Source organism: Borostomias antarcticus (assembly GCF_949987555.1).
Source record: "Borostomias antarcticus genome assembly, chromosome: 22".
NCBI classification, from domain to species: Eukaryota; Metazoa; Chordata; class Actinopteri; order Stomiiformes; family Stomiidae; genus Borostomias; species Borostomias antarcticus.
In genome coordinates, this window is record NC_140255.1 from 13725728 (window position 1) to 13869906 (window position 144179).

General features: G+C 43.5%; 6 protein-coding genes across 10 annotated transcripts; 3 read left to right on the forward strand and 3 right to left on the reverse strand.

The window, feature by feature from the left end:
* Positions 1–15951: 15951 nt before the first annotated feature.
* On the reverse strand, positions 15952–18242 carry pts (6-pyruvoyltetrahydropterin synthase). 2 transcript variants are annotated; one of them, XM_084456538.1, is made up of 6 exons: positions 18024–18242; positions 17341–17420; positions 17234–17256; positions 16947–17003; positions 16711–16781; positions 15952–16548 (listed from the first exon to the last, which is right to left on the reverse strand). In XM_084456538.1, exons 1-6 carry the CDS (start codon positions 18104–18106, stop codon positions 16425–16427), a joined length of 438 nt encoding a protein of 145 aa, XP_084312664.1. In that variant the 5' UTR covers positions 18107–18242; the 3' UTR covers positions 15952–16424. The 2 variants fall into 2 exon arrangements, with proteins under 2 accessions (XP_084312664.1, XP_084312663.1); XM_084456537.1 differs by having other exon boundaries at positions 17234–17420.
* A 1244-nt stretch (positions 18243–19486) lies between these two features.
* Positions 19487–21594, forward strand: rcvrnb (recoverin b; the record flags this gene model as incomplete). The annotated part of the gene is made up of 5 exons (XM_084456718.1): positions 19487–19575; positions 19670–19807; positions 19927–20077; positions 20284–20395; positions 21476–21594. The coding sequence occupies 5 exons, from the start codon at positions 19487–19489 to the stop codon at positions 21592–21594; spliced, it is 609 nt and encodes a 202-aa protein (XP_084312844.1).
* Positions 21595–27302: 5708 nt separating this feature from the next.
* Positions 27303–29611, reverse strand: LOC311323799 (uncharacterized protein; the record flags this gene model as incomplete). The annotated part of the gene is made up of 4 exons (XM_084456096.1): positions 27303–27765; positions 27906–28035; positions 28133–28333; positions 29272–29611. 4 exons carry the CDS (start codon positions 29609–29611, stop codon positions 27303–27305), a joined length of 1134 nt encoding a protein of 377 aa, XP_084312222.1.
* A 10072-nt stretch (positions 29612–39683) lies between these two features.
* On the forward strand, positions 39684–58113 carry LOC311323800 (neurotrypsin-like; the record flags this gene model as incomplete). The annotated part of the gene is made up of 15 exons (XM_084456097.1): positions 39684–39755; positions 42522–42564; positions 45805–46047; positions 46436–46574; positions 46781–46963; positions 47256–47399; positions 48838–49016; positions 51566–51707; positions 53263–53483; positions 55201–55342; positions 55539–55820; positions 56503–56625; positions 56726–56991; positions 57232–57552; positions 58106–58113. 15 exons carry the CDS (start codon positions 39684–39686, stop codon positions 58111–58113), a joined length of 2508 nt encoding a protein of 835 aa, XP_084312223.1.
* Positions 58114–62215: 4102 nt separating this feature from the next.
* LOC311324247 (calcium/calmodulin-dependent protein kinase type II subunit gamma-like) lies at positions 62216–115633 on the reverse strand. 4 transcript variants are annotated; one of them, XM_084456668.1, is made up of 22 exons: positions 115478–115633; positions 114116–114210; positions 105435–105494; positions 104804–104858; positions 103740–103805; positions 101516–101588; positions 95039–95141; positions 94758–94841; positions 91483–91577; positions 91004–91126; positions 79875–79958; positions 79616–79658; positions 78719–78778; positions 74890–74930; positions 71887–71931; positions 71714–71759; positions 71390–71467; positions 70215–70358; positions 69762–69837; positions 65128–65222; positions 64718–64954; positions 62216–64435 (listed from the first exon to the last, which is right to left on the reverse strand). In XM_084456668.1, the coding sequence occupies exons 1-21, from the start codon at positions 115540–115542 to the stop codon at positions 64722–64724; spliced, it is 1764 nt and encodes a 587-aa protein (XP_084312794.1). In that variant the 5' UTR covers positions 115543–115633; the 3' UTR covers positions 62216–64435; positions 64718–64721. The 4 variants fall into 4 exon arrangements, with proteins under 4 accessions (XP_084312794.1, XP_084312793.1, XP_084312796.1 ...); XM_084456667.1 differs by having other exon boundaries at positions 71390–71470; XM_084456670.1 differs by lacking the exon at positions 70215–70358.
* A 12476-nt stretch (positions 115634–128109) lies between these two features.
* Positions 128110–128889, forward strand: LOC311323801 (cholesterol 25-hydroxylase-like protein; the record flags this gene model as incomplete). The annotated part of the gene is made up of 1 exon (XM_084456098.1): positions 128110–128889. The coding sequence occupies one exon, from the start codon at positions 128110–128112 to the stop codon at positions 128887–128889; it is 780 nt and encodes a 259-aa protein (XP_084312224.1).
* Positions 128890–144179: the final 15290 nt, after the last annotated feature.

A 144179-nucleotide genomic window follows, 5' to 3' on the forward strand; every position in this document is an offset into this window, starting at 1 on the left:
TGGATACAGTACATTCCTTCAGCATTCCTTCACAAAGATAGCATCTAAATCCTTTAATAATGCCTCTATTAACTACAGTACAGTAGATACAGAGCTGGCGAGAGCCTGTAACAGAATATGTCAACGCAGCCTGTATTTGATTCTGGGTCTACAGGTTGGAGACTGGTTCAACATGGCCATCCATTAGAGGATTAGACTGTTCAGAGCGGAGAGTCATTAAATGGCTGAAATTCAACTCTGGGAGTGCAGGGAAAATGGGTCAAGCAGAGACGACCTTGATTGTAATGTCTGCACCTACTTAAACGTAGCCTGAGTTCTGTTAAAAGTCATAAAACATGTAGATTTGAAGAACAGTTGAGTCTCTCTCGTCGTCGTCCTCCTCCTCCTCCTCTCTCCCTCTCTCTTTCTCTCCTGCCCTCCCTTCTCTGCCCTCCCCCTCCCTCGCCTTCTCTGTCCTTCTCTCTCTCTCCACCCCCCACCCCCCCCCTTCTGTCTCTCCCTCCTCCTACCTGTTTATCTCTCTCGGTGGCGGTGAGGGCGTTCTCCAGGTCGTCCAGGTCTCTCCTCAGGCTGCTGCACTCCGCCTCCAGCCTCTCCCTGTGCAGGGCCAGCTGGGCCGAGCAGACCTCCTCCTCCTCCAGGCGCTCGGACAGGCCGGACACCTGCAGCTCAAGCCCACGCCGGGCCTTCTCCAGCTGGGCACAGCGTTGCTCCGATGCCTGGGCGCTCTCCTGCTCCTGCAGAGGGAGAGAGAGAGAGAGAGAGAGAGAGAGGGGTCAGTTTGCAAGGCATTGGAGGGAGAGAGAGGAGAAAGAAAGAGAGGGAGAAATAATACAGGGGAACAGGTAGACTCTGGTCAGTAAGAAGTGACCTTACGGAGAAGAGGAAGAGAGGGATTCGGTTAAGGAATGAGGGGCACAGGTGAGAGAGGTAGAGACAAACAGAGAGACGTTTGAACCCAACCATCAGTGGCTCAGGCTCCCAGGGTCTTGGTCCTAGAACTGAACCACAGTGCCTCCTCTCCAAACCCCTCTTTAATATGGAGTTAGAAAAAAAAGAGAGACAACGTGACGCATGGAGAGCTGTAAAAACAGCAACTTGATAAGCCAGTTCTGCAAAGAAACAGAACATTTATCAGCAGCAGTCCATAAGAGGACAGAGAGAGAGAGAGAGAGAGAGAGAGAGAGAGAGAGAGAGAGCCTGATGGCAGCTGCCTGCTCCGATGATTAGGTCAATTATGTTCTTATGCGCCCAGTCCTCATGGTGAAAGCATCTGGAACTAGCATGCCCAGATTCTCTATGTGGGCATTTGCACATTTTATCCTACGACCAAATTTCCATCTGAATGTCTTTCCATGAATTGTGCTTGTGTTGCACACTTCCTCTGTGAGTTCCGCTCGCGGACCTCTCCTGGTTCCAGCTCGTTGCTCGTCATCAACTGACAGACTGTCCTTGGCCAAAGGTTTCACAGAGGTTGCCAAGTTGCATTTCATGAAATGTTCACCTGATGTTCAGTTTTGTCACACGCACCCACCCACCCACACACACACACACACACACACACACACGTGCACATCAACACACACCGACACGTGTGCATGTGCATACACACAGAAACACATGCATACAGTACATACAGTATATACATACATAAATCGATACATACATACATACAACACACACATGTTATCAACACAAACACACACACACACACACACGCATACACACACACACACACACACACTCACACACAGATGCACGCAAACACATTGACAGGGTTATACCCACAGCTGCTAGTCTGTGCTCTAGTGCGGTGCTGAAGCTATCCCAGTCCAATTCCTCTGGCTCTGGTTCTGGTATTGGTTCCGGTCCCGCCTGGTTCCCATTGGCCTCCTCCGAGTCATCAGAGAAGGAGTGGCGACGCCTCCGCAGCCTCACAGACATCACCTCAGACCGACGCCCGCCAATCTAACCCAATCAACGCGCAGCCTCTATCAATCTCCACCTGTTCACTGTGGTAATGTAACACCGAGACACAATTACTCTCCACCTACTGCACTTCAGTCAGACAGGTAACGCTGGGGCAGGAACTCTCCTCTGTCTCTTGGTCTGATTGGCTGACAGCTGTTCTGGAGGTGTTTCAGCTGGTTTCCAGAGTAGTAATTCACAACGCTGGTTTACTGCAGTTAGCACCTCCCGGGGAATCTGTCCCTCTGGAAGCCCACACACCTTGCCTTTGGCTCTTTTATCTCTGCCTACCTCTCTTTCTCCCCGTCCTCTTTATCACGCTCTCACTCTCTCTCTCTCTCTCTCTCTCTCTATCTCAACCTACCTTTTTTCTCTCCCTTCACCTCTCTTTTTCTCGCCAATCAATCAACCCCACACCCCCACCCCCCCTTCCGCGATTCCCGGCAGCTACTGTAGTCCAAACATGATCACCCCTCTCTTCCAGCTCCTCTCTTCGCCCTGTTTTTCCTTTCTTCTCTCTGAAGGGGTACACACTGCGGTCCACTGTTATGTCCGGCACCAGACTGCACTCCCGACACGTCTCTCTCCCTCTCTCTCCTGCGCTCCCCCTCTCCTCTCCTCCTCCAGGTGTCTCTCCCTAGTGGACTGGGATCCAAGGGATTCCCAGAGGGACTGTGGTCGGTGTAGGATGTCAGGTCATGTGAAAAGACTTGGATGTTGAATACTGTTTATTCTTCGGTAACACAAGCCTTACATTATCAAAGCTGTCCACTATACACAGCACAAAGACCACGGAACAGGGTCAGAATCCCAGAGTCGGAGTTGACCTTTTATTTTTCTCTTTTCTCTCTGTTATAATGAACACCATAAAGGTCTTGCGTGCCCGCCACGCCCACATGCTCTGTACAATGTCAGGGCATTTATCTCCGCAGGGACAAAGGACAGCGCTGTGCTCGGAAGTTCAAAAGCAGCTGATTTTTTGTGCATGAATGAACCCCCACGTTAGGCGTAAGGGCCAGACTAAACATTTGACGTTTCGACTAAGCTGATATCGTTTGTCAACCTGACTAAGATGATATCATCTGCGATTTAATGCCAGTGATTCGTGAGCCAGTCACTATCGAGTGTTTGAGCAGAAGTACAGTACAGTGCAGTACTGTAGGTGGTGCTGAAATCTCGCTGTGGTTCCATCATGAACACCCCCTCTGAATTCAGTAGAGGCATTTATGATTAAAGTCAGAATTGGACTTCCTAACTTAGCCAAACGTAAAAATAAAAACAGGCTTCTGAATGTACAGACTCTTATCTCCAGAAATACCTCTGTGTGAATAAAAACGAAAATGACCCCTCTCAATGTTTCATAAAAAAAGCAATGAATCTTACACACGTCTACCAGCTGTGGTCAGCTCTGAGAGGGAGGACAAACATTCAACCAATGCCACATTCTGGCATCCATCCCCTTTCCTAAAAAAAAACACACAGCAACAAAACATCTAAAAAAATCTATTGTTTTATTTCCAACAGTGGCGGTCAGAATTCTTCTCTCCGGGCAGCGGACAGTGGAGTCCATTGATGGCGGTGCAGTGTAACACCCACCCCCGCACGCCACGGGCCACAGACCCTCCACATACCCAGACTGCCTCCCGACACCACTCAGGTCCAACACCAACACTCCCGTGCTAGCATCAGCCCAGCCGGGCTCCTGGGGGACAGATTATACACTCTGACGGACCTGGAGTCGTAGGAATGTATTGTATGATACAGTACATTATTATCCAATACCTTGATTCACTTCTGTTCCATTACGTAGAAGGATGGGATCATTATCCGTCCATAACAATGTTCTCGATCAAAGAGCCCTGTCATGAGCTCATGAGGAGGAGAGGAGAGGAATGAGGAGAGCTTATCCAAACCCTCAGTTATCGTGTGAGCTCTGCTGAACCCAAAAGCTCCATTGGATAGGATGACAGCCCGCAGTGGAGCGTCACTTCAAACAGATCACACTGGTCAACTCTCACTCCCCCCCCCCCCCCCCTTTCCATCACCTCTCACACTCCCAAATCGAAACGACCTCCTTTACCTCACTCTGAATCAGCCACCTTCCTCTACCTCCTACCTTCATCCCCTTCTCCACCTCTCCCTCCACCTCCCTTCTCCTCTCTCGTTCACAACTTGCAGTCTTGGGACTCAGCATGTCTCAAACCCGTCCAGACTGAGAGTTTTTCCACACACTCTTAACTAGGGCATCTGGATGGCTCTGGAAAAGCACTCCACATTGATTTCCCATCAGCAGTAATTGAAGGGTAAACAGCTCACTTTGCTCTGTTTAGAATCCTGTCCTGAAGAAGCTGAAGAAGAAAAGCTCAGACCTTTTCGGCCTCCTCTTGGTCAGAAATATAATTTTTTAGGATTATGGTAATTCAAGGTTTGTGTTCAAGAATTTACTAGAATATTTATGGAGTAGAAACAGGGAACATGAGCTTGTAAACTGAATTATGAGGACAATGAACAGTGTGAAAAATTACACACACACACACACACACACACACACCACACACACTCACACACATGTGTACACACTTACATGCACATGCACGCACACACACACACACACACACACACACATGCGCACATACACACATGATGACCTGAGGGGGCACTGGTGTAGAAGGGGTGATTAAGAAACAGGAATCCAACTTCACCTGGTCTCCTGATGTGTGTGTGTGCATGCATGCGTGCGTGCGTGCGTGTATGCCTGCGTGCGTGCGTGTGTGTGTGTGTGTGAGTGTGTGTGTGTGTGTGCGTGTGTGTGCGTGAATGTGTGTGTGTGTGTGTGCGTGTGTGTGTGAATGTGTGTGAGTGTGTGTGTGTGTGTGTGTGTGTGTGTGTGTGTGTGTGTGTGTGTGTGTGTGTGTGTGTGTGTGCTAGCCCCCTGAGGTCTCACCTGCCACCTATTCAGAAAACGACATAATGAGAAGAGGGACAAACTTCCATGGAAAACTGGCATGCTTCCTACAAGTAGGAGAGCTTAAATGCCTTTGACAGTGGGTCACATTCCTGACTGGAGTCAAATCCAAAAAAACAAGAATAATGCCTGAACTATGTTGGCTGATCTGTGTCAGCCACAGATTAGCATGTTTATTTATTGTTAGCAATCTAGGCAGCCAGTGAGGCACCTGTGGTTGTGATATAAATTCATGTTTGGCCACAAGAGACGTAAAAACGGATGTAAAGTTTACAGAACTCAAACTATAAGTTGAAGGGAAAGAGAAAGTGATATGATCAAATCTTGTGAAAATAAGCGACACTCAACTTGAATGTAGTACTTTGAAATTGTCATGACATCGACAATGGTTGGAATCTTGAGATTGGCAATGATGCTTCAATTTCAGTGTCGGATAGCCTTAAACGAGTGGAGCGTGAAGTGAGCCCAGCTTTGTAACAGGGAACTGTAGCTATAGTATGATGTGTTCCATGGGTGTAGACTGATGGATCTGCTAAGGCACTCAGCAGCAGTAATGACCAAACCCCCTGGGCAGGACTGAAAACACAAACTCCAACCACTCCACTCCTCTCCACTCTCCTCCACTCCTCTCACACACTCACTTTCTCACTCTGTCTCTCAATTTCTCTCTTTCTTTCTCTGTCTCTCAATTTATCCCTCTCCCTCCATCTCTCTCTCTCCCTCTCACTATCTATCCCTCCTTCTATCTCTCTCCCCCTCCATCGCTTTCTCTCCCTCTATCTCCCTCTCCCTCTCTCTCTCACTCCATCCATCTCCATCTCCCTCCCTTTATCTCTCTTCCTCTCTCCCTCTCTCTGTCCCTCTCTCTCTGTCCATTATTGTATCTCTCTCTCTCTCTCTCTCTGCTGCCACACTAAGTCCTTCACCCTGTCTCGTCCTTCATTCTTTTTCTCTGGGCGAAGTGCAGCAGCCTGTCAGGACGACCACATTTGAACCGTTCTTCATCTGTGACACCTATTTGCGGAGTGTGTACGTTTGAAAAATGGTCGTCTAATCTATTACACCGTTGCCCATTTAGACTGAAGGGTGAACAAATCTAGAGAGGGATAAGTCATCCTGTCACCCTCCTACCATCTTTACAATCTGGCCCCCGACATACAAAAGGGGGCGTGTCCTCTCATATGGATCTCCTGGCAGTGAAAGGGTCAGTCACGAGCCTGCCCAAGTCAGTAAGTAGCCTCAGACGCTTCTCATTCTTGTTCACTCTTGCTGTGAGAAAGCACAATAAAAGCACATACGATCCATCGGGCTGGCCCAGTAAAAGGTTCTGCTGGAAGCAGTACAGCATCGCAACCGACACCCGCACAGAGAAAGTAGCAAAAGTACCGCCTGCCACATCTCTCTCTTTTTCTCTTTCTCTCCAACTCTCTCTCTTTCTACAGAGAACTATCATTATCTGTTATGTATTAGGCTAATTTGTCTGTGGTTGGTGTAATAACCAGATTTGAAATCCCTTATCATGCAGAAATATACAAGCCATAGCTCAATAGAAACTCAATCGACACACTAGGAATGAAAGAACCTCGCAAAAACGTTTACATTTCATCATATGGGTTAAATGGACAGATGAGGCGAAGAGAGGAGGGGGTGGGGGGGGCGAAAGAGAGAGAGAGAAAGCGATAGAGAGAGCTAGAAAGAAAAGAGCGAGAGAGGGAGTGAGAGTGTGAGAGAGGGAGGGAGAGAGAAAGAAAGAGAGAAAGAGAGAATGCACAGAGGGGAGAAGTATGGGTTGAGGCAACAGCGGACTTACGGCTCGGTACTTAGTGGCCACCTCATTCTTGTCCTTGCTGAGCTGCGTGTTCTGTTCCTCCAGCTCTCGGACCCTGGAGAGCAGACGGTCGCTCTGCTCTAAGGCTCTCCTCAGCTCCTCTCTCTCCCTCATCCCTGCCTCCTGTGTCTGGGTACTCTGCTGCGACAGACACGTAACCTGGAGCAACACACACACGCGCACACACACACACGCAGAGAGCCAGCTACTTCAGCCTAGCTGGCTTTAACTTCTGTCTGGAGTCTGGACTCCCCCCCCCCACACACACACACACACACACCGCGCTACTCCGACACACACTCACTAACTCACTCACTCACACACACACACGCACACACACACACTCCCTGGCTGCATACCCTCTACTTCGCCCCCTGCCCCCCCCCCCATCCCCATGCAGACACACACACACACACATACACACACATACACACACACTTTCCTCTCTCCAGATGGTCCTCCTCCCGCTGGCCCTTCTCTTTCTAAAACAATATAAAATTCCCAGCTTTTCTCCTCCAGCTCACACAGGCCGTGTTCAGCTCCCCTGCTGAAACCTGGGGAATCAGAAATGAAAGCGCACCTCATCGCCTGTCTCTGCCGTCAGGACGACTGGAGCTCCAAACCCCTCCGCTAATTGACAGGTGTGAGAGAAAGAGAATGAAGACGCACTGTAGCCATATGGAAAAGCAAACACGGGCGAGCAGATAGCGTGACATCTGTTTATACTGTCAAGTGTTAAATCCACATATCAAAGGACTCAGCACACATACTGTAGGTGCTACAAAACTGTTATAGTCTTGTCAGAAGGACACTATAGACACACACACACACACACACACACATAGACACACACATACATACACACACACTTGGTTCTACACACACACCTTCCTATACAGTGCTGTTCTGCTACATCAAGAGGGGTGAACCGTGACGTGAGTTCCTGCTACAGCAGGGACCCGTGCCTGGCACAAAAGGCCAAAGGTCGGAGGCCAGAGTTCAAAGGTCCGCCAGCCGCCGGGGATCTCAGCGGGGAGGAGGGACGGGGCGCGTCAGAAGCAGGTCGGGCTCCAGCACAGGCCCAGAGCAGGCGCTCTCTATCTAAACAGCCCTCGGTCAGAGACCAGCCCCTCTGACAGGTTATGTCAAACATGCGCTGTATGGCGCAGGCCTGGGCCCAGGGATTTATCGGAGGAATTCTGCTCCATGATCTGGAGGGGAAAATGAGGCTCAGTCACCCCCCCCCCCCCCCCCCACACACACACACACACACACACACGTACACACAGCCGTGACGAGCCCAGAGCAACGACAAGTCCTCATCAGCGAATGCCCTTGACGTCGACGCGCCTTCTCGTCCACAGTAAACACAGTTTCGCTGACCTATGTTGCTGCCGTAGCTTTCTATCAATCTGGGTGATTCATAGTCCATCCAATAGGAATTCCTGTATACAGTTAGATGTCTAATGATGCGTCTGGCAGACATTGTGTGGATGTTTTACTGTGCAGCAGAGTCAATCCATCTTCTCTCATTTTCTCTCCTCACCTAACAAGATCCTACAAGTGAATCTGGCTCCACTACAAAAGCATAAATTTGTAGTTTCTTTGCCTGGAAAAACAGATGTGAACTAATTTTCCACGGCTCGCTCGGAAGAAGTAGTTTGCAAAGCAAAGCTCTGTAACAGTCACACACATGCACACATGCACTCATGCACGCACGCACACAGACACAAACAGGAAAACCTGTTGCAGCTTGAGTTATTAGCTTGACTCTCTAACCTAACCTTGACAGAGAGCCAATCACTCAACTCGGATGAAGTAAGGCTAGGAAACGTGGAAGCATCTCTGTTATGAACCTGACTGTAAACTTATACCATAGATTTGTCTAAAGATGATTTAGATGTGTGTGTGTGTGTGTGTGTGTGTGTGTGTGTGTGTGTGTGTGTGTGTGTGTGTGTGTGTGTGTGTGTGTGCGTGCACGTGTGTAAGTGTAGGTGTGTGTGTGTGTGTGTGTGTGTGTGTGTGTGTGTGTGTGTGTGTGTGTGTGTGTGTATGTGTGTGTGTGCGCGACCTCCCTCCACTGTAGCTCTCGGCTGAACACACTCCACTCTGCCTGTCAATGCAGGATATATTGCTGCACTCAACATCACTCTGCACATCACAAACATCAATAGTCTCAGGCAGGGGAGGGGAAGATATTAAATGTGACACATCAATAGCTCACCTTTGGCATAATCACAGGGCTCAAACTTAGGTTTTGTTGGTGTGAATACTCCAGCTAACCCAAACGAAGCCTGGCGCTTTTGCAACTCTATGGCCTCTCTATCGTGGATGAATGGGATGCATTGTGTTGCAAAGTGTTCATGTTTTGACTTGAGGTGGAAGGGATGTTTGTCCAATCAAATACGCTCAGTAAACTGTCAAAACACAGGGCGGGAGAGAGAGAGAGAGAGAGAGAGAGAAAGAGAGAGGGAGAGATAGAGAGAGAGAGAGAGCGAGAGGAGGGGAGAGAATGCATGTCTGATTTACACACGTTGATTTCCGTGAACTGAACGTTCCATCTTATCAGGAGGTCTGTAAATTATTTCCCCCCTTCAGAATAGGGAAAGAAGAGAGAGAGAGAGAAACTCCTACGCCCTCTCTCTTTCAAATTTAAATGCGCTTTGTTAGCATGCAATGCCATGCACAGTATATACAGTATTGCCAGCTAAGCTCCTTAAACTCAAATTATTTATTTCTGCCTCTCTCTCTCTCTCTCCCTCTCTCTCTCTCTCTTTCTCTCCCAATCAGTGAACATTGCACTGAAGTAGACACTTCCCAAGCGAGGCACCCCCCCCCCCACACATAAATCCTGAGATTCCAGGATTCCAGTGTTGAGGCGACTGGGATATTAGTCCACTCGCCACTGCTGCACTGGCTTATTTTAACAGCTGAACACCATCACCACTCACTCTCACACCGGCAGAAGCACTATGGGCATAGCGACCGCTAGGCCTACACTTCGCTGACATATCCAAGCTTTTAATGAAATTGTCTGTCGTCTTAACGCCAAACCAGCTTCAAACAAAGTCATCATAATGTGGATGGCTAACAAAGATGGCCCGCGTGAACTCTTCCAGGTGGATGGGCTGAACCAGAGGCGGTCACGGTCACGGTCACGGTCCCAGTGTCGGCTCAGAGCCCGGCCTCTAGCTGATCCCCGGTTCTGGGTCACGGGTGTGAGCACGGGGAAGCTTTGATCGATGGAGCGCCTCGTGTACAACCCTCTGATAGGGGCAGTTAGGCCACAGGGAGAGGCTAAGATTACAGTCAGTCAGGGGCATGTTATGTCAATGGCCTGATTGTTTTTTGGGTAGTTTGATGTCTTGAGAATTTCTTTTTTAACCCTTTTTAACAGGCCGAAACCTTGACATTGGATGTGCATTAGAGAAAAATGATTTTGTATCTGTGTGTGTGTGTGTGTGTGTGTGTGTGTGTGTGTGTGTGTGTGTGTGTGTGTGTGTGTGTGTGTGTGTGTGTGTGTGTGTGTGTACTTGCGCACGTGCATGTGTGTGTGTGTGTGTGTGTGTGTGTGTGTGAAATTCCACCCAGACTGTGCCATACCCCAAACTCTTCTTTCAAGTAACGTTAATTAATAGTTGCTCTTTCTCCTATGATCATCTGCAGGGCAGACTGTACTGTACTGTACTTAGCCAGACAGATATCATTATGTATCATCTCCAGCCCCTGTGATTTCAAACGACAAAATGCTCTGATTTAAGGCTCGCTTCCAATCTCACTCTCTCTTATTAGAAGGTAAAGGTGTTGGGCTGAGCCACAGGCGGGTGAACGCTGTTCCCCGTGACCCTGAGCCGCCCAGGTTGACCCCACATACAATACAGTATTATCAAAGAGCGAAAAATCATCAGGCTTTTGAAGTCTGCATTGACAGCCACACCTGGGGAGAAAAGTCTGGTGTGTGTGTGTGTGTGTGTGTGTGTGTGTGTGTGTGTGTGTGTGTGTGTGTGTGTGTGTGTGTGTGTGTGTGTGTGTGTGTGTGTGTGTGCGTGTGTGTTTGTGTGAGAGAGAGAGAGAGAGAGAAAGAGAGGGAGAGGCAGAGAGAGGCAGAGAGAAGGAGAGAATGCAAGCAAGAGAAGAACTGAGAGAGAAATCAGCATTTTCATCAAAGAGCCCGCATGGCCTCCACTCGACAGTGACAGGCTGATGGCATACACTCATTCCTCATGGCTTCACAAAACATCACACCAGCCTCAGACATAGCATGCAAAGTTTAAAAATATTAACCCTGCAAAGGCAATCTCCCTCTGCAACATATCAAGCTCAGGGTTGGTGATCATATCTTAACATTGCCATACAGTAGCTTCTTCGTCAAAGATCACAAAAGTTATGGTTGAACTCAATACATTCTCACAACGAACTGACTTCCCCTTCAGCCTGTGTGTTTGTGTGTGTTTTGTTCAGAACACACTCCCTGTGTGTCAAACCTGTAAACTGGACTGACAGACACTGGGAGGTATAGGAATGTCTGCCTGACTGGGGAGACTCAGATAAACAAGCTAATAAAACTGCAAAACCCTCCACTGGTGCATTCATGCTCTCACTCACTCACTCACTCACTCACTCACTCACTCACTCACTCACTCACTCACTCACTCACTCACTCACTCACTCTGGATTCCACGCATTCAGTCAGTCAGTCAGTGAGTAAGTCACTCAGTCATTCACTCACGCCCCCTGGGGTGATCAGAGCCACTCTATCTCAGAGGGTGGGCCTGTGAAACATGGCAGTACGCACACCCAAACACACAGGGACTGACAGAAAGAGAGGGAGAACAACGACGGGCAGGAGGAGAAAGACAGAGGTGGGGGATCTAGAGAGGAGGGAGAGAGAGAAAGGAGAGAGATAGAGAGAGAGGTAGGAAGAGGGAGAGAGAGAGAGGTAGGAAGAGAGAGGGGGAGAGAGAGAGAGAGAGAGAGAGAGGGAGAGAGAGAGTCAGCTGTAGACAGGAGTCTGTTCTTACGTGTGCCAATGGTTTGCTGTGGATGGCGATGATGGGTCTGTACTGGTGGAAGTCAGTCTGGATCACACACACTCTCTTCTCCATCCTCAGAGCTCTCACTGGGAGCAGCGGCCCATCCTGTCTTCACCCACCGGCCTCCGGGGAGGAAGTGAGGAGTGTGTGTCTCTGTGTGTGTGTGTGTGTGTGTGAGAGAGAGAGAGAGAGAGAGAGAGAGAGAGAGAGAGAGAGAGAGAGAGAGAGAGAGAGAGAGAGAGAGAGCGAGAGAGAGAGAAAGAGCTTGGGGAGTGTGTGCATACAAGTGTGTGTGTGTGTGTGTGTGTGTGTGTGTGTGTGTGTGTGTGTGTGTGTGTGTATGTGTTAGTGACTGCTGCAGCCCAGCTACCTGACCCTGAGAAAAGCAGCGCTGTGAGGAGTGAGGTAGGGAGGGAGGGAAGGAAGGAGGGAACGAGGGAGGGAGAAGGGGAGGAGGGAACTGACGAGCAAAAAGAAAACACAAGCGGGCTTGAACAGCCCCCCTCCCTCCCCCGCACCCCCCATCTAAATCTTCACCACCCACTGACAGCGGCACAACACAGAGAGACAGGCTGCCAACCCCAGAGCAAACTCAGTTAACCCCCTCCACACTGTGTGTATGTGTGGGGAGGGGCGGGGGGTGGGGAGGGGCAGGGGGTGCGGTGGGTCGGGGGGTGGGGTGAGGGGGCTGGGGGGGGGGGGCAAGAGCAAGTAAAAATTTCAGTGTACTATTAATCTGCTTTTATGATGTTGCAGATATATGAATTTCACTAAAATAATTTTGAATGGTTGATCAATAAATGTTCTGTAGGACAAGTCCTAAAGTACCAATGCAATGCATATCGGTCATCTATATCTATCTTTATTTTTAAAGTGCACCATCTTAAACATTAAACATTGAATGTATTTTGGTGACGCTAACAACAGGAGTTTACAGTGTACACATTTGAGCCATTAGTGACTTGGAGGCCTGCAACAACTGCAGACAGATGGAATCTGCTGAGACAGGATCTGTCTGAGCCCCGTGAAATCAAACCACCCCTGGACTGCCAAAAATGAGCAAATAAACAAATTCTACAATAACTGCCAAAATCCCACAATTTCCACAAGAGACTGCATCCATCTCAAGTGATAAGCCTTACAATTTTGACACTTCCCCTAGTACTTTGCAGATGCATTTCTTCCTGCCTGCCTGCTCATCTGCCTGCCTGTCTGTCTGTCTGCCTGTCTGTATATCTGCCTGTTTGTCTGTCTGTCTCTCTGTCTGTCTGCCTGTCTGTATGTCTGCCTGTCTACCCACCTGTCTGTCTGTCTGTATATTTGCCTGTTTGTCTGTCTGTCTCTCTGTCTGTCTGTATGTCTGCCTGTCTACCCACCTGCCTGTCTGTCTGTATATTTGCCTGTTTGTCTGTCTGTCTTTCTACCCACCTGCCTGTCTGTCTCTCTCTGTCTATCTGTATATTTGCCTGTTTGTCTGTCTGTCTGTCTGTCTGTCTTGCAGTATCTGACAGGATTCTCCTCCATCAGACTGTGGCACAAGATGGCTGCAGGGAGGGGAAACCACACATGCAATGATATGTCTACTTAGAAGATGGAAAAAATGACAGAGGTTATAATGCGCCTGTTCAATCTTGAGCCGTGGGGAGGACAGGTAATTTCACTTTTTAATCAGTCTGACAGCGGGGGGGGAAAAACGTTGCTGTCTTATTATCTGACAGAGGCTTGGATGACAGTCAGTCTGACTTTTTCCAGAGTGTTAAATGGATGTGCACATGTAAGCGGTCACACACACACACTCACAGTACATGCACACACACACACATACAGTACACACATACAGTACATGCACACAGAAACACCCTCTTATCCTCCATTCACACACACACAAACGCATGCATGCACAAACACACACTCACACACACACACACACACACACACACACTTTTAACCAAACACAAAATGTGTCGCAACAACTACCACCGGAAAAAGTCAGAAATAGCCAAAGTTCCCATGGAAACAGAGCAGAGCCTGAGTCCCTGGTCTCCTTTCCAACCCAACCCACCTGCTCCAATGAAAGACCTCAAACTGTATCAATCAACCAGTTGCCCCAAACCCTTCAGCCTGGGCACTTGCACTTGCCTCTGTGAGGGAGGCAGTTAGTTGCCAGTGAAAAGAAGTCCCTTGTAAGGCTTATCGTTGGCAAAGTTGTTCCCTGGCTCCGGGCCATGTCTCGATGAATGGCCCTATTGTTTGTGTACGATACACATTAGATGATAACTGCTGTGTGTGTTTGTGTCTATGTGTGTGTGCGTGTCTCATAGCCCATCTCAAGACTCTATCGTAGTTGTGGAGGTGATGGGAACGCACATAGAACATGAACCACCTCTAAGGTGTACCTCAACCACAAGGAAGGTGTCTTATGTATCTACAGAAACAAAAACACAATTGTACTGCATGTCGTTGTATCAATGACACTTATAGTGTAATTCTGTCATTGCCTTTGCCTCGCAATCCGAGGAAGTAATCAAACCCAATTGTCTTCCTGTGAGACCAGTATACAAGACCCAACATAGTCACCCCCAGTGCTTCAGGTCTCGAACTAGTAAAGTGTGTATTTTCAGCCATAACCTCACATCGATTACACTTAGGCTATATGAAGCCTATCAAAAATGCTTTTTATGAAGCAGCACCATAATAATAGACTTTTGCCAGGTTATAGCTATAATCTCACTGCCTACTATTACAATGTAATTATAGGGCCGTGAACACCGTGCCTTCACACAGAGGGCTGTGCGATCTGCCCTCAGGGATAGATCCAGGATTGGCCTAGCCTCCGCAATTCCTAACCAGAACCAACTGAGGAGAAAACTAGAATCTGATCTTAGATCAGCTGTACAGCGACTCTACCGCCAGCATGTCTTGCTCCTGCAGGATCAGTGCAGGTCTGCCTGTGCATGACATGACACACGTTTGTGGAATTGGATTAATTGAAGGTTGGAGGTTGTTGGCATATCGTTCTGCCTCATACAGCAACCGGCAGATTCTTGACATAAAAATTACAACTTTAGCAGAGGACCCCCCCCCCCCCCCCTCCCGGTCCTACACACACACACACACACACACACACACAGACACCCTCCTCCTCCTTCCACCTCTGTTCCAGTTTCATCATCCATCTTGGTTTAGCTTGTGACATTTAATCATTTTATACATGGGATCTTCTCTACAGTCTATCAAACAATGGTTGGTTCCTGTTCATCAGTGTGGTTCGATGCTTGAACTGAAGCCAGGGAGACATGGATAGCAGAGGACAAAAAAGCAAAAACTGACAGTTTTTATAGTGAGTTTAGAGTGGGCAGATTGTGAGCATTTTGTTAACAGCAGACCGATTGAAAGCAAAAGATGTACTGTACTGTTCCAAGATCAGGCTCATCCTCAACACCTACCTATCAGTGATTATGCAACACTGCCTCGGAATATCCTCCCTGCACAGTGCATGGTGGGTAGTATTTACATTAGTGCAGAGCTTATTTATCACTGGGAGGTTTTGCTGGAATCCCGACACACCACAGAGACAGTCTCAGATTTACATTCTCTGCCAGGGCTAACCCCGGGCTCTAAAACAACCAATACATTACCTGGCATTTGTTATTTCATGTCTAGAAGATGGAAGACTTCACCACTACTACAACTACTACCACCACAACTGGCTTCTTCCTACGCCTTAGGATTGAGGGGAAATAGTTCCATAAATTAGCGTTGTGTGTTTCTGCGCTCATACTGGGCCTGTCTGCAAGAGAGCTCAAAAGAGATGAAGCATTTGTGTGTATATATATATATATAACCTGCACAGGTAAAGGTTGAACATAATGATTGATGTAAACCTACTCAGGATGTATATATAGTGCACACACTTCTCCAGAGGAACGGGGAACAGAGCAGCCTTTGGACAGTGTAGCACACCTTTTTTGCCCAGAACAAAGACACTGCTAATGTATGTATATCCTTGCTCTCTGTCATATGTAAAAGTATTTGTAAAACAAGCAACAAATCGCAGAGAGACTAGCAACATGTATCTCACAGCAAATAGGCTGGAAGACATGATATGCTCAAATCACGCCCCCTTGTGGACATCTTCAGTCAGGCATCTTCCTGGCTTATGGAAAGGCATTTCACTTTTTACTTTGGGATGTCACAGTGTGAGAATCCTGTATAGAACAGACTTGATAAAAATTTGGAAACTTTACATACATTACATACAAATTGTTTACAGTTATTACAACGCTAGAAAGGGTTGCTAGACACTGCTCCAACAAGAGAAACATCTGTACACAGTTGTATTTCCAGTTTTTAAAAAAAGCATCAAGGTTGAATTCACTTCAGCTCAGTCAATGCAGGGAATGAATTGAATTCATTCAGTTCAAGTGGACTGAAAATGTACTTCATGATGATAATAAAAGCTGATTGGCCAATTGTGTACTGTATTATCTGTCTTAATTAACTGTCTTCAACCTCTTGGCTAAAGAGGGCATGGAGGCTATGCGATTTTACCAATAGGCTCACCTCTGAACTCAAACATAAAATCCACATACAAGGTCCTAATAAGAAGGGAGGCGGTGGAGTAAGCTGACTATTCTCCTCGGTACACTACTATGTTCTTGTCTGTTTCATGAATCTTCACTTCGTACAGTAGACCTGGTGGAAGAAGCTTGGCCATGTTGTCCCAGATGTACACAGACAGGTTCTCAGTGGTGCTGCTTGACAGAAAACAGAATAAATATGGTTCAGATTTAGCTAGATTGAAGCTTAGTCTAGACCTACGGCTGTGTACATAATAGAGAGAGGGGGGGGCAGAGAGAGAGAGAGAGAGAGAGAGAGAGAGAGAGAGAGAGAGAGAGAGCAAGCTAGGTACCCACCTCACAACATCAGCAAAGTATGGGACATCTTTGTCTAGGTTTTTGTGGTCCAATGGAATCATGATGACTTCCTGAATGAATAAGGCAAAAGAAAGAATGAATGGATGACTGACTGACTGACTGAATGGATTGATGAATGAGTGAATGAGTGAATGAATGAATGAATGAATGAATGAATGAATGAATGAATGAATGAATGAATGAATGAATGAATGAATCCAAGCATTGTGACTCACCTCAATGTACTTCTTCAGGTCTGTGAGGTTCATGACCATACCAGTGTGATGGTCGATCTGAAGACAGACAAAGAAAGGCTGTGTTGTGTGTGTGTGTGTGTGTGTGTGTGTGTGTGTGTGTGTGTGTGTGTGTGTGTGTGTGTGTGTGTGTGTGTGTGTGTGTGTGTGTGTGTGCGTGCGCGTGTGTGTTCGTGCGTGCGTGCATGTGTGTGTGTGTGCGTGTGTGTGATCATGTGAGAGTGGTTTGACTGACTGACTGAGTGTTAGTGGTAATGAATGGGACTTACTTTCCCTCGTACGGTCAGCTCCACTAGAAACACAAAGCAGAGATGAATATACAACAGCAACCACCAATAGCCAGGACTCGAAAGTATAACCTCATCCTCTGACTGACCGTTGTAGTTGTGTCCATGTCCGTTGGGGTTGTTGCACTTTCCAAACACTGTCTTATTCTCCTCATCACTCAGACACTTACTGGAAAGGAGACAGGAAGTGGAAATAATGCTGATGACAATTATATAGAGCAATATCAACAGTGTTGTTCTTTTGACCTTTCTACTATGGTGTTTAAAGTAGAATACGTAGTCTAACATGCCTCATAAATGAATAACATGCCTCATAAATTTATCAAATGTTAAGAAGCTGGTTACATTTGTTGCTAACAGAACTTTGCCATTGTGTAGGCCAGGGCTGCGTATCAGAAACAGAGGCTGTCACCACTAGAAAACTACAAATCCCATACGCTTCCGGAATCAACGCAACAGGTTTTTATTTGCGTAGCATGCAAGAACCAACTACATTTTGCAAGTAAAGATGAAAATAAAGGATGCTGTGAACATACACTGCGTTTTTAGGGAAACAACACGCATGGCTGTGTTCAGCATTAGGCTATTGTTTCCAATTCGTAACTACGGCATTAATAGCCTAAATGAATAGAGATCGTGAGGACAATGAATGACGCACAACAGTAGGCTAAAGATCTCTGCTCTTTTGCAATTGCAACCCACCAAAACGTCGATTTGTCAAGATTTCTATTAAAAATGACGGGCTGTTATGTTTTGGTAATAAATAGGCTACCTGTGGAGTCTGTGGCAAGCGCTGAAACTCTGAACTCGTGTGATGTATCCAATGCGCTCCGCGTCTTTTCTCGATTCGGCCATGATTCCAATACAACCTAGCTACGAAAACAGATACACACAATAGGCAACAATGTATCCAGTAATCCTCTCAACAGTTAAGTAGTCTAGGTTAATAAATGCTTCGCCTGTGGAGAATTCCCTGCCCCTCAGTTGCAGTTTCACGGGTACATTGAACCTTCTGTCATTGGAGAAGATCTGGGCGTGAACAATCCGCACGTGCAAACAGGCGCATCCCTCTGAAATGGATGACAACATCAAGCACTCGGAATCAATAATGTAAACCAAATAGGCAATCAAATCTGACCATGTAGGCCTACATTAAAAAATGAATGTGCAATGACATCCATGTGAGTCATCTGTGTACTATTTGCCCCACTATTTTAATACTATATATAGTTGCCCAGGGACTGCGGGTGGAAATTAGCTGTTTAGCTATAACCTTGTACAGTGCATCTCTCCCTATTCTATAGGGTAAATGTCTACTGTACCTTGTCCCTGTCTTAAAAATAAATAAAATCAATCAATCAATCAGATCACTCAGCTCTCCCATGCTTTTATCGAATTAAATACACCAGGCAAGGATTAGCTGTAGAATTAATACACTTTCTCAGAGATAGGAATAGTCACCTCACGTCATAATAGTTGATTGAGGTTGCCTTTTCTCTCACTTGGTTAGTTGGCCTGTGTCTCAGAGTTGATCAAATAAAGCGCATGTTAGGGATCGCAGAGATAGAATAATTACTGTATAACATTTACAATGGTATAACAATGATGTTATAACAGATGACACATTTAACCCAGTCAGAGATATCAAGGTGGACAGTTAGGTAACAGACTAATAGGAATTTAGGGTATCAGATAAGATCACACAAGGTCCCCTGCTGTTGTGTGTAAAGTCCAGCTCAGAATCACACTTAGTAGAAGTAGAATATACAGTATGTCTCCGTTCAGTGTAACAAGGTGCCTGCTCTGTCCATTCTAGTCGTGCTAATCCCACTCTCTACCTCCAGCTGTGTGTGTTTATCTTTCTCACCCACAACTCAGTGTTAACAATGGGATTGATTCATCCACCTAATCCAGCACATGATGATCCAATCAGGATTTAAATGAAATAGGAGAGCCTGATCACTGGGCTGGCTGTATCTCCAACGCCGACAGGTGAACTTGGGCGAGCTTCTGTCTGAGAGCGTCCCCTCATCGGGGTTGAGGTTGATAGAGGAGAGGAAAGGAGCGACGAGAAGGGAGAAAAAAGACAAAGGAAGAGAAAAGGAGAGAAAAGAGGGTAGCTAGTGAAAACGGCAAGAACAGAAAGAAAGAAAGAAAGAAAGAAAGAAAGAAAGAAAGAAAGAAAGAAAGAAAGAAAGAAAGAAAGAAAGAAAGAAAGAAAGAAAGAAAGAAGAGATGGGCAACAGAAGCGGTGTCCTGTCAAAGGACATGTTGGAGGACCTGAAGCTTAACACTAAGTACAGTGAGGAACAGCTCTGTACATGGTAAAGTGACTTCTAAACAGTTAACATACAAACACACACACACACACATTCCATGTTGAGAGTTTCAGTAGCTCCTCCTCTCACCCCTCACCAGGTACCAGACCTTTTTGAAAGAATGTCCCAGCGGGCGGATCAGCAGGAAGCAGTTTGAGACCATCTACGCTAGCTTCTTTCCTGACGCAGACCCCAAGGCCTACGCATGCCATGTCTTCAGAAGCTTCGACTCAGACAGGTATTGTTTACCAATCAAGTAACCAAACGTTGACTGAATGATTAACATTAGTTGATCGGTTTATCAATCGACTGCCTACTGTATAATGAGGAGATGGTGATCATATTCGTTGTGAACAGCGATGGGAGCCTGGACTTCAAGGAGTACATTGTGGCCCTGCACCTGACCTCCTCAGGGAAGACCATTCAGAAATTGGAGTGGGCCTTCAACCTGTATGACGTGGACTGCAACGGTGCTATCACCAAGAACGAGATCCAGGAGATCGTCAAGGTGAGGGGAGGAGGGAAAATGGCTGTTTTTGAGGTCGATGTCCGGGTTTGTGTTGTAACGTGCTTGCGTGCCAACTGCCTATTGTTGGGTTTGCCAGGACATTCTATTAATTATTGTCACACTGAAAGCAAGAAGAGACTCACTTTCTGGCAGCGTGCGTCATCATGTCAATGTATCTCCAAGTGTGTTAGTTCACTTTTTTCCAGTCAATATTCAACATGATCTCCAAAGAGGACCAGAGGAACCTGCCAGAGGATGAAAACACTCCTGAGAAGAGAGCAGATAAAATCTGGGACTTCTTCGGCAAGAGAGAAAATGGTAAGATTGTTGAAAACATCACGATGATGAATTGATCAATGGCGTCTTATCTTCATACTGGTGAATTATATACAGGGAGTGTCGGGTTTTGCATTATCCGAGTACTACAGTGGCACATCAGACATACACAAACCAATGTTGTTTATTACACATTATGAAACAAGGCATTCCGACCACACATTGGGCCTCATTCACAATATCTTCCAAAAAGGGGCCTATAATGAAAAACACACTTTTTCATCCTTTATTTTCCTGCAGGGCTGTGTGCTTACATGTTGTTGAGTGAGCTTTGAACACAGAGCATGTGGAGCAAGGAGGTCAGGCGTCACATCGTAGTGAATCAGCTGAACATTTGATTGTATACTTGATTTGATTTGATTTGATTTATTGATGGATTTAAAAACAAAGACAGGAATCCAAAGGATAACATGAGAAAGAGAAAACCCTTATTTCCATCATGGTCCCAAACAACAAACAAACATGACATGACATAAAAACATACATTTAAAACATTAGAAAAGCTACCTTATAGCTAAAACTGTACATCCTATAGTATAGTACAGTATAGTATAGTACAGTCAATTACTGATTATTGGATGGCATGTATCCCAGTTCAGAGTGATGTGTATTGCAGGGTTAGTGTTGTGTTTATTTATTTTTAAAAGACCTTAATTCTTTGTAAAATAATGACAATCATTATTAAAATATATTTAAAAAAAATGATATATTTTTGTGTAAAAATGAAACAAATATTATTGTAGTAAGCTAGAACGTGTTGGCACTACTAGTAGCCTTGTTCCACTGATAGGTTGGGGTGCTGGTCCCAAGATCATGTGGTGGTGTGAAATAGTCCGCTCTGCAATAAAATACTTTGATATTAACCGTATCCTATTATTATACAGCTGTAGAATTGAAGAAAATGCAATAAGCAATTAAATAATGTGCTGTTATTTCATGATGAATTACACCTGAGCGGAATCACTTTACTGAAAACATGTTTGATACAACCATGATAAATTGCCTTGAGCATGCATTGTTGTTGCTGTCGTTGTTGTTGGTGCGTTGTTTGTCTTCTCTTAGAAAAAATAACGGAGGGGGAGTTCATCCAAGGAGTGATGGACAACAAGAACATCCTTAGACTCATCCAGTTTGATGATCCTCAGAAGGTCCAGGAAAGGCTCAAGGAGAAAAAGCACTAGAACATTCATTTAAATCAGTTAAACTGAATTCACCTTTTACACTTTTCTAAACCTTGCTTTTCTGACTGAGATCACTTCTCTTTGTCAAGGAGAACTGGGAACCGGCTTCTCACTTTGTGCATGTGTATTTTAATGTATTCATTCTTCGGCACACCCAGTGTGTAATTAGCCTACAGTATAGCAGCTGTTCATGCCTTTTTAAGTTGCGTACTGTATGAATTTAGCTTATATCAGGTGTAATATAGAGCTTTATATTAGGCACAAACCGTAACACAAAATCCCTTTAATTTATCTATTTATATTTGACAAATATAATATACCCAACTACATGCACAAGATTGTAACTTTAATACGTCCTGTATTATGTAGAATAGTATTGACATTTCAAACACGGCCTATTCACAGTCATCTGTTGATACTCTCAATACTGTATATGTCTTACATTGATATTCTCTTTGGGTGTATAAAGGCCGGCAATTTACAATCATATTTTACAAGGAAAATAAAGCACACTGCTGCCAATGAACACTTGGTCAAGGTTTACTGATACTCTTAGATATACATTATACTTTACTGTAAATACTGTATGTAGTTGACTGGAGGTACAAATACACAATGTGAATGTCATTGGTCATTACAATCCATGAGACATAGAAGCAACAATCTCTGTATTGTTGTCTTACATCAGAAAAATGTGTCAGCAATCTGTTTAGGGCGTATCGCACCAGTCTGTCATAGTTCATAACAGCATCAGACTGGGGAGTCATGGAGGGATGAAGAAATGGAGGGACGATGGGAAGAGAGGTGGAGGTCAGCTCCCCTCCATTATCATCATGGTTTCTCCATTGGTCATCTCTCCGTCGCTACTGGACAGACTTTTCCTGCCGTGTCCCTGCCCCTCCCCTTCCCCCTCCTCCGCTGGTCTCCCGTGTCTCTTCTCCCTCCTCCTCTCCCTCCTGCTCCTCCCCCTCTCTACACAGTCACCTGCAGCAGCTGGGGCCGCGTGGGAGCTCTGCTCTCCTCGTAGGATTCGCTCTGAGCCGTGTGGGCGGCGGCCTAGGGAGAACTTCCACAGGCGCTTGAGGGACGCGCCCTGGAAGCAGCTCCTGACCTGGAAGTGGAGAGTGAACAGGAAGACAGCGCTTCTTCATCTCTGCCTGAACCTGGAGGGAGAAGACAGATTACAATGGCAAATGTAGACATTGCAACTGTAAGCTTGAATAAAATAATATCACAGTCCCTGGACTCACTTCTCCATTGGCGAAACATTACAGCACAGCAACCAGGAATCCCTACAAGACACATAACCTGTTACACACAATACCTGGATAGAGGTTTAAGGGTGCTCGAGTCCTCGCTGCTGCTCGAGTCCTCACTAAGACTAAGAAAGTGGATCTTTAAACTTTAAAATACTGCTGTTGGTTTACAAAGCACAGAATGGTTTAGGGCCAAAATATATTTTTGATCTGCTGCTGCGTTATGAACCATCCAGACCTCTCAGGTCGTCTGGCACAGGCCTGCGTTCTGTCCCAAGAGTTAAAACAAAACATGGAGAAGCAGCGTTCAGTTTTTATGCTCCACATATCTGGAACAAACTTCCAGAACACTGCAGGTCTGCTGCAACTCTCAGTTCTTTTAAATCAAGACTGAAGACTTGTCTTTTTGCCGCTGCTTTTTATTAAATCAAATAATTATTAATTCATACACTGCACTGTAACTTTTATTCCTGTATTTTATTTTTCCTGCATTTTGTTTTAAATGTCCTTTTTTACATTTCGTTTTATATGACCTTTCATGTGTTTTTTGCACTTTGTCTTTATGCTTTTAATGTCCCATGTAAAGCACTTTGCATTGCCTTGTTGCTGAAATGTGCTATACAAATAAACTTACCTTGCCTTGCCTAAGACCAGTCTTATTGTATTATTTGCGGTCATTTTGTTGAATAATTGTCCATGAAACACAAAATGTCTCTCTAGCCTCTTTTCTTTCTTCATCTGTTCTTCATTCCTGGAAGGAGTGTGAGGTTTGTGAAATCACACGTGTAGCTGCTGCTGCCCTCCACACACTCATCTATGAGCACGGTGAAGACCACCTCATGGACTCCCAGTAAGGGGATCAGCACCAATGTGGCTCTGGCCAGGCTGAGGAGGGACAGAACCATAAACATAATCTGTAATTTTTTAATACAGTATTCATCTCTATTGACAGAATGATAGCGAGGGTCGAGGGATGTATGATAAGCTTATTTTATAGCTCTAATATAAATTCATAGTCCCAAGGAAGGTTTCCAGGTCCCAAACATAATCTAGCCTAGTCCCTTTTAATGGAGAACAGAACATCCTGTGTCATGTTTTTTATATTTAGTCTAGATCTATATTTACAGTAGTCTGTCTCTGGGAAAACATCTACTACACTACATTTACTGTATGTTAAGGTCAGAGGTTAAGGAAGAATAATGAGCAACACATTTTGGGTTTGTATGAGATTGCCAGCTCTTAATGATTTTTAATTTGTACTGTATGTCCAGGCACCACTGACACTCAGCCTACAGTACCTGTATCTGTAGTCTGTGAATTGCATCTGATCAGCTTTTAACTTAGCTAAAAGCAGCATCAGGATTTTTATAAATATGGAGAAAATCACCTGCAAGCAGATAATTCAAGTTTACAGAGACATGTATTACCCACTGCACTACACTGGCTAAACTGCCCACATAGTAGGATACTAAACCAACAAGCTAACAGCTAAGGAAACTGTGATTACACCATACTGTAGGTGCTGTGTTAATGTCAATGTAGAGACGAAACTCCCCATCTGACACTATTAGTGGAGTGAACTGTGACATTTTTAGAATTGCATCAGCACGCTGTGACTGCTCCAGAAAAGCGTATCTTCAGCAACAGTATCACGTTGCCTCACGAGAGCATCCATCAAAAATCAGCCTGAAATCACTGAAAAATCACAGGAATGGTCACAAGAGCTGCTCCCCATGCGTTTGTACACTGTGCCACAAGTTACGGTTTTGGCAGAGGACATCTTAATGTGTTTTCTGGCCTGCCATGGCAAAGTATTTTGTGTCATGTTTGTTATTGTCTATTTTTTTTATCATATTTAATCTTGCTAAAATTAAATTAGTCCATGCAGATTATGTTGCTGCAGGCTGCTAAAAGTTATTGCAAGATAAAACAAATAAGATACTTTAATAATCCCAAATAAAAATTTGGGTCTTAAATATTTTAATGACCTTAGTTAAGGACATTCAGTTGATAGGGTCCAGCCGTTGTTCCCCCTGCTCTCTGCCCATCATAGAGGTGAGCATGTTTGGTTAGTCTCATGCACGCAGTGTTTGTTAGGGAATACCTCTCTCTTGGGGGCTTTGTCAAGCATTCGCGCGCAACGATACCTGTAGACAGTGTTGGCTGGTCACGGAGTACAGTAAAATCCCATTTACCGGTTTTCCGCCTCTGTCACTTTTGTCAAGTTATTACAATATATAGTCCACAGGAACACTCAGGCACTGTTATAGAGTCTGATGGCCGCTAGTACAAAAGAATGCCTGAACTGTTCTGTATTGCACCTGGGTGGGATGAGCCTTTGGCTGAAGGTGCTCCCCATCTGCCACAGCTCATCATGGAGAGGATGAGAGGGGTTGTCCAGGATGGACTTCAGTTTGTTAGGGTTTTGGTGGAGGACCCAAGAGCAGACACGATTGGGATGAAAGCCTGTAGGCACGTTTATTGAGATCCGGGGAGGGGCAGGCAGTATCGAGGTTAGTAAACAGGCGTGGGTCGGGCAGGAGCAGGGTTGTTGTACAGGCGAGGGTCAGGCAGGATCTGGATGCTAGGAAGACAGGGAGAATAAGGTAAGGCTTAGAAATCTAGGGTACAGGAAGGCTGGAGCCGCTAATTACCAACTAGGTGAGTCAACGATCTGGCACAGAGGGCTGTGTGGACCGGCTTCTTATCCTGCTGGCGATTGGCTGATCAGGGCCAGTTGTGTTGAGGTGTGGGGGAGAGGCAATCAAGGTGATGCGCGGCAGTGTAGGGAACGGAGAAGGGAAGTTGTGTGGGACTCCCCCCTCACAATGGCTTACCCAGTTTTTTTTACTCATGCACCGCAACTGTTCCTGTAATGCAGTGACTAGATGTTAGGGCCTTGGGTGAATGTGTAGGGATGACGATGCAGAACTACTCAACAACACGGATAACATGATTGCTCCTCTTATGATCCACCAAAACCATATACTGTACAGTACAATACTGTTGATGGCCCAACACCTGGGACAGGAATAGCTCAGATGAGCACCACAAACGTCCTTTCAACTAGAAATTACACCAAATTCTGCACCCTAAATGCTATGTGTGTACTGTAAAGTGCACCCAGTGAATAAAATACTATCCTCTCTTTGAAAAAAGCATTATATTTGTCATAAAAACTCGAAATTCCTGTGTCCATAATATTGTTTTGAAACTGAATGAATATGGATGAGAATAAACAAATGCTCACCCGTAAAAAAGCATTTTTTACGACAGTCCATGACACCACAAACATGAATGGAGTACCTTGGGAAGAACAAATGCATTGGAGGCACAACTTATCAAGGACAATTTAGTCCAGACAATGAAATTTCATATCTTCAGTTTAAAACTGAAGGATGCAAATGGTGTTTGAGAGAGGGAAAACAGGGACCTTGCATTGATAGGTATTTCTTGAGAAGCCAATCAAATCAGTGAAGTCCAGTGACTGGAGTATCGCCAATGTTCGCAGGACATCAGCCCCCCTCAAGATGGCAACTTAAGCACAGCAATGGAGACCGAGGGAGTCATGGAGCCCATCCAGCAAAAACCAGCAGCGGAGAGAAACATCAGCAGTGACCAAACCCGAGCAATGGCCAGGAGCAGAGAAGACGTTATGGGAGACAATAAATGCAGACCTGTTCAGAGTTTTACAAAAGATGAATGGCACAGTCGAAAGAAAACTCAACAACATGGGGGACATAATCTATTCATATGGAGCAGAACGGTTTGACGAGGTCAATATCCTTTAGATGCTTTCAGGGAATTCTGTGCCTTTCACCATGATGTCTGACCACAGTATTTCAAATGTGTGCTCTCACTTTTTATACCCTAGGGAAACAGAAAACCATTGTAGACCAGTAACCTTCCAATGAACTTCAAATGTATTTTAAATAATAGGGGTATGAATAATTGTAATCCCGGTGTTTACTGGAAGAACAATATTGTAAGTAGGGCAAAATGGTTTTCTGAACAATTGCATTAGTATTGTAGGTTTGGAATTTACTGCATGTTTTGAGCAAAAAATATACCTCAGTATACTTTATTGTATACATTTATTTGTTCATCTTTATCAAGGGTGTGAATAAAAAAAGGAGTTTACTATACCAACACTCTCTCCTACATGATGGTAGGGCTTACTACCTGCTGATTAAGAAACTGATTAAGAATCATTTAAAAAAAACACAAGAATTTATTGCGAGCGAGCTTCTGCAATACTTCAAAACAAAATGAAGATTCTAGACCAAAAGGAGGTGACTTTCTGGAACGCACACCCCATCAATGTCCTCTCCAGAGCTCTCTGTGGGTCATACCTGAGCAGCATCTAAAATCACAACGTTCTGTACTAAGAATGTCCATCCCCTAGCCATCCGACTAGGCGGAGACAAGGTTCTCCTAGTTCAGTAGACTCTATCAGACTGTTCCTGTAGTGTTGAGACCACTGGAGATAGTTTCGTAACCGACGGAGACAAGTGTGAGGACACTACTTTCCACCTCCTCTGGCTGATGCTGCTCCTGCTGGGTCTCCATAGGAACAGGGGCTCCCACATCCAGTCGTACCTTCTTCCTGCCTCTGCCCCGCCCCTTCCCCTTCAATGTGGCCTTACTCTGCCCTCCAGCTGACCTATGAGGCTTGTCGTTGTCGTTGTCACAAGGCTTGCGATGGCGACGGCGGATGCGTCTCATTGGGGGGCCGGAGTCAGTCGGGTCGGACGCTGCTGCACCTGACAGAATACGGATTTGGCGGTCAATTACCATGGTGATCATGTCCAGGGTGATATCGATCATTCCCAGGCCGAGTCCATGAGTGACATTGTCAAATGCACCACTGTTCACTGGGTCACGGAAACACTTCCTCATCTCTTCCAGGTGGCTCCTGCAAGATAGAGAGAGTGACTGATTGAGACTCAACTAAATTAAAAGGAACAGTCTGATAGAATGCTGTGGGTTAACTGTGCTATAAAGAAACTATGAAATCTCGGAAGATAGATCTTAGCTATAAGACTGCAGTCATACTTTGTTTCAATGATTTTGGACCAATGTTGCACTGTGTTGGTCTCAGGTATGAGCTGTTTGGCCATGTTACCAAAGTCCATATAGTCATGGGAAAAGTCCTTCATGTCATGGCACAGGGCTTTGGTGTCACCTGCAAAATAAATAATAATCCATAATTTAAGAGACATTTCAACACACTTGTTCACAAAAAACAGACTGCATACGCTTTTTGTCACACATACGCTTACCCTCAGTGAGTTTGGAGAAGGAGGAGGAGACAGATGTGGTGGTGCTGGGGCTCAGGCCCAGTATATTCAGGGACTCCAGGAGTGTTTTCTTGCTGGCCGGCCCACGGCTGACCCTGGTATAGGCTGCTAGTGAGCGCAGAGACATTCTCTCAGGGGGCTGCAGGCGACGCTTGATCTCTCCATAGGAGATGAGATACTTCCCTAAAACCAAAGAGATCAGGGTTGGAATGAGGAAATTGTGCATTTCAATTGAGTGGCCTGGTTGTGTACCGTTAGATAGACAACTGAACATTTTATTGTGTGGTCTAGTTTGCCAAGATTTCATATGAATGACTTTTCTATTCTCACACTTTATAGCCAAAGAGGACAGACAAGATTTCCACCTCATTGCTTTCTGCCTGTCATGTCCTCAGATCAGATTGCTGAGAGTCACAAGCTGTTTTTATACAGAGATCCTGCTATATTGCCGTATATCATTTTCCGGCTTTTTCGTTTAGAATGAACCAAAGAAAACTGACATAATGTGGGATTTAAGATAGCATACCAGCAATCTGGAATTGAGAGGCATGCCTTTTTACACGCAACGTTCGCTAGTTCTCAAATAAGACGTAGTTGCAGGCTTGGCTGCATTTAGCGGTGCCTGAGTCCGGTTTAACCACTAAATTGCCTTAATACATTTGCTTATTAACTAACTTATTTAACTTGGTTTAAAAGTAGACTAATCCCTAGTTGTTTGAATGACAAAAATCTGTTCAGAGGCTACGTGCAGAATTAACTGACGGGCGGGCGATGGACTTGCAAAGTGAAATTAGGTTTGTTTACATTTTGAGAAAAGAGCATGTTGTTTCTCCCAACTCTCTCCTCATTGGCAAATCATCAAGATGTCACACTCCTGTGCTGCAATGCTGGCTGTCCCATTTATACAGTACAGACAGCGATCCGGCAATATTACTACCTCTGTTGCCACCATGAAAGGCGTGAAAAAATAATCCCCCATGATGTGTCAGTGCTTTTTATACAGAATGGTGTGGCGTGATAAAGGTGCGACATTCCCGCCATAAAAGAGCTGTATAAAAAGCCTCAGTCTGTCTCGTGCTTGTTTACTCTGACCCCCATTCCCTGTGGTTGGTTGTACTTACGAGCTTTAGAACCCTTCATGTTGGGGTCCAGGAGAGACGACACCTCTGCAAAAGGCACATGGGGTACATGGTTCTGGTTCTCAGCCTGGTCCTGAGTTTGAGCCACATTCCTGGCTGGGGCTGGCAACTGGGTATGGATCTGATTGACAGCTGTCCCTCCCTGCTGCCCATCCATGAGTGTGATGGGGGTGCCTGATAAACTTGGCAACCCCCCACCCCCTTGCCCCACACTGTTGGTTTGCTCTGCTGACACATGGAAGATCCCCATGACAGGCTTGACCACGGTGAAGACCATATTCCCCTGGGCATCCAACCCCACAACACTGGGAGATGGGTCCATTCTCTATGACTTAGATTTGCTGATGGAAATAGATTATGAGATTACAGTTTCTCCCCCTAAATAGTTATGGCAAGATAGACTGACTTTATGCTACAGTCAGAATTGTAGGCTTCTACATATATTGAATGCTTTCTTAGTCCTTTTTTGAGGTCTTGAATTATTTTACAAAGAAAATGTCTGAGGTAGTTTCCTTTGAGGTTGAATCTGCAGAGACAAAAACAAAGCAATATCATAATCTGTTCACCTTAACATCTTTCCAGGTAGTAAATTATCTAGAGCAAATCCCACCCTACAGAGGGTGTATAGGCTACATCGAATTGGCTGATAATGAAAAGGGCTCTTCCGAACCCTCGATGACGTCACAAGTACCCGCGGCAGTCAATGGTTAAGGGCTGGGTACATTCTCCCCAAAAGCTAAATTTAAGAGCACACATACTCGTTTTGTAACCAGTCAAATTATATTTTTCAACGCATTGAGATTACGTTACCGTTTTATAATTGATTTTCTGACACACTTGCATTTATGTGCTTTATGAAAACGGCCTATAGGCTAAAGAACACTTGACTTGAAAATGGCTACTAGGCCGTGGGGTTATTGAATTCGGTGTAGGACCGAGCTAGATAAATGCATGGACTCAGGACGAGTTGTTCCGTATTTCACCACTAACCTTCAAACCAATGCAAGAAGGCTAGTGACGGCTACCTACTCACCGCTTTGCTGTCTCTTTTCGCCTAAAAGGACACTGATCCTAGAACAGTCTGTGGCGAAACCAGCGACATTTTCCTTCTTCTCCGCTGTTGCTACAGCGGGTTGCAAATCAGCTCTACATTTACTACCGCCAGACCTGCATTATCTCTGTGTCTATTGGTTGCTTTATCCATCAATCAAGTAATACACGAATCCGGGGAAGTGCCGTGTGTAACAACAGGGGTTACAACGTTTTCTGCTCCCACCGTATTTTGTAAGGTCGCCGTTGCATGGTAGACTAGACAGGAACATTGTTGTCCACGTAAAGGTGAGATAATGGCGAATCATCATAACACATTTAATTAGTCTTTTACTATTTAATGTTGCAACCTACAGCGTAGTCACATAATGTAGGCTAATTCGCTCCTGAGCCTTCGAAGTCCCAGCTGAATGGGGGTTATTCTCCGTGCTTATAACGACATCATTATAATCGACTCCAAACTGCCCAAAGCAGATAGCTAGATTCTGTATGCTGCGGATTATGTCCACATTTATTAGATTTTATTAGATTTACTGACATTTCTCGATAAGAAACATCGGAGGGTCACAAAATACGATGGTCGCAGAAAACGGTGTAACACCGGAAGTAAACAGGTCGTCTATGGTCATTACTGCGATACACATTGCAGTGGCGTCTCCCTAAAATACGCGCGCGTTAGAATGAAAGCTGCCCAAGAAGTGTACAATTTTCTAGTGTTTCTTTTTAACTTTCAAAGTAACGTTACATTTGACAATGATGTCTAGGAGGTCGTGAAGAACCTGTGCAGTTCTCAGCTGCGCCAACAGTAGAGGCAAACTTCAACTTTGGAAGAAAACGGAATGCGAAAGCCTTTATGTGCCACCCAGTTTACATAGATTGGTCCAAGATGCTCGCCAAAAGTGTATCAAGAATATCAACAGACCCTATAACAACAGCACGGTGGGTTAACAGTAGGCTATATAGCTCTTTTTCCATCTCACATTGACTAGCGTAGTGAACCTGGGTGGTGAACTAATGGGGTTCACGGCACCTGACTTTAACTTATGAGGTGCCGTGTAGGACTTGTATTGAGACACTCTCACACTCACTACTGAAACACTTCTTACTACAGCCAAATTGATGATTGCCTGTTGGCATGAAGGTGTGTGTGTGTGTGCGTGTGTGTGTGTAAACATTACACATAACCCCGGACTCAAGAGGGTAGTTGATCTTGAGGTGTGGCAGACAGGCATGGGTGCAGATCTGATGACAAGTTTGGGGGGGACACGCGTGCAAATGATGCCCACAGAGCGCTTGAGATTGGCAGCATATTTCACGATTTCATAGAGGCTCATCACCATCACCAAGTCATTCAAAAAGCACTACACAGAGAATCATATGCTTAGCCTACCTTTACTGTTTATTTCTCTTAAACAACCAATAATACATGGAGCCAGCCATCACCCTCCTTTCGCTGCTTCACTGTTAGTTAATGCTACTTCTAGTTTCAGGGTCTCAGGCATGTTATGTCCACTCACGTTCTAATCTCTCGCCTCTCACAGATTCCCAATTCTCCTCATCATCTTCCCTTTCTCCCAGTATATGGGACTACTGTATACATTGGTAGATATGGATGGTTATCAGAATATGAGCCCCTAACTGAGCTTGGTTAAACTAACTGATCATGTTTTTACAGAGCCAGAAATGCTAGTATGAGTACAATTCTAAGAGCACAAGTTGAATAAAAATTCTGATGTCCTGTGGCTGTTTCCTTTTCATTCTTTCTGCCATCATACTCTGACCTGGCTCCCACACAAACATGACACCAGTTAATGAAACAATATACTTTAGCTAACCTAACTTCACAGTAATATAGCTAATATAAAGGAACACCTGACCAATTTAAGTTACATTATGTAACATTAACTAGCAGGCAAACTAGAGCAAGCTAAGCAACTTTGTTAGCAAGCTAGCTAACGTTAGCTACTAGGGATAAATTACTTCACTTGAGGCGGGAAACATAATCTGATTACGTTTTTAAATCTTTTATGGGCACACTTTCCTTTTCTTTCAATAAGTTTCAATCAAAATTACTAACAAAAAGGCATTTGTTTACTGACTACTGCGAGAGCACGCACCGATGGCCACGTTCCAGTGGCTGAGAGAAAGTGGAGTGAGAAGAAGTTTTTTTTAGTTTTTTTTTTATAGTTACCCGCCCACAGTTGCATTGCAGCAGAGCAGGGAGGGAGGTCTAGTAGGCTAGAGATGGAATGTGGAGTTGTAAAATATATTTATAAAAATATTTGTTCCACAATTTTCATTTATTTTAGAATTGGGAATGTGGAGTCGGAAAATACATTTGCATTGATCCTTGAGAATTACCTCTCGTCATGATTCTCAACCTGTCAGGGTTGGTGTGTACTTCTATCCTATAATGCTCTGCCATCGGGTAGTTGGGATTCTTGGTTCTGATTGCATACTTGTGTTCCGCCAATCTGTCTTTCATTCTTCACTTTGTGCGACCAACGTAGAAGGAGACACATTCATATTAAAGTCTGTAGACCATATAAGTTGTGTTACAGTTAGCAAAATGTCTACAAAGAAAATAATATTATTAAACTTTGATCACATCGTTGATAGCATCATCACATGATCTTTAGGTCCCTTGATTGAGTCATGACCTCCTTCAGACAGAGACTGGTAAATTAGACTATTGATAAAGGTTATCCGTTTCCCTGTTCAGAACAGGGTGGTGCATGGTGGCTGTTAAATACATATTACTTCATTTGTGATAACCACGGTATCATAAATTAAATCTAGTCATATAGTCATATTTCCACACCAGTTATGGTTCTAACCCTTAGAGTATAATGTAATAGATAGATAGACAGACAGACAGACAGACAGACAGACAGACAGATAGATAGATAGATAGATAGGAAAAGACACTAGATAATGAGTAGCATAAAAAAGGGGAAGAACAGGGACTATATACATCCATATGTACAGCATGTGTACAGTATAAAATAGAATAAAAAATACATCCAGTATGAATAAATATATGTCTATGAGTACATACATACGTATACATACATACAGGCTGTATAGAAATATCTAGTAATACATAAACACATGCACACGCACACCTAATGTAAATGTAATGAGTATGTTTAATAGAAATCTTAATCCATAGCAATTTTACATGGGTTGCATGCAGTAGGCTATCAATGTTTATTAGGGGCCAGGCAGCGTAGCTGCCGGAACCCTATTGTATTTGCCTTTATTATTATTATTATTATTATTATTATTATTATTATTATTATTATTACTATTATTATTATTATTCTCCATCTTCCACTGAAGTCTGACTTCCCGTGGACCAAAAAATCACCAAACTTTGCACATAGCTCCAGTCCTATACCCAAAGTCCTCAACCTGCATTGTAGGTCAATAAACCTGAAGGTGGCGCTACAGCAATAGTCTAAAGTTTAAAACTTTAAAACATAACAAATCAGCCATAGGTGCTATCACTGTAAAACCACCATGTGAATGCAGTCCCAAGTGAGACAAAACTTTCATACACTGACCTTGCAGGAATTTTGAAGTCCATCACTCTGATTTTTTCATAAACTGGAAAACCTATCAAACCTATCTCCTCCCACATTTTTTGTTCAATTGACACCAAAATTGATATACTATATCTATAGACTGTCCTTACCAAACAATCCTCACAGATTTTTGAAATATGAAAAATTGACACAGCGCATCAAAATGTTTTACTGTTAACAGTTCTGTATACAGTTCCCACAAATTCTTGCCAAATCAATGACTGATCATCCTCATAAAAAGTGACAACATTGGCAACATATCCAAGATGTAGTATGATTTTTTTCAGAATTGTATGTCAAAAAATGCATTTTTTACAGTATTCTGAATTATACCCTCAAATGGTCAATGGAAAAGAACATATCTAAATCTAACTCCTCCCACATTTTTTTTCAATTGCAACCAAAATGCATACACTGCATCATCAGACAGCCCACACCAAACGATCCAGACAGATTCTTGAAATATCAAAAACTGAGCGCATGATGCATCAAAATGTTTTACTATTAGCAATACTGTACATTTACTACAAATTCTCGCTCAATAAATGTCCAATGTTCATGAAAAATCAGGGAAAAATTGACATGAAATGGTCAATGTAGTGTGATTTTTTTCAGAATTTTATCTCAAAAATTGAATTTTTTAAAATATGTTTAATTCTGTCCTCTGAAACCAACACTTCATACTGAGAAAACTACACTACTCACAATCCAACGCAAGCTCCACCAATCTGAGACATCGCTGTTGGCAACCCTACCCAAAATTGAGCTTACAATGCATCAAAATGTTTTACAAATGTTTTACGATGCAAAATTAACATTGGAATGTCAACTTTCTTGTTGTCTTCCTATTCTCTCACTTATTGCTCCTAAACTTGTCTGAAATTGCCTGGCCCCGGCTCATCGCTGCGTAGCAGCTTTAATTTCCATGGTGTGTTTGCAGAAAGTAATCTCAACACAGTTTGATCACAGGAATGGCAATAAGCACACCTTATGCTATTTTCAATTGTGTTACCTTCATTTTACCCTAATTTTTCTCTCTGACAGTCTTCCATTTTTTCATTCTCACCCTAAGATTTCACTACAGTATGGGGAATAGCATGGCCATTCAAACATGGCCATTCAAATGTTAATATCCTCAACCAATGCAAAAGGATCTGGGCTATTCATGTCTGTCGTTGCCTCAGAGGGAAACAGTGATGGGTCATTAAAGAAGAGATTGAGCTTTGCTGATCCGTTTCCATACCAACTGTCTCAGCCTTGGGGATTGGCTTCTTGCTATGTGACAGATTGGGTGGTTGTGGGGGAGGGGAGGAGGGAATAATAGAAGGTGCTTCTGGGTAGAACTATGAGACACACAAGGAAGTACCCACACTATCACATACATAAACACACACAAAGGACAGCACATTGTGTGTCTGTGTGTGCATTTCTGTGTCTACTTTACATGTGTATGTTGCTTACACTAATTTATTATTAGTATTTGAATAATATTCATCATAAAAAATCCCAGGGTTACAATAATTTGTACAGTAGTGTTCTCATGTAGGTACTTAAATGTAGGCCTACAATAGAGGCTGGAGAGGGCCTTGTCAGCCACTCACACATTAATATCTGTGTTGCCATGACAACCAGGCATCTGTAAAATTACCATGGTGTAATCATGTGATCTTCTAGCAGCATGGTAAATACCATATACAGTAACAAAGACACAAGCGGGGGCGTGGTGTGTGTGTTTGGGGGTAGGATGGGAGGCAATGCATTCTGCGTCTTCATTGCACCACACCAGTGTTCAAATAATTTGTCTGACTCAGGAAGAGATGAGCGGACACAGCTAGACCGATTATAAGAGAGAGGGGGGAAGGGGTACGGATGGAGTTGAGGCAACAGAAATGTGGGTTAAAGATAAACTATTAACAATGAACATACCAACATCAAAGGCTTCTGAGGGACGAAAAAACAATTAAACTATGCTTTTAATTACATGAGCCTAATCTCTTGGCTTGAGGCATGAATCAAAACAAACTGTAAAATAGATGAGTATTCCTAAACACCCCTGCACAGTTTTAGTCATTATAAATAGCACCAAGTAGCTAAATCTGTCCATGGAAAAAAAAAATCTGCAGATATCTTAGATACAACAAAATTGACTACCTTTAACTAGTTTACTCAACATACAGATACAAACACTGTCAAAATCAGACTCCCCCTGCAACATGCTCCCTGTTGTAACTACTATGTGTTTTTACATCAGTCATAGGGGTATTTCTAAGAGGTGGGAGTGGAGAGACCGACATATCTTACTTATCTGAGCTTACCATCTATTCCAGACCTTAGACCACTCCAACTTCTGGCTAATATCCCACAATACCTCAGGTTTTTGCTTTGCATTTCATCAAACAAGGGAATCCTCAAGTCATCATATAATGTAGCCTAAAATACAACTTGAAATTAAATTAATTTGAAGAACACAGACATTGCATACTATCCATAGCCTACCACAACTATATCTGCCTCATTAAAGGACAGGTTCAGAATTGAGCATTATAAGCCATGTTATAAGGTTATTTACAATCATATACAACGGCCAATATCAAAGTTTCATCAAACGGTGCACTTTCGAGATACAGCCTGTCGCCGCCAACACACTCAATGGATCCATAGGTGCATAGACAAAATCCCTCAAAAACATATGCCCCCCAAATCAATTCAGACAGAAGCACCAACAAGCGCAGCTCCAGAGTGCATTCCGTGCAACGTTCAGAAAGTGTTGAAACATTGTAGCAAGGGGCATCCTAGAATGCCAACACAAAACGTTTGCACTATAGCACTATCAGATGAGTTTGTGGGGCTGCTGCTGCTCTGTAGATGTTAATAATGCTGCCACACACGAGAACAGAGGGGGCTGGTACCCCAGAGAGCACTCAAACGGCGACATACTTGTGGCAGAGCAGGTGAGGGAGTTCTCCAACCAGGGCAACTCCTTACTCCACGAGGAGGGATGGAGAGCACAGGCACAGTGAAGGGCAGACTCCCGGCTCTGGTTAATCCTCTCGGCTTGGCCGTTGGTCTGGGGGTGGTAACTGGAGGAGAGGCTGATGGTGGCGCCAAGCTCCTTGCAGAGGGCCTTCCAGACCTGGGATGTGAACAGCAGGCCACAGTCGCTCACGATGTCCGTAGGCAGCCAGAGGAGCCGATAAATGTGCTGCATCAACAGCTCAACAGTTTCTGAGGACTGCTGAGCTTGGGGAACGCCACGAGGTGCACATGATAACCGGTCCACCATGACCAATGGCAAACCGGTGACGAAGTCCAAAGCTATGTGTGACCAAGGGCAACAGGGGAAAGGAAGGGAACGCGGGAGACCAGCCGGCAGCTGGTGGGACGCCTTCCCTCTGGCACAAACCAGGCAGGCGGCGACAAACTCCCTAACGTCCGCCACCATTCTGAGCCACCAGAACCGCCACCCGATGAAGGGCAGCATGCGCTGAAGCCCTGGGTGGCAGGTGAACCGGCTGGCCTGACATTACTGAAGGACCTAGGACTGGACCGAGGACAAAGAGATGGTTCCGTGGGCCTGTTCCAGGGTCCAGTTGGCTGTGCTGGGCTGTTCTGACCACTGCCTCGATGTTCATGGTGACGACCCCTATCACCTGGGAGGCAGGGAGGATGGTGTCCGGGGTGACAGGATCCCTCTCCTTGGCCGAGTGAAGCCGAGACAGTGCGTGAGCCTTGGTGCTCTTGAAACAGGCCAGTAGGTACAGAGCCCAGGGTGCCTGATGAGGCAGCCTCTTCACCACCCGGATGTAGGTGAGGTTGCGGTGGTCTGACCACACCGTCATGTGATGCTGTGCGCCCTCCAGCCAGTGCCGCCACTCATCGAATGCCTCCACAACGGCCAGAAGCTCCCTGTTGCCGATGTTGTAGTTCTCCTCTGCCAGAGTGAACTGGTGGGAGAAGAAGGCACAGGGATGGAACTTCTTGTCCACTGCTGACCGTTGTAAGAGGACCCTCCCAATGCCGGTATCCGAGGCGTCCATCTCCACGATGAACGGCAGAGTGGGATTGGCGTGGACCAGGACCGGCGCAGAGGTGAAGCGCCACTTCAGGTCGTTGAAGGTGGCACTGACCTCTGGAATCCAGACGAAGGGACGCAGAGTGGAGGTGAGGGCAGTGAGAGGCACCGCCACCCAGCTACAGTTCTTGATGAACCACTGGTAGAAGTTGGCGAAGCTGAGGAAACTCAGGAGCTGCTTCCAGGTGGTAGGCCGAGTCCACTCGACGACAGCCTGGATCTTCTTGGGTCAGGCCAAATCCATCAATCTTCCACGATGAACCACAGGAACGCCGCGGACAGAGTGTGGAAGGTGCACTTCTCGGCCTTAATGAAGAGGCGGTTCTCCAGGAGACGCGGAGGGAACTCAGGAGAGACAGAGCGCTGGAAAGCTGTCTGCGCCGAGCCACGCGTAACCCAGGATGGGCACACAGAGGTCGAGGGTGGAGGTGCAGGATCCCGAGCTGTAACAAATCGGTCTTGTTCTGTCCTGAAAATTTGGTCAGATTGTTGCATTCCATCTATATCAAGAGGTGGACATCACTGGATTCCTCTCGTCCTAGAGAATTTAAGGAAGCTAGCCACGCCACTGAAATAGCTGTGAATTGAAATGACATGAAATAATGTATGATAAATTAAGATAGGTCTTTTTTCAATGCTTCCAGTTCTAATCCAGCACAATAACAGCGGGATAGCCAGTTAGCTCATGAGCTTACAACAACTAGCAGCAGCTTCCGTAACATTAATGGTAGCGGTCAGTGGCTAAAGCAGTTACACTGATGATTCCTGTAACGTTAGGTATTTTGCTGCAATTGGTTCAACTTTTGTTTCTGGACAAAGGTAAGGGATAAAAAGATTGGAGTGAAAGGTGTGGAGGTTTGGGGTATAGTCCCATAAAGTCATCCCCACCGGAGCCTTGAACCCCCATCTCCCGGGTCGGAGTCCTATGCTATTTTGTGGAGTCAAATGCTATTCTAGGTGCGCTGGCTTACAGCCATGCACAAAAAAAACACTGCCTCTTGTGGTAGGTGCGCTGGCTTACAGCCACGCACAAAAAACACTACCTCTTGTGGTAGCAACATAGAACTGCAGATCAACAACCCGATGGAGGAATTGCTGTCTCTCGTGCGTCACCCCGCACAAAAATAGGGCAGGTGCAAACCCAACCAATAGAGGGCGTAGTTTTACGCTATGGCTCCCTATAGCCTACATTTTATACAGAACGGCGAGGGGGAATAAAGGCGCAACAATCCGGCTTGAAAAGCCTGTGTAAAAGGAGTTTCTGTGTGTGTGTGTGTGTGTGTGTGTGTGTGTGTGTGTGTGTGTGTGTGTGTGTGTGTGTGTGTGTGTGTGTGTGTGTGAGAGAGAGAGAGAGAGAGAGAGAGAGAGAGAGAGAGAGACAGACAGACAGACAGACAGACAGACAGACAGACAGACAGACAGAGATAGAGAGAGAGAGAAAGACAGAGAGAATCGCCAAGTTTTTGCGTGTGTGTGTGTGTGTGTAGCTTATCTTAAATTAGTGCCGCAACCATATTGTTAATTGGTTCCCGCGCTTCAAACGCCCATTTGTAGGCTACGTCCACCGTTCCTATAAGGAGCTGGGTGGAGAATTTAACAGTCCACTTCACTGGTAGCGTGTGACAGTCAGAAGATGGGAAAGGTGGGGCAGGTTCGCAGGCTATGACACGTTTACACCGGGCAGGATGGATATAACTGGCCAAGAAATATTGCTTGTGATCGGCGTCAGCTGCCTTTGGTTACCAGTGTTGGCAGAGGTAGGCTATGTTATCCGAAGATGCTTGTTATACTGTAGCTGACAACGTGATGTGGTTTGTTTAATTATTGCGCTCATTGTGAAGGTGCACCCAATTGCCTGATACAGACGGTCCGCTTCTATGGTCATAGCCTTAATGTTAGAATGGGCACATTAAATCCTTTCAGCTTCTGGCATTTTACTAGAACATTAAGCTAAGGTAGTTTTTATTTTAATGTTTGTAATGTGATGCTATTCAAGGCATATTCCACAAAGATGAAAAGGGATGAAAATGCATATTGCTCACAGTCTTGATTAACCTAGCCTATTAATATTATGAAACGTGCAAATTAGTCTTATCGTATTCTTTGTTTTCTCAGTCGCATCGTTTTCCCCTCTAATTGTCTAATTGAGCGTTGGCTACATAAACGAACACGTAGGCTACACTTTGTCACACACAAGCGGTAATGGTCTCAGCCGCGCTTGCCCCATGGCGGGCTATATAAGAGGAACTGGTCGTTTGCTCGTTCGCCCCCGGTAGCATGTTACCCTTTGTCCTAGCAATTCAATCAAAAAACACCCCAGCACATGCATACAATCTGCGTTTTATGATGTGCATTCACAAAGTCGTGCTATTCTCGGATATTAGGCACGATATGTGTAGGTCATCCCACATTATATTCACCTCATAACCTTAAAACATAGCATTGCTTTATGTTGGGTGTTTCCACAATATGCCATTGTGCCTGAATGACATGATCATCAGTTTGATTGTTATTTCATTTCTTCTTCTTTTTTGATCCAGCAGCTGTGCGAGTATTAAATGGTGTATGGAATAATAATGTAATTCATCTACATTAATTGATATGTAGTTTAGGGTTATGCTAGTCAGGACACATGGTGCAAGTGATCTATAGCACCGTGGATAGAGGTGCGACAGGATAGAGCTGATCAGTAGAACCCTTTATAGAGGTGAGACAGGTCAGTAGAACCCTGTACAGAGGTGAGAAAGGATAGAGCTGACAAAACAGGACAGAGGGCATTTGGAGAGCTAAAAGACACAAGGGAAGTGTTTGTAGAGGTGACTGTACAGATGCCTGTCTTGTAGATGTGTCTGTGTTGTAGAGGTGATTGTCTACAGATATTTTGCATGTACATGTACAGGTGACTGTGTACAGATACTGTATCTGTAGAGGTACTGTACCTGTGTTGTAGAGGAAACTGCAGGCTACAGATACTGGATCTGTGCTGTAGATGTGACTGTGTACTGGACCTGTGTTGTAGATGTGACTGTGTACTGGACCTGTGCTGTAGATGTGACTGTGTACTGGACCTGTGCTGTAAAGGTGACTGTGTACTGGACCTGTGTTGTAGAGGTGACTGTGTACTGGATCTGTGTTGTAGATGTGACTGTGTACTGGACCTGTGTTGTAGAGATGACTGTGTACTGGATCTGTGTTGTAGATGTGACTGTGTACTGGACCTGTGTTGTAGAGATGACTGCATACTGGACCTGTGCTGTAGAGGTGACTGTGTACTGGATCTGTGTTGTAGATGTGACTGTGTACTGGACCTGTGTTGTAGAGATGACTGCATACTGGACCTGTGCTGTAGAGGTGACTGTGTACATATAGGCTACAATACCTGTGCTGTACAGGTGACTGTGTACTGTATCTGCGCTATAGAGATGGCTGTATACAGATGTTAACTGTATGCTGTGCTGATGTGGTCCTATCAGTTTACAAGGCTTTGCTGGTCTCAGCTGTGAGAGTGTCACATCTGATTAGTGCGATAATCAGGCCGTATGTTGGACATGAGTGGCGAAATCAGCACTTACTGTATGTTAGGTAGCAGAGATCCTGTAATATGTAATATGATTAGTCTGGGCTAGGCGATGGGGAGGTGTGTGTGTGTGTGTGTATGTGTGTGTGTGTGTGTGTGTGTGTGTGTGTGTGAGAGAGAGAGAGAAAGATATTGCTTTAATAAACTCTGACTTTCTCATCTCCTCTGTCAAAGGCTCCATTTGCGTGATCTGACCTGATTTCTGAAACTCTGTAGTATGCTGCATGCTGATAGATTCCATTTGAAATTGTCTAGTTCTTCAGCATCAGCACCATCCTTGACTTCTCTGTGTCCTCTTTCTGTCTCTGTGTGTGTCTACTGTTTTCCTGTGTACTATCAGTGGCATTTAAAGCAATACATCGTGATATTTGGACCTTTACAAACATGTCTGGTGCTAATTATCCAATTAGATTGACTAAAAGTAAGCTGAATCGTCCAAACAGTCTACTCAGAAAGATAATACATTGACATTTATTACCTTTTAAAACTCGTGCCCCCCGGGACGCAGCATTCAGTCCAAGTGCGCATGCGCAACGTTGTGCTTAAGCAACACAGTAGTAGCTAACTATTCCGGCGTCTATGGATATCATGCGTTTTTTAGCTCAATGATTTCATGGCGGAGGTGAGAAAACTGAAGCGAAACATCACGGAGGAAGCCAGAAAAAGAAAAAGACAATCTGATAACCTAACAACAGTACGACAGTGCACTTACTCGCAGAGCCTGTGGGGGCGCAGTTCTGAGAAAACCAGAGAAAACGCTATGTATTGCTTTAAATTTGATTGATTCCCTCTTTAGCAGATGTTATCTGAACCAGTTTGTTAATATGTTCTATTCCCACTGTTCATAGTGTGTGTGTGTGTGTGTGTGTGTATAGTATGTGAGAAAGAGAGAGACTGAGAGAGAGATTCTGTGCTGGTCTCTTACATGTCATCCTCTCTTGCGCAGGTGGTGGCTGATGACAGCTATTTAAATGAAGTGCAGAGCTCAGGTAGGCTGCCAAAGTCACATGCTCCTTTCTTCAATCCTCTTTCTGCCTCCATTCTCTCCATCTCCTCTGTCTGGTGTTGGTGTGGGTGGGGCTCAGCTTTCACACTGGCAGGAATCAGCTAAGTCATCATCTTTATTTCTGTCTGCTAGAGCCAGCAACGAATACCCATCAACACACACACATTTTAAATGCTTTATTTAAACCCAAATCATATTCATATTTAATATATCAGAGATACTTGGATGGGTACAGAAAGCCCTGAGGCTTTGGCGCAGCCATGCCGACATAGGTGTAGGAACCGTGGGGGATGGGTGGGACGTGTCCCACTCTTTATTGTAGAATTTGTCCCACCAAAAATTTGCACGGACAGGGAAAAAACTGTACATTTGAATTAGATTTTTTTTATTTTGAAAAGCGCAACTCTGTGACCGACCAACTGTTCACTTTTGTCAGAGCTTCTTTAGTAGAGCAGGTGCTACCAACTTCGAATTGGAGAATGGTTTGGATGAGGTAATTAGTCTCTCAGTCATATGCGGGTAAAATAGCAAAATTTATGAAATTAAACAACAAACATTGTGATTCAAAACAAATGAGTTTTGAATTACAACTTTTGACTGGCTGAGTTCACCCTTTGCTAAGCCACGCCCCCGAAACGCTGACTGGCCAGTCGCAGCGCGGGACAGGCTCTGACAGAGTTCCGACACTTTCATGGTGGCGCTCCATTGACGGCAATGAAAAAGTTTAACATTTTCTTAATTTTCAAGCTGGTTTTGTGGAGTTTTAGCTCACTATCGTTAAACGTTGTGCCTGGGGTACTTGTAATCGTGACACTCGTAACCTGGAGAGGTTGGAAGGAAGGAAGTATATGTTTTTTCCCTTTTCAAAATCAAAATCAAACTTTAACTTTAAACCGTAAAAATAATGTTAGTTTTTAGCAGATGTTAGCTTGTTCACCCAAATAAGCTTAAGGTATGCTACTACATAGGTATTATGGCTAGCTATCCGTGGCACTAGCAAGTTTAGCCAGTTAATTAACAGCTAACTTACTACTGAATATAACGGTATATACTGTAAGCCTACTGCTCAGTGACAAGTTACTCCCAGGCCCTGGTGCAGAAATGAACACTACATGCCTGTGTACACGCGCACGCACACACACACACACGGTGGCATGTCGCAATCACATCTACAGTTCAATAGCCTACCACACTGCGAACACCATAAGCCAGCATTCTAAATTATCATCACTGTTGGAACAACATTAACGTTTGGCTTGGCAGCCAGTTATTAGTTATTATCAATAATAGCAAGCAAATGAGCAATCAAGGTTTCAAGTAGGGCAGGCCTACTATAGGCTGCTCACCTATTTGAAGGACATTCTCCGGGCCTTGTGCTCCACAAAGTCGTCCACTATGCGCCCAATATCCAACTTCTTTGCTTGCTCTTTCTCAATTGATAATGGCCAATCCAGACAGTCTCTCTTGTGCCATTGTGCTCCTCAGATACATTTTTATTATTTTCAGTTTGGAGAATGAGCGCTCGGCAGTGGTGACGGTGACAGGGAGAGAAGGAACAGAAATGCAGTGCAGACTTCAGTGAATGCAGACGTGAGAGCTGGATTGTCTATGATCAGAATTTGACAAAGATCCATGACATAATGGTGTCTCTGTGTTTGGTTCCTAAAGGTGATTCTAAAGGAAAGCAGCTGGGCAGGGAAGCTGGGGCCTATATTGCGACTAATGCTTAGTCAGTCGTAGGGCAGCTTGCTCCATCTCCTCATCTGTTGCTTTCTGCAGTGTGCTGGGGTGAATTGCCTCGAATAGCCTTGCAGTTCTATGTAAGCTGGTGAATCTCTGGTCCAGTTGGTGAGTGATTATGTTTAGGCATGCGTTAAAAACATTCACTCTAAAGTTACTTTCTGCGTCTGAAAGGCAACTGTCTTCACACAGTTCGTCAGTGTCATTTAACCTTTTGGGTCCTTGTGGTTTCGAACTGCGTCTGACTACCCCGTTTTCTAGCTAGATCAAGAGAACTGGACTTGGCCCCTTCAAACTGCCCCCTGTACTCCGTCAAAACATTGATGGCATTTTGCAGAGGCTTTGTGGATATCAAAGTGTTTTGCCTGCAGTAGTTGAGAGACAGCGTTTGTACACTCAAGAATCTTTATCTGCATGTTGACCAAAAATATAAAGGATTTTTTGATGATTTCATTCTTGAGCGCATTTGCTCTTCTGTCTTTTCACAGCTAAGGGATATTTTGTCAAGGGCTTTTATAATGTCTCCATATCTGTACTTCAAGGCAACAAGTCTGGCGTGGCGGGAGGACCAGAGAGTGGAACATGGGCACTGAAGTGTGATACCTCTATTCTCCAGTGTTATGAACTCCCTGAGTAAAGCCTATCGCTTGATACTGGGACCAAAAAAAGTTGTATAATGCCTCTACAGTGTCAAAAAATTGTCTGACCTAAGGGACATTTTTAACAGGGTCGTTGAGCTAGGTTGAGATTATGAGCGGCGCAGTGTATATAACCGGCAAGGGACTCAGCCTTTCCAAGTTCAGAATGCACTCGAGGAACCCTGAGAACAAGCCGATTATTAGATCGGGTCTGGTACCTGCCAAGGCTCCAGTCCAACAAAGATGAGATATAAGGTGGAAGTTTACCAATAATGGCTTTGAAAATAAACAAATACCAGTGATAGTTACACCTTAGAGAAAGAGATGGCCAGCCCACCTTATGATAAAAAACACAGAGGTTAGAGTCATATCTATCACCCATAAAAAAATCTTTGGGCGGGTGTGAGTCCAAGTGTTTCAAGGTTGTCACGGAAGCATGTCTATAGATAGTGTTACCATACTCTAATACTGATAGAAAAACAGCTTGATAGCTGTTAGAGTTGCAAATTTCAAGGAATTTCATTAATCACTAACTATTAACTTTAACAAACAATAGTCGATTAATTGATAAGAACGTCCCTCGCCGGACTGCGCTTTGCTCACTTCATTTTTGTGTCTTCTTCCGCTGTGTCGTTGAAATTTCCCGGCATCCCAATTCGCCTTCACTACATGGCGTGGCTCCCTCATGTGCAGTCAGAACTTGAATCATGATTACATTTCATGCAACTCCCGTTGATAACGTCGTTCTCACTGGCATTGCTACCATCTACGTTTTGTCTTTGTCCACATTTGTGTTGCCTTGTCCTGATGTTGTTCCATCTCTGTTTCTCTCCATGCCACTCCAGGCCCTCTCTCCTGTTCTGAGGGCTTCACGGAACTGGGCTACTATAATGGCACCGTATCTCAGACAGACTCTGGTGCTCCCTGTCTGAGGTGGACTGAGTTCCCAGACTACGTGCTGCAGTATCCGGGGCGAGGGCTGGGGGACCATAGCTACTGCAGGAACCCAGACCGCGAGTCCAACCCCTGGTGCTTCTTTAGACAGCACTCTGGGGCCATCGGTTGGGCCTACTGTGACTGCCACCAAGGTAGACTTGAATATTTGAGCAAATGTAAGCGTAGGCCATGGTCAAATTAAGCACTTTTTGTAGAAAATGTAATGGTGGACGCATACTTTTGTATTAATGTCAAGCACTGGACAAAATAAACTATTTTCAAAAATGGCAACAAAACAAACTCTATTTTGCTGAGGCGGCTGCCTTTATCACCACTCCCTATTGATAACAATATCAAAAGGTTTGTTGAAGTTCATAAATATGACCAAGGCCTAAAGCTACAGACTGAGCAAGCAACTACCATCAAATAAATACACCTATGCTACAATATGCTGCCTTCCCTCCAGTGCTGCCACATACTGCAGTATTACTGAATTTCCTTTTTCATTTTTGTTGGCTACTGTTCCTGTCTATTTGTCAGGTGCAGCACGGCTGGTGGGCGGGTCTTCCTCTGGGAGTGGACGTGTGGAGGTGTATCTTAATGGCCAATGGGGAGCAGTGTGTGACTCTCATTGGACAGACAGGGATGCCAGTGTAATCTGCAGACAGCTGGGGCTAGGGTAAAAGATTTTATCTTTGACTGTTTGAATGTATGTTGTTGGTTGTGTTTGTGTGTGTGTGTTTGTGTGTGTGTGTGTGTGTGTGTGTGTGTACAACCCTGTCATTCTTTGTGTGTGTGTGTGTGTGCATGTGTCTTTATTTGTGTGAGTGTGTGTGTGTGTGTGTGTGTAACCCTGTGTGTGTAACCCTGTCATTCTATCTTCAGCGAGATCGGCACGGCATTGCAGCCTTCCAGATTTGGCTTAAGCTCCAGTCTCTTTCACTACGAGCGTTTGGGTTGCCGCGGTGATGAGACCTCCCTGAGTCAGTGCAGGGTCAGGACGTTCATCACTGGTGATTGTAGCCATGGAAACGAGGCAGCAGTGGTGTGCACACCACCAGAAGGTCAGTGGGACCTTACAACTTTCTGCTGTGTCATGACAACACGACCAGACAGATGAATATAATCTGCAGAATCACCTGAGCGACAGAGAGAGGAAGGGAGAGACAGAGGGAAGGAAAATAACAGGGAGAGGAGGTGGGAGAGCATGTGGCAAGAGAAATAACAAAAGGAGAAAGAAAAAAGGAATAATTGGAGCTAGATATAATGAGAGATATAGTTCATGCTCACACTGTATCTGACACTTCCACAACCCCCCCCCCCTCTCCTGGCAATGGATGTTATTTACCCCCTCAGGCAGTGGCCCTCCTCTACGCTTGGTTGGAGGAGAGGAGGACTTTGAGGGGCGTGTCGAGGTGTTCCATGAAGGTAGGTGGGGCTCCATCTGTGATGACCAATGGGACGACAGAGATGCAGAGGTGGTCTGCAGACAGCTGGGCTTCGGGTGAGTGGCTGCACAGTCTCACAAATTGTGTTGTTAATGTTGGTGTTAGCTGCAATCTTGGACAAGTCTCTTGCAGGGGGGATTTTTATCTAAACAAGACTGAAAAAATATTATATATAAAAACAATCAAAATTACAGTAGGCCAGTGGCGGCTGGTGAAAAATATTGTAGGGAGGGCTGAACGTTTGTAAACCAAACCCCTGTTGGTGGGTCTGGGAGCATTACCCCTCAGAAGATTTTTTGGGGTGATTTTAACATGTAAACAAATCTTTCTGGTGCACTCTGAGAAGGAAATAAAGGGAAAAGACAACATTCAGTTCAGGCAAAAAACACTAACAACTATCTTCAACTCTATATAAAGGCAGGGTCAGGCAGGGTTCCCATCCATATTTACCAATTTATTTTCATAACCTTTTCATAATAATTTACCCCATGTCCATGAAGTTATGTCAGTAGTTTAATTTAAGTTTAATTTAGTTTAAGCTTACTGTAGGACTTATATAGCAATCATAGAGCGCAATGATGAGGCTCTTTTTTTCCATGCCACATTTTTGCTACACCACCTATCTTATGGCACACTGGAATAAGAGCCTCATTATGGCATCCATATTCTTTTCACTAATCTTGCATTGGCTAAGTGAATGTCATCATTTGCCAATGTAGCCTAGCAACAATGCCTGCTAGCTAGCTGTAGATCAAGCTTAACTCATTACCTTGCTAGCCAAAATCCCAGTAAGCTGCTCGCTCTTGCTAACAGCATCACTCTGACTGCAAAACACAGCCTCACTTCTCACATTTTGCAAGACTTTTGTTAGATACAAGTTGGTTAGCCAGGCAGCTAGCGAACATGAGTGAGAAGAGATCTGAATTTGGGGACAGCTGAAATCCTGTGTCTTACCCACGTTCATGGTTGTCAGCAACGTCAGTCCCTACTTCACCACCACTGACCCTGCGTTTGGGCAATAAATTAATCGCCCTTTAAGCATCAGATTCGAGGAGGCTTTCACTTTTCACCAAAGTAGGCAGAGCCCTAGCGTCCTCTATTGCAATGCTATCTATTGCAATAGGCCTATGTTGGACAGAAATATATTGAAGGAAAGATGTATTTTTCGTTGTTTCACAATCGGTATGTAGAGTAAGTCCCCCACAGCAACAGAGACCTGTGTGTGTGTGTTTAAACATTAAATATATGGAGGGAATCCAATTTATGCATTCACTGTTTAGTTTGCAATGCATCTCCTAATGGACTGAGAAAGCACTTTGCATCTGTGTGCGTTCCTGCGTGAGTGAGTTTGTACCCGCACGTGTGTGTGTGATGAGATGATGGGAAATAATATATATCATGTGGTGTTTTAACTCAGCTACTAGGAGCATCTGCTATGTTGTTTTGACGATTAGACTCACAGGTGTGTGTGTGTGTGTGTGTGTGTGTGTTTAGTGGTGTGGCAAAGTCCTGGTCATGGGCTCACTTTGGGCAGGGTTCTGGGCCAATCCTATTGGATGCTGTGAAGTGTACAGGCAATGAGCTGTTCCTCGACCAGTGCGATCATGGTGACTGGGAGCAACACAACTGTGACCATATGGAAGATGCAGGAGTTTCCTGCAGCCCTTATACAGGTAAATATACTGTACACACGCATGCACATCCATACCATCCATAACCTAATCACCTTAGCTTTGATAGAATATAACAGTGCACAAATACGTACACATAAGTACACGCACACACTGACCAAGCATCTAGGGGGTGTAAAGTAAATGCATTTCTACATTTATGTAAGATATACAGTATCTGCATATATACAGTATATTTGAGTCAGAGACTGAACCCCGAAATTGCTCACATGCAGCACGGTGGCGCAGTATCTAGTACTGTCACCTCACAGCAAGAAGATCTCTGGGCTTTTCTGTGTGGAGTTTGCATGTTCTCCACGGTTTGCAAGGGTTTCCCCTATAAAAGAAACCAATAATTATGTAAAACGATCGCTAACGCTGTCCATCCCTGGCAAAGACAGACAGGAGCACTTGGTTGGCTCCCAGGTGCACGCTGCCTACTGTCTGCTCTCAGCTGCCCTTGGGGGAAGGATGATGGGATGGGTTACGAGCAGGAGAAAAATTTAATCGGTGGACGCTCCAGCCATTTATGTGCGTCTCGGCATTGCCGCCTACACCGTGTGATGTGTGCGTTCTCACTGTGTGGCAAATAAAGATGTTATATATATATATAGCTTGACTGTGTGCGTGTATATATATATACACAGTCAAACCAGAAAGTCTGCACACCCCCTCACTTTTTCCACATTTTAATGTTACACCCTTATTCCAACATGGATCATCATATTTTTTCTCATCAATCTACACAAAATACCCCATTATGGCAAAGTGAAAAAAGTTGTTTTTTGTTTTTTGAAATGTATTAAAAATAAAACACTGAAATATCACATGTACATATGTATTCACACCATTTACTCAATACTTTGTTGAAGCACCTTTGGCAGCAATTACAGCCACGAGCCTTCTTGGGTATGATGCTACAAGCTTGGCACACCTATTTTGGACAGTTTCTCGCATTCTTCTCTGCAGATCCTGTCAAGCTCCATCAAGTTGGATGGGTGTCGGTGCACAGTCATTTTCATGTCTCTCCAGAGATGTTCAATTGGATTCAAGCCTGGGCTCTGGCTGGGTCACTCATGGACATTCAGACTTGTCCAGAAGCCACTTCTTTGTTATCTTGGCTGTGTGCTTAGGGTCATTGTACTTTTGCAAGGTGAACATTTGCCACAGTCTGAGGTCCAGAGTTTTCTGGAGCAGGTTTTCTTCAAGGATCTCAGTGTACTTAGCTGCATTCACTTTTCCCTTCATGAGGCCTATTTGCCCCATTCCCACTGCTGAAAACGTCCCCACATCATGATGCTGCCACGGCCATGCTTCACTGTAGGGATGGTATTAGCCGGGTGATGAGCAGTGACTGGTTTCCTCCAGATGTGACACTTGGACCCAATCTCAAACCACCCCCTAAGCCCTCGCCCTATCCACTCTCCCTCAGTTTGCACGTTCATGCAGAGCTTCGCCATGTTAAGGGCCGTCCAAAACCAATTAGCATGGAGTGCGCTTGGAGTGCGACTGGACTGTCAAACCCTTAAATAGCGAGCCTGCATCGGTGCAAGCTCTCGATAGCCGAAGCAGGAAGTACACGTGCCAAAGCGATGCCGCAGGAAACCGCATATACCGTACATAAAGTTCCATCCTTCTAGACTGTCAATTATCAAGTCATACCAAAGACTATAAAAATGGTACCCATTGCCTCCCTGCTTTGCATCAAGGGTTGGAATTTGGGGGCTACATCTCCAAATGATTCCCGAGCGCTGCTGCTCACCGCTCCCCCAGGGGATGGGTCAAATGCAGAGAACAAATTTCACACACACTCAGGTGTTTGACAATCATTGGGCCTTTAACTTTATCTCTACAAGGATATGCTGGAGCTCTGTCAGTGACCCTCGGGTTCCTGCTCACCTCCCTGGCCAAGGCGTGTGTTCCCCAATTGCTCAGTTTGGCCGGGTGGCCAGGTCTAGGAAGAGTCTCGGTGGTTCCAAACTTGTTCCATTTATGAATGATGGTGGCCACTGTGCTCTCTTAGACCTGTAAAGCTGTAGAAATTCTTCCGTACCCTTCTCCAGATCTATGCCTTGACACAATCCTGTGCCTGTGGTCTGCAGATAATTCCTTTGACCCCATGGCTTGGAGTTTGCTCTGACCTGGACTTTCAACTGTGGTACCTTATGCAGGTGTTGGCAATGCCCAATCACGTCCAATCAATTTAATTTACCCCAAGTGAACCCAAATAAAGTATAAACATCTCAAGCAGTATCAGTGGAAACAAAATGAACCTCAACTCACTTTTGTGTGTCATATCAAAGAGTGTGCACATTTGTGTACATATGATATTTTACATTTTTATTTTTAATAAATTAGCGCAAAGATCTAAAAATCTGTTTTCATTTTGTCATTATGGTTTATATTGAGACAAAAAATGAACTCAATCTATTGTAGAATAAGTGTAATGTAATAAAACGTGGAGAAGGTGAAAGGGGTGTGCAGACTTTCCAGATTGATGGTATATATGTTTAACATATACATTTGTTTGTGTGTGGGTGGATGTGTTTCAGATGGTGTGCTGCGTCTTGTCGGGGGAGACAATCCTTGGGAGGGTCGTGTTGAGGTGTTCCATTCAGGTGACTGGGGGACCGTGTGTGATCACCACTGGACCCACCAGCATGCACAGGTGGTCTGTCGACAGCTGGGATACAGGTGGGCCACCCTACTGGCTTCATTTTACTCCACACTCCATACTATCTATATCTACTATATAGATCTTATACAGTAGTAAGGGTAGACTCACGAGTCAGTCTCTAAATACTGAGCTCAACTAGAGACTGAAGACATTCGTCCTTTCCATTTCAAGTGGGTGGAAACACTTTGAGAGATAGAAAAAAACCTGCATTGCAGAACAAATCCCTTTAGGGCAGTCCTTCCTCATGGGGCAGTGAATGTTTTGTTTTGATTCTCTACTCCAGTTTGTTTGGAGGACAATTTCCGGTAATGCAGGCCCTTCACCCTATTGCACAGCCCACTATTTGCACAGGCCAATCATCTTCACACGCATAAATTCCAAGAGCCTTCTCATAGCCCTTTTCCACCAAAGTAACTCTGGTTCGTGAACCGGTTCGGTTCAGAATTCTTGGAACCTTGGTTCTATCTAGGAAACAACAAGTGGGTGATATATGGCAGAACAAAGGAATATTAAGGATTGGATTTGGGAATCTGTTGATTCAACGAGTGAACAGAATGTGGCAGGCTCAGGAGATATGAAGATCACCGTGTTAGTTCCATTATACATTCAGAAATCAACAATTGAGTTGATTGAGTCCTTGGTGTGTAGAGAGAAGGCTTCATGCCCCCCCGCCCCCCCCAATCAGGGTGGGGAAGGCCCGGCTAACACCAGCTTCAGGAAATTGTTCAGAGGGAAGAGTCAAGAGAAGAGAGAGAAGGGGGGGCTTTGAGCCCACCTTTATAGAGTCTTGGAACCTACCTGATGGCGCATTGCATTCTGGGCCGTGGTTGCCATTGTTACTGTTACACTCCTTTGTTTACAGTTTACTTACAGCAACCACGAGCACCACTGCACTAGTAGCAGAGCAACTAGCCTACGTTATGTCTGAATACAATCCAACAGCTAATTCCCAAAAAATAATCTCTCCACTGCACAAACTTTTCACCCCCCCAATAATAATAATAATAATAATAACTAGAAAGTACATTTCCTGGAGAAAATGTAAGGTGGGATAGCTGCTGCAGCTGTATGTAACAGCTACTGCTAGTACTACTACGGACCAGGCAATCTCCATGCACCCTCCAGTGAAGACCGTGTGTCTCTAGCCCACTCAGGGGCTGAATTGTGGGGTCCGTGGCATGGACAGGGGTGTGGTGGCGAGACTCCGCCCCCTCAGGTCAGAGCCAGTCGGGGACAGTCATGGATGTATTAATAGAACTGGATAAGGTCACTCCATTCACTGACTGCTCAAAAAAGTTAACTTTCAAATGGGGTCAGGATGTGAGGTGTTTTTTGGGCCCTTAGCCCTTCTTTGTGAAGTGCCACATTCTCTGTGGTCGTAAACGGGAGAGAAAGAGAGTTAATGTTCGCATGAAAAGGAATATTTCTCTCATTGGTCAATTGAGAAAATATTCCAACCCTAGGTTGTAGGAAACTATGCTACATAGGAATTAGGTTTAAGTGAGTTATTATTCTCTGTAACATAGCATGAGGGGTGACTATGTTCTGTGCTATTCCACCTTTTTCCTGTAGGGGGTATGCTGAGGTGGTGGTAGATGGAACCTTTGGTGAGGGGACTGGTCTCATCCTCTTGGACGATGTCCGTTGCGAGGGGTCAGAGTCATCCCTGTTGGACTGTCACCATGGCATCTGGGGGAAGAATGACTGCTCCCACAGTGAGGATGTGGGTGTGCGCTGCAGGAGTCGGGCCAGCCAAGAGACCAATGAGGTGCCAGCTGTTGCACCTGCCACAGGTACAGACTGAGAGATAGAAATAGCGTGTGTTTAGTGTGTGACCGTGTATATGCATATTTGCCTGTATGTGTCTGCGTGTATGTCTTTAAACTGTGTGTGTGTGTGTGTGTGTGACTGTGCTGGATTTCTGTGTCTGTGAGTCTGTGTGAATGCATGTGTATTTTCCTCTACCTGTGTGTGTGTGTGTGTGTGTGTGTGTGTGTGTGTGTGTGTGTGTGTGTGTGTGTGTGTGTGTGCATGCATGCACGTGTGTGTTTGGGTTTTGGTGTGCTCACAGAGGGCTTCAATGTCATGTATTGACAGAAGAGTGAATGGAGCCTTGCTGGCTGTGTGAGTGTCCCAGTGGTCCTGTGGTCCTCTTGACATGTACCTTCCACCAGACTATTACTAGTAGAATGAGAGAGAGACTACAGCTGACATTAACTTTCGTCACTATACATTACCTTTCCTGTAACACAATCATATCCATAGACAATATTCACTGCACACTCAAACATATTCATAGACACACACACACTAAAAAGTCTTCAGACTGACTGCTTATTTTAATCTTTTTTTTTTTTTTTTTTAAGTCAAAATTGTGGAGCGTACACGTACTGTACATACCTTTTTCCGGTGTGTGTGTGTGTGCGTGTGTGTGTTTGCGTGTGTGTGTGTGTGTGTGTGTGGAAGGCGGGGGGGGTATGCGCATGTGTGTTTTATTTAAGCAATAACACGCAAGAGGGAGTGCTTTATTGTGGTTATTGGCACAGCTGTGCTGTGGCATAGGCATGGCTCCCTTGGCCAATCACAATGCGTGGTTAGAACTAGCTGTTGTATAATTTAAGATTACTTTATTGTTCTTTAAATCAATGTGTGCACCTCAATACAGATGCTTCTAAGGTATGAACCCGTTGATCCCTCAGGTCCTCTGGTACTGGTCTTTGAACTATCCCAGAGCCTAGAACCAAGACACACGGAGTGGCAGCTTTTAGTGAGCCTTTGGAATAGCCTGCCAGAGAACCTTAGGGAAGCTGAAACTTTAACAATTTTTTCAATGTCGATATTTTCTAAATTTTTCTAAACTCTTTGAATGTGTATTTTTGTAATTGATTCATTAAGTTATTAATTCATGATTAATTGTAACCTATTGCTACCTCACCTGTCATTAATTAGCCCTATAAAAGGGCCACACCTTTATTTTGGGAAACATTCTGACAAAGGCTTCTGCAAAAACGTTAGTCCATTAAAATCACAATAGAGGAGAAAATTTGAGTGTGCGACTTTCTTATTTTTCACAGTTGATGTTCCTTTAGTCTGCACCTCTGAAAATGTAGGATGTGCTTCACTCTGTGTGTATACATTTCACAGGAGAGCATACTGAGCCTGGTAAGATTACACCCTGTGGTTCCCATCTCAGAAAAGCACATTCATCATAGTTTTTCAATGCATTTGCATATGCCCCATTGACTTCCATTGTAGCCCATTGAGAGTGTGCATAAAAACTGCATCTAGCTCAATACTGGAAATTATGGTCTCTAAGTTATTAGTGAAATTATGGTCTCTAAGTTTCAAATAGGGCTACATGTCCAAAATAGCACACTACCCCTTTATCTCGTTTTTATTTTATTGTCAAGTGCATTGTGTTGCATTTACTGTATGTCTGAAATGTGCTATACAAATAAAGTTGACTTGACATGTGTGTGTGGGGGGGGGGTGTTCGCACGTGCATTGCAGGTCCCCTGCTGCGTCTCATAGGTGGCGGTAGTCGTATGGAGGGACGTGTAGAGGTGTATCTCCATGGAGCCTGGGGGAGTATCTGTGACTCTGGTTGGAATGACCTCAATGCGGCCGTGGTGTGTAGGCAGCTGGGCTACAGGTGAGAGAGAATGTGTGTGTGTGTCTGTGTGTGTGTGTGTTTTGTACGTTCGTATAAAGGTGAGTGTTGTTTGTTGCATTTGGGAGTGAGAAAGAACTTCTTTTTTTTTTTTCATTGACCATATTTTCTCTGCATAATCCCTCTCCTATATCCACTTATCCTCCTCCATACCTCCCTCTCTCTCTCCCTCCTACAGTGGCCAAGCAGTGGCCCAGGTTGGGTTCGGTCAGGGGAAGGGTCCAGTCCACCTGGACCAGGTGAGGTGCACAGGGAAGGAAGACTTCCTTGGGGAGTGTCCGTCTCTGGGCCAGAGTCTGCAGGGCTGCACTCGGAGGGAGGATGCGGGGGTGAGATGTGACTCTGACCCTGAGGCCTCAGAGGGCATGGCTAGGCCAGGTGAACTCACCTGTGGGCTTAGGAAGGTCGTGGAGGAGAAGAGCGAGAAGGAAAAAGAAAGAGAAGGAGCAAATACACTCAGGTTAGTGTGTGACAAGTTGTATCATTTGCTACAGAAATATGATGATAATGACACTGATGGACTTCCGGTTATGGCACGGTGTTGATTAGATGCAGTCGTCACTCTGCTCTAATGTCGTAATAAACTCTTTGAAGAAGCGGGAGACAAAAAAGAAAACATAAGAGTTCTAAAATTATTTATTAAAATGTGAGAGGGTCATTCTGTAGGGCACGTGAATATAACAATGTAGGCCTAATGATATCAATCCAGCCATTAGCTCCTAGCAATTCATGTATTTTCTTTAGGCTCTGGTATGGCTAGCTAACTAGCTAGTTAGCTAGCTAAGCTGACTCATATCAACAAAATCTTAGCTAATGAATGTTAGCCTATCACAGAACACATACAATGTAAACTAAACCTTTCGGACCTCTACACTCCAATCTTGTGGGAACCACTGACATAGCTAGTACACCTGGAATTAGACTACACATTCGAGTAACCCATGTGTTCTTCAAGATTTCTGTACATTGTAATTTCTGTAACATCTGTATCTTCACCTCTGTTTATTATGTTTTTACATGACATGACATCGTCATCTAAAATTTGCTCTCACCCACACTCTTCCTTCCCTATCCCTCCATTGCTCTCCCTTCTCCTTTTTCCCGCCACCCCCTTTCCTCTTTCTATCTCTCCCTCCCTCTAGGAACTCAATGCCTTGGCAGGTATCTGTGTGGCTTCAGTCTGAAGGACAAGATGGCCATCCTCTTTGTAGCGGCACTCTGATCAGTCCCTGCTGGGCACTCACCTCTGCACACTGCTTCAACAAGTAAGACTCTCCTCTTCTCTTCTCTTCTCTTCTCTTCGCTCCTCTCCTCCCCTCTTACATCCTCTCCCTTTCCTCTTATCCTCATTTTCCCTTCCCCCAGGTTTGGCAGTGAGCCTTCCAGGTATGTGGTGCATATTGGGAATTCTGAGCAAATTGTCACCCCAGAAAAAGTGGTGGTCCACAGGAAGTTCAAAAGTGAGAGTGGGGGTCATGACCTGGCCCTACTGAAGCTGCCCAGCACCAAGACCCATTGTCTAAGCTTTGACCCCCACACTAACGCAGCCTGCCTCCCCACCCCTGACAATGTGGGGGGAAAGACTCCATCCTCCTGCATCACAACAGTTACCACAGGCTGGGCAGGGCCAGGTACAGTATACCCCAACCTCCATCTCCTCTACTATACTATCCATTACTTTTTTTTAGCTTAGCAACAGGTGATTTATTTACTTACTCCTGGTTCACCTGTTTTTTCCTCCTACTGCATAATTTATTTCCCACCTTTCTGTTTGTCACACTTCCTATCTTTCTGTTCTCTGTTTACTTATGTCTCCATTATTCATTTTTGTCTTTCCCTCTGTTTTATATCTCCATCCTCCCCCCTCTCAGATGCAGTATTGCAGTCCTGGGTGCCCCTCTTGTCATCGTGGCAATGTAAGAAGCGTTATGGTGATGGGTACTCAAGCCATGGCACACTGTGTGCCGGAAGCCCCCCAGACACAAGCCGTTTCCATGGTGATGGTTGTCAGGGTAACTCCGGAGGTGGACTGGTGTGCCAGGGTGAAGGGGGTCGGTGGGTGCTCACAGGGGTCGTTGTCGGGGGATATGGGTGTAGTGACACCTTGTCTCCGGCGCTCTACACCCGAGTTAGCAGGTTTAGGAGCTGGATTCAGTTCATCACAAACACACACACACAAGAACAGAACGCTCGTGAGGATCATACACATATACAAGAGGAGATGATACACATTCATGAAGATCATGCACACATTGAAGAGCAGAACATAGTCATACATGAAGAACAAGATGTGATCACACATACTCATGTTCAGGAGGGGCTCACATACACAGAAGATCAGGTCACACACATTCAAGATGAGCGCACACCCACACAGGAAAAGACCAAACACGTTCACACTCATGATAAGCTTGGACACACACATGGTAATCAAGCCAACATGCCAATACACAGGTTCAGTGATCTCAAACAAGCACACACTAATAATCAGCACTCACATGCTCACAATTATCATACCAACACACCGGAGAAGGGCACACACACTTATGCCACACAAACTCCCATTCTGGTCTGATCCAGGTCACCCCATTGGCTAACCAGTGGATTATGTCTGAGAAGGAAGAAGAGGATACAATGGCAGAGAAGGAAAATGAAGAATCATTGACATTGAGGTCATTGTGAACCTGTATGAACCAGATTGTCCAGTCTATACTCAAGTGAACTTTGAACTCTGGGCCTCTTTAGTTGCCTAATCCTCTTGACAATAATGATGATGATAATGTGTACTAAACTGAACTCATCTGCCTGTGTGAGCATGTGTGTAGTACTCTAAAATGCGTAGTATGTAGGAGGACGTGTGTGTGTGTGTGTATTGTTTGTGTGTGTGTGGGGGGGTGTAGGTAAACAGTATTAGTAATGGTAAGTGCTTTAGGAAGTCTATACACTGGCTGATTGGTGGGTTTGAAGTAGATGATAGATGCTACTGTCTTGGGTGAATGCCGTTCTTTGTATTGCATTTATTCTTGACGGAGTTAGATTATCAAGCTGTTAATCATAATTGTAATATAGACTGTCTCTCTTGGTTCTCTGAGCTATGTGTGTGATGTAGATGGCGACATTGCGCTATTTCTTACAAGGGCATCCCAACCGTATCTATGGCTTTTTATTTTACCTTAATTGAATAGACTTGTTTTCAGTCTTGTGCTGTGGCTTTGTGAAGCATCTTGTATTCTAGAACTAAGTGTTTACCCTCAAACAGGAAATTGTCCTTTGCCTCTTTTCTAATCTGTACATTGTCCTGCCTCTTCACTATCATATGTGCTACATCCGTCTCTTTCCTAAGATGGTCTGATGTTTGACTTAAACACAATTCAGAGATCCATAATTACTACATAATTCCCTGATTAAGCAGCTCCATTAAATATTGAGTTGATTCATGTGAAACTGTTGAAATATATCTGCCCTTTTGTCTTACTCATAGTGTTATGTGCTGTAACCTGGTTGAGTATTAAACCACCTGCTTGATGAAAACAACTTTCTGTGATTGAATGTATCTCTCTTCTGGGTTGTTATGTCCCTAAACTGGTCTAGAGGATCAAGGAGTAACACATCAAAATATAGAAAAAGAACCCAGGGACAACGGAATATATATAAATGAGGGTAAGGGTTTATTAATCACCTTAATCATCTTACAAAAGAAAAGAAAATAACAAAGAAATCATATAACCATGAAACAAACCAAACAAAGGACAAACAACACAAAACCCTTTCCCTCTAAAGGGAATCACTGACTGGTGCACATAGCTGTAATTTGTCCAGCTGCCCAGCTCGCAGCAGTCTGATTGTGCGAATTAACATGTGTGAACTACTCATTAAAATAAAATTGTAAAATGCAAGATGGGTTTCCGAGTGCGGTCACACCATCTACACTTCGGATAATCGCGGTCGCGCTATCTCCACTTCATCTCCCATTCCAATCCTGCGCATCTACTTTGCTTTTTACGGTAAAACATAAATATCCCATTGAATTCTGTATTGGCTTACCTTTACATTTCAATAAAGTGCTCAAATCAAATTGTTTTCAGCAACAGCAAACTCCAAATGACTCTTGTTCAACATATCATCCTGTAGGCCTAGATCTGAGATGAGTTTCATGAATTTTTACTGCAGCATGTTTTAATAATCAGATTATTACAGGGATATTTATTAAAATATGCTATAGTAAAAATTCATGAGACTCATCTCAGTGGTACATGGGGGTGTGTTGAACCAGGATCTGGTGTTGGTTGCTGAAAACAATTAGATTTTAGGTTTCTATGCTAATGTAAAAGTCAGCCTATATAGAACTCAATGGGATATTGTTATGACTAATATCAGATTATTAAAATATGCTGCAGTAAAAATACATGAAACTCACCTCAGGGGTACATGGGGGTGTGTTCAATAAGGATCTGATGTTGGTTTCTGAAAACAATTTGATTTGACCTTTCTATGCTAATGTAAAAGTCACTTTATATAGAACTCAATGGGATATTGTTATGAATGTAATACCAGATTATTTAACAATGCTGCAGTAAAAAATCATGAAACTCACCTCCGAAAACTTAATTTAAACTTAATTTAATATTATGTATTGTTCTTTAAATGTTCTTAGCCATTAGACAAATATATTCCAGGAGCCTGCCCCAGGTTGCCTGTTTCAATATCTGTGTGGTCTGAATGGCTCTACGTGCTACTAACCCTGCTCTGCCTTCCCTCTGCCTTCCCTCTCCCTAGTGCCTCTCTCTCTCCCTCCTATCTTCTAACCAGGTCCAGTGGATGCCCCACTGTCACCAGCAGACCTCACGAAGTCCGATAGATACCCCTGTGTCTACTGTGGATGATGTAGCATGTCCGTAGAATATTCTTTCTCCTATGATGCTTTTAGCCTCTCTCACTCTGAAATGTAATTCAATGCAATGTATTGCTTCATAAATGTTCTTAGCCGGTAGACAAACATACTCCTGGAGCTTGCTCGATCGCCTTGTTGAGAGGGGTCAGGGAAGAATTTTTACAGCTCACTTATCTGGCCCCCGGGTGATTACTGTTTTTTTGCTTCCCTCTGGAATACGTAGAGAGTGGGTCGTATGCCCACCTCCCTTGTTCTCTGTAAAGCGCATTGTGTTGCCTCTGGGTATGAAATGCGCTATACAAATAAAGCTTTGATTGATTGATTGATTGAGAGGTACAGGGGGATGTGGTGAACAAGGATCTGATGTTGGTTGCTGAAAACAATTTGATTTAAAGTTTCTATGCTAATGTACAGTAGGCTACAGGTCAGCCTATATAGAACTCAATGGGATATTGTTATGACTGTAATATCAGATTATTAAAAAATGCTGCAGTAAAAATTCATGAAACTCATCTCAGATGTACAGGAGGATGTGTTCAACAAGAGTAATTTGGAGTTTTCTGAAAACAATTTGATTTGTACGAATGTTTGATAGATCATACGTGGACGCTGTCGTATGGACAGTCTTACTCTTCAAAGATTCGGTTCCTTCAAGTATATATAGTTGATCTAATTGTAGCCTACCGATCCTTTTAAGTTATACTTTTTTGTGCCAGTGCCAGCCCAGTACACACACTTTTGACAGCCGACATGTGTAGCCTACGGTAATTAGCCTACATTTATAAAGATAAAAGTTTGTCACACCTTGATCTGCTGTGTGCGCTATTATGTTTATCAAGCTAGCAACAATCCAGTTTGACACAGGAGATAGTTCAACCGTTTACTCAAACTCTTAGACATATATTGACAACACATACACACGCACCACACACTACACAGCAGCTGATCCCATACAGTAGCAACCTACACTGTCTATTCTGTCAAAGCTGGAACTGGTGTGTGCTTGACCTGTATGTCAAGGGAGGGAGGGGGTGGGCAGTAGTACTCGGACATTCAAGACTATTCGGTACGTATCGGACATTAAAGAGTCGTTCAAAAAGATGTTTGTTCATTTTCGCCCATACATACCATAATTTCTGTGCTCCTTTGATAAATGAGGACCACTGTATGTGTGGCTTTCTCCTTGAGAAAGTAAGTGCGTGGTCTTGAGAGTGGTGTGTGTGAAGTTGACCTGCTGTTGAATCTTATTCATTAATCACACACACACAGCAGAGGCACCTGGATACCTGTCCTACATCTCAGAGACACACTGCTTAAAATACCTCCTTAAATATGACCCCCATACTACCTTAAATAAGGCCACAGTGCCACCTTAAATAAGACCACCATAGTACAGTACCTTAAATAAGACTATATTGTGCTACTTTCCTCATGACTAGTGTTGTCTGAAATGAGAGCAAAGTAGGACTAAAAAGCTACAAAAGAGGTAGAGAAGTGTAGTAGTATGTGAGTAGCCTGGGTAGCCTTGAACCCACCATGGAGTGTAATGCGTTGACAATTCTGTCTGATATCAGGCTAGTATGTGGGAGCTAGCCTGCTAACAATGAATAGTTGAGATGAACAGTCAGGTTCTGAGATCCTGAATTAATTGGAAGTGAAATCTCAATTACAGTATGTCAGGTGTAAAATTAAGTGACAGACAAACCGGTGCTGAAATAGTATTTTTATTAAATACTTTCAAGATCCAAGTTTTGAAGAATAACAAAGCTATGATGAAGACCGACTAACATTCAGACAAACACTTGATAGTTGTCAATTCATGATTGTATTAATTGTACATCATGATCATGCAAAAAACTCCAGCATCCAAGTGCAGACTGGAAGAAAAAGCGCAGCCCAGTAGTAGTAGTAGTAATAGTAGTAGCAGTAGTAGTATATCATTACAATGCTGGGGAAATACTAACAACAAGGGCCTCATACCAAGCTACGGCTCAATCCTTTTTTTTTTTTTAAATGCTTTTTTGTGTTTTCATCTTTTTTAAATGTTCGTGTCACCTATTAAACATTCTGGATGGAGGAGGTTTTCAAAGATGCAAATATTGTTATATATTATCAACTCTTATCGCCATCCGTATTCAGGTAGGTACATGGTAGAAATGCTAAACTGAAACATGCATATACTAGATCTCTCAGGTTAGGCAGCATAGTTCACCTGATCTCACTGACCAACACGCACTCGCTCTCTAGCTGACCAACACACTCAATCACTCTTTCCAGTGCCCCTCTCTCACCTGAACGAACAGAAATGATAATACAACTGAGGGTAGATTACTAATCATTTACAATCACTAATTGTTCAATCATAATTCAATGACTGTCTTGCCTGTTGTTCTCCTGCTTCCCTTTTCCGTGTTGCGTGTGTCAATGGAAGAGGTTCTGTTAACTTTCAGTCTTTAACAACTGATCTCTTCAAGCTCTCACCATTTCAGATTCCTTAATTTTGCAAATCTGTCAAACTGCCTTGATATAAGACCTGTTGCCATCCAGTGGAAGGTGTGTGAGGAAGAGAGAGGGAGAGTGCAGAACTCTAGCACGGCTAAGCAGTACACTACCAACAGCAAACAGTAAACTGCAGTAACAACAACAAAATTTAAACCAACACACCAACAGGGAAACATAGAAACAAGAGTTCTGAAATGGTGGAGAAAAAGTGAGTAATCAACGAAGGTGGATACAGCTGGATGGATGAATGGATGAAGACATAACAGCACTGCAAGGGCTTACATCATGGACACACGAGGCATAGTGACACCGATATGTTACAAAGCCTGACCACACCATGAGTTCTATGTGTGATATGTATTGTACACAGTATGTGAGAGACTGATCAAAGCCAGGGGGTTAAGAGCTGATGTTTTTTGGGGGGTCATAATGACATCCATATTCTACAACTCTAAAAACATCAGATGGCCATGGGACTAGTGCTGAAGTGTGATTAAGGTGCGTCTGTGTGAGTAGCATGTGTCTGTGTGTCTGTGTGCCAGATACAATTAGGGGGAGCACACTATTACATTAGATTTTCTTACAGGTCATCAGACCCAGAACAGGATGTGAGGTCAAAATCAGGGGACTGATTACGAGGGTCTCATGGACAGGTGCTCAGTGGGAGTGTCTCTTGAATGCATGTGGGTAGTTAAAGATAACGATAAAAAGTGAAAGAGGAGGGAAAACATGCAAAAACCTTTCCCAAACCCACCTCTTTCCCACTGCATACAGACATACATAGACTGCACATGTACAGGCTCAGCAGCTTCACTTGCACAATAAAAACCCTTTTAAAACTCAGCCACATAAAATAAGCCTCAGATACAGAGTCAGTCGGACACAAGTCTCAGATATTCACACAAATGCAACTGAATACGACACTAAAAACACAACAGACAATTGTCAAACCCGCCCCTACCTTACAATCTCGCTGTAAACAAACTGAATGACAAAAAAATCTAACAAAAGCAACAAGCAAAGCATAAAAAGCCTAAAGTTCTACACTTTGGTGCTTCACGTTTTGATATCAAGTTCTTACGTCATCAAGTTCTGATTAGAACGGACATTTTTCCCTCTAGACTTTCAGTTGAAGAAAGTTCCCAACATCTTAACATCAACTTCTGGCATTCCAATATAACATATCCTGCCCGGTGACTCATAGAGACAGAGACAGACATCTCAGCTGCTATCATTTCACTCCTCTCTTTCCTCCCGTATAGGTTTATAAATGCTTGCTTAGGTTCGGTGGTGTCTGGTACTGTACATCTAGTCATATTTTTACACAGTATATTATAACTCATACTCATAACTGTCACAAGTTCAACTGTTCACCTTCTCCTCCCCCGGTTGTCTCATCTGACATGGGCAGAAGAAAGATGGCTGCCAGGGGAGGGGTCAGAGGGCAAAGACACGCCCTCCTATTAGGCGCCAGATGCATGCATCATCCCATGGGGGCGAGGTCTGTGCTCGGCCAGCCCCCAGCAGGTCAAAGGAGGGACGGGATTGGTTGGTGTCGTGGAGAGGGTGCAGTCTCGCCGGGCTCCTGGCATTGACCCATCCACGGAGAGGACAAGCCCCTAAAACACACTTGCTGAAAACGTCCCCAGAACACACTCCAGTAGACTGGAGTCTTAGAACCACTGACAAGTGTGTGTGTGAGAGAGAGAGAGAGAGAGAGAGAGAGAGAGAGAAACAGAGAGAGAGAGAGAGAGAGAGAGAGAGAGAGAAGAGAGAGAGAAGAGAGAGAGAGAAGAGAGAGAGAGAGAGAGAGAGAGAGAGAGAGAGAGAGAGAGAGAGAGAGAGAGAGAGAGAAACACAGAGAGAGAGAGAGAAACACAGAGAAAGAGACGGAGAGTACAAATTAGCAAGTATTAGGAAAGAAACTAAACATGTACATGTTCTGTGTGTGTATGTCTGTATACCTGATCACTGTAGCGGTGCAGCGGGTGCTCCAGAGCAGTGGAAATGCACATTGAGCCACTTGCCATCCCGGCGATGCCACACCCTGGTCTCTTCTGACTGGCTGGAGCGGGGGTGGCCATGCATGTCGACGAACTGGGTTAGCCGGATGTAGGCGATGCAGGCAGCATCCTCTCCAATCAGGTGCACGTGTGGGTTTAGCAGGGTGGTGTGTACTGGCTTGCTGTTCTTACTCAGCACTGCACAAACAGACACAGACAGACACACGCGCGTACGGACACACACACACACACAACACAGAGTCAATGAGATATGAATGATAATTAGGGAAATGCACAAGGTTACTCAATAGTTTCTATTTGTGGTGTCAAGTGTGAGCGCGTGTGTGTGTGTGCAAGAGAGAGAGACTCACAGTTCTCAAAGTAGAACTTGTGGAAGTCCATGCCCTCCACCAGGTTCCCCAAGGCCTCGGGTTCAAACGAGGTCAGACCTGGGTCACAGATCCTCCTGAAGGAGAGTGAGGTGAGGGAAGAGAGGGATGAACACGAGAAATTGACCATAAAACATTTGATTCTGAGCAACAACAACAACAAAAAAAGGCAAAGGTACAAGATGGTGTACATAATTATTTTAAGAGTGAATGAACAAATCATCCCATAAAGCTTTGTGAAGGATACCTTTTCCAATGACTTCCAAACTAAAATAATAGACTGCCAATTTAACGTGTTACATTAATAAAAAATAATGCAAATGAATCGCATTCATCAATTTCGTCCAGCTGTAGGTGGCACATCGTCTGATTTATTATTGAAGCGACAAAACTTAATTTGGACCTGAATGACCCCGTAGGCCAGGGGTGTCAAACTCATTTTGCTTCAGGGGCCACATAGAGCCCAATCTGATCTCAAGTGGGCCGGGCCAGTAAAATAATAGCAAAATAACCTAGAAATAACGTCAACTCCAAATCTTTACCTTTGTTTTTCAATATTTCAATATTATGCCTTAATTTATCATTTAGCCTATATATGTGCATTATAACTCACAGATCACAGTGGATCTACAAAGGCACAAAACATTTATTCACAGATAGGCCTATGGAACTGAAAAAATGGCATTTCACTTTGATTAAAACAACTTGTTTATTTTAATGTACAGTAGATACATTTTCACATCTGACCACCTGAACTGACTCACCACACTATGCACAAACTAAAGTGGGAGCTATGAAGAACGTTATCACCCTGCCTTGTAAATGTATTAAATTTGTACATTTCAAAAACCCATAAAAGTGATAGCAGTGCATGAGCAATAGAGTTACACCAGACCAAACTATTTTGTGCTGAAGCTGCTGACTGATATTATACTGCACAATGTTCATGGTCTTTAAATATTACATTACCACAGTAAATGTTATTTTTAACAGAACTGTATTCTTCAGAGTGCTCTCATCAATTGCAACCGAAAATGCAACAAATGACTTGACTTTGTGATTCATTTGGCTGTCCAAGTCTGCCGAGAGATCTGAAATTCTATCTGCGACAGTGTTCCTCGTTAGGCTAATGTTGGCAAAGGCCTGTCGCTTTTCAGGGCACACGATTTCTGCAGCCTTCAGCATGCATGTTTTCACGAACTCGCCCTCAGAAAATGGCTTGGATCCTAACGCTATCTCGTTAGCAATAAGGTAGCTAGCTTTCACCGCTGCATCACTGACCTCTCGGCTACGGGTAAAAACAGACTGCTGTTTCTTCAGACCCACTAACAATTCATTTATCTTCTCTATTCTCAGTTGTCCTCGCAAATGGTTGTATTTTTCACCATGATGAGTCTCATAGTGGCGTCGAATATTATATTCCTTGAGCACTGAAACTTGCTGATTACACACCAAGCACACAGGTTTCCCTTTCACTTCTGTGAATAAATAAGAATCAGTCCATTTTTCTTGGAAAACTCTGCACTCTGTGTCAACTTTTCTCCGTTTTGACAGACATTTTGGTAATGACGGTGCAACCGTGGGTAATTTTGACAACAAGAGCTTAATAACGATAAGGCAAGATTGCCAGATGATTCTGGGCGCGTTGCTGTCACGTGCTGTTTATTTCCGGATCTCTCGTTATGTCAGTGCGACCTCTGCTGGACAAATTTGGAATATCTGTTCCTTTTTATTAATTTTGGACGTCGTCTCGTGGGCCGGTTTGAACCATCTGGCGGGCCGGTTTTGGCCCGCGGGCCGTATGTTTGACACCCCTGCCGTAGGCTATGTTGTACTGTATGTTACAAAAAAGCATCATTGCTTTCAAAAAAACTCGAGGAGGCAGATAATCAGACTTTGCTTGGCCCTCTTAACAGAAAGCTTACTTTCAAAAAACAGTTAATAAGAGTCTGGTCATGTGTAGTCTCAATGCCAGACCCATGAGTTATTTCGCTGATACACTAGGTAAGCTATGCTAACTACGTTACTGCATGCTGCAGATCTCTCTATGGGTCTGGGACACTTCATGTAAAAATCTGGCGCTCAAATCCTGGCAATTCATTGGTTTCACAGGAATCTCTGTGACACCTATCAGTAACGACTTTCGCGATCAGGCGTTCCCACCCATAGATATGCCCCGCCCATCTAACCTGGGCTAGCATCTCTCATTTGGTGCTACGACCGGCGAAGTGGCACAGACTCTCTTATGTAGTATCTCGGTCAATAATCACCATCACAAAGCCACAATAATGTAATGTCTTTCAATTGAAATATCTTCATTTGGGGGCTTTTGCCAGCAAAAAATTTATATGCGATCAATTTGCGATTAATTAATTACAGATCGTGTAATTAATTCAACTTTTTTTTCCGTTTGACAGCGCAAATAATAATGCTTTGTGACCATTTTTGTTGTTGCTAACTTATCTAACTTGTCACTGATGTCAATAAACATTATATCAAATATTGGACATTTCTCATTCATTTAATGAAAATAATTAGAAAGGTAAATCATGGTTGCGCCATGGTTGACGATCGTAGAGTTAAACTGACTAGGCCGCAAAATGGTCGACAGTGATGTTTGGTTCGTGGTTTTTCCATGGTAACAGCGAGCTCCACCAATCAGAAACATTGCTATTACACTTGAGGATTGTGGATAGTGTTATACTGATATGTAAATGTTATTTCTATAGCACCATTCATACAAATCATTGTAGCAGTTGTAGCTGTAGTAACGTAGTGCAGAGATGGGAAAAAACAAACTAGAAATGGTGCTCAGAGAGCACAGAACTCCGCCCCTGAATGCATTTTGTGGCTCTGTGCACGCCAAAAATAAATTAGGCAGTGCAGTGCGCTCCGGGCTCTCCCACCACACACCCCAGTCCAAACCCCATGTCTCTAGTAACCCCACACAGGGAGCTGGATTCGTTCTAAGTTTTGTTTTCATTTGTGGATCCAGCCCGTGATTCGGATCTTCCAAAATTGAATGGGTTCTAAGATGGCCCATGATAAACCCCTTCACCGAGTTTCATAAAAATCGGTTTGGTAGATTTTGCGTAATCATAGCTCAAAAAATGAATTTAAGTGAATGGGCAGTCCGGCTGTGTTTGGGCGGCCCGTGGACCAGACCATTGATTCGGATCTGTTCAAAAATTTTGAAAGGTTGTAAGTTGGCACATGCTACACCCCTCCACCGAGGTTCATGAAAATCAGACAAGTAGTTTTTGCATAATCCCAATTCAAAAAATGAATGGAGGTGTATGGCCGGCTGTGTTTAGGTGGACCGTGGACCCGAACCGTGTTTCGGATCTGCTCCAAAATTTAATGGTTTCTAAGTTGGACCACACTACATCCTACCACCGAGTTTCGTGAAAATCGGTCAAGTAGTTTTTGTGTAATCCTGCTAACAAACACACACACCACCAAAAACATTACCTCTCACCCTGCACTATGAATGTCAACTGAGCTCAGAAATGATATTCGACTTTCTCTTAAATATTTTCGGAAAATAGAATATATTAGATTATTGGGTATTATATAATTTTCCATAGTAAAAGGCTGCATACAATGGAACCACTTCTAACCAGAAGAGGACGCTCTCCGCCTATTGTCATGAACAAGCACCAACGGATCCTTCATATCAGTCTGTGTTCACTAATGTTAATAGCCTACCCAGTCAATATGGGTGTCATGTAGTGCAAACATGGTCCATTTATTAGGCCTATAGCCTAGCCAACTGAAAACAAAACAAGAGGAATAGCCGATAGTGCTGGTCCACTTGATCATTCAGTGCATGTTTACAATGTTGCCTGCTGGCTGCCGAGAAGACGCGCTCAGATTATAAGGAAGTAAGGTATTTCCTCGCCACCTAGATAGATAGATACTGTAGATACAGTGGTTTTGCTGTTTTTCTCCATGTTGAAAAAAATGGTTTTGGCATGATTAGAAGATTGGCGGGACTCTGATGTGCGCTGCTTTCCGGTAGCCTACTAATTGAATCTACATTTTCAAGATCGATTATGCATTTTTTCCCCCGAAGTCGATGACTAGTCGAAGTTCGAGTATTTATTTTGTTAAGTGGCTTTCCTGTCCTCTCCCATTTTCAAAATAATGCAATCAATGCTGAAGCCAGGTTGCTGACTGGCAAGCTAGCTAACGTTTGCTGCTAGCCAACTACTCAGTTCACTAGCCCTCTCACCACAAAGTTAAGTACTTGTCAGAAAAAACAGACCCACTGGCAAAAATAGCTTGCGCTAACGTTATATCATAGAGAGGCACAACATAAATCTAATTACAGCTGATAGCTAGCTAGCTGCGTTTACGTAACATTAATCAGCTAGAACCTCTGACTCGGACTTGCAGACTTGTGGCTTCTATCATACTGACTTGTGGTTGCAATTCATCTTATAGCTGGTTGGCTTGGTTACAGGCTCAAAATTCTTTATAGAAGGATTTTCTGAAATGTCATTGGAATAAATTAAGACGAAATTCACTTTCAGAACCTCACTGTTGCGCTCTATAGCTGGCATCCTTGCGTGTGTGTGGCCTTACCAGTGATGGGAGTGGTAGCTGATACTCACGTGTAAGCCTCAAAGTCTCCATTGTTGACTGCTTCAATCAACTGCTCTGTAATCTTAATTATCTCCTGCTTACGAGCTAGAGAGACAGAAAGAGAGAGATTGAGAGAGAAAGGAAGGTTAGAGAAGACAGACAGTGAGAAGAGTGAAAATAGATGGAGAGAAAGAGGAAAAAATTTGAGGATGGTCATCTCTCCTCCCAACAGATCTCTACTCATAGGACCCATCAGACACTACCCTCCTCTACAGCTGTTCCTCTCCATCCCTTCCCTTCTGTAAAAAAAAAAAAACTATCAAGGAACTATCATTCCTAATTCCTCCCTAACTTAAGTCCTCTCCTACCATTTTGAAGCTTGTCCTCTATTACCATTTTAAAAACTTACTCAACACCACTTGTGTGTTCTGTATTGTGTGCGCTCTCATGGTGTTTGTGTGTTTGAGTGTGTGTTCTCTTACTCTGCAGTGTGTTGGCTTTAGCAGGGACAGTGTTGCTCCCTAATGGAGCAGCTGCAGGAGCAGACTGAGCATGCTCCGACTCAGGGCAGGTGGTGTGGCCTGAGCTGTTCCATGCCATGCGTTTTACGTCATGCAGAGGAACAGCTGTAACACACAACACATGGTCAACATACACGCACCCACACTCCATTTCCAGCTAGGGATATGCGGCCCCTCTGAAAAACTCAAAAGACGTGTAAAAATGTGAAAATGATACACAGACACAGTAGAATGTGGACAAACAGATAGGGACATGTTCACAAAATGGGAGACTCCAAGCAGCTCATATAAGGGTGAATGATGATAGATGATGATACTGCACTGTGTGCATGTCTGATTTCTCTTCAAAGCTGTTCTACTCTATTCTATGTGTATGGCCTGGGCTCAGTAACAGGACAGGATTGGAGGACAAGATAGCTAGTCTATCAAAAAGGAGAGGACCAAAGCCAGACCCTGCCATTGGCTCATCATTGCAGGTGTGATTGTGGCCTATGAGAGGGCAACACCGGCAATGAGGAGAGAAGAGGAGATGGGATAGGGTGAGGAGAAGAAAGCAAACAGGATAGGAGTGTCCTTCAGCACTTGTATGTGAGGGCAGGACATGAGAAAGGTAGAGGATAGGAGAAAAGAGAGTAGCCTTGCTTTGCCAGACCCAATGGTTGGTTACAAAACATTATTGGTAACCCAATGGTTACATTACTGTATAAACGGTTGTGATTGGCACGAACAAATTTCTGTTCGAGCGGATTCCATTAGAATGGTTGGATATCCAGACTGATCTGCGGAGTGGAATTGAATGTGAGCTCCCGAGATCAGGCCGGCGAAGCTAGGCTAACAAGAGAGGTGTGATGTACAAGGCCAGTATAGACAATTTCAGGAGTCAAATTCAAATTTAGAAGGAGGGGTCAGAGTAAGGGCTGTTAGCAGGCTCCTGAGGCTGGAGCTGAGACTCAGGTTAGGAAGGACACAGACGGACAGAGAGAGACGACACTAGAACAGGTCTGAGTTCACAAGGTGGAAAGCTTATTGGACAGTGACCAGGGGTGAAGGGAAGAGACTGTTGCCCTTGGTTACAGAAGGTGGAGTCCTGCCAGGGGTGACCGCCGAGGTTTTTCTGTTGCCATGGATACACTTACTGGTAGGTGAGTTGTGAGGTGAGGACAGAAGGGTGGGCATCTCCTCTTGGGCACTGCCCTGACTGACCACCGAGCTGTCTGCTAGAACACACACACCCACATACACACACGGACACGCACACACACACAAAACAGGTGTGCACCATACACATCATAAAAGAAACCACAGGCACACAGGCAGATAGTAAGACACACACACATCTCATCATACTACCTGCTTTACAGAGCATATATAGGTCACCTCTATCAGAAACACACACTTCAGAAGAAAAAAGGGAACAAATGAAAGAGGGCTAAAAGGATAGGAAGAGAAAGAGTGAGTACCTTTCATATCCTCCTCATCGTTCGTGTTATTACTCTCTGTGGAACCCTGGAATAAGAGACAGACGGATGAAATGTATATATATATATATTTTTTTTATTAGTATATATATATATTTTTTTTTTTACGGAGTGAGTGGCTCTTCAAGTGGTTATTATATAACACACTCACTCACCTTGATGCCATCAGGGGGGTTGTGCACCACTGTGCTCTGAGATTCCTGAGGAGGAGGAGAGAGGAGAGCACAGTTAGACACACACATGGACACACAGACTCACTTAAGCACATCAAAGTACACAAATGACATGGACACCAAAATACTAGGAACGGCATTAAGATGCAGGGAATATGGTCAGGATGGGGGGACGTTAGGATGGTAGGAGTGGAGAGAAGGTTACAGTACATTCTTGCGTTGCTAGGCAAGGTAAGGTTAGGATTCTAGGAAGGAGGAGGTTAGGATGCTAGGGCTGGTTAGGATAATAGGAGATATGCTCGGATACTAGGGAGTAGTTAGAATGCTAGGACTGGGACTAGGATGCTAAGGGGTGGTTAGGAGGCTAGGAGGGGGACTAGGGAGCTAGGAGGGGTTGTTAGAATGAGAAACCTGTGTGATGAGAGGGCAATGATGGATTAAACACCAAAACTACCAAACCAGGACTCAACACACTGACAGGAGATGGCTAGGAGGGGAACACAGGCAGAGTCCTACCATCTGAGAGTTGACCGCCATGTTGCTTTCTTTCAGGGCATTGATGGCGCTCACTATACTGTTCTTACTGTTGTTGGTCTGAGGCTGAGGCAGACACACACACACACACACGCTAGTCATACACTGAGAAGCACACAGCGATCATGTCGCTCTCACAGGCTGTTGCTCTATCAGGGTAAATGAGCCAGAGAGCAGGAGAACAGCCCTCAGATCCTCTCTTTACTGCTTCACTACCTCTCTATAACTCCATCATTTAACACAGCAGAGTAACCCCGGGAAAGAGAGGTAGAGGACATAGCAGGGAAATAGTGTTTGAAAAAGAGAGCAACTAAGACAGAGAGAAATAAACCACAGTAGAGAAGTGAAGTCAGTTAACTACAGATACATTGCGCACCGCCACGGCAAGATCCTTGCCGCCACACTAAACATTTGATACAAAAAACAATAATACAAATTAGGCTATATATAAAAGTCTTAAATAAAAAATCTTAAACTTTTTAAATATTTCTGCCTAAATGCGCTTTCAAAACCACTGCATTGCTAATACATAAATACACTATATAAACAAAAGTATTGGGACACACCTCTTAATCATTGAATCCAAGTGTTTCATTCAGTTCCATTGCCACAGGTGTATACAATCAAGCACCTAGCCATGCACTCTGCCTCTACAAACATTTGTGAAAGAATGGGTCGTTCTAAAGAGCTCAAGAATTCCAGCGCGGTACTGTAATAGGATGCCACCGTTGCAACAAGTCAGTTCGAGAAATTTCTTCCCTCCTAGATATTCCACAATCAACTGTAAGTGGTATTATTGAAAAGTGGAAGTGTTTAGGAACCACAGCAACTCAGCCATGAAGTGGCACAGAGCGTGGTCGCCAAGTACTGAAGCGCATAGTGCGCAAAAATCGGCAACCCTCTGCTGACTGAAACCTCCTCTGGCATTAACATCAGCACAAAAACTGCGCCAGGCAGCTAAATGACATGGGTTTCCATGGCTGAGCAGCTGCATGCAAGCCTTACATCACCAAGCGCAATGCCAGGCGTTGGGTGGACTGGTGTAAAGCACGCCGCCACTGGAATCTGGAGCAGTGGAAACGTGTTCTGTGGAGTGATGAATCACACTTCTCTATCTGGTAGTCTGATGGATGAGTCCAGTGGCGTCTGGTGGGTCCTGGCAACGGGTATGCCAGAGCCAGCAAAGCACGCGTGCACCGTGCACACATTTTTTGCATGCCCTGACATGAGGTTTCTAGGCACCAGAAGGGCCCTTGAGCAGTTACCCCAGCCAAAACGAACCTCCCTCAAACCCGGAGGCCTTTGCATACGACCGGAGCCACGTTTTGGCACTAGAAATCCGGGGCTGCGTTCTAGTGTATTAGGCAGATCCGGAGGCTTTTGGAAAAGAAAACTCTAGGAATAGGCCTACACTGTAATGCTGTGTTCAATTCACATTATAAAAGTCAAACAGGTGATTTACGAGTTTGAGCTATAGCCTATAGTAGGCATATCTTAATGGATATAGCCTAGTTAATAGTTATCAACTTGGAAATAATAACAGGAGTCACGAAGGGACAGTTGACGCACGAAGAGGAGAGCAATACTGTCACAAACCTAAATTAAGAATACAATATTTAAACTGACAAATCCAGAACAAATAACAGGGCAGTCAGCAACACTACACAACACACTAGACTGCCATTTGGCACTGGCACTTGCTTTCTCAAGTTAGCGCTCTCGAACCTGATTAAATCAAGCAGGCTTACCCTGGCTTATAGGAGCAATAGCCACTGGATGAGTCTGGGTTTGGCGAATGCCAGGAGGAACGTTACCTGCCTGACTGCATTGTGCCAACTATAAAGTTTGGTGGAGGAGGGATAATGGTCTGGGGTTGTTTTTCTGGGGTTGGCCTAGGCCCCTTAGTTCCAGTGAAGGGAAATGTTAATGCTTCAGCTTAACCAAGACATTTTGGACAATTCCATGCTTCCAACTTTGTGGTAACAGTTTGAGGAAGGCCCTTTTCTGTTCCAGCATGACTGTGCCCCAGTGCACAAAGCAAGGTCCATAAAGACATGGCTGGGTGAGGTTGGTGTGGAAGAACTTGACTGGCCCGCAGACCCCTGACCTCAGCCCCATCGAACACCTTTGAGATGAACTAAAACGGACATTGCGAGCTAGGCCCTCTTGTCCAACATCAGAGTCTGACCTCACAAATGCTCTTCTGGATGAAGGGAGGAGACACTCCAAAATATTGTATAAAGCATTCCCAGAAGAATGGAAGCTGTTAAAGCTAAAAGGGGAGGCCAACTCCATATGAATGCCTATGAATTTAGAGTGGGATGTCATAAAAGCTCCTGTAGTAATGTGTAGGTGGCCCAATACTTTTGTCCATATAGATATAGTGTAGTTACTGAAGACAGAAGTACCTTCTGCTAAAGAGAGAGAAAGAGAGCAGCAAGACAACCTTACCTTGGCAGCATCTGACTTCTTGTTAAGTAAGCTTTTGCATGCTGTAAAAGACAGACAAAGGGGAAGACTGAGTGCATAAGAATACTGTTAGCATCAACTCCTCCAAAAAGACCCATTCCATCTCCAGTAATCTCACTTCCATTAAATGTAGTTCACACACCATGGAAATAGAATGAACATAATTCTATTTCTATGGTTCCCACATCATTAATCACACCAGACAGTCATCACAGTCACTCACAAAACAGACTTTAGGATAAGCTAAAACTACCAACGCATATGACTTCATTTAACATTCAGTGTTAATTTCAGACAAAAACTATGACGAACATTATTCGTCAACGACCTTTATTTAGTTATCGTCACGATGGTAACTAAATAAAAACAAATAATTTATGACTAAGTCTATTGACATTTTCATCAACAAATAAAAACTAGATGAAAATGTGCTGAGATTTCTGTGAAAGTTGTGGCTCATGCTGAAAGAACTCGAACCCAGGCAAGGAGAGCGCATAGAAATGTAATTCAGTAGCTTTGTCCATCAGTCTAATAGACGTTTCCTCCAGGAGTATATGAATTTTGAAATTCTAGAAAAATTATGAAATAATGCATTACACTTTAACTAATCCCATTCAAACCCAAATCTTAATGGTATTTAGTCAATAAAAACTAGACTAAAACAATTCAGATGACTAAAATATGATTTGATATGATGCAATTTAGTCAAGACTCAAAACTAAATCAAAATTTGCTGTCAAAAATTAACACTGATTACAATGCCTTCTATCTTACCTATAGTCTAGAGCAGGGGTCCCCAACCTTTTTTTGCACCGAGGACTGGTTTCATATAGCCAAATTTTCCGAGGCCCGGGGGGTAGCCTAAAACGTGTTTTTTTTTTCTGAGCCTATAAGACTACCTTGTAGTGTAGTCGCTTTTTCATTTTTTGAAGTTTACGTAGGTCTAACAGCACACTGATTTAAACACATTACATGCATATTATTTTGGTGTCAACACATATTAGCCTTTTATTATTATTATTATTATTATAGGCCTAATAATAAGTTTAAGTAGGCCTAACAACACACTGATATAAACGTGGCTAGCTCAAGATCAACTCGGAAGTGCTCCTTTATTTGGAACTTCCGGGTCTGAAGTTCAAAATCTGTAAATTGTTGTGGGGTTCACAGATAGTGGTTACTGGCGAAAAAATGACCAACACACTGAATGCAGTTCAATGTAATAAATGTATTAATTATTTAGTTTAAAAAAAAAAATTTGGCTATACTTTCCGAGGCCCGGTAGCACCTGTGCCGAGGCCTGGTACCGGTCCGCGGCCCGGTGGTTGTGGACCAATGGTCTAGAGTATATATGGTACAATACAGTATATGACTGATCTTCCGCTTAACAGCAGTTACAACTCCCCTGTCTTGCAATGCATTCAGAATCACTTGCCAAGTACATTTACACATAATATGAGGAATTTGACGCGGTGGATGGTGGTGCATTCAGAACATTTGATGATTCACTAAGAGCTGTCTGGGTATGTGAACACTCAGACTACTTCCTGGCAAGCAGGCTCTTACAGATCTAATGCTGAGTGATGGTCTAATCCATACTGCCACTAGGCTCCCAACGGGGATCCAAGTTAATGTAAATTATCGATTTCCTTTAGAGGTTCAAGTCAGTTGAAAGCTCTAACGCTTAGGACTTAGTCTGTTGGTATCTCTACAAACACACGCAGGCATTCACTCTGGCATATGGACACATGCACCCCACTCAAAAAACTTTTACTGTTTCTTACCTTCCATTAACAAGAGGAGAGAACAAGAAAAAGAAAGATTGGAAGAGAGGGCTCATTATGAAAATATCAGAAGAGGAGGGGTGGGGAGGTGTTCATGCTGTTGATGGTCTGTCTGTGTAGGTATGAATGATCCCCCTCGGCTCAGACATGCAACATCCAAAACTACAGCTATCTCTATGCATAGCTTTCTTCATAAATCAAAGGTATGGTGCTGGGACCCAATTGGGTGTTTTCCTTATCCTTGCCATCGCACCCTATCACTCCTACCCAGCAGTCGATGGGGTGGATGGAACACGCATGGCAGTTCCAATACTCCTTCTCTCCTTGTGATAATCTCTGATCTGACGTGATTTCAGATCTGCCATGCCAGGATAGGTAAATGCAGAGCATCTACAACATACAGTAGCAGTCATTTGTCGGGCCACACCAGATCTGGGATTTCTCCAAGGACAGGAAGTACATTGAGAGAGTATTTGAAGGTGCACCTTGGCAGTTAAGGGTAAAAACACATGCAAGAGGCAAGGCAACACACCCTTTGTCATGTCATTACACTCTTCTTTCAAACTGTGTGGTTCTGATGTCACTGGATCAGAAACACTATCATGAGCAAACTGCAACGTCTCTGCGTAAGCCACAGTCAGGTAGAGAGGGGGCTGGCATTGGAAAGGGAGAAAGCTACCTGTGACATCATGATAGAGCTAAGCCAATCAGAGCTGGAGGACAAGACGGGCTGATCTGCCTTATTTAGAGCGATGATGGCATCAGTCTTCAGCACTTACTGGCAGGCGATTGGTCCGGTCACAGAGAAGAATCCTATGATTGGAGGGCTCTATCGTACAGTCATGTCAATTATCGCCATACAGAATCAAAGAGCACCAATCACACACTCAGGTGGAGAGGATAACAGCTCCCGCCCCTGTTAATCCCTCTATTAGCTCATCTGGTTTTTGCAGGTATAGGCTGCTCTTAGCAGAACTACCACTTTGTCTCACATCCAAACAGCTACAATACTGGTAGAAGGAAGAGATGTGTAATGTTCAAACCTTGTTTCTGTATTCAGGAGTAACTGCTAAATTAGTTACAACATTTCTGTTGGAGGAGTAGGGATTTTTGAAGTGTCTTAAATCCTGTCAATAAAGGTTCCCTGACAAGTTTTATCCAGCACAACATTGTATGAAGAAGACCTACTGTAGCTATGTACACTGTAGAGCTGGCAGGATTCCCTGTCAAGTGGAGAGTGATAATCCTGACTGCTCTACATTGCTTATTCCCATCTGAGCCTTCTGTACAGTTCAAACCCTTGTACTGTACCACTTCTGGGATCGCAGACCTTTGACCACCCTCCCCAGAGCTTAGAATGAGACATAGAAAGGGGACTGTGATGTCATAGTATCACTTCATGTTTACAAATGTGGCTCCCAAGTAATATACTGTCCATCCAGGTCTCCGGTGTCTATTCAATCCTTCTTCATCTCACTCTAGCCTCCCCCGCCCCTCTTACCTACCCTTTGCCGCCTCTGCCCCACCACCCCAGGTCTGACGATGGCAGCAAGCCAACCCAGCTCCTGCCGGCCCCTGCAGTCAGTCACCCCAGATACACGCCCCGCCACTCCCCTGGGCCACCCCACCCCCACAGCCCTGAGTAGGGAGGTGGGGTGGTGGGGTATGGAGGAGCACTTAAGAGTAATGGGTCTAGAGAAAACTAATGAGTACGATATTATAATGTGGAGGATCTAATTGTCTCGAGAGGTTAAAGTCTATATATGAATGCTACTGTATATACTGTAATATACACAACACAATTAGTATTCAGTGATATGAGTTAGTGGGAATTTGAAGTATCATGTCCTTTAAGTGTATCTGTGTTCATGAATATACAGTAGTGTGTTGTGCATCACTGAGATATTTATCCTTAAGGGTAGCTTGCATAGGCATCATGCAGAAGGAAGACCAGACCGGAGTGTCTCTCTTGGCAGGAAGTAGCTTTGTGTGTAGAGGAAGTGGGTGGGCGTGTCTCTGGGACATACCTTCCTGAGCCAGCGAGGCAGTGGAGGAGGCAGCAGCAGAGTTGGTATGCTGCCGGCCCACTATTGGATAGAAATGCTACAGTTGGGAGGGGCTAGGCAAATAAGGCTGGCTTATTTTACTAGTGCAATGTGACTCAACCCTGCCCCTCAAGTTCCACCTACACCTGGTTCAACTAATCATCCACTAACAAAGTGCTGAGATAATGAGTTGAATCAGGTGTAACAAAACTGAGACAGAACATAGATATGCACCCTCTGGTTCCAGGGTTATAAGACACTGAGACCTTTTCTTTGAGGCTGAAGACAAGGCTTGACTCCTAGAACCTCTAAAACAGCATAGAAACACAGTAGATATCAGGTGGAACCTTACAAGCGCACACTACTGTAACATGACAAACCATTTGCTATGTGAACCTTAAATTAACCCTGAATAGAATTGTGTGATTCCCAACGCTTCATCTCTCTCCACACACACACGCACGCACACTCGAGAGAGAGAGAGCCAGCAGAAAGAGAGAGACACAAGTACAGAGATGTTAGAACAAGGGACGTTTACCCCTCACATCAGAACAAACTAAACATGCACAGAACCGATGACATAAAAGACTAATAGAATGCACATACTAGCAGTTTACAGTAAATGCCACATTTTCACTCCTGTTCCACTCTGTTGGCATATTCTCCATGGTTTGATAACATATACACACATACACGCACGCACACACCGTCTTCTTGGCCTCAAAACCTGTATATGGTTTCCAACAGCAATGGGAAGGGGGGGAGGGAAGAAGGGGAGGAGAGGGGAAAGATGGAGAGGAGGGCTCTCTGTCTTTCCCAATCTCTCCTCTACTCCTTCCTTGCTAAATGTAGTGGGAAGGGAGGGATGGCCACACCCACCTGAGAAGTTTCTCGAAACCAGCATAGTGGTGAGGATCGCTCCCTAGAAACAAAGAAGAGAGAGAAGGAAAAGATTAATATAGAGAGACTGGGATTGCAGTGCAAGAGGGAAAGGCCTACTGACAGAGGAGGATGGAAAAAAGGATAATGAGTAAATGTATAAAGGCGGAGGGACATTGTGTGAAGAGAAGGAGGAATAAAGGAGAGAAAACAAGGAGGGAGATGAGGTATAGAGATATCAAATGGGTTAGATAAGTACCTTGAGTTTTCTGCGGGCATTGAACTTGCGCAGGCATTCCACAGTCTCCTGTCTGTGCATCATGGACGCCACAGTAGAGCGTTGCTGAAAGAGAACAGAAAAGCATTAAAGTCACTACATAGTTCCAGTATGCTGCTTCCAGGAGAATGCACATTCTTACTGTCCCACTCCCTATAGAGTGGTGAGGTGATGTTGTCATTTTGTAGGCTTTAAGTTAGCATTGTCGCCATTGTGTAACCTGACGCATCAGATGGTTTGCTTTGCATAACCATCTGGGAACTCTCCGTTGGAAACTGTTTGGAAAAGGGCAGGCACTTAAAAAAATACTTGGCAGGTGATTGGATGAACCATCAGTCTTTCACAAGCTAACTTCAACTGCTCATTACTGTCATCACACCTAAACCCACCCAGCGTAGCTATTAGTATTTCCTTATAGAACGCTGATTGACTGATCTGCGGAGAGAAACAGAATGTGAGCTTGTGAGATCTGGATGGTCTCACGAGGCAAGCCATTCGCTTTATTCACTTCACACTGCTTCCTGCTTTCAGACAGTGCAGACGCTTCTGCTGCTTGCTCTCGCCTTTGTTTGCATTTTCTGCATTTTTCTGCTGATATTGTTGCTTTTCTTCCATAAGAAACTGTGAGCAGTGGCTCCTGGATACTTTAAATCACGGGGACTCTAATATTATTTTTTTAAGATTTACTTGCCATATTTCAACGTTTTTACGATAGTGTGAGCATGGCAGCAAGATGCCCCCTTTCACTGCAGATGACTTCCACAAACTTCTGCAGAAGATTACAGTGCTGGAACCAAAATTAACCGGTTAGAGATGAGTGTGGAAGTCAATGGACTAACTGGGAACGACACCACCTTACCATGGATTCAAAACAGTACCAGACAAGAGCATGCTAACACACCGCTAATTAGCACCAAGGAGACTACCAAGAAACAGGAGAGTTGTGTACTGGGCACTAAACCTACAAGCCCTCCCTGGAACTCTCTTGGTGCAAAGCCTAAGAGAAAATCACCTCCCAGGGAAATGGGAGAACAAGGCAGAGACCTGTGCCCGGAGAACTATGAGATTGACTGGCCTGCATTATCATCCAGGCAGAGTGCCTCTTCAACCCCTGTCCCTAGAAGGACACCGCCGTGGACAGCCGCAAAAGGGAGAACCAGAAACAGATCTCGCCGACAATCAACCATACAACTGGAGAACAAATTTGCCCCACTGCTGCAGGATCCTGCATCTCCGTCTGATGACGGACTGGATCACATCTCTTCTTCACACAGCAGGGTAAGGACTGAGAGTAAATCAGAAAGTAAAAGGCTACAGGGAAAGCTACCGACTGGGCCTCAAACTCTGATTGTGGGTGACTTTACTGTAAAAGATGTGAGAAGCATGTGCAGTGAAAGCACCAAAATACTCTGCTTTCCCAAGGATATGGTTGCTGATATGACAGAAAAAAATCTTGCATATCGGGGTTACACATCCAACTGTGAAAAACATCATTGTGCACGTGGGGACAAATGACGTTGCGCAACAGTTGCGCAACAGCCGTCGGAAGTTCTTAAACGAGACTTTATTGATCTGTTGAACACAGTCAGTTCTCTGAAAGCGGAGGTGTTTATCAGCGGGCCTCTACCACCAGTCAGAAGAGGGGTTGAGAGATTCAGCAGACTGTTGGCACTGAACACATGGCTCTCAACTGCCTCTACCACTCACTCAGTGCGCTACATTGACAATTTTCAATTTTTTTGGGAACGATACCATCTTTTTCAGAGAAATGGACTCTGCCTTAACAGGTCAGGAGTAAAACTGTTTATCTCCAATCTGTTCTATTCTCTGCGTCATCCATCTTCTCCCTCTGCCATGGTCAAGGACAAGAGACAAGAAATACCAAAACAGAAGGAAGACATATCACAACATGGCAGAAACCTTGAAGAGCTGCCGCTTCAACAAAGCTCTGATTATGGGAGACACCCGCGCCAGGAAGAAGAATCTTCACACCACCCCCCACCGACAACTACCCAACGATGCCCCTCCCCTCCTCCACCACGCTCACCAATCAAGGGCCTCATCAAAGCTGCCACACTGAAGCTCAGCCAAATTGATGAGTTACTGCAAGAGGGGAAGTCTCTCACTCCCCCCCTCCCACTAGCACTCACCAGCGAGGATCCACCCCCTCCACCCCCCCCAAGAGGGGAAGTCTCTCACTCCCCCCCTCCCACTAGCACTCACCAGCGAGGATCCACCCCCTCCAAGAGGGGAAGTCTCTCACTCCCCCCCTCCCACTAGCACTCACCAGCGAGGATCCACCCCCTCCACCCCCCCCAAGAGGGGAAGTCTCTCACTCCCCCCCTCCCACTAGCACTCACCAGCGAGGATCCACCCCCTCCAAGAGGGGAAGTCTCTCACTCCCCCCCTCCCACTAGCACTCACCAGCGAGGATCCACCCCCTCCACCCCCCCCAAGAGGGGAAGTCTCTCACTCCCCCCCTCCCACTAGCACTCACCAGCGAGGATCCACCCCCTCCAAGAGGGGAAGTCTCTCACTGCCCCCCTCCCACTAGCACTCACCAGTGAGGATCCACCCCCTCCACCCCCCCCAAGAGGGGAAGTCTCTCACTCCCCCCCTCCCACTAGCACTCACCAGCGAGGATCCACCCCCTCCACCCCCCCAAGAGGGGGAGTCTCTTACTCCCCCCCTCCCACTAGCACTCACCAGCGAGGATCCACCCCCTCCACCCCCCCAAGAGGGGGAGTCTCTCACTCGCTTCCTCTCACCGGCACCCACCAGCAAGCACCTTCACGTGCTGTATTACGTGCTCCCAACCGCCCTTACCCCCTGCAATACTTCCATTTTCTCTTCCCCCAACTCCCATGAGAAACACCGGGCCCAGCCTGATAAAGGCACAGCACTTTCAGTTACTTGTTTACAAAATACAGCAAGCTCTAACTGATATGTACTGGGTCAAGGCTACAAGGCTAATGGCACTCATGACCCCTTCCAGGACAAGCCAGGACCCAACGTGAAGGTATCCTCCTTAATTCCTGTCTTGATAGGTAATAGAGAAACAATGGTGAATCTGCTAAGTAACAGGAAACACTCAACCGGCTCTAGAAATGTATCAAATTTAGTATCTATTCCACGTCAGCCACAAACTATCACAGAGAAATGTGCAGATAATACCCTCAGCACACTAAACTTAGCTTTATTAAATATCAGATCTTTAGCAGGAAAGACATTTTTAATCAATGATTTTATTACCAACAACAATCTTGATTTTATGTTTTTAACTGAAACTTGGCTAGACCAAGGTAACAGTGCAGCTGTTCTTATTGAGTCAACTCCTCCCAACTTCAGCTTTATGAGCGAGGCTAGAGTACATAAGAAAGGAGGTGGAGTAGCCATCTTGTTTAATAACTCCCTCCAATGTAAGCAGATGTGTTATGGAAATTTTGGTTCCTTTGAATATGTGGCTCTTCAGTTGAATTCCTCTTCTCAAGCCACATCTACAGGCCACCCAAATACTGTCCAAACTTCTTTGATGACTTTGCTGAACTGTTGTCTACTGTCTGCATTGACTTTGACTGTGTGGCTATTGTTGGGGATTTTAACATCCATGTTGACAACCCTCAGGGCAGAGGGACTTAAGAGCTAGGTTGTGTCCTTGACAACTATGGACTGACTCAGCATGTGACGGAGCCCACACACAACAAGGGGCACACTCTGGACTTAATCATCACCAAAGGTCTGAATATTTCTAAGGTTCAGGTGTCTGATGTTGCGCCCTCTGATCATTCCTGTGTTTTCGTTGAGAGTACTATCTCCATGCACACAAATTCTCAATCAGGTTCTCAAAACGGCACATCACTGAAAACACCAGTGAGATATTTACTCAGGCTTTCTCGTCTACATCTGCCCTCTCTATGGCCTCAGTCAACAAGCTTGTAGATAATTGCAATGTTAAAATTACAAACATTATTGACGCCGTTGCGCCCACTAAGGTGAAAGTGGTCTCTGGTAAGAGAAGATCTCCATGGAGAAACGCCATGCTGGTCAGAATAGAAAAAAGAGTGTCGAAAATCTGAACGCAGGTGGAGAAAAACAAATCTCCATGTTCATTATGACATCTATAAAGAGAGACTTCGCATTTATAATCTGGAGCTGAGAAACGCACGGCAGACCTTCTTCTCTGACATCATCACCAAAAACCATAACAATGCGCGTGCCTTGTTTGCCACTGTCGATAGGCTGACAAACCCCCCTGTGTCAGTAGCCTCTGAACTTCTATCCACCAGGGCCTGCAATGAATTTGCCTCAATTTGGCCTGCAGGTCTGCTGCAACTCTTGGTTCTTTTAAAACAAGCCTGAAGACTTTTCTTTTTGCCACTGCTTTCTAAGAGGAGTTATGTTTATCTGAATATTGTACTGTAACCTTTATTCCTGTATTCTATTTGTCCTGCTTTTTGTTTTAAATGTCTATAATGTCTTGCTTTTTGTTTTAATGCTTTTAATTTGTCCTGCTTTTTGTTTTAAATGTCTATAATGTCTTGCTTTTTGTTTTAATGCTTTTAATGTCTCATGTAAAGCAACTTGAATTGCCCTGTGGCTGAAATGTGCTATGTAAATAAACTTGCCTTGCCTTCAGCTGGCCATATTGGTCAGTCTGACGTAATTGGTGGTACAGATGCGGAAGTGCCCGTTGACTCCAATGTTTAAAGTTCACTATTAAAACACCACTTCAAGAACCAAAAAAGTCAAAATAACAGGCTGAATACACTATTAGGAAAATATAAACTCATCATTACTAGACTCCAATTGTTTTTCACTGCCATAGTTTTGCGTTTGGAAATACATGGTAGTGAATGAGCCAGTTAGCTGTCAACCGCATTCACTTCCATGCATTTCCAAACGCGAAAACAACAGCAGTGAAGTACAATTGGAGTCTAGTAATGATGAGTTTGAAGACATCTGTGTGGAGCTCCCAGGCATCAAGGATCTTTACAGCCAACGCTGCCGCAGGAAATCCATCTCCATTACAAAAGACACCAACCACCCCAGCTACCACCTGTTCGCACCATCTCGCCGGAGAGACGGAAGGTGGCTGAGCATCAGGACCGCGAAGGAGAGGTTCCACAACAGCTTCTTTTCTTGAAAGGGTCCATAAGCTCAACAGTCAACAGCTGAAGTAGACTGACACTGAAGACACCCCCTGGTCAAGACTGACACTGAAGACACCCCCTGGTCAAGACTGACACTGAAGACACCCCCTGGTCAGACCCCCCACCACCACCCCTCTACCTGAACGGTTAACCCACCCTAAAGGCCGTTTCAGACGGGGAGCGATATTCCGCCTGCGTTCTCGTTCGGATCAGCGGGGGACGCGTGCGTCCTGCGCGCAGCGGGGAAAGCTGACTACAATTCAGCTCGTCGCGGACGGGCGTGTGCACAAAACGAGCACACGCGCGACAATTTCACGGGGTCGCGCCCGCTTGCCGCTCCGCCCCAGATTGTCCGCGGCTCCCAAATTGTCCGCTCGCCTTTCTCATTGAAAATGAATTACAATGCGCGGATATCGCTCCTTGTCTGAAACGGCCATAAGTCAGGGCTCTAAGGTGCGACCATTTTACTCGCATTTGTGACTAAAAATAGTTTTGTGCGATCAGAAAACATAATTTAGGAGACACTGTGCGAGTACTGTTTTCAACTATTTCACTCGCAGTCCCACGACTGCACCCTGCAACGCGCAGAACTCTCCGACGCGCGATAACAGCTCAGCTGCCCTCACTCAAAAACGACTGTGCAGCCGAATGCCCCTGCCAGTAACGTTAACAAAATGAATCAAATGAAGCCCATTCATCGTATTTTGCCCGGCAAAGTGTTACCAAGGAGAGAGAGGAATTCGTTTGATGTGACTGCATTTGATGTTCAGGCTAGAATAAACCTTATTGGATAATACTAACTGGTTAGCTTGGCATAGATATAAGTACAAACGTGGATGCTACAAGCTAAATGTTATAGAGTGGTGGGTCAATTCAGAACGTGAAATAGTGACTAACCACAGCAGACGAGGGTATAAATACAGATCCTGTTGTTGGATGTAACGTTGCTTTATCTCCAATTGAATAACGTCATGTCAACAGCGTCCAAATCCATTCCAATTGCACAAGTTTTCTCCCAGGATCTCCTCATACAGCGTTTTTTCATACAGCCCAAATATCTCCAAAGCTGCTGCTGCTAATCACTTGTTAACAAAATCTCTGATCAGCTGTAGTTTGGATATTTTTGCGGTTTAAAATTAGGATAGAGGACACTACTAGTTGCCCCTCAAGCAGAAACGAAACTTATGTCCGGTAGCTTTCTTTCAAGGAATTCCAAAATAAAAGTAACGGAAAACACAACTTTTTTTTTATTTTTTTACTCACTTGGCATTGGTCCAAATGGTATACTGTTTACTGAAGTATGAAGTCTACTGAATCACAGAATAATATTTGGAGGGCCTATTCATCAGTTAATTCGCCTTATTCACCTCAGCTGCCATATTGGTCAGTCTGACATAATGAGGGGTGTGGATGCGGAAGTGCCCGTTGCCTTCAATGTTAAAAGTTCACTGTAAAAACACCATTTCAAGAACCAAAGTAGTCAAAATAACAGGCTGAATACACTATCGGGGTTACAAACTCATCATTACCAGACTCCGATAGTTTTTCACTGCCATTGTTTTCGCGTTTGGAAATACATCGGATTGAATGCAGCTGATGGCTTACTATGGCTCATTCACCTCCATGCAGGGCTGAAAATTAACTTTTTGGCTCACCTGCCAAGGGGACTGGTAGATGAAAAAATCCACCGGCCAAGTATATTGTTTACCGGCCAAAATAATAAATTGCTTTTTTTTTGTCACATTATACATCTGTTTCAGTACTTTTCATTCAGATAATAGTATTATGTTGAATACATGCTTAAGGAAGAGGCCAAAGTAAAATTTCAAATAAATTAGTTTAATTCGATGCCTAGAAACATTGCAATTCATAGAAATTAAATTATTCATTTCCATTCACTTCCACAGTGTAGAATTATCCATAACTACCTAACCCTACACAAATATGAGATATAAATGATCCAAGCCTTAACCTCATGGTCTTTGTGTTTATGAACAAAATGCATATACTGTAACATATTCACAGCCTGTCATCATGTAAAGTTAAACCTGAGCTGGATGACCAGTGAAGTCAGTCAAGGAGGAACCAGTACCGTCTTCAGACCTTATAAGCTACATGACAAGCGATCAAAGACATCCCTTCTGAGAAACAGTGGCTTGGTATGCTATGGAAGCCCAGAGACAGGATCCCAGCAAACACACAACGTCAGGGAGACGTTCAGATCATGTCTTAATAACGTCCGTCGGTCCAGAACCCCATTTGTACGTCTGCTGGACCCCTCAATATTCAAACGACTGTCTTGGACCCCTCTAAGACGTCTCTGGACGTGCAGAACAGGTTAAATATCTGAACGACTAAAAAAACTTTCATTCTGGCTCCTAATTGGATGTCTTTGGACGTCCGAAAAAGACAAAAAAGACATCTAAAAGACGTCTTTTAGACGTGTCTTTGCTCAGTGGGATGGTACACATCTACTGTAGGTGTCGACTGTAGTAGCGTGCGTCCTCTGAGGTAAATGGGAATGATTTTCTGTGCGCGAGTAGCCTCCCGTCACCAGTCTCTCGTAGTGCGCGAGGCCCCGCAACAGTCATGTGACTGAAACTTTATTTGGTGCAGTGGGGGATTTAAGTGCAACACACAACAAACAGAACGCCGGTCTATGGCATGGATGTGGCGACATCGCACGCATAATTTATTACATGACTCTATTGGTACAAACATTTACCCGCCAGCGTGGCGGATAGCCTCCGAAATTTAGTCGCCAAATGGAAATTTTACCCGCGGGGGGGTATTTATTGGCGGGTGTTAATTTTCAGCCCTGCCTCCATGTATTTCCAAATGCGAAAACAACGGCAGTGAAAAAAAATCGGAGTCTGGTAATGATGAGTTTGTAACCCCCCCTCTAATACCCCGATAGTGTATTCAGCCTGTTATTTTGACTATTTCGGTTCTTGAAGTGGTGTTTTTACAGCGCACTTTTAACATTGAAGTCAACGGGCACTTCCGCATCCGCATTCCAGACTGACCAATATGGCTGCCAGGTGAATAAGGCGAATAAGTGATAATAATGGGCAACCTTAATCTAAAAATATGCAAGCAAAGACAGTGTCATCTTATCGATACAATAATATGGGTAAGACCATTCTAAGAGAAGTGTTTTTTTGTGGGTGTTTTTTTATAAATCGTATCGGTATCGGCCGATCCTGAGGAAAATAATCGGTGATCGGTATTGGCCCAAAAAAATCAGATCGGAGCATCCCTAAAAGATATCATGTCTCCCTGTCTCATTCTTTCCTGCATTTCAGGCAATGGAGGTTGGTTGTCTTTTTTTGAGATTAAACATGTTAGCTTAGAGCCCTGTAAGTAATAAGCAGCTAAGTAATAGGCTGTAAACACAGGCTGAACTACTGTTTTGGGGACAGTTGGGGACATTAGACTAGTCGTATAGTCGGTTACAAAACTACCGTGTACACGTCAGTGAAAATAGTTGCTGCGCACCTCCCTAATTGGAACCAAAACAAACAAAAATATAGCTCTTTGGACATGCACATCTGTGTTATGTTGGGTGTCCAAAGAATGCAAGTAATGTTGAAAAGCACCGAATGCCTACGGTGAAACAAGGCGGTGGACCTTTAATGATTTGGGCTTCCTTTGCATCCGCAGGGCCGGGGGCCCTTGTTAACGTTGGGTCATTCTCCACATTTGTCTTACTTACAGTGAGTCTCTATCTCTAACCACTTTCAAGCCACACTCTTTTGAAATTTAGATGTCAAAATATATATATATATAGTTTTTTTTTAATCAAGCGCCAAGAGGGTTAAGCTACACGGCTATATCTCAAAATGTTCAAATGGTTCCCAGAATTCCTATATAGTAAATATGCCGTGACATTTACAGTCCATCCGTAAAGTTTTCATATTCCTTCACTTTTTCCACATTTTGTTATGGTACAGCCTTATTCCAAATTTGAATAAATTCTTCTTTTTTTTTCTCCTCAAAAATCTACACACAATACCCCATAATGACAAAGTATAAAAAAGTTTGAGATTTTTTTTTGCAAATGTATTATAAAATATCACATGTACATACATATTCACTCCCTTTGCTATGACACTCAAAATTGAGCTCAGTTGGATCCTGTTTCCACTGATCATTCTTGAGAAGTTTCTACAACTTGATTGGAGTCCGCCTGCGGTAAATTCAATTGATTGGACATAATTTGGAAAGGCACACAAGGTCTCACAGTTGACAGTGCATTTCAGAGCACAAACCAAGCCATGAGGTCAAATTAATTGTTTGTAAACCTCCAAGACAGGATTGTATCGAGGCACAGACATGTGGAAGGGTAAAAAAAACTGCATTGAAGGTCCCAACAAGCACAGTAGTCTCCATCATTCGTAAATGGAAGAAGTTTGGAGCCACCAGGACTCTTCCTAAAGCTGGCCGTCCAGCCAAACTGAGTAATCGGGGAGGGAGAGGTCAGACAGGTGACCAAGAACCCAATGGTCACTCTGATAGAGCTCCACTTTCTTCTGTGGAGATGGGAGAACCTTCCAGAAGGACAACCATCTCTGTAGCACTCCACCAATTAGGCCTTTACGGTAGAGTGGCCAGGCGGAAGCCACTCCTCAGTAAAAGGCACATGACAGCCTGCTTGGAGTTTGCTAGAAGGCAACTAAAGCACTCTCAGACCATGAGAAACAAAATTATCTGGTCTGATGAAACCAAGATTCAACTCTTTGGCTTAAATGCCAAGTGTCTTGTCTGGAGGGAACCAGACACCGCTCATCACCTGGCCAATACCATCCCTACAGTGAAGCATGGTGGTGACAGCATCATGCTGTAGGGATGTTTTTCAGCGGCAGGAACTGGGAGTCTAGTCAGGAAAGATGAATGCAGCAATGTACACTGAGATCATTGATGAAAATCTGCTCCAGAGTACTCTGGATCTCAGACTGGGTGAGGGTTCACCTTCCAACAGGACAACAACCCTAAGCACACAGCCAAGATAACAAAGGAGTGGCTTCGAGACAAGTCTGTGAATGTACTTGAGTGGCCCAGCCAGAGCCCAGACTTGAACCCCATTGAGCATCTCTGGAGAGATCTGACAATGGCTGTGCACCAACGCTCCCCATCCAGCCTGAGGATCTGCAAAGAAGAATTGGGAGAAACTGCCCAAAAATAGATGTGCCAAGCTTGTAGCATCATACTTAAGAAGACTTGAGGCTGTAATTGCTGCCAAAGGTGCTTTAACAAAGTATTGAGTAAAGGGTGTGAATACACATGCACATGTGATATTTGAGTGTTTTATTTTTAATAAACTTTTTTCAATGTCATTATAGGGTATTATTTGTATAATTTTGAAAAAAAGAAAGAATTTAATCAATTTTGGAATAAGGCTGTAACATAAAAAGTTGCTTGTGTGCCACAGTATTGGTGCCTCCGGATTGGTCTAAATCTCATATTATGAACGGACACAGACACACACACACGGATGGACCCACGTCACGTATAGAAGCAGCTACACCCCTTGAAAAAGAAGTCTGTAGACGTCAACCCAAGAATCTGAAGGAACTAGAACAGTTCTGCATTGAGGAATGGTTGAGGATTCCCTCCTAAGTTCCAGAACCTTCTAACTCATACAGAAGGTGACAACCTGCTGTTCTAATGCCCAAAGGAGGAACCACAAAGTAATGATAATAACAGGAGTGTAAATATTTCTGATTCTTGATTTTCCTTTGGAAAAAAGACATTTGTGAACTGATTGTGGTTTGTGCCAATGCATTATTATTAATTATTAAATAATATACTTTTCTGCATTTTGAGCATAAAATAAAAGGTAATTTACTCTTATGGTTTATTTGATATGATCTCTCTATCACAAGTGTGAATAAAAAAAGGAGAGTCTGTGTGTGTGTGTGTGTGTGTGTGTGTGTGTATGTGTGTGGGGTGTGTACTTACGCAGACCCATGGGTGTTTGAGGGCCTGGTCAGAAGTGATTCTCTTGGCTGGGTTAATGGTCAACATTTGGTTGATCAGGTTCTTAGCCTCAGGGGTGACTGTGTCCCACTCGGGAGATGGGAACTAGGGAGGGATGGAGACAGAGACAAAGAGAGAGGTGTGTATAAAGTATATTAGTAATCTGAACTATACACGCTGATTTATTACAACAATATCAGTCTTTAAGATAGCAGTAGTCAGTCATGCAGTCTGGGTCTCATTCTTTGTGAAGTGCAAAGTAACTTGATTACCACAGAGACAAAGACAGGAGAATGCTCCTCCATTCACTCAGACACCCCCCCCCCCCCTCTGCAATGCGTCAGGGAGGACCTGATAGGATCAATACCTCCAGCACAGCTTTGAATTGGACACTATTAAACATTCACAAGCTGCCCAGCCAGAAGCCCCCCCCACACACACACGCACACATAAACACTAACATCGTAAGCTCCTGCTTTGATCTGCTGGTAGAGTTTGTGCTGATCTTCATCCCAGAATGGAGGATACCCCACTAAAAGGATATACAGAATAACACCTGAGAGACAAAGAAGAAAAGGGGGAGTTATATTTCATTTGAACTCTTTTTTTTTTTAAGGGTTAGGGTTCAACTTCTGTTTCTGGACAAAGGTAAGGGATAAACCCAGATAACATAAGGCTAGCTGACCTACAGCGGGTCCCCGATGGATGAGTTGGCGGACATCCGGCGGAATATAAAACAAGGCTAGCGGACCTACAGCGGGTCCCCGGTGGACGAGCTGGTGGACCTCCGGCGGAATTCGCTGGCGGGTTCCTGGCCATTTGCACATTGAATGACAAGCGGACCTCTGGCGGATTATTAGCGTCAGGGACAGCGGCCCACTAGTAATCCGAAATGCTCGCACTATTGCTCCACCACCATTCCACCGGTAGTTTATTGTCCATATCCTAGGCTCATTGGACCTAGGCTTATGGATTTATATTGTTAAATTAACTTACTCTGAACATTTGTGCGTTAATCCTTCCTTTCATATAATCCCCCAATTACTAAACATTTACCTGGGAAATGCATGCAAAATATAGCCTAATATATAATGGGTAATTACTGAGACACCTATACTGAAGGTATAATTTCAAAACAGGAGTATAGTGAGTGATAACCGGACGAACACCATCTTAGGTGTGCTGGCTTACAGCCATGCACAAACACACCAAGATGGCATGTGGGGTTCCACAAGGATCAATTCTAGGGCCCCTACTTCTCAGTCTATACATGTTACCCCTACACAATGTCATAAGAAGGAACAACATTTGTGTGAAGGATAGTGCGTGTGTAGCTGTATCGTCTGGTGGTAATCAAATTGTAAATGTGTATGTGGTTTCCTATGAAAAGGAAATAAATAGTAAAAATGAGGGGACAATTTAATGCATTAATTATATTAATTAATTACACCAAAAATTAACACCTTAAAAAAATTAACGCAAATTAATCGTATTGATCAATTTCGCCCAGCGGTAGGCTATTGCGCAATTGCCGCTTGATTAACATCATGGAAGCATACAAATTTGGCCCTTTGAATGACCCGTTGGCTACGTTGTATGTGGTACGTCACACTGCGTCGCCTAGATACAAACTATGGAGGATGAAACATGAAGGTTAGTCAAGCGTTGCTTGGACCACTGAACGGAAAGTTTACTTAGAAAAAAAGCCAAGACGGGACAGTTAATAAGAACTTGATCGTATGCAACATTTATGAAAAATAATCTTCATATCACCGGAGCAACTCTAGCCTAATGTATCACTTAAATGCTAAACATGTTCTGGATAGCTCCACTGCCATAAGAACCAGAACCCGACAGAGCTTCTCCACAACCCTCTACAGAAGACGAGCCAGCAAAGAAGAAAAGGAGCCTCCTCCTGCTGGTTTCATACTCTGACTCAGATGAGGAAAAGGAGCTGTCTGGAGCTCTACACCACTATAAATCTGAGCCCAGCATCAGAATGGATGAGTGTCCACTGGAGTGGTGGGCAACTCACGCAGGAGCCTATGGAAAGCTTTCTTCTCTGCCTCGCAAATATCTGGCTACTCCTGCAACCTCTGTGCCATGTGAGAGACTCTTCTCACTTGCAGGTAACATCCAAAAGAAGAGGGCAGCCTTACACTCAGAAAATGTAAACTTAAGCAATAAACCACGAGAGGCCGTGTGTTATAGTGATTTTATAACAGCTAGGGGGCGTTGTTAGGCACGACGCGAAGCGGAGATTGGGACAGACCCAATATCATTAATATAGATGGCGAAAAAGACAGGACCAAACACCGATCCCTGGGGCACACCTTTAGCTACATACAAGAAATCAGATTGAATGTGGATTTACAGTGGATTTTAGCATTAGTATAGGGATTTGTCACAGTCAATGGGAAGCATTTTTATTTTAGCTTTTCAGGTGCTGGTGTCTCTTTTGCTCCTGTTGTTGGTCTCACTGAAACCTGCAGCACACTAGTTATAGTGATTAAATATTATGATTTTAGGTGACTCAATCTAAAGTGTAGCATGATTAGTTAAAGTGAAATGCATTATTTTACTATTCCTGTAGAATTTCTTAACTCATACACTTGGGAAAGCATGCTGCGCTAAGTGCGCTTTCACACTGCACAACAGAAAAGCAGGTCTGCCATTAGATTCACATGGAGGATGGGGCGCAATATTATGAAACAGTACGAACATGCAGGAGTTCAAGCGGGCAGCAGTGCGCTTGCGAGACATCCTTGTAGCCTTGTAGCCTGGGTCCTGACATTAAAATCCACCCACTCCACTGAGATCTCAACGTTAACTGACATTCTGTCTGATATCAGGCTAACATTCTTGTGGACTAGGCTATTTGGTAGAAACAGCCAACAATGGTTAAGCCATTTCGAGTTTTTGATTCATTTTGGTAGGCTACCATCAGCCCTATAGTTTATCGTGGTACAAAACAAATGTAGAACATCTATTTGAAAGTGAAAGAAAGTTTGCGTTGCATTGTTACAGCCCGATACACACTAAACTGCACTACCTTATAAAATCATCTCTGCTGTGTTTTTACGATCTAGTTAATGTTACATGTGCCATGGCTAGCTAAACGGACCACTAGCTAGCGTCATTGGCTAGCTGGCTAGCTTAAAATGAAGATTCAATTCGGCTTTAGATAGATATCAGCTTCATTTAGTTGCTGTTTTCACAAACAATATTATCTTATATGCATGCATGTAAAAGAAAATATTGATCTAGTTGTTGGAGCACTAGACTCTGATGGACATACATACCACTTCCAGTTACACCACCGAAAACCTTACTCTTTGATGGTGCAAGTGGGCGATATTTATACTGAGTGAGTTCATCCATTTCAACTCGGTTACACCAACAAAATACATTCATGGGCAGAGGCATGTGCTCTCTGAGCACCCTTTCTAATTGTGATGTGATACATGTAGTGATCAATCATAATTATATCCAATTCAATGCAGTTTGTAAATAGTGCCTCATAATTCCACTCTAGTTTTGTAGCCAGGTCTAAATTAATAGCCTAACATAGAATACTATTGTGTACTTAGCAGGTCATCCCCCATATGTGGAGGCGCAGAAACCTCAGGGAAATTCCATCACTGGCCACGTGTGTGACATATCTGAGGCTTCCTTCTTTATACTTGCCTTGTTCTTATGTATGAGCAGTTAATCTAAGGTTCAGGTTTGGACTCACCACAGGCCCAGATGTCCACAGGCTTGCCATAAGGGTCCTTCCTGAGGACCTCTGGGGACAGGTAGCCAGGGGTACCTGCGAAACCTGACAAATACAAAAAGACAGAAGGTTGAGGATACCTTTAATTCTGATGGGTTAATATGTGTGTTTGTACCACTGCTACTGAATCCCGAGTTATAATTCTTGCCATCATAACCCTTTTTTGTCACTGTGTGAAGGTGTGTGTGTTTGTGTGTGCGTGTGAGTGAGTGAGTGATAAGCGTTTGTGTGTACTCTCCTACCAAACCAGGCCTGTTGGTCTCCCTGCACTTCTATGGCCAGGCCAAAGTCGGCTAGCTTCACTGCTGCTCCCTTCATCTTGCTGGCCAACAACAGGTTCTCAGGCTGAAAGACAGACAAGGAAAACAGATTTCTCAATGTATTTCCTTCTCTGGGAACATATCTAGATAAATAACTAGATCTCTCTGCTCAGGTATTTGATTCAGATAAGATTTATCAAATAGAAGAGAGAGAGTGGGGGAGATATATGGGCTCTGCAAGGCCATATATGGGCAAAGGTTTGTAGTCATGGAAACCAGCACTGCCTGCTAAATGTGCTGCGTGTCTGTGAGCGTTTTAAATGGCTGTTTGGGCAGTAGAACATAAAGGGCTGCAGTAAAAGCCCACTCAGCCAACAAATCAGAAAGACAGCACGGGAGGTAATGCAGCTACACACACATGCACAGTCAGCTTCACACATTATAATGCAGTGAAATTTTGGATAATATGCACAGAAAGAACAGGGAGGGTCTTTTATCCATTCCTTTCATTTCCACCAATCAGCTAAGGAGACAATACAGGCCCATCCCATGCAAACTGGCTGTTGTCATGTTAGTCAAGTTGTCATGGTAGCCCTGTGGTACCCTTATCTCTTATAATGGACCCCTTCACAATAGCAAGACAATTTTAGGAGAAGTGGTCCCAAGTGTTTTGGGGAAGCGCCACTTTGGAAGCGCGCCACTTGGGTGTCAATTTTTGTCCATTTGCGCACCGTGGGTGCACCCGTGGTCTTCTTCCACTGGGGAGGCGACTCATGACCAGGGTGGCGGTTGGGGGAGGGGGGGGTCTAGGTAGGTGACCAGGGTGGGGCAGGGGAGTCAAGCCAGGTAGTTGGATGGCTTTTTCATCTCATCTAATGTTAGAAGATGTGAACAAATGGGGACCTTATTGACATTGGTTATCCTTTGAACCTGTGTGCAGTTGGGGATCCTTTGCAGTTTCTGTGTATGAATGGGAATCATTTCAATTCAATTTTATCAAACGTTTAACATTTGGGAATCATTATGCTAAAAAGGGTGTCGATATGATTATTTATCTGATTGATGGTCGAATGGGGACCTTTCTGCCATTTAGGGCTCTTTGATGACAAATGGTTCTTTTGAGTTCTGGTTTGGTTCTCTTGGTCCGAATCCGTCCAAATAGGAATATCTCTGCCATGTTGGGTTCTTTGATGCGAAATGGTTCCCAGAGACCCCAGATTTCACATAAAGAGATGTCCCAGGTTGCGAAACAATAAACTCTCCATGTCTTTGGGGGAAAAAGTGTGTTTGTTCACTCTGATTGTGTAGTATGTTGTTGCCACACCCACGCTGAGAAGACCTGTCTTGTTTTGGACCTGCTAAGACCTAGCAAAAAGGCCCAAACTCTGGTTCTGGTACTCTCCAAGGTCCAATCAACTTTAGATCGTCGTGGGGCATGCCGATACCCCCAGGAACCAAGTTGCACCACTGAATTTCAATGGGAAGTGTCCCATTTGACTGTCCGGGTGCTTCCAAAGGTCCAATCAACTCAACTCATTTAGGACTTAACTTGTTACAGTGATACCAGGGCATGCCTAATGGTCACTGGAGAAAGATGAAGCTACAGTAATTGGCTACAGGCAAAAGCCTAAATGCGAAAACATGGCTAAAACACATTTGCCTCTCCTCATGTGGAACAAATTTGCCTCAAGAACCGATAACTTACGGTTATATAGATTTTCTGACATTTAAATTTTTTGAAAAATTCTTAAAATCTCTCTCCTCCTAGGAAGTCTCACCAATCTGCATGAAACTCAGTAGACATAATCTAGGGACCAATATCTTGAGTTCCATCTTGGCAAAAGTTTGAAAAGGTGAATAAATTAGCCACTACAAGCCAATGAAGATTACAGAGGACGTGGCTTTTCACATAAAGGGGTATCATTTCTGAGGGGTTGGAGAGAACACCACAAAACGTTGTATATGCATAGTATATTGATGTACTGGGCAAAGATGGATTATATCTTATGCTAGCTCAATGTAACATTAGCTGAGTAAGGGGAACGCAGACATAAATAAACTGAAAATAGTGCCAGAAGTAAGCTGCGTTGTGATTGGTTGATTCCACTGTGATATTTGATGACGTGCAGCAGAGTTCCCTCCCCTCCTCCCTCCAGATGAGGCAAAAACTGGAGCATTTCCTTTTTTTCTGATCTGCGTCAATATTTTAATTTTTCAAAGGAGCGTATACAAAAATCGACAATTGAAAAAACTAGTCCAAAGTCACATTTCTATTTAACATCAGGTATTAAAAAAAGCTAAATTGAAATATTTCAACCAATTATGTACTATTCTATTTACTCATGTCATTGATAAAATTAAACTGATAAACGTTACATGGACCAACTAATGTCTACAGTTCAATCTCGGCAAAACTGAAAAGTTTATTTGAAAAGCCACTATGAGCCAATGAATATTGCAGAGGGCATGGCTTTTCAAATGAGGGTGTATAAGTTCTGAACGGTTGGACAAAACTTTATATGCATATCAAGAACCATAAAGGGAGGCTAATTGTCGATTATGGGCCCGATAAAACCAAATGGGGGCACTAGAGCTCATCTCCTGTTTTGGCCTAACCGCTATGCTGATTTTTTCAAAACTTGGTAGAGTGGTACCAGGGCATGCCTAATGGTCACTGGAGGAAGATGATTGGCCACTAGGGGTGCTCCGATTCCACTAAGCCATGATCCGATCCCATTCTGATTCCTGGGGTCACGATCCGATTCCAGAATCGATTCTCAATTCCAACGATTCTCGATTCCAGAATCGATTCTCAATTCTCAATGGATTTTCTACAAAGATGGATTTTAGGATCTACTCCAGTCCGATGTGTGCTAAGAAAGCGGAATATAGCAGAATAAAGGGCATAATATTATGTCGTTTTATATTGCAATAGCACACGCAAGTCTAAGACAAAAAAAAGTCAAATTTATTAATGGCATGCTGAACTTGACATTCAACCTCTCAAGTATAACAGTCATGAACTTAACTTCCAATATTTCTCAATTCAGTCAGTGACCATGCTGAACTTAAATAAAACAAGGAAAGTATTTCTCTTCAACTTCAAGTATTTCTCAATTCAGTTAATTTGCTGAACTTAAATAAAACATTCTACATAGCTAGCTACGTTACTCTCACTGCTATGTTATGCGACCTGAACTTAACTACGTTAATTGAATTGCACTATTCCTTTTACTTGAAGTTATCTTTTATATTTTATAATATTATATTGTATGTTGGACTGTAAAACAGAAAGGATATTTTTTTGTTGCGGAATATTGCCCTGCAGTGCATAAGCCTAATTTTTATTCGTAAAAAAAAGGAAAGATCCGCACTCTCGAATAAGGTTAATACTTTTTAATGCATATAGCAGCAGCAGTCAAAAACGGACGCGTTTCGGACCTACGTCCTTCGTCAGCGTAAGCCGTCTGCGGAAATGACATATATATAGACATTCCCATCAATTGACTTGCGGTAATAATTACATTCACTGTTGCAATTTCACAATAAACATCAACATCATAACATCATTAACACTTTTACAATAAATATCAACACAAAAACAAATAAATCTGTCATTCGACAATATCAAGAATGCTCTTTATAGGAAACATCCTAGCATCAGTTCTTCATTCAGGCCTCTAGGATGCACTGTGTGTGTGGATCCAAAACGCCTCTCTCTGCAAGAGTAGGCAATCTCTGACCCCTCCCCTTCTCATAGGGTTCACTAGTTCTATACCCTGGAACCTCAGCCTACAAACTTCATGAACTGTGTCATTAAAATGATTGGCTATAGGTGACTTTTCCTCATGGTTTCTGATGTTGCTCTTATGTTCAGTGATTCTTGTTCTTAGCTCTCTCTTGGTTTAACCCACATAACAGAATCCACAAGGACATTTCAAAAGATACACCACATATTTAGTCCTGCATGAGATGCGACCCCTAACCTTGAGCTTTTTACCTGTGTGTGGGTGTAAGAAGCAGTCACCCTTAATCATGGCATTGCAATTAATGCAGTTGTTACAGGGGGAATTACCTGAGGGCAGGGTGGCTAAGAAGTTCTGGGGTGGTGTGTAAGTATCATTTTTCACCAATAGGGTGCCCTATTGTTGCAGTGGTAAATGTGTGACAAAATGTCCTCAATACAGAGTAGATGGTGCTGTCATACCATACTGAATCCAGTGAGAACCAGCTGCAAACCTTAGCTGGTCATTAGATGGATGGCAGAGAGAGTGAGAGAGAAACAGAGATTGCGAGAGGGGGAGAGACGGAGAGATTGAGAGAGAGAGAGAGAGGGAGAGAGAGCATGTGTGTGAGAGAGAGTGAGTCAGTCTGGTCACTGTCTGGTCAGTCTCCCCGTGTCTGTCAGTCTTAAGCGTCGTAACCATAGGACCCTGTCTTATTGTCACTTGTGGCTTTAATTTTGATTGCAACTGTAAGAGTCATCCAATTTATGTTGTGAATATAACAATTATAACAAATGATAATTGTACCCAATGCACCTTACCCCGATACTGACCTATGAAAATCCATTTACAATAACATTTAGAACAAGCACCAAAAGAGCCACTAAACACCTTTGGCACTGAAGTTTATGCATTTAGAAGGTAGACGGCCTCCCGTGTAGAATAGACTATACTTTTAATGTGAATTTTTTTTACAGTATGTACAAAACTAAATTTACTTGGCAATGGGAAAATGTGTTGTGACGAGTGCCTCCAGATGGTGGGCTCTGGTACGATTTCAGCAGGTGGTTAATCACAAATCTTTACAAATCCATTCACTCATTCTTTAACATAACTCCTATACAACACAGACGGAGTGTAAGATAAGATATTAAAGGACAATGCTCGTTTTTGACAATCTGGACCTTATTTACGACATATTATAAGACGTTTGACTCACCGAAATCACTTTGGTGTAGTTCGGAGGCCTGTAGAAGAAATTTAAAATCCAGCGCGAGCCAGTATATCCATGTAATGGCGGTGATCGGGGCAACGGGAATGCAGCTTCTAAAAATCTATTTTCTGCCGCGAAACGGTTGTTTTCATCAATCTGTCTGGATGGATCGCTAGTTGTGCTTACATAGAGCATAACTGTTGTGGTTTTCACATGCCATGATCTTTAGAAACGTCTTTCGAAACGAAATAGCTTCCTCACTTGCTCCAGCACTTATGCGCACAGCGCGCAATCGTTGCTCCCGCACGCTGTGCGCATGCGTGCTGGAGCAAGTAAGGAAGCTATTTCGTGTCAAACGACGTTTCTAAAGATCATATTACAGAGGCATGGGAAATACCACAACAGGCCTATGCTCTCTATGTAACCACAACTAGCGATTCATCCAGACAGATTGATGAAAACAACCGTTTGGCAGCAGAAAATAGATTTTTAGAAGCTGCATTCTCGTTGCCCCGATCACCGCCATTACATGGATATACTGGCTCGCGCTGGATTTTACATTTCTTCTACAGGCCTCCGAACTACACCAAAGTGATCTTGGTGAGTCAAACGTCTTATAATATGTCGTAAATAAGGTCCAGGTTGTCAAAAACGAGCATTGTCCTTTAAGAAATTGTCCTCTACCAGGATTTTTTTTAAGACCCTTGAGTAATGGACTTAAGGCAATTTAAGACTTAAAGGAGTAGTAAAGGGAAAATGCATGTTTAGCCCTGTTTTAAGGTTAATTATGATAATACAAAATGGTTCAGATCAAAACGTTGCACTTTTGAGAAAGTCTGATAAGTGCTCTACCACCGTTTTGGTCATACAATGGATGTGGGTGGGCACCTTGAAAAATCATTCAAAAAACATGTTAAACTCTCAATTTCAAAGACATGGGACGCTACATAAACTGCAACAGCGCCTGCGCAAATCGCCACTGTTAGGCAAGCAAATATGCATTGTTAGGAAGGCACACTAGCAAGGAACGGAATGCTGCTGGCTAGCTAACGTTAGCTAGCTGGCCACCGAGAGGCTGTTGCCTTGGAACATGGTAACTTAACTAGTGTTAACAAGTGCTGGCTAGCTTATACTAGCAAGCTAAGTTAGCAAACGCCATGGGCTTCAACATATTTGTGCTAGTTAAGGACCTGTGGATACCCTGCACACACAGAGAACACACAGTCTGTGCAGCACACAGGCTCAGAGCTGTGGTCAAGGGCAGACATTTTATCACCTGACTACTATGAGACGGGGCAAAATGAGATAGAAGTGGGGGGAGGGTGCAGAATGATAGAGAAACAAGGAGAAAAAATGAGGGGAAGATGAGAGGAAAATTGAGAGAGATGTGGGAGGGCACTGATGGTAAGTGAAAGGAGGAATAGTAGGAGGGAGAGAAAGATGGGGCGATAGAGAGCCATGTGTTGCCATGGACACGGACAGAGGCGTGTGTGGTTGTCATGGCATCAGACAGCCACTTACCTTGAGATCCCTATGCACGATGTCATGCTGGTGGATATGATTGACACTCTCCAAGATCTGATTAATACACTGACTGGAAAGAAAGAGAGAGAAAATTGACCACAATTACTAAACATATCACACACAAGATTTGTAAATGGTAACTGAATGGTAGCAAACTGATGATCTTACTGATGCTTAACTTGCAACCAATCAGTGTGTGTGTGTGTGTGTGTGTGTGTGTGTGTGTGTGTCAGGTGATTTACGTGAGCAGGTGTGACTAAAGCCCAGTGGAACCCAAAGATGCTGAAGTCTGAACACAAAAGAACCAGGACAGAGAGAGGAGAGGAGAGGTGACCGTAGAGAAATGGAAACAAAGAGAGATGTGAGGGAAAGACAGGGCAGAGTGAGAGACAGAAAGAGTGTGAAAATAGAGAGTAGATAGGTAGAATACAGATGCACCTGTTGACAAGGGAATGCAGCTGACAAGAATACAAGAGAGCCTATAATTATTCAGTGTGTGTGTGTGTGTGTGTGTGCAGCATTTCCGCTGGTAAGGTTTTGCCGTGGCGCACCGCCACGCCAAGATCCTTGCCGCCACACCAAATATTTGATACAAAAAACTATAATAGTCTACAAATTATATAAAAGTCTTAAATTAAACATCTTACACTTTCTAAATATGTATGCCTAAATGCGCTTACAAAACCAGTCACACCCACATTATGACTATTTATTTTCAATAAGACTATTAAGAGCCTATAGGCCGCGCGCTCTGTGCCGCGCCATGCTGCTTCTGAGGTGATCAGAAGACTCGCCGCGTGAAGGGATTTTTTCTTCAGTTAGCACGAGGTTACAACGAAAGGTAGGTAGGCTATTGACGCTCAAATATTACCATAGTGTTAACCAGTGTTTGAATTGGGCCAAAATAAGTGCTGGCACCTAGGCCTACTCCTTAAAATGGCTAGCATACTGTCTAAAATACTTTTATGTTAGTAATCTAAGCGCCGTTATAGCTACAGTTAGATGTGCCGACAGCTCCTGCCAATCTCAAGCACATTGGTAAAGCCTTTGGTTTTATAATTCCCTGATGACAACTAGCGGAGCCTATAAATTATTAATATATCAATACAATTTTCCAGATGGACATACAACGATTTTTGAAGAGGAAGAGAGAGGAGAATTATACAATTTTTGAAGAGGAAGAGAGAGGAGAATGATGAGACCAGTCAGTTAGGCTAGGTTATTGCAGACTAGCCATGATTCACACCGGGGGATTAAGGAACAAGGCAAGCTACCTGTAGGCTAACAGTTTTGTCCGCTTCCCAGAGACCAGTAAACTCTGTTCGGGCAAGAGGAATGCCTCATGCAGTTGTCTGATCGGACAAGTAAAAAATTAATATGATAAATTGGCCTTGTGTTGTTAACGTTACGTAACGTTATCTGAAAATACAGCCAACAACGTTTGAGCCGAAGCGGAGCCTGCTCCATTTGAGCTGTCCGTCAGTCAGCCCTTTAAGCGAGCGTTGTCAAGGAGACAAACACCACCAGCGCGAGTAGGTTCTGCAACTTTCGTGCGAGTCAGGCGCAGCGCTGCCTGATGGATTGTGTGACCGTCTTTTTGGCTGGCTGAACTAACACTAGCTTGTGTTAATGTTCCTCCAGCCACCAAAAAAGTGCCAATCAAAATAACAGAAAAAGCAACAAATTATTTAGGCATGTTTAAGACTAGCTTACCTTTTTTTTTTTTTCTTTTTTTTTTTTTATCTACAGCTTCTGTTATAATGGTAACCTACAATACATCTGATCTTGGACAAAACATGTCCACTCTGTCACTGAGTGTGAGAGACAGAGTTAGAGGTTATTGTTTTTGGAAACAGAGAGAGAGATAGAGAGAGAGAGTGAGAGAGAGAGAGGGCTTTGAATGTGGACACAGATTATATTCTTGTTATTCCATTTAAATTATTATTATTATATTACATTTAACAAAAAGAGGCCGTCACAGTCTTCTTATTTTCATTCCTTAAAAGTGACCAGAATGCAGGAAACAAAGTCTCTCCCTTTCTGGGGGAGGACCCTCCGATCCCCTGCTTTGGTTTCGAAATCAGACTCTTTTTTCACACACCACCACACCAAGAGATCAGTTCCACAGGAAACACTGTGTGTGTGTGTCTTCAAACACACCATCTCAGAGATTTGACCTGTACTGAGTGGTTGGGTAACCAAGGTAACATGAGTTTCCTACCTGGCATCTGCCTCACTGTAATACTCCCTGGCTACGATGTCTTCAAACAACTCTCCTCCGGTCACCCTGAGAGACGGGGGGGGCGCAAAGAGAAATGGGGAAGGAAGGAGAGGTGTGCGGAGAAAGGAGGGCAAGGTTGTTATCATAAACAAAGGATCCATATTTGTGGTGATGCTACAGGAACAAAAATTATATTTTTGTCTAGATGTTTTGTCCTCCTTTTCGTCATTGCCACATGTTTGTTGTTTATTGCCCAACACCTCCATCCTCAGAAATTGCAATGGGTTTGTACCTTGTTCTGAAGGCATCCCTTGCCCACAATGCCTTGTTCTGGAGGCACCGCCCATAAAGCCTTGTTCTGAAGGTACCCCTCCCAATGCCTTGTTCTGGAGATTACCCATGTTAATGCCCTGAACTGTTAGTCTTGTAAACCATCCTGATCTCACATGCTTGCATTCTGTTTCCCTGCACAGATGCAGTCTAGCCACGAGCAGATTCAAACCTTTTGAACCCCTCCCTCTCCATCCACTGTATGGCAGGGACCAATCGGTGTGCTGATAATCTCTGGGGTTAGTTTGGTTGATGACAACCATGAGAAAGGCCTGTATATGGCAAGGAATTCAAAAATTGAGGGAGGAGTCCAAACAGTTTGCAAAAGAATCTGCTCGTGGACACTATGTGTATCAAACAGAAAGCTTGCGAGATCCGTATGACTTCGGAGTCTACTGAACTTTTGGAACACACTAATTTAGTGTGTTCCACTAAACACAGCCATGTCAAATCACTGATCACTGACCAGTTTGTGGAGGAATGTGAATGTTTAAGTTGTTTCAGTACGTACAGTACGTACACACATCTTTGCATACAGCTGAAAATGTAGTCTTGTAGTTACATTATATTGTATCATATTGTTACTGTTACGGTACTATGATACTGTTACTTTAAATTGTAATTAAGGCTCCCTTAAAGAAACACTTGCCTCAATGGGACTTGCCTGAATAAGAAAATGATTTAACATTAATAAATGATTAAATAACATATACACACACACGATATATACTCACAAGTCAAAGACAAGATAATGAAAGCCTTCCTCTGAGATACTGTCATGAAGTCTCACTGAAAGACAGACGGAGAGAGGGGGTAAAAAGGGATACAATATTAGAGCCATAAAATCATACTGTACCAAAAGCACCAGGCATTCACAAAAGCAGGTCATCAGACATGGATCTAGGCTGGAGATTTAGGCCAAGGCTAAGACGCTGGTAGAGGGTGGTGAGAAGTCTGGGACTAGAGTTAGGGGGTTACAGTTACTTAAAATAAAAATTAGTTGTGAAATAAGATAAGCAGAATGGCCCTGCAGCAAGAACTGGGCAAACACTCTCTTTCTCTCTCTCTACCTCCATCTGTCTCCTTGTCCTGATATCCTTCACCCTCTCTCCATCTGTCCCTCTCTCATACACTCTTAATCCAAAGTTTATGCACGGTTCATCCAAAACATGTTGAGAGAGAGAGACAGAGAAAGGAGGAGAAGGGGTCGGACAGTGCACAGGTGATATTGCCTCATTCCTCTTCCCCTTTTCCTCCTCATGGTCTGGCTGATGAAAGGATGTTTAATCTTAGAAAGCTCACATTAGTAGCATGTAGACTTAGATTATCACGCACAGAAACCCCCACCTCCACCCTGACACTCACCAATGTTGGGGTGTTTAAGGAGACGGCAGATGCGAGCCTCTCGCTCCAGCTTCTGATGATCTAAAGAGAGACAGGATGAAGACGAGGTTATCAGGCATATGCTATACAGGTTTGGGTTTGCGGAGGGCTATCAGACTACATACTGTATGAACACCATTTACTCTTTGCCAAAGGTATAGGAAGAACCAATCAATAATGATCAGTAGGGATGAGACGGTATACCGAAAAACCACGGTATAAAATGTCCACGGTATTAGAACCACCGTGTTTACAGTATTACGTTTACGGTATTACACAATAATGCGCTGCTGAAACTTCACATTTCAAGTTGCTTGCAACAGTTAATTTTGTAATTTAATATAAGCTTGCTATTATTAAACTGAGCTTAAATACAATAGTGTGTATTTTCCATCATGTGTTGCACTGTAGGGCTCTAGAACTCAGCCTATTCAAACGCGTGTCTAGTCGATAAAAAAAGAAAAGAAATTCGATCCAGGAAGTAGACTGGACCCTTCTATATCCATTCCCGATTTCCAGTTGCTAAAACGCCATAATCAAAGAAAGATGAGATGCCGCACAGTCGCCGTTCTATATAAAATATATTAATCCTTATAAAGAGACTAAAGACTTATCATATATAATAATAAACAGGCTATTTTGCATCGAACGGCGCGAATGTAGGCCTAGGCTCTCTGTCTTTGATCACGGCACTTCATACAGCAGGTGCGTTCCCATTCCCAATGAGCTTTACAAAATAAAATATAGCAAATGTAATCTTCACCTAAACAAGCCGTTTAGTAACATTTACAATATTGTGTGATACAGCCTAAATAACCAATGTTGTAGCCTATAGCCTACTAGTTTTAACTCCCATCGCAGCATCCATGACCGCAGTGATTTTGCCAACTTTGACATTCTGAATAAATCCACAAGATTAATGAAAGAAAGTGTCATGAAAAGGCTGATTCTAAAGTCCAGTTCAATCCTAAAAAAAATCGCAAGACTGCTTGCAATTTCCAATCACTTGCAACATTCTTGTGCAAAAGCAATGCAAAAAATATATTTTAGACGTCTTGCAACAGCGACTCACAACACAATGGGGAAGTTCAAATTCAGACTGCTGCAACATCACTCGATTTAGTTGTTTTGCCATTTTTTGGCATAAGATTATGCCTACCAGTTGCAGAAAAAGTGGCATCGTCGTTGGCTGTTTTAGGTTGCGTCATTGACGTTCTAGGTCAGCCCCCACCCACTCCCCTCTCATCTTCATTCAAAGAAGTTATAACGGAGATCAGATCAAGATGCACAGGCACGCACACTAATGTTCAATAAAGCTGTTTTCCCTCAAAGTAAAATACTTTTTTTATTAGGAATGCGCCCTATAACCATTCCAGCTGGGCAAGTTGACTTTGCTAGCTACCTAACCTAGCCCTAATGATATCGTACTGCTCGTTTGTAGTGCAGCATATCAACTGACCAGTTGTTAAAACATATTTCCCAACACTGGTTATTCCAGCCAGCAATCTCAAATAAATGTGACGCTTGTTTGTCTGTCTGGCACAATACAGTTAGCTAATTAGCTAATCACAAGACAGTCCCAGTCAGGCCCCCAAATAATTTCACAGCTTGTTTCATTTGATATACAACAACAAGCAGATCCACTGAGTGCTCTTTCCAAGCACCGTTCATTCAGTTGTGCGCTGTAAGCCACCAAGGCTGATCTTACTCGCGCTGCGTCACTGCTGATATTTTATTGCAAAAATTGTCTGTGCTATGGTCCACAAAGGCTGATATGTTGTTAAGCACTGAACCATCAATGCTGATATTTTGTTGCAAAAAACATCACCTGCCAAAGTGTCGGGTGGCTTCAAAAACATACAGGCCAAATGAAAAATATACCCGCATTTGGCGCTTGCCGGGTGTTAATTTCAAACCCTGTCTGGAACTAATCAGTAGTAGCGTAAAGCAACCACTACTTGGAGAACCACAGACCTGCTTGTGATTTTTTTTTTTTTTTTTTTTTTAAATCTGATCGGGCAACTGAAGGGGGAATTCATTTTTGCTGATATTAATACATAAATTTTTTTATCATCCATCGGACAACTGCCGGAGGAAGTCTGATCTCCGAACATAAAATGTATTTGTCCAGGACAAGTGTACAAGCCTTAATGTCGAGCCCTGTACTACTGTATTGTTAATAGTTTCAGATTGCGCAGACTTGAGAGGCTCAGACTCTAGATCAGTGAACCTGAGAGAGCTACAGAGACAGATTGAGAGAGGAGAGAGAAATAAAGAGACAGGGATGATGAGAGACAGAGACAGGCAGACAGAGACCAAATGACCCTTTAAGCTGCCTCTGCTCATCATTGTTAGCAGATCATCCACTCAAGAGGTTAGAGGTCACCTGGGATAGCCCCCTGGAGATAGCTCAGTGGGTGTGTCTTCGCTCATCAGTCTATGCGTAATGCATTCTATGTCTGCATCAGCAACAATAAGTTAAATAAGTAGTAGTCTAATTTGATATTGCAGCACAGTACAAAAAACATTTCAATGGGCTATTTTATTGTGAAACATGTTCGAAAAACAGATAAATATCCTCTCCTTCCCACTCTCTACCAAGTCTAAAGGCTGATTTATAGTTATGCATTGCACTTACGTGGAGCCTAAGCCGAAGCCCTACGCCATTGTGAGCATTTATTTCTGCACTGATGTTTGTGGAAATCTCTTTCCATGAATTTGCTGCCATATGGCTGTCTTTGTAATGTGGTGAAGAGGAGTCATATAAATATACATATCTACAGACATCCTAACATAACCTCTCATCGACTTGATCCATCGTGGTTCAAATAATGGCAGACTAGCAGCGAAAAGAAGTCGGAAATGTGGTGCTACCAAGCAGACCAATAAGTTGTTGCGGTCTGCGATGCTGTGCCGCGTAGTTACTCGGGAGGTGCGCATCAAGTTATGGCGTAGGCTACAACGTAGGGAACGAGGGCATACACTGTAGTGTTGTCACAATATTTGTAATTTTAAAATTGTTATTTTTATGAAGGTGCAATGTATTTACAGTACATTACAGTACAGTGTAATCACTTTATACGAGTGGTGCATGAATAACATGCATTTAATGCATTACATTGTAGCTCTATAGGTAAGTAAAAAGATACTATGCATATTATGAATTATTATATAATAATATTATATATAATATTAAATATTTAAAATGCCTAAAACAACTACTGAATCAGCCATGTATACACACAAGTGTAGTATCACCAACAACCAGTAAAGGTTAGCGGAGGGCCACTGGGTTTTGGTTGATGGCAGTGACACTTTATCTAGCTTTCACTTTTGTGAAAGTCAAAACCAGATCAAATGACCAAAAGTCAAGAGGTGGATATCATTGGATTATCATTGGATTCGTCTCGAGCCAAGTATATCCATGTAATGGCGGCGGACGGGGCACTGAGAATGCAGCTTCTAAAAAATCTATTTTCTGCCGCGAAACGGTTGTTTTCATCAATCTGTCTTTATGAATCGCTAGTTGTGCTTACATAGAGCGTAGGCCTGTTGTGGTTTTTCACATGCCTCTGTAATATGATTTTTAGAAACGTCTTTAGAAACAAAATACCTTCCCCACTTGCTCCAGCACGCATGCGCACAGCGCGCAAGCGTTGCTCCAGGCGGGAGGGGGGGTTTGGCAGGCCCAAAAAGCATAGTAGGCTACAATTGGCAACTGTTTCGACAGTCATTTGGGATTTCTTCAACAGCCCACAGCCATATTTTAGGTCAAATATAAACAGTTCGGCGGCCATTTGGAATATTGTCAATAACTCTTTCCTGTTTAAGTTTTGTTTCTGCAACCCTTTTAGAGTGTCTTAGCATCACCTACAGGACATGCAGGTCAAATTCTATGCTTTTATTTGATTCTTTAGGTGTGTTTTGGTTGCCTGTCAACAGTTAAGGCATCCATTTTGAATATTGTCAATAACTCACTTCCTGTTTGAGGTTTGTTTGGGCACCCCGTCTAGGATGTTTAAGGATAACCTAAGGGACATGTGTCCATTTGTATGCTTTTATGGGATTCATTAGGTGTCTTAAGGTGTCTATTGAGTCTATTGCCAACAGTTTAGGTCACCATTTTGAATATTGTCAATAACTCACTTCCTGTTAAAGATATCTTTGGGCACCCCTTCTATGATGTCTTAGGATCAGCCAAGGGACATATGTATCAAATTGTATACTTATATGAGATTATTTAGCCGTCTTTTGAGTAAACTGTCAATAGTTTGGGCAGCCATTTTGAATTTAGTCAATAATTCACTTCCTGTTTGAGATTTTTTGGGGCACCCCATCTAGGGGATCTAGATCTACATCTGTACCAAATTTGGTGCTTTTATCCGCCACTCAACAATTTTTCACATAATCCCCCTACTACTAAAGGACTGGTTAGTAGGAGGGAATCAGCTAGCCATGCCACCAATATAGCTGTGAACTGAAACGACATGAAATAATGTCTGATAAATTAAGATAGGTCTTGTCATCTGGACACATCAGTTCCAGTGCTTCCAATGCTAATCCACCCAATAAGACCGTGGTAGCCAGTTAGCCCATGAGCTCACAACTAGCAGCAGCTTCTATAAAATTAACAGTAGCTGTCGGTGGTTAACAACTAGCAGCAGCTTCTATAAAATTAACAGTAGCTGTCATGGTTAAAGCAGTTACACTGATGATTCCTGTAATGTTAGCTATTTTGCTGCTGTTGGTTCAACTTCTGTTTCTGGACAAACATCATTACCTGCCCTGTGCACTTCTGTTTAGATGGTGAAGTAAGTAGACCAAGACACAGTGGCTTATCTGGACTCTAGATTGAGTCAGCAGGTAGCATTCTTGTTTGTAAATAGCTAGGTGTTAATAGGCCTCCCTGGGGAGCCAACTATGGATATTTCAGATGAATTGGGCATGCCCACTTTATAACTACTGTATAACTTGAACTGAAATGTTATGTCTTCCTTCCTTGCCTACTAAATGCTATAGAGAAGTTTAAAAAAAATATATATATACAAAGAATGGGATTATGAAATTGTGTAGGCTATAGTAGTCAGCATTTTTTTTTTTTTTACCATAAAGCTTACAGGCCTAACGAACACAAATGTACAATTCCTTATTATTATTATTTTATTTTTAGCAGTAGGCTAGGCCTATTATTTCATTGTTTTTTTATTTGCAGTGTTTTTGCATTATTCTTTGTGTTCTTTGTCGATCTTTGGTTGAATAAATTTGGCTTCGAAGTGTTTTCTGACCTCCGCAGTCTTTATGGTATCATATCATTGTACCGGTAGTTCCACCCACATATACATTTAGGTTAGCCTACATTGGTTACATGTTTCATAAGCTCGCTTAATGATCTAAACATTGCTTTGATGTTTTGTAGCTTTATTTTAAAAATTCAACCACATATTAATCATGGCATGCGAAAATAACACCTGGAAAATGTGATGTGTTTAGGTCAATGTGTGTTTTAGAGTCATCCATCCTGTGTTTCATGTTTCTTTTATCTTCTGTACAGTATAGTATAGACCTCTTAAGCTATTTAGAATGGTTGCTTCACTTTGTGGGGGGACAGTCAGGATAGGTTTTGATTGAGCCATCATGCAACAGTTGTTGTTGTTGTTGTTGTAGGAGTCTCTCTCACTCCTGGGCTGAATGGCCCAGAATCATTAGCATTTACTGCAAGTGCCTCTTTCACCTGTACATTCACAAACCCCATTCAAGGTTTACCTGGCATAACTAGGATATCATAGCCTACGGTTGGTGGCGGTAGCCCACATCATGGAGCACTGTCAGGTAATTTTCATGTAAATATGTATATGAACATAAATTTCAATATGAAACTAGAAATTCTGTGGAAATTAAATTCTGTGAAAAAAGGGAAAGCCTTGTGTCAAGTTTTACCTTTTGTAAGCCTGTGTGGAAGTTGCTGTATTAATTGAATTAGTAACTTGTATAGTATTCAGGGTTTTTCCTGGCTCAGAATGGGTCTTTGGGGGGAGGGAGTGGGGGGTGGGGGGGTGAACACAATTTTGGGGGGAAACCTCAGTTTTATGCAGAGTAGCCTACCAGCGTATATAGGCCTATATTATTTGCGGTCGTTCTGACTGAGCTCACTTTTCACAATTGCGGGAAATCTCCAGACGTGACACAAAATGGATGAAGACAACATGTTTAAGATACTGATAACCTGTCTATGAATTATTTCAAAACTAGTGGTCCAGACCATGGACAGTGCACGAAAGAGGGATGGGCTGCAATTGAAACAAGCTAGCAAACACATTTGGAATGATTTAGAGAGATTTTAGCATTTTTGGAACTGGTGATTTTCCCTTGGCTCTGGCTAAAATCTCTTTGGGGGGCGCCAGAAAATCCTCTATGCAGGAAAAAACGTGATATTGGTGCAGATTTAATTGTACAGTATATTTTCATGCAGATTAAATAAAAAGAGTGAGATCGTAATAGTGGGAATTCCTGATAATTTATTATTTAGTAAACGGAAGGGTCAATATGAAAAAGTGAGTGCATGACAGCTAACGGTGCAACACAGGTTGCGCGAGCAACTTGACAGTCCAAAATGGCTGCGGCCTGGCTCAGCAGCTGGGTGCATTGGTTCCATAGGAGTTAATGGAATGTCCCCTCTTGGCATTCCATACTCTTTGACAGAACTAATCTGTGGAGGGACTACTGCCTCATGTGGTGCAACAGAGAGATGCGGGCAAACAAAGGATGAACAGAGTAAGGGAGTAAGGGAGTGATAACTGGAGAAAGACATTTCTAGGGACGTGGTCAGCCCCACCCAAAAAGAAATCCTACAAAAAATGAAGAAATTGGAATACTCCTTGACTTTGACACAGAAACCCATCACATACATACCCATAACTAGCCCAATAGGCTCTTTGCACAAGCTCCACTACTTCCTGAAATTCTACAGGCATATATTTCCTGTCCTATACCATTGGATGGAAGTAATTAATCAGGTGTGATCAGGTGTGCCGCACACCTGATTAATCACTTCCATCCAATAGTGTATAGGACAGGAAATAAGGATGCCTGTAGAAGCAGTGGAGCTTATGCAAAGGGCCTATTGGGTTGAAGAGAAGAAAAAAAAGGTAATCCATGACAAACCACCAACAGTCAATCATGCAAATATTTTTTGGGGGAATGGCTGCATCAACAAGGGTTAAAACATTTTGACAGTGATTGTCTGGTCATCGCGTCAAGTCAGCCAGCCGTACCTGGACAAGCCCCTTGCACCTCCCACTGCACTCCCCCTCCCCTCCTCAGATTACTGCAGTGTTTACTAGGGCTTTCAGAGACTTACCCACCAAGCCATGTGTGACGTCAGACTGGCCCCTGCATGCTAAAAAAAAACACCCAAATCCTACTAGGCACACTGCCCGTTTATGCATGCAGTGCTTATGTGCGTGTGTTCTTTGTTTACTGTGTAGCTTATACAATTCTCTGAACAAATGTTCTAAGTTCAAACCCTGCATTCTCCATCGCAGTCCCTGAGGGTCCGTCTCTCCTTATCCTCCTCACTCCATCAAAGCAATCTCCTTTCACCAACTTCCTCCTGCTCTCTCCATTCCTACTCTGTGCCTCCCTCTTCCTCTCTCTCCAGACAGGTGTGTCACTGCAAGGCCAGAAGTATCCCTCTCCTCCTATCGTGGCCCACTTTCTTCTCCCCACGTCACATACAATATAATGTGCACAAGAGAACAACTAAAAAACACTCACCACAACCCAAAGTGGCACACAAACACATGCACATACGACCACACGCACAGACAACAACAGGGCAAACAAGGAAGCGCCTATGGAATCCTAGGATCTTAGTCTCTGATAAGATACATTTAGCATAAGTGGATTAGCCTCAATACACACCAATCCTCCCCTCACAGCGAACAAGGAGTGAACAGATAGAGGTGGGGTACAAAGAGGAGAAAACAAAAGGGGTGGATGAGACATGAAATTGAGAGGGGGCAAGAGAGCAAAAAGGAAGAGCTGAAAACTGAAAAACAGAAAGGAAAGATTCACTGAGACTAGCTAAGGAGCTAAGGACAGTCACTTGCACTGTGAAGTGATGTGTGTGTGTATGTGTGTGTTTATCAGAGTCCAGGATTGTTGATCAAAGCCTATGATCTAGCCTTAACACAGGATATCACACTAGCACATGTTGTCAAGACAACAGGGCATTACACAAAACCACAGGTGTACCTGAAATTCTGACAACTCACAAGCTAATGCTACATTTATTTTGTATCGGAAACATCGGGATTCCCAAGTTCAGAGTAAAAATCCCGTAACTGGAATATGACGTCACCCCAGGCGCCAAATCCGGAGCTCTGATACAAATGGAGCGCAGCATTGCACGCAGACGCGCGCGTGCACACACACACACACACACACACACACAACTAAACCCCAAAAGCAAGCACTGTACCCAAACTTCAGTTTCCATCATCACACTCAGCAGATTATGCACTTTACGCAGAGACAGACACACACACCAGTTTTCATCATCAGGCTGTGCAGATTATACACTCAATGAAAGATACACGCACGCACACACGCTCACTTTCAGCCCTGTCTTGACTATTTAAATCTGTAGCTCATGAATGTTTTACCTCTGGCAGACAGTTTCTTAGTGTTGATGATTTTTGCAGCGTACTCCTGACCTGACGACTTCTTCACACATCGACGCACCACTGAGAATGCTCCCCTGCGAAGAGGAGAGACAAGACAGCAAAAATCTGATTAGGGTTGCACAATTAATATATGCAAAGGCTCACTTCCACACGCACAAGTGTTCAGATACTGTACACACACATACACAGGTAAGTGTATGCATATTGTACAGTCCAATACAAAGCCCACCATGCCTTTCCCTAGGCTGTCAGCATCAGGACATGAAAAAAAAGGAAAAGTGCTTGCCCTGCAATTTGGTGTCTCTTTGGCACTAAAGGGGGTGTAGGGTGATGTCAATCTTGGGCATGGCAGAGGCATAGGAAACCTCTACTCCCAACAAGGCAGAGGAAACCTCTACTCCCGACAAGCCCTTGACTGACGGATGGAGGACGCGAATATCGTTACCTATCAGAGACAACAGATGCGACGTGAACACATATGTGGCCGGGTTTTTCTCTCCGTCATCGAGATTCCAAGAAACCACGTCATTTACCTCTGCACTTGAAAGGCCAAATCGTCTTAACATGCTGCTTTCTTAAAACAGTAGTTGTTGCGTTAGCCAACTTATGTGGAGGGGGGGGGGGGGATTTCATGGCGCAAACATCAGACATACAGACATTTCCCTACATAAGATGGCTAGGGCTGGAGATTACGGTAAATTAGCTTCACTCATTAGCTAACGTTAGCTAGCTAGCTTGCTAGACGGAGCCATCTAACTGCGGTGCACTGCAGGGAAGGCAGCTCGGAGTGAGCGGCTAACGTAGCTAGCCGTGAACCCGGCCTATCTCCGCATAGACCAGCTAGCGCACACGGAATGGCAGCGCGTGCCACCAAATGTCAGAGGGCTTCGAACGGTTCCTTGCCTCCTAACAAACCGTCAGACTGTAAGGGAAGGCGTCGGTCGGTTAGACAAGTCATGTTAGACGTTACTGACATGCTCTAGCTAACTACGAGCAAGCCAGCTATACACCATTGTAGACAGAAACGGATTTACTGGCTAGTTTAACGTTAGCGAAATACGCTCCACAGACTGGGTTTATTGCAGTAGCGAATTTGCTAGCTAGCTAGATAAACCCCATCCCGAGTCCCAAACACGTCATATCAACTGTCAGCATCCAAAGACAATAGGAAGGGTTATCCTAGCTTACGGTAGCTAACTGACGGACTAACTAGATGTCTGAAGCAAGGCTGCGGGGGTGGGGAAGGCTAGAGACAAGGCGCACAACACGGTATGATAGCTAGCTAGATAGCTAGATAGACAGGTAGATAGACAGATAGCTGACACTATGGCAGTTGCTTACTTCCCGAGCTCTTCGTAAAGTTGGTACTCATCGGTAAATCTGGTAGAGGTAACGATAGTAGCCATGATTAATTTTGGAGACGGAGTTCCGAGCCTCAGGGTAGGATAGCGGCGGGCTCTCGCACGGGGTCCAGGGGGAGGGTAGCCTCCAACACTAGCGTTCCTCTGACAAGTAAGCTGAGGAGAGAGGCAGTAACGAGAAGGGAGGGTTTGGCTGAGGGGGAGAAATGAGAGAGTAACGCGAGATTTGAGCAGGACTTTTGAGCATAGTCATGTAATCAGTCCTGGTTGTGTTGTTGCAGTAGGTTCTTCTGCGATTCTGGTTCGAAAGCTTCGACCTAAAGAACTGGAAAAGAGCAATTCTACTTTTTTTTTTCCAAGGAAATGATCACCGAATTGACGTAGCCGCTGTAGGGAGGTAAAGTGACGAAGCGCCCTCTACGGTTCGCACCGTTGTATTAAAATGCATTTAATTATTTTTTATATAAAAAAATATATTTGGGCCTGCATTACATTGTTATTCACATCATTTCTAAGGAACCTATACTGAGTCATTGTTTATCGATTTTGATCATGCCTGTGCAGTTAAAGACGGAATAAAACGTTTCACAACGAATTTTGGAACGCTGTGTTTAAACTGACTACAGGTCCCATGCACACACCCTCCCTACTAACACAGTAGGTTGCAGCAACGTTGCACATAAGTTGTGCTTTGGTAGGCTGCAACGTTACCATCAGGCAATGTTGTGACAACGTCCATATATGGTCGAAAATAACGTTACCCTCCTAAGTCTAATTAGACTTTACTGCAACGTTGCAGAAACATTGGCAACAGGGGTGCCTGCAACGTCATTAAATAACGTGACGTTGTATTACAGTCAATCGGGCTATCCCGTGACGTCACTGCTTGCTTGGTTCACAGTTGAAGTAGGCAGGATTCTTTGCCAAAATGCTCCTGTCTTTTTTTTTTCTTTTTTTAAATTTGGCTTATATCCTTCATATTGTACTGTATGTTGAGGTTAATAACTCATCTTAGAAATGTTATTGATTGTATATTTCCTTGTTTGTTATAAATTGAATGCTTTTCCATTAATTAAAAAAAAAGTAGGCAGGATTCTCTATCACTGCGACCCATGGTGGAAATCAAGTGTTTAAAGGTGCCATCTCCTCCGGAATGTAATCAATGAAATAAGAGATTTGACACATGAATGCTCAATACAGATAAAAACAGAACAACCAATCACACTTCTGACCAAGTGAAATGATTGGAATGACCTGTCAAACTGCCTAATCAACCTGCACACAATTTGATGTTTCTTTTCTAATCTACTAACGGTTTATGCACCATTGCTGAAAACAGAGCTGGAGGGAGAGCACCTTTAAACGACACCCTCATGAGCAACTGGACTTTAGTTTTACATTTTCATAGTCACAGCTAATTATTTAATATAATTCGGATTGTGATTGAAAATCAACTATGATTACCAGAATCATTAAAGATTATTAAAGGTCATTTTTCAAAAGACGTGTCTATGAGAAATCCCATTCATTCTCTCGGCATTATGGAACGCTACTACTAGGGGGCAATGAGATTACTTTCCCTCCCTATATAGACCTTTTACAGCCGTCGACATTCGGCAGAAGTATGCGCGAGCATTCTTGAAACAGCAGCAGGGGGAGATAGACGGATTCAGAACAAGGAACCCTAACCCAGGGCAGTATTTTAGTGCAAATAGATTTTATATGCCATCAAGATGTCTGGCTGTTGCGTCTACGGGTGTACAAATCGTCACTCTAGTGGATTAAAACTGTATTCGATTCCAAGAGGAAACCGGCCTTTTCAGAGGAACCGAAGGCGAATCCTGAGCGTACGGACTGGACTGAGGACATCAGAAATGCCCGCGTTTGCGGTGCCCATATCATGCGGGCAAGAGTGGACAAGCTGGCCAAGTTCAGAGGGAACACATTGATACAGCTATTGAGCTATCTAGGTCTGAGGGGAAGAGTGTTGTGTGGAGGAAGGTCAATGAAGAGTGGCAGCAGCAGTGGGATCAGGAGACGAGGGGGAGGCACCTCTATGCCGTACAACATAGAGTGGGTGGTGAGAGATGTAGAGGGGGGAACCGTAGAGAGGAGGTGGTGCTGACCAGGCTGCCTGTTGGCCACAGTAATTTGAATGGGACTCTGCACGTTCTTGGGAAACATCCTACTGGAAACTGTGAGGTGTGTCTGGATCCAGAAACTGTGGATCATGTACTCGTGCACTGTGTGAAATATGTATTTGAGAGGAAGGTTATGATGGAGGGAATGGATAGGACTGGGCTAGTAGGCTCAGGTGTACAGGGAATACTGGAGTGTGGTAGTGGTGGGCGAGGCAGGAAGTATCTGGTTGGGTTTCTAAAGGAAACCGGCCTGATGGCGAGAGTCTGTATGGCCGGATCCCGTAGAGGTTTTTAGCTCCAGTAGATGGTGGTAATGCAACTTTTAGGATGCCAACCGCCGAAAAACCCCACAGAAGAAGAAGAAGAAGGTATGGAACTGGAAAACTTGTTTAAACTTGTTATTATGGATAATGAAGTACCAATGGATTGCTGGTCATATATCCAGCTGTTTACAATCAAACGAGTCGAAGGAGTTGCTGTAAGCAGCTCTAGACTTTCATACATTTATCTTCATTATTAGATAGCTAGCTTAGCTAACATTAGTAGCCTATAGCTGTGTTAGTGTGATTTATCATCAGCATGGTGTTCAGCAGCTTGGACAGAGACAGCTTCAGGATCTGTAGAGTACATACAGAGTCTGTATGCTATTCTCTACGTTGACTTTGTCTTGCATATGACCTTATGTGGACAACTTTAACACTTTCTTTCAGAGCCTTATCCCACCATGAGGCACACTGATGCTGCAGCACCTGCTGCTGCCTCCTGGAGATGAAGCAGGCACCTCTGCAATGGCTCTTTGTCCCCGGGGATGACTGCAGTTAGTGGAGCCCGTTTAATTGTGTAGTGGTTTTATCATTTTAACAGTGTTTCAGACCCAACATAATTCATTTTTATATTTTCCAGCCAGATGTAGACATCATAATTCAGGCTTGTCCCCGAGAAGAGCAAGACAGACAAAAATAATCAACTTCCTTTGAGACTTCTAAAAAAAGATAAACAACAGCTTTGTCTTGTCATGTTGTATGTTTGCAACCATGTATTTACAGTGCTGTTATGCCTTTTCCACAAAATGATTCCAGTAACTACTGTGCATAAAGAAAATATCAGATTAATGGATTGTTATTTATTTCAACTAGTACCATGTAATGTATTTCAGAAGAAAAAGAGAAACAGGCAGAAGGAATCGGAAGGTGAAAACAAGCCCACGCCCCCGGGAATATAGGGCTAGTAGGCCTATGCTTGGTGGGAAAGTTTCCCGTTAGTTGCTTGGTAACCGGAGTGGTTTGGCTCCCAGGTCATCACCTGTCCCCCATGCAAATCACCACACCATAGTCTGATGCAAAGCTATTTATTATGAATGTGTTAGGACAATGAAATTAGGAAATACGCAGAAATGAGAATGTTCATTATACAACGTGAATTTTCATTGTACATCTTGGATAATGGGACAGGCTGTCACAGAACAATGAAATTAGGAGATATCCCGAAAAATGAGATCATCCATTATACAACGTGAACAACTGACAATGAATTATACTTCATACATGGACCCCCGCCAGCCTTATATTTCATTTTCACAATGCCACATGTTTCTTCTAAGACAATTAATTGTAGCCACTGTTTCCATGTTAGCTACTACAGTATGTTTCACTGTCCCTAACACAGGGACAACCACAGGGATTAATAAAGTTTATCTTATCTTTACCCAATAACTCATAACAGCATCAGTTTTTTGGGTTTTTTATTCTTATTTGATATATTTTTGTTGATTTATTATGTAAATTAAAACATTTACATTCATAATTGTGCCCTCTGAACGTGGTGGAGATCATGATGTACAACATTGTACTGTTCCTCTCCTGTACACATGCCCTCAATCTGTTTTAAAGTCCCTCCCACATGTTGCTTTTCTTGCAGGTGAGAGATCTCTGTGTCTGAGCATCTGTAGTTATGCACTTTGGGACCTCCACCTCTCTGTCAGCGCACTGCAGCAGAACACACACACACACGCACATACATACAGGGAGAGAGAGACATTAGCCAGGGATCAATACAGATCAATAGGCCTGCTCTCAGACAGCCATTCTGACCCAGAGATTTAGCCTGTGTGTGTGTGTGTGTGTGTGTGTGTGTGTGTGTGTGTGTGTGTGTGTGTGTGTGTGTGTGTGTGAGAGAGAGAGAGAGAGAGAATGTAAATGCGGGAAAAACAGTATCATGTTTCCACACTGTTGATGATACTGAGATTTGGTGGCGCTTAGAGATGATGTCATAGAGATCCAGAGTGCTTTGCTAAATGTTTAATGTGGCATTAGCCGAAGGCCATCAGAAGACAGGAGGATGTGGTATATGTGAGTGTGAGTCTGTGCTTCCTGAGCAGCATTGCCTTCTCAGAAGCCTCTACCTCAGAAGAGAGACAACAAGCACCACAGTCACTGTGTGTATGTGTGTGTTTGTGAGTGAGTGTGTGTGTGCGCGAAAGAGAATGTGAGAGTAAGAGATGGAGGACGGAGCACTGCAATGTTGTAGTTTTACAACAGTCCTCCATTGTTAACTATACACCGAGACTGCCCTCTCCTCCTCTTCCTCCAGTGGTTATGTAATTATTAACTATTATCACACACTCTGCCCCATTCACATACTGCACAGTAGAGAGAGAAAGAGGGAGGAAGCAAGAGGAAGATGGTTTCTGCTGACCTCAGCGGTGTGTGTATGTGTGCCTTTTGTACTGTATTATTGTCAGACCCAATGCCATCTCCATCTCAAGGTACCTATCATCAATAATACATGGGATAAGGTTATTACTTTGTGAGTATGTGTCATGTGTGTCTGTTTCTCTGGTTGTGTCACATTGAGGAATATATTGCTTTAGGGTATGCTGTGTCACTATGACTCTTATCTGTCAGACATGAAACCTTTAGTTGACCATGACTTTTAGAGAAGAGAGTGGGGAGGCGTTGTGCTGGGTTTACTTTGGCTTAATGAAAGTTGGACTGGACTGAGCGGAAGAGGCCCATGGCTCGATTATCACATTCTCTCTATTTAAACATGCTGTTGAATAGAGTTCCTCTCAGTCTGAGCAAATGCTTGCGGCTATGACCACATAGCTCAGGAGGTAGAGCAGGATCTCAAGGTCCCTGGTTCGATCCCAGCTCCTGGCAGTGCTGAAGTGTCCTTGAGCAAGGGTCTATAATTAACAAATATGACCCATGCTCGTTACTAAATGTCTATAACATCCAGTGACAAAATGTCATGGTACCTTGATATGTCCACACCAAGGATTGAACTCAAAACCTTTGCAGTGATAGGCAGCACACTATCCACTCAGCCACCGCTGACCTGGGAAATCTGTAGAGTCTTTTTGTTTTGATGTTCTGGGACCACTGCCTCTTGTGGTAGCAATGTAGAACTGCAGGTCAACAACTGGCAGAGAAAGGGAGCGACAAATAGGATTCCCTCTTCATGGTGTGTCGGCTTACAGCCAACACACAAAAATGGCCCAGCTGATGAGTATGAATACATCAAATCAAATCAAACTTTATTTGTATAGCACATTTCATACACAGAGGCAACACAATGCACTTTACAGAGAGCAATGGGAGGGTGGGCATAGGTCCCACCCCTACATATTCCTGAGGAACGCAAAAAAAGTTTCACCCGGGGGCCAGAAAAGTAAGTTGTAAAGATTCTTCCCTGACCTCTCAACAAGACGATCGAGCAAGCTCCTGGAAAATGTTTGTCTCTTGGCTAAGAACATATACAGAGCAGTAAAGATGGGCTAAATACTTCATAAGAGAGACATGACTAACAGGAGAGTGCACATTCTCCGGGACCTGCTACAGGGTGGCCTGCAGGAGACGGGGAGTCCACAGGACCTGTTTAGAGTATGAGAGGGAGAGACACTAGGGAGGAGGACAGGGTTAGTGACTGTACTGGACCTCCACAGCAGACACAGGGGTATCTATCGGACTCAGGGTGGTCTGCGGGTGACAGTGGGGCAACCACTGGACCTGGTTAGAAGGTAGGAGGGAGAGAGAGGCACTAGGGAGAGGGGAGGCAGAAAAGGGTTAGTAGCACAGAACCATAAAAGCAACACAGATATTAAAACAGAAAATGCCAGCTGTAGGGCAACCTGCACCTGTATTCACATCTCAATATACACACAATGCATAACAGGATATGCACCAATGTATACAGAGGATTCACAAGCAGGCTACATGGCCAGACCGTGTTGCTTGTGTGTGACAACAAACAACAGGTGTATCCAAGTGGCAATCACATCGAATTACACACAGCTATTGGTTAATTCAGACTATGGTGTATGATGATCCGGGGGTAGTTGCACACATTTGATGGGGATGAACTACTGTATCTCACACTGTATGTGCATGCAGATGTGGGATGGTTGCAGAATAATCATGGTCATGTGTTAAACTTTATTTATTTCAGACATGGACTGCAGCTCAAATTGCTTTATATGTGAAGCCTGGTAAAGGAGGAGGCAGTTAGGCCTTCATCAAATAGCGAGAAAAACTACAGAGCAGCATCAAAATTAAAATTTAAGCGACCTTGGGTTCTGTTAATGGTGCTAGGCCTATATAAATCCACGTCATTCTTATTAGAAAAGGAATCCATTCTGATTAGAGGGATATATAGCCTATGGTAAAACATTTAAAACATAGGCTATGTAACCATATTACACAGAGGAGAGATGTATACGTTTTCCCCAATTTTACACACTAAAGGGTGCATGAAAGAAAAGAAAAAGGGGAAAACACAATAACTGAAAACACAATAGCTGCTCATACGCTTCCGTTTGATGCGTGTCCATCAATGTATGGTGGAAGGCATTTCTGCCGCACGCAACAACAACCAATCACATTGTCCGAAACTGCGCTCGCAACAGCCAGTAGATTCTCCGAACCTGCTAGTGCGCACTATTTTGAAAACCCACCCGGCTTTTCACTTAGTGCTGTCATGGATGCTAATCTGGTCGAACGTGTGGCGATCGTCTATGCATTGTGGTTGAGGCGATGTGAACGTGGTGCCCGCAGGTATTGGATACATCCTATCCTGCAAACCCGCCGGAAACAAACAACGATGATGTGATGTTTGTCCTCCATCTTGGTATCGAAAAATGTGGCCGTGTCCGAAATGCATACTAGCCATGGATGTATTATATAAACTGGATACAGCCACTCCATTCACTGGCCGCTATCAACAATGAAGCCCTATTGAACCGCGCCATCTTGGCAAAATTTGTAGTCATTTGACTATTTCCGGTTACTTTTGACTTGCGCAGTTGTGCTTTTCTGGCCTTCCGGTTACTTTTGACTTGCGCAGTTGAGCTTCTCTGGCCGACGCGCATCCACAAAAAAGTTCACATTTCTCTGAAATGTAGACGCGCGTTCCCGGCTCTCCCCGCTTTGATTTAGCAATGAAAACCGGCTTGCATATTAACCTGTTTTTGTCAAATATATCAATTGGAGAAATTATTTTTTGATCCTGGCATCTTAGTTTTAACAGGTTAAATATAATTGAACATGTTTTGTTTGCTAGTAGATGGTATTCATTCCGTTCGCGATAACGTTATTGCAGCCAGGCTAAATTCCTCCAGGGAGTCAGTGACCGGCGAGTTGAAGAGCTTCACTCCCCGCCAGCAGGAGCTCTGGCCGCGGCTACCGCATCTCGGAAAACCCGCTGAGTTCGTGGCTGCTATTTCACATTCGCCCTTGATCAATCCCAATACCGATCCATGGTAATAATGAATCAATCGTTCAGATCAGATCGGCAGTGCTGCATGCATGTTACAACATCATTGTTAGCTTTATTAACATAACCATAGCCTACATTTATCTCTCTAACGTTAGGCTATCCATCACACCAGTCGGCCATTCGATAGCTGGAAGCGGTGAACGCCAACGTTGACTGAAAACACCCAAACTCAGTGTATCGTTTCATCTTCATGCTACACATCAACTCCTTTACATTGTATGTGAATAAATTCCTGTTATTCTAAAAATATCCCATTTCTGTCCATTCCTGGAAAAGGCTAATAATTGCTGTCAAAAGATCACTCCAGTTTATCACCGTATCCCACTACCATTTCAACTATGCACAGGAGGTTGTCTTGTGGTCATTTTCATTAAAAAATGATTAGCCTGATCAGTTTGTTGTATGTATTAAGCCCTTTTTGAGCGTTTTGTGTGTGTGCATTGTTAAGTGTAAGCTTATGCAGCCTACTCCAAACTTTAATGGTTACAGCAGTCTGAAACTGTGAAAGTCTTCATGTAGGCCTAGTTGTTATTTCCAAGTCTCCAATAGTTTAAGAAAATTTGGTCTTATATTTAGATGTTGTGTATATTCCTCGATTATTTGTATGCTGTGTTGTCCCGTCTGAGTTTGTCCTGTTCGTGATTGGTCTCGTGTTCCCACTCGATAGGCTTGCACCTTGACGTTGGTGAGTGGGCTTTAAACCAAGACGGGCCTTTGTATGTGTATGTGTGTATGTATGTGGTTTGTGTTTTGTGTGTCATATTCTATTATTGAAATGTAATAACAGAAACAGTGTGCCTCCTCTTATCCTCACAGCTCAAGCCATTTTTAGGAGACCAGTTCACACCTCAACCAGACCTGCTGCTGTTTAGGACCTGCTTTAAGCCCTTTTTTGTGGTGTCCGTTTTCTGTGTTCTGTGTCAAGTAAGCCAACCCACCTTCAATGCAGTGTAGCCTCCACATTTGAATGGTTACAGCAGTCTTGTCGTCTACAAGCAACAGTCTCTGGCTTTGCATGGCAATTTATGTAGTATCATCCGAGTTCTACAAATGCTGTACTTTTTTGTACTGTAAGTAACCCCTCAATTATTCAATTTTACTGGGGAGCAGTGACCATAGCCTACTTGCCAACCCTCCTGACTTCCGCGGGAGATTCATAAATTTTAACTAGGTTGTGTAGTAGATAGGCTACAATAAATTAGGACAGATGCACATTTACTGAAAGGCACAGACAAAAGTCGGACATTAAAAACAATTGCTCCATACACACATATATATATATATATAATGTTTCACATTTCGTTTTAATGCTTTTAATGTCTAATTTGTAATGCTTTTAATGCCCCCCCCCCCCCCCCCCCCGCAATTTGGTTTGGAAATGCTCCCTATTTCTGAGGTCCCAAGGTTGGTGAGTATGGCAAGCTATAAGCTATTAATACAAGCATACCGCTCAAAAAGGGCTTAATACATACAACAAACTGATCAGGCTAATCATTTTTTAATGAAAATGACCACAAGACAACCTCCTGTGCATAGTTGAAATGGTAGTGGGATACGGTGATAAACTGGAGTGATCATTTGACAGCAATTATTAGCCTTTTCCAGGAATGGACAGAAATGGGATATTTTTAGAATAACAGGAATTTATTCACATACAATGTAAAGGAGTTGATGTGTAGCATGAAGATGAAACGATACACTGAGTTTGGGTGTTTTCAGTCAACGTTGGCGTTCACCGCTTCCAGCTATCGAATGGCCGACTGGTGTGATGGATAGCCTAACGTTAGAGAGATAAATGTAGGCTATGGTTATGTTAATAAAGCTAACAATGATGTTGTAACATGCATGCAGCACTGCCGATCTGATCTGAACGATTGATTCATTATTACCATGGATCGGTATTGGGATTGATCAAGGGCGAATGTGAAATAGCAGCCACGAACTCAGCGGGTTTTCCGAGATGCGGTAGCCGCGGCCAGAGCTCCTGCTGGCGGGGAGTGAAGCTCTTCAACTCGCCGGTCACTGACTCCCTGGAGGAATTTAGCCTGGCTGCAATAACGTTATCGCGAACGGAATGAATACCATCTACTAGCAAACAAAACATGTTCAATTATATTTAACTTGTTAAAACTAAGATGCCAGGATCAAAAAATAATTTCTCCAATTGATATATTTGACAAAAACAGGTTAATATGCAAGCCGGTTTTCATTGCTAAATCAAAGCGGGGAGAGCCGGGAACGTGCGTCTACATTTCAGAGAAATGTGAACTTTTTCGTGGACGCGCGTCGGCCAGAGAAGCTCAACTGCGCAAGTCAAAAGTAACCGGAAATAGCCAAGTGACTACAAATCTAGCCAAGATGGCGCGGTTCAATAGGCCTTCACTTTAGATTTCGATTCCTGGGGGCTTGATACTAGCCTACCTGCTACTTGCTATATAGTAGGCACTATATAGTAGCCTAGGCATACTACATACTATATAGTACCTACCATATAGTAGGCGAAATACAGTATGCACAGTTTTGATGTAGCATGCTGCATCTCGCCTACTATATAGCAGGTAGTATGCATTTCGGACACGGACATATAGGCTACACTAGACGCCGCAGTGACGTTGATTTGATTGCTGCCGGACGAAAAATGCGGCCGCCATCTTGGTCCGGTACGGAGCTCCGCGAGTAAACTAGTTATGGGTCGGTCGCGAACGATACGGCTCTATGTGCCGGCTCTTTTAAGTGAACGATGATAAATACATAGTTGTTAGCTGATAGATACAACTAAAACTGTTGGATGCTGCTGTTTTGCACTTTGTAATTTTTTATTTTATTTATTTATTTATTATTTATGTTATTTGACTGTTATGGATAGTTCAAAGACAGAAATATTTGTTTCTACTTATCTTCTAGAGTTATCTCTTGATGCAGGGTTACTTCTACTGACTGAAACTGCTGAGGAGAGCGGTTGTCACGTGACAGCGGTACCGGACCAATATGGCGGCCGTATTTTGCTCCGCTCAATCCATTACGAGTCATCTCGTGTTCATATATATGGTGGCGATATCCGCTAAAATGGAATGTTCGCACAACTTTTAATATCAATCTACCTCTTATTAGTAGCCGTGGCAGTGTCCGATCAATGTTTACAAAGATCTGCTGTAGCATTGTCGTTGCCTGGCAACGTTCCCTTTTCAGCGGAAGTATCCGCAAATGATTAACAAATAGCTCCATTAAATATACATTTATTTAAAGTTCGTATTGTCTTTCTTTTTGAAATATTGACGGATAAATGTGGCAACCGTTGTTTAAAAGCATTATGGAACTCGAAGCACTGCTTCTCGTTCCATAATGCAGCCTACTTCATAGGACAAGCTATGGCTCATGGCTGCCATGGAAACCAAGCTAAAGACTAATGTCCAGGCATTCCATTTCATGGCAACCAAGACCCACGAGACATGAAAGCCTCTAGGCTTTAAGAAGCTTGAGAATCATGGTTATCTCCTGTTTCTGTAGCGCAAGGCAGCTTGATGTACACCCCCTGGACATGACGCTACTAGGCTTTAAGGATAATAATAATAATAATAGCCTAAATGTTATTTGTATTGCACCTTTCATACAAATAAATGCAACTCAAAGTGCTTAATGGGATGCTGTTGGCTTCTTGTCATTTTCTATCGATGATGCGCATGCGCAAGGTACGGTGGGAAATATGACAAATAAAGAAAAACGTAAATTAGACTTATTATTTCGTTTTGGTTTCCTTGTTTAAGCAGTTTTCCTTTTAGGGCTGTGAACAGGAAAACAATCACCATTTTCCAGTTTTTGGTACATACAGAAAAACAGAATAACGAAATATTGAGTCGTTTTCTCACCTTCCGTTTGCTAGAGTGAAAGGAATAATTGAATGAACGGATGATAGCCTACACGGACCCTTCTGCGCAGCCAGATTCTATTGGGGGACTGTGACAATTGCAAATTTCAATTCGTGCCAGATTACATCGTTTGGTAGGCGTAGCCTACGAAATAGGCTATTAAACGGCGCCCTCTCACGATTAGGTCATGAAGTGTTATGTCAACATAGGCTAAATAAAGCATCGATTCTGTGCTGTCGACAACCGAATCGAAAGTGAAGTTATTATTAGCAATTCATTACATTGAACACTAGGTGGCGATGTGCACCCGTAAACGACATGAGAAGGAACGGCGTAAAGATAAAAGGCATTGGCGTAGATCCCCAAAGCAATTACATTCTTGTGAAAGCCTGACAGTAACATGATATTGCTTATATTTTCACTGGCCCCAGTTTATGTATCATCACATTATGGTTATGAATCAACAACTTCAACCAGCAACTTCAATCAGTAGCCTAATCCAATAGTTTCCCTCTTCACTATAATATATATATATATATATATATATATATATATATATATATATATATATATAATTTCTTTACTGAATTTCATCATCTTATCTTTCATCATCTTATCAGTGTTAACAGGGATCGGCTGCTCCCAGTGGCAGGAAACAGGAAGCCTTAATAAGGGCATGGGGCAGGTACCAGAGTTTTTTTCCTGCACAAAAAAGGCTATAAAAAGTGGAGAGAAAGTGTAATGCGCATGAGATGGCTCATACCAATGTTGCGCTCACACACGCTCTCTCGCTCTCACACTTGGACGCACCCACAAACACAAGACAGAATACCATGCTTCTACAGAGCCTATGGGACCTCGTTCGGGAGCACTCAGCTCTGCTCAGCTCAGCCTTCTTTCCCGTCCTCTTCTCTCTCTGTGTCTACCTTTGCTTCAGCCTGCCCTTCATCCTGCTGGACCTGCTATCCCCTCACCTGGCCTGGGTACGGCGCTACAAGATCCAGGCTAGCAGCCACGTCTCCTGGACTACCATGTGTCAATGCCTGGGCCTCTCCCTCTACAACCACTTGGTCTACATCTTCCCCCTGACGGTGCTCCACTGGTACGGGAGCACCCCCAGCCTGCCGGCCCAGGCTCCAGGGACCCTGCGTCTGATCTGGGACCTCTTTGCCTGCCTGCTGCTCTTCGACCTGCAGTACTTCCTCTGGCACCTGCTGCACCATCGCGTGCCCTGGCTCTACCGCACCTTCCACAAGGTGCACCACACACACACCTCCACGTCGGTCCTCACCACCCAGTACTCCGGGGCCTGGGAGACCCTCTCTCTGGGCTTCTTCGCCTCCATCAACCCCCTGCTGCTGGGCTGCCACCCGCTGACGGAGATGCTCTTCTACGTCCTCAACATCTGGCTGTCGGTGGAGGACCACTGTGGCTACGACCTGCCCTGGGCCACGCACAGGCTGGTGCCTTACGGACTCTACGGCGGAGCTCCGCACCACGACCTGCACCACCTCAAGTTCAGGTCCAACTACGCTCCCTACTTCACGCACTGGGACCTCCTGTTTGGGACGCTGCATAAGCACTCTGAGGGGAAAGAGAGGGGGGGGGACTAAGGAACAAGCTTTCTGGATGAACTGATACTCGGAGGAGAAACCATAATGGACAAGCTTGCCTGAAGGAACTCTACTGCAGAAGAATCCTGACTGAGTATTCTGACTGAACCATCCTGACTGAAGTATATCATGATGGAACTCAGGTACAGCTGCCTGAAGATGACCAAGCATTCTAACTGGGACCTACATGTACAGGGTCTGTCTGGTAGCCTGCAGAATAAGTGTGACTGAACTCATGCACAGCTGAAAAGTATGAATATTATATGAATATCTTTTACATTAAAAGACTATGTGTATGTACTGTAACACTATCGTCATGATACATGATGTTTATCCATGTTTTAAATCAGAATTGTTATGTATTATTTTTTATATATATTTTATATATTAAGTTTTTATTTTGATGTATTGGGAATGAAGGAAAAGCTGTTGAATGTATGAACAAAACCAGCACAATGTCGATAAACAGGTCGAATTAACGGCTTTTATTTATTTTTTTGATATTTGACTGTACATTTAAGCTAAATATTACTGACATTTGAAATGATGAAGACTTTGAATGTGGTGTGGTTAGTGAATGTTTTTACACTATATAGAATAGTAAAAGTGATTCAGTTGACCCCTAAGTGCAACAGGACATGTACAGAAGCAACAACAGCTATTCTAGACTGCTGCATTACTGAAAAGTATTGACCTGGAAATAAATACAACTTATATCAGAGATGTTTGTGTGGCTCATGTGCATCAATCTACAATAATGTTCACTTGATGCGAGTGGACATATATGTTAATGAGTTTTATCTGACATGTTTACATTTTTATTTTGACAATGCCTATTGTCCATTACCGATACATCCCTGAGATTCTTTCGATTAATAATTATGTAAAATGAATGAAAGGATTGTGCTCTTTATGTGTCCATCTGGCCTTTCTGCTCTGGGTTAGGAAACCCCCATCTCTCCCTGGAGTCTCTAGTAGTCATGTGATGAGTCTAGGCTCTGTGGTCATTGACATGTACTTTCCCGTTACTCACAGCTACTGTAAACTATGATACCCGGTTTAGAGTAGAGGTGAAAGCCTCAGCACCACACCCTCATCTGCTGCAATGGTTTCAATCCCAACTCACAAGCCTTCCAGTCACTTGCCTCTCCTATGACAGATGAATGCATGCAAAAAAATATAAAGATCTGCAACAACAAAGGGTTTTTAGTTTACAGTCTATATCCTAACTATAGACAATTGTTAATTCCAGCCTTTCCAATCAAAACATTTTCTAATCAGTGCTCCTCCAATCAAGGAAAGAGTTTTGGGATCAGGTGACCCATCGAGAAGCAGGAAGTGGTTTCCTGATCCCTGGCCTTGACCAGGAAGAGAGTTTTGGGAAAGACATTTAAAAAATGAAATAATAAAATCAACATGTATTTTATCAAAGTACAAGATTTACAGTTCAGCAAAAGTAAAAGTATAAGGTTTGCTTAGCAGAAAGCATAAACGTTTGTAGTCTTGATTGAAAAGTAGACAGTGCTGGAGCTAGTTTCAAATCTTCTGGGAATGCTGCTTCTCCATGTTTTGTTTTGTTATGTGTCTGGAGACAGTTATATGTCCCAGATGATGTAACAGATGACCTAAGGGGTCTGAGGGATCATATTGTAAAAGCATTTAATCTACGTATTTTGACCCTAAATCATTATTGATTCAGTATTTTGAAGTCAATTCTCTGGCAGTGCCTTTGACAATGGAGTGTTTCCCAGAAGTAATCAGAGAATTTCCCTCCAAGCAAAATGGATCATCCTTTGGGACACACAGATACAGTACATTCTGTACGCATACACACACATACACGCACACACATGAACACACACACACAGCCCAATTAAGTTGCCGCCTATTGTTAGGAGCGGATGGTGCACAATAAGCTCTATTCATTGTGCAGCGCTTCACCTTCCTTTTGTAAATATTATGTTTTCTCGGAAAGCCCTTTGTTATGGCAGCATTACGGTAAATCCCACTTAGTAGGTCAGAACCATTACAATAAGTTCACAGACCAAAATGAGTCCGGCCCATGGATTGCTTATAGTCTAAGGAATTTAATGACTGAGAGAGACATGGTGTAACCAGGCCAGGTGGCTGGCTTGTTTCTGTTCAGGCAGGGCCAGACTGGGGAAATAATTCAGGCCGGGAAATCTAGCCCCAGTAAGGCCACTTCTTAAGGCGGATCTGACCTCCCTCCCCCGCAGTGAATTTTTGCTCTCAGCTCAGTGATCTTGTGACGCGCCGATGCGGTGAGATGGAACACTTTCAGTTTCACCAATCAGCAATCATTTTGTAAACTTGAAATGATCGGCGCAGTCTCAGTGCTGATCAGATGACAATTTTTTCCTAGTATACCAACACTCTTGGCCACTTTTGTGGTTATGGCCATGATATGAGGTTTCCAGGATAACGATTCTTAAAGAAAAACGCCCAGGAAACGTGAGGAGCTCATGTTAGAAATAGGTATATTCTCAATAGCTAGTTTGGACGAAGACGTAATAAACTCAGGTTTAAGACCAAAAAAGATGGAGCATGTTTTTTATGTTAAGTGATAATTCGTTAGATCTAAACCAGCCAGACATTTTACTAAGTTCTTCATTTAACACATTAGCAATGGTGTCAGGGTATTTGTGTGAATAGAACACACTTGTGTCATCTGCAAATAGAATCTTGGATAACTTGTCTGAAACATTGGGAAGATCATTGATATATATTAGGAATAACAGAGGTCCTAGAACAGATCCTTTGGTACACCACAGTGCATGGGAAGATAAGGAGACTTAGTTACATTGTAGGATACATACATTCTATGTTCAAGATAACTGGTGAGCCAGAGCAGTTCTTTGTTTCTCACTCCAATATGCGAGAGCTTCTGGAGAAGAATCTGGTGATCAACCGTATCGAATGCCTTGGATAAATCTACGAAGATACCTACAGTTCTTTCCTTTCTGTCTTTGGCTTTGTAGATTTCATTGATTAGATGAGTAAGCGTCATATATGTTGAGTGCTTCTTCCTAAACCCATATTGATCTGTATATATAATATTATGCTTACTGAGATGTTCCATTAGTCTTTTATAAATACGTTTTTCAAGTATTTTTTGATAAAACAGGCAAAATAGAACTGGGTATAGTGGTTGAAGACAGCTGGGTCACCATCTTTGTATACAGGAATAATTTTAACAATTTTCAATTCAGGAGGAACAATTCCCTTCTCTAATGAGATATTAAAAATATGAGACAGTGGCCTCACAATGTGCACCTGAACAGATATCAATAGCTTGCCATCAATGTCATCAAAACCTGGACAAGAATCTTTTAGATTGCACAGGGTCTCCCGAACCTCATCCATATCAGGCCACCATCAGCCACTTTTCCAGCACACGTGCCTATACACACAACATAATGATGGTGACAAGTTTACCGGGGTATTTTGTTTAACAATGCTATTGTTGAGGGGACAAAGCTCCTGCTGAAGCGTGCCTGTTTCTAGGCCAGGGATCTGTATATGTGGCTTGATGGAAGCAGTGTGAATAATTACATGCTCTGCGTTCAGTGGCTATGCTGTTGAGGTTTGAGAGGTTGGGGGTGCGAAGGCTGCTAAACTTTGGAGGCATTGTGTGTGATGCGTGTGTTTGTCCTTGTTGGAGGCAGTTAACATGTTAAAGACACATCGGGAGCAGTAGAGGAGAATGGTCTAGAGAATGCTCTTGTAGAGCAGTAGAAAAAGGTGTTTACGGACGGCAGAGAGCCTTTGTTGGCAGCGCTTGTGAATGTCAGTGGTGTGTTGTTCAAAGCTTAGCTTTTGGTCCAGGATGAGTCCAAGGTATTTGTAGCACTTCAACTCAACAGCTTTGTTATTTATGCAGGTGGGACTGTGGGTGGCCTGTGCTTTCAGTTATTTTGTCTCAGATACATTTAGCTGTAGGTAGTTGTTCATACACCACTGTGTGAAATAGGAGATGGAGTCTTGATAACCTATCACAGAGTTACTCCCACCTTAGCTTTGGGCCAATAGAAACTCTGATGTGATAGTGACATCACAGCAATCTGTCATGAATCGTGATGGGTGGAATCAACCATTCCTGCTGCTGCTTACCTTGGCTTATTACCAAGCTGCCGAGAATGAATAAATATTTGAGTCAGTCAAGTGACTCTTAGTTGCAATCCTGCAACAATCCTCCAAATCCTTCTGTTGCCAGTTATATATAAAAAATAATAAAAATAATCCTCTAGAAGAGAGATGGAGACTGCAGTTTTGGAAAACCCTGCTATGAGTAAATGGACTGCACACTAAATGGACAATGAAGGCCTCTCATTCACGGCAGGCCATGCAAGGCGCTATCCTGCTCATTGGGAGAAATGTGGGGTTCAATGTCTTGCCCAAGGACACTTTGACAGGTAGTCAGGAGGAGCTGGGATTTGAACCGCTGACCCTACGAGCATTGGACGACTCGCTCTACCTCCTGACCTATACAACCGCCCCATTATGCCATTGTTTAGCCAATGTAGCTCAAAGGCTCAAATGTAGCTCAAAGGATTAAGGCAAGGAGGAATGGAGAAAACTTTTATTTTTTTAATATTTATTTTTAATAACAGAGTTATGCAACCAAGCAGTGGATCGTGTGAAGAAGAAAATCCACCCAAGAGGCTACTGCTGTCTAGCAACTGGAGCTCTCCATCCACAAAAGATAAACACTCTACCCTGTGAGTCTGTTCTCAGTCTGGTATGTTGCATATCGCCACTGTTCATTGTGATGAGATTCATAATGTGTGATGCTACAGTATACCATCTGGAAAAGAACAGGACCAGCGAGGACACAGAAGAGGAGACTAAGATCTAAATTTTACCAAATGCTTCTAGTCTATTTAGGGAAGGCCTTGACCCTGATCCATGGACGAGGGAGAAAGATGAAACCATGGCGAGAGAGTGTTGGGATTAAACCACTCAGTTACCTTCATTCATTCATTCATTCATTCATTCATTCATTCATTCATTCATTCATTCATTCATTCATTCATTCATTCATTCATTCATTCATTCATTCATTCATTCATTCATTCATGTGAAGATGTCAGCTCATCTTCAAAGACATGGTCTCTCTGTCTCTCTTCCTCTGTCTCTTTCTATCACTCTGAGGCGGCACCCTAAAGAATAATCTTGCCCCAACCCATCTCTGTGACGCTACCCTTATACACATGCAGTGTGACTGACCCACACTAACCCATTACACAACCATATTCATGCTTCCTCTTTCTGACTGTCTCTCAATCCTCATGCCCCTTTCTCCCTTCGAGTATCATATTACATATGACAGTAATACTTCTTCTGTTACTGCTTCGAGACGGTGAGTCTTTTCATCCTGGGAAATGAAATCTGATTATTATACCGTGAGAGCTGTAGAGAGCCAAGATAGTTTGACGGATAGATTTATATGATGTTGCATAATGTGGGAAGGTGTGTGGGTGGGTGACGAGCTTAGGGAAGTTTTGTTTTTGAGTCTGACTGCCCCTATGTTTGTTTTAGGACTACCATGATACCATAGAACATCATAAACAGGATCAGTACTCTCTCAGTATATCGTTGCTACACTTGTACTCAACATGTTTCTTCTGGAAAACAAGCCAGGACAAGTAATGTTGCTCTCCTTTTCTCCTCTTTCTCAAGTGGTGAGTCTCTACTGACTCACCATGTGTGTGTGATGTGGAATTCTGGTGACCCCTTGGTGACTGGTGTAGGAGTCTTCCATTCATGTGAAGATGTGTAGTTAGTAACTAATAAAGACAACTAAATGTATATTTCCTAAGTCAAATTTGGTAGTTTAGATAGTAATAAGTTGTCTTGCTTTCATCAAGTACACACTCTTGATGTAAGGCTAGTTGAAAACCTTCAAATGTCCCATTTTAAAAAGTGATAATATGCATATGACTGCATAGTAGTGCTTTTAATATGCTCTATGTGTGACAGGTAGGAGAGCCACTGACTTTTATTGTGACAGGCAGGACAGTCACAGACTTTTATTGTGACAGGCAGGACAGCCGCTGACTTTTATTGTGACAGGCAGGCATGACAGCCACTGGGATCCAGAGGGACGTGGCATCCACCACCTGGTGAAAATAGTAATTCTCTACTTAACCTGTGCACACTGTCCTACATCTTTGCTCACCTGACTCCCTGCTTGTCCAAGCTCTCAGTCCCTTCCTGATCCAGAGGTATGATGTAGTATTCTGATTACATATTATTGTGAGGCTAGTTGCCACTACAATGCTGTATTTTATCACCATAATGGCACCTACACTGATAACTAAAGTTATGCAACGTATAAATGTGAATGAATGAATGAATGTTGGTGGTGGTCGGAGGGGCCGTAGGCGCTGATTGGCAGCCACGCTTCTGTCAGTCTGCCCCAGGGCAGCTGTGGCTACAGATGTAGCTTACCACCACCGGTATGACTGTGTCTTAATGAATACTGGACTCTGTAAAGCGCTCTGGGTATCATGACCCAGTGACCCATGGCGCTATATAAATCCAATTCATAATAATAATAATAATAATAACTAAAACTTACCCACATACCTATGAAGGTAGCAATAGGTTAGGCATAAATGGGTATCAGTTGGTCCGTCAGAAATACATTAAACAGGAGAGTAGACTAGACTTTTGTAACAAGTCACAAACACTTCTTTTGTTCAGTGGCCGCACGAGAGTTGGCGTGGCGTGCAGCACGTGTAGCATACAAACAAGATCAAAACACTATTAGAGGCATAACAGGGATTTGGATCAAACTACAGAAAGTTTTGCAGCACACACATCCACGAAGGATTCCTGAATCACGTCTCTGTCTTCCTTACATTGAAAGAAGCTATAGGGGATGCCGCATATTGTAGCTAAAGGTGTTTGAATTAGCCCCCTCTTACATAATTTCCTTTGGTGTAAATCCTAAGGTGACGTTGTCTGGCGAAGGTTGGTCCCTCAACCACATCCTGCTGTTACATTATGTTCATTTGACTTTAAGTGAATAAGAGCTTGAGGGGTCGTTAGTCACCACACGGCTAGTGACACACAATTACACTTGTGATTGGCGACACATCACACAACACCCACATGCAATCTGGAATGGATTGTGTCCTCGGCATTTTCCCATCCAAATTTCCATTTCCTGTCCTGCTCCAGGGGCAGCATCGTCCAGGGACCACGTCCAAATGCTCACTCCAAGTCCTGGGCTGTGTTCCGAATCGCATGCTTCCATACTATATAGTATGTCAAAAAGGATGTACGGTAGTATGTCCCAATACAAAGTATACCTCATGCAGTATGGCAAAAAATACCAGGATGTCCTACTACATCCGGTTGTATTTTGCAGTATGCAAGCCAGCAGACTTTTCTGACTATTCTGACCCACATTCCTGTGCACAAGGGGAGAGCATGCAAACTCCCCACAGAAAGGCCTGGGAGACCTTTATGTGTGAGGTAACAGTAGTAGATACTGCGCCACCATGTCACATGTGAGCAATTTTGGGGTACAGTGTTTTCTTCAAGGAGACTTTGGCACACTGCCGGGAGCGAACCGGGGACCTTGCAATCCCCAACCAGCCGCTCTACCTCCTGAGCTGTGTGCTTTGTTTCTACATTTTGTCTTGGACAGGGTGTCATTGTAAACAATACATTGGTCCCCTCTGTGATCTACACATCTACAACGGTTGCGTCAATACAAGTCAATGGATTTCATAAAATGATAAATATAAATATAAATAAAACCCTACATGATTCATACTTTGCGGCGAATTTGATGTCAGAACACCAACGGACACCAATTACACCCTCGGTGAGCTTCTTGTCTTTGAAATCAAGAGTTTAACATGTTTTTGAATGATTTTTCAAGATGCCCATCCACATCTATTGTATGAACAAAACGGTGGTAGAGCAATTATCAACTTTCTCAAAAATGCTAGTTTTGTCAACGTTTTGATCTGAACCATTGTATATGATCATAAGTAACCTTAAAACAGGGCTAAACATGCATTTTCCCTTTACTACTCCTTTAATGGTAGCGCCGAGCTTTCAAAACCCATTGTTTGTTAGAATAGGAGTTTCTGCTTTGGTGAGTGGCTTTGAAATGTTTTTTTGACACTTTAAAATATGAGCGCCAAGCGCCGCCAACTTGGCGACTATTTAAAAGTCAAAATTTCCTATGTTGGTAGAAAGGACTGTGGTAGCAGATGCTACGTCATCAGCGCACTCACAGTTCCTGAAAAGGGTTACTCAGCAGGCAGCATATTTGTAAATATTCGATTGGGACATGACTTCATGCCTCCCTGCCTCACCCTAAGTAGGCAGCATTTTAGCCCTTTGGGATGCATCCACAGACTCATGCACACACCTTGCAGTTTTAGGAAATGGAAGGAATGAATGCTGGAATGTTGTCAACAAGCCGGGACAAGTTAAATTTCTCACCTTTTCACCTGCTTCTCATGTGTCTCTCATGACACAAAGGATGTGTGTTTATCAATGATATTTCATCCTGCTTGTGTGAGTGAGAACTATGTTGTCACTCACAGACCACCTCTCTCACTCTCCCCCTCCACCATGGTTAACAGACCTCTCCCCCTCCACCATGGTTAACAGACCTCTCCCCCTCCACCATGGTTAACAGACCTCTCCCCCTCCACCATGCTTCCATTCCACTCCACATTCACAAGGAAAATACCAAGGAAGTATACAATACATACAAATACACCTTTATCAGTCCATTTTGCACTGGAAAGTTGTCATTTTGCTGCATAGTGTCTGCCTTAGGCTTTGTGGGCCCCTAAGAAAATGTTGTTTTGGGGGGCACTGCCCTGGGGTAATACAACAGTAAAGGGGTCCGGGAATACATTTTTGAAGAAAACCTAACACAAATTTAATTTCTTGATTTGAAACTCTTACAGTTGACGCCGACGGACGCAATGGAGCCAAGCGGTTAGGAAGTGGACGACGCCATCATCTGTCTGCCACACAGGGCCCACTCGCATCTGGACACGGCTAGTAGCGCTGTGAGGATCATGTTCTTTGATTACTCGAATGCCTTGAACACCATACAGACCCCAATCTTGGGAGACAAGCTTCGGTCAATGCAGGAGGACGTTCCCCCCCTTTGTGAACTGGCCAGCAGGTTACAGTATGTGAGGCTTCAGAGGTAAACAACACTGGAGACCCTCATGTATGGAGGACCAAACCATGTCAAAATAAATACATAAATAAATAAATTACTCAACAAATGACCAATAAATAAATGAATGAATAAATATGCACAAAAATAAATAAATGAATGAATAAATGCATGCAGTAATCAACTTAACTACTTTTTAAACAATACCTGCCTCTTAGACTCTTTTCAGTCTGGTTTTAGATCCCATCATAGTACTGAGACAGCACTTATCAAAGTTTTAAATGATATCCGCATGAACACTGACTCAGGTAAGATCTCTGTTCTTGTTCTACTGGAGCTCTGCAGCATTTGACACTATAGATCACCAAATACTTATTGATAGACTTCCCCACTGGATTGAGCTCTCTGGAGCAGCATTAGACTGGTTTAAATCTTACCTGCTAAATAAGGAAAAAACAGAAATTATAGTGTTTAGAAGCAAAGAACCAAGACTAAAACTAGCCACCCATCTGGATGCCCTTGGGCTTCAAACCACCACACATGTTAGAAACCTTGGTGTAATTATTGACTCTGACCTGAACTTTGACAACCATATTAAAACAATCACTAAGTCTGCCTTTTATCACCTCAAGAATATAGCCAGAGTTAGAAGCTGTATGTCGTTCCAAGACTTAGAAACCCTCATACATGCCTTTGTTTATAGTAGAGTAGACTACTTTAATGCTCTTTTCACTGATCTCTCCAAAAAATCCACAAAACGTCTTCAACTCATCCAGAATGCCGCTGCCAGAGTTCTTACTAGAACCAAAAGAAGCACACATATCACTCCCATCTTCAAATCGCTGCATTGGCTTCCAGTCAAACACAGAATAGATTGATGTTGAGGTTGCCAAGTCATACAAGTACCTGGGTGTGTAACTGGACAACAGGATGGGTAGGAAACACAGTGGTTTTACAAGAAGGGACAGACTCTATTGAACTCTACTTCCTGAGGAGGAATTGAGCTGGGGAAGCGGTATCAAAGCAGCGGACACTAACAGGATGGACAAGCTGATCAGCAGGGTGGGTTCTGTACTGGGGGTCAGCCTGGACTCAGTAGTTGCAGAGAGAAGAATTCTGGCAAAACATCCATTGACTGGCTAGACACCATGGACCTGAGCCAGCTAGGAGAGAGCTAGGACAGCCATATTAGAGACTACAGGGAAAGCTAACACATAATGGCCTACTATGTAGGAGTAGCAGTCATGTCTCTCTTATGAAGTATTTAGCCCATGTTTATTGCTCTGTAAATGTTTCTTAGCCAAAAGCCAAACATTTTCCAGGAGCTTGCTCAATCGTCTCGTTGAGAGAGGTCAGGGAAGACTTTTTACAGCTCACTATGGGACCTATGCCTACCCCCCATTGCTCTCTGTAAAGCGCGTTGTGTTGCCTCTGTGTCTGAAATGCGCTATACAAATAAAGTTTGATTTGATATCTATCTATCCATCTATCGTAATCTACAGTACATCAGTCTACTACAATTATATCCTACTATATACTTTATATTATAGTATCCTATACTGGTATTTGTCACTTCTGACTTAATTGAATTGACCCAATGCTGGATATGACTGATCCCAGCTGGCATTTCAACGTTGGTTCACAGGTGATTCAACGATGTAACGATGTGAATCAACGTTGGATTAGGTTATGATTTTGAAAGGTGAATCAATGTTGATATCGCCACATTGTTCCAACATCTTACTCTTGGTAACATGGGTGAATTAAGAATCAACGTTGCATGACTGTTGAATATGTGTTGAATTTGAAAGGTGAATCAACTTTGAAATGTGTAATATCTTGTACTATATTACATAATCAGGGTCAGCCAGCAGGGTAACCATTCGCCTTATTCACTTTTTTTATTTTTTTATATTTTTTTTATATATAACTTTATTAACAAATACAATATACAAAGAGATCAGGTAATGAAACACGGGTTACAGTACAAACACCAAGAAAAAATAAGATACAGACAGTAACTGACAAGGACAATATAACAACCCAACAGACAAAAATAACACTAAAAACGAAAAACAGTATAAATCTATGACATTACAGTAGGTAGAGGTTTCAGGGAAGACAGAGTTATAACATTTTAACAATTTGGCATTTTTCTTATTTTTTACAAGCTTTAGAGATCTAAGGTGCAACTGGAATTCTAGTAAAAAAATAAAAAAGTTAGGTAAGGCCTGTACCTGTTGTCGTCATTGCACGTGACCTACCGTTTTCCAGGAAGTAAGAAATTATATACTTTGATATAAGATTACAACAAAAGTAGAATTTTGTCATTTTTTGGGCATACATCGTTGAATAGGTGAACATTATGACCAATTATGTGAACCAAAATGGGACAGAATGCTTTTTTCCTTTCAGTGCGACTTTAAGGTATTGGAATCAACATTACATCACTCTTGAATTTGTGTTGAATTTGAAAGGTGAATCAACTTTGAAATCCAACTTTGTTTCAACTGCTTCAATGCATGTAGCTTCAGAGAACAAAGGCATGAAGTGTTTACTTTTTACATAAGAATCAAGATGCACATGTAGGCCTACAACAGTAGTGAAATGGGGTTGCAACAACTCTGATTTGTGACCTATTAAATTAATTTATTGCAAAGATATATAAAGCAAAACCTTCGTCGGACCACTTTTTACCCATATTGTGCATTAAAGGGGCTAGGCAGATTGAAGACATCATGTCGATTCAACGTACAGATCTTCAACAGAATTTCAACGTTGATTTATAAGTATTTTTTCAACCATTGAGCATTCAATGTTGTTTCAAGGTTGAAAGGACGACTGATATTAATCCAACTATATTTCAATGTTGAAGGTCGGTCGTGTGCCAGCTGTGATTTGACAGCCTGACTGACTTGACGGTACAGCTGAGCTGAGACAGACTCTGCTGCTGAAGCCACAGTAATAGTATCCGACTACTTTTCTTTTTCTTACTGCTGCCCTTTGTGCATCGTGTTTGCCTATATTGTGCCCTTTTGTTGTGTGGATTGTTGTGTGTAGGCTACAGTACAACAGGAAGTTCCCCTCGGGAAATATAAACCCTTTCCCCATCCATCCATCATCTGTCTAATCCAATGTCTATCTACATTCTACAGTAACCTTAGTAGGCTTGTGCAGCACTGTTAGGTTAAGTGCCTTGAGCCAAGGGCAATTGCTTGCCTGTTAAGAATGCAACCCACGCGTTTCTGCGTTTTAACCAGCTACACTTATGAAAAGCTATGTCTTTGTTACCGCAGGTGGACAGTAGGCCTATTTATATTGTAGGGCAGTAGCAACAACTCGCTATCTGGACTCACAAGGACTCCACTTGGTGACAAGAGCTAGATGAGCAATAAAATAGCATAGAACTCCTCTCACTGCCAACAGTAGTAGAAATAGACAGCAGTCAACAGTAGTAGAAACAGCAGTCAACAGTGCCATCTGCTGTTGTGCTGTCAAGTTCAGAGCCCTGACATGAGTCAGTCAAGGTAAAGGAACGTATTTCGTGAGCAGTGGGGTATATGACAGAGATAGAGAGATAGAGAGAGGGAGAGAGGTTATTAGGTGATATTTACTGTCTGAAACCTAACTGCCATCCATATAGGCTACAGTAGCCTACATGTTTGGTGTGGACTATTAGTATGTACCTTATCATTTCTCATATCAAATGAAACAGCAGTTTATGATGCAAGGTGCAGTGAGTATACAGTAGATTAACTTTACATGTTTACATTTTGTTCATCCTGCTCTAACCCTAACCCTTACAATTGAGACATCACGTTTAAAAATGTGTTGTCTCATTCGTATTTGAAATTCACCTACGATAACTTCTACATACATTTCCTGTTGCCTGCTATAGGTTAGAGTGATTTTACAACTTCCTTTCCTCCTCTGATTTGACTAAACATCTGTGTTTCTGTAGGTTTATTCTGGGCCTGGGTAGGTTTCTGTAGGTTGCAGGTTTCTACACAACAACTAGACCAGCAGAGAGCTTTGGGAGGGGCGCAGCTTTAGTTTCATGGTGACTCAACAACAAGTCGTCTAACCGTTGATGGTCACACTTTTGCAAATGTGCCGGAGGCATGTCTATATGCATGTCTGTGAATATAAGGAAATGTAAAATGCACTGCTGCATGTACTGTGCATAGTAGAAAAATAACTATAGCCCTAACTTTAGCATGAAATATTGATACAGTAAACCCCTGCTCATGAAGTATTACAAAAGGGTACATAACTCATTGAAGTGTGCAAAGTACTTCAAATACAATTTTATTTTATTTCATGCAGCACAGATACAGAGATTTAGGACCTCCAAAGGTTACTTAAAACATCTCATCAGTCATCAATTGTGACTCATCAGAAGACTGGGGACTCATATAGGGCTGGAGGGGGAAGTCCCAGAAAGGTTTAAATGTGGTCATACCCAAATCACCCCACTTATAAAATACCACCCAGACTCTCAACATGAGGACCCATTCAAACTGAGTCCCCACCACACACCTACCAGCTATCTACCACCACGCCTAACTAGGTAAGCGACTTTTTGTGGTGTGTTTTACTGTTTGAGTACAGTAGGAGTTGCTCAGTGGTTGATATCCAGAGTTGACAGTGAGTTTCATCATGCCAATGTTTTCTGTTGTTTATAATGATGTAATCACAGTGCATCATGTGCATTATGTGGAAGCAATAAGCTATCAATAAAGGCAGATTTGATCGGATTTGTTTATCTGTGTAATGGCTATGACGGGGGTGAACTATGGAAACGGTCGAAGAGAGCAGAGGAGCACAGGTGTAGCTGGCTGTCGAGCATGTGTACATTTCACAGCTCACTGACCTTGAGTTCAGCAGAGCAGAGCGCAAAGATACAGAAGATGTGATCTCGGATCATTAAAGTGAGGTCTTCATACTGTACAGTAATTCATTTATCTTAACTACAGAGGTTAGTGTGGGTTTGATAACGATAATGAAGATCTTCTGGCGGTCTTCTTGCAACAATCTGAGACAAAAAATCTAATCGTAAAATACCCAAGAGCTTTGTAAATATAAATGGAACGGCCATTGAGGAAGTCCCTCATGAAAACAAATGTAGCCTATAGACTACTGTACCTGGTGTACCTTATGGTCATTGTTGACAGCATAAAGAGTTTGAGATGCTGAAAGGATTTGAACTGCTAATCAAGAATGATATGACTCATTCCATAACCTGCGGTTTCCTCCCCAGTGTGTGTGTGTGTGTGTGTGGTATGGTTGGCTGTCTTGAGGACCAGTACTGGGATGATCTAGTTAGGAGTTGTATGTCCTGTCAGATGGTGTGCCAGCAGCCACACCAACATGCCAGATGTACCAACTTCTGTGGTGAGTTTACAAACACACGCACACACACACATGAATGCAGCCACACATAATGTACATGCAGTGTCCTGACGCCCTTCAGTGCAAGTTAAGATTAGTGTTAGCAATATGTGCCTGCTTTGTGATAATAAAAAAAGGAATGTGACATTATACAAAGGACTACAACCACTTTATACATTTTTAAATGTTAATCCCAACTCCAGTCCCTAAAAAACGCCCTTTGCCTCTTACCAGGCCGTTATTATAAATAAAAATGTGTTTTTAGATAACTTGCTTATTACTATAAAAAGGAAAAAGGAAATAAACATTATAGTAATGCTATCCCAAACTATCATTGTGTGTGTGTGTGTGTTTTGGTCCAGTTTTGCTGGAGTGTAGGGCGGTATCTGGTCAGTACTACGACAGTCTTCTGAAGAAATGCCTGAGGTGTGCTGAGGTGTGTGGCAGTCCGGGCACTCACCCCTCCGAGTGCTCCAGCCATTGTCAGCGTGAGTGTCACATAACGGCCCTTCACGGGTTGAAAAGCAGAAGTGATGCTTTCTCACATTTCTGACAGGCTACCTGATCCTGACCGGTTCTCTCTCTCTCCCTTCAGCCCAGCCTCCAGTCCTCATTCCCACTCCGAGCCATGTGGTTAAGACTGCCTTACACGTGCCCACTAACAGGAGGCTCCCTCCGCCCAGAGGCCCGCCTCACTCTGCCCTCCTGGTGTACT

Coding starts and splice junctions, on each gene's coding strand:
- LOC311324247 (XM_084456667.1), bottom strand. CDS start 115,542: ATGGCTACTATCGTTACCTCTACCAGATTTACCGATGAGTACCAACTT. Junction 101,589..103,739: donor TACAGTGAGGCAGATGCCAG/GTAGGAAACTCA, acceptor CTTTCTTTCCAG/TCAGTGTATTAATCAGATCT. Junction 71,471..71,713: donor CGATGAGGAGGATATGAAAG/GTACTCACTCTT, acceptor TGTGTGTTCTAG/CAGACAGCTCGGTGGTCAGT.
- pts (XM_084456537.1), bottom strand. CDS start 18,106: ATGGCCGAATCGAGAAAAGACGCGGAGCGCATTGGATACATCACACGA. Junction 17,421..18,023: donor GCTTGCCACAGACTCCACAG/GTAGCCTATTTA, acceptor TCTCCTTTCCAG/TAAGTGTCTGAGTGATGAGG. Junction 16,549..16,710: donor TACTTTGCTGATGTTGTGAG/GTGGGTACCTAG, acceptor TCTGTCAAGCAG/CACCACTGAGAACCTGTCTG.